The following is a 144,179-nucleotide window of genomic DNA, read 5'->3' as shown; positions in this document are numbered from 1 at the left end:
AGGAGACCCTTGTGTAGTGTTAGTAGAATGTAAATTGGTACAGCCACTGTGGAGAATAGTATGGAGGTTTCTCAAAAAACTAAAAACTGAACTATCATATGACCCAGGAATTGCACTCCTGAGTGTATATCTGAAAAAGACAAAAACACTAATTCAAAAGATACATTCAGGGAGTTCCCTTCATGGCTTAGCAAACCCAACTAGGATCCCTGAGGACGCAGGTTTGATCCCTGGCCTTGCTCAGTGGGCTAAGGATCCGGCGTTGCTGTGAGCTGTGGTGTTGAAATAGAGTTTTAACTAAAGAACAACCCCCCCTTGGCTAAGAAGGCAGCTGCAAGCCTTTCCAGCTATGCTCATCACTATACCACCCTTCTTGTAATAATGTAACAACTGTGTGCCCTCTGTCCAAGCCAGCAGCCCTGCTAATCAGGTACCCAGCATTGCTTATCAGTTCCGCTTCTGTAACCTTGCTTGCTCAGTTTCTTAGGGAGGAACACTGTCTGCTTGGGGATAGGGGGAGTTTCGGGATGCTTACATGGGAAAATCAAGACCTTGTAGTGTACAAAAGTTACTGAGAACAAAGACCTGGTGCTCAGACTCTGGAGGTGACTCCTCTGAGCCCGCACCGGTGCTGAATAAACCTTGCTTTTCCATATCTCCGAGTGCTGTTTGTCTCCTTCCGTTGCCATGGTTTTTGCAGTTTCCGCAACAGTGTGGGTCGCAAAACTCGGCTCAGATCCCAAGTTGCTGTGGCTGTGGTGTAGGCTGGCCCCGGTAGCTCTGATTCGACCCCTAGCCTGGGAATTTCCATATGCCATGGGAGTATCCCTAAAAAGAAAAAAAAAAAAATACACCTCCATAGCAGCATTATTTATAATTGTCAACATGCAGAAACAACCTAAGTGTCCAACAACAGATGAATGGATAAAGAGATGTAGTATATACACATATTTTATATATCTATATATATGTATGTATGTATATGTAAAATATACAGAGTATTACTGATCCATACAAAAAATAAAGAACTCATGAAATTTTTTCATTTGCAACAACATGGGTGGACTTGGAGGGTATAATTATCAGTGAAATGAGTCCTACAGAGAAAGTCAAATACTGTATAATATCACTTATATGTGGAATCTAAAAAATATGAGTTCCTGTTGTGGCTCAGCAGGTTAAGAACCTGACCAATATCCATGAGGATGCGAGTTCAAAACCTGGCCTCCCTCAGTGACTGATCCAGCGTTGCTGTGAGCTGCAGTGTAAGTCACAGATGCAACTCAGATCTGGCATTGCTATGGCTGTGGCATAGGGGGGCAGCTGTAGCTCTGCTGCAGCCCCTAGCCTGGGAACCTCCATGTGCCGAGGGTGCAGCTCTAATTTTAAAAGAAAGACAGGAGAAGAAATTTTGCCATTTGCAACAACATGGATGGACTTGGAGGGTTATATGCTTACTGAAATAAGTCAGACAGGTAAATATTGCATGTTATCATTTATATGTGGGATCTTAAACATAAAACAAATGAATGACAGAAAAGAAACAGACTCACAGATATAGAAAACAGACTAGTAGTTACCAGCGAGGAGACAGGAGAGGGGAGGGTCAAAACAGGCATAGGGGGTACAAACTACCCTGCATAAAATAAATCAGTGACAAGGAAATATTGTACAGTACAGAGAGGAGAGCCAATGTTTTATAACTATAAATGGATGATAGTTTTTAAAATATTGAATCACTATGGTTCACACCAGAGATTAAGATAATACTGTAAATCAACTATATCTCAATAAAAATATTTTAAGAGTAATATTAAAACACCTCAAACTCTTAGGTACATTGAGAAAAAATAGCATTGCGCTTCCAAGTGGTCCTTTCTGTCCCTTTTTTCTCACTTCTTTGGACCTTTATTCTCTTTTTCCCCCATTTACCTCATTTCCATTTACTCAGTCCCCTCAAGCATACTTAATCATCATTGCCAGCCTCATCCAGCGCCTCCGTGAAGCGTTTAACTGCTCATGGCACCATATCAGTCACTGTACCGAGAAAATTACTATTGCTGTAGGAGCAGGAGAGAGAAGAGGTGGAGAGGGAAACTGGACTTGACCTCTCTAGGTTTGCAATCTCAGACTGCACCTACAAACCTGGAAGTGGGAAGGAGAACTAACATCCCTGGGGGACCTAGCATGGGCAGGACTGTGCCAGGGGCTTTGCACATTTCATTGCCGCTCGTCCTTGCAGCATTACTAAGGACAGCAGCCTTTCCCAAGGTGGCTTCCAAGTAAAGCAAGTCCATTCCTTCATTCATTTATTCAACCAATGTTTAGTGTTTTCTCTGTGCTCATCTTGATAAAGAAAAAATCAAATGTATAGAAGCAGTGTCTGCTGTTTGCCAGATACGTTTTTCTATGTTAATTTATTTAATCACAACTTATTTTGGTCACATCCATGGCATATGGAAGTTCCCGGGCCAGGTATCGAATCCAAGCCACAGTTGCAACCTACACCACAGCTGTGTCAATGCTGGATCCTAACCCCCTGATCTGGGCCAGGGATTGAAACCGCACTGCCATGAGATAAAGCTGGATCCTTAACCTGCTGCACCACAACAGGAACTCCCTAATCTTTATAATCCTTTATAAAGAAGATACTATCATTATCATTCAAATTTTACAGATGAGGAGTTCCTGCTGTGGCACAATGGGATTGGCAGCATCTTGGGAGCACTGAGATGCAGATTCAGTCCCCCAAGGGCAAAATGGGTTAAGGATCTGGCAGTGCTGAAGCTGCAGTTTAGGTCGGGTGTGGCTCAGATCTGATCTCTGGCCTGGGTACTCTTAACTCTGGCCCAGGAGCTCCATATGCTGTGGGGCAGCCAGAAAAGGAAAAAATAAAAAATAAAAATTTACAGGAGTTCCCGTTGTGGCACAGTGGTTAACGAATCTGACTAGGAACAATTAGGCTGCGGGGTCGATCTGTGGCCTTGCTCAGTGGGTTAAGGATCCGGCGTTGCCATGAGCTGTGGTGTAGTTTGCAGACGTGGCTCGGATCTTGCGTTGCTGTGGTTCTGGCGTAGGCTGGCGGCTACAGCTCCGATTGGACCCCTAGCCTGGGAACCTCCATTTGCCTCTGGAGCAGCCCAAGAAATGGCAAAGACAAAAAAATAGAAAATAAAAATAAAGAATTTACAGATGAAAAGACCAAGGCACAGAGTTAACTTATTGCCCAAAGTCACACAATTATGTGACAGGCAGACTCTCAGATGGTCCCCAGTGACCCCTGCCTCGAGCGTGGCTGGACAAGTGACTGCTTCTAGTCAAGAGAATACGGCAAAGGCGATGGGTTCTCATTCCACGATTAGGCTGTGCAAGACCGTGACTTCCATCTTGTCCATCTTGTCAGCAGACGAGATGCTCCCTTGCTGGATGAGAGGACGTAGGCTTCCATGTTAGAGAGGCCCACATAGCAAGAATCCATAGCAGCCTTCAGCCATCAGCCCACAGGGAACTCAATCCTGCCAACAACCATGTGAGCCTGGGAGCACATCCTTCTCCAGCAGAGACATCAGATGAGATCCCAACTGTGGCTCAACACCTTGACGGCAGCCTTGGGACAGGGAAGCAATGGCCCAGCTAAGCTTTCTCGGATTCCTGATCCACAGGAACTGCAAGATAATAAATGTGCATTGTTTTCAGCCCCTACGTTTGTGATGCGTTGTTACACAGCAGTAAATAACGGATACAACTAGTAAGTGACAAAGTGGGGGCTTATACTCAGGCAACCTGGCTCCCAAGTCTTGTCCTTGCCCACTGTATTATACCCTCTTTCATGTCTCAAGGGATACTCTGTCTGTAAGAAAAAAGGTGGTAGAGGGAGTTCCTGTCGTGGCGCAGTGGTTAACGAATCCGGCTAGGAACCATGAGGTTGCAGGTTCAGTCCCTGACTTCTCTCAGTGGGTTAAGGATCCGGCGTTGCCGTGAGCTGTGGTGTAGGTTGCAGACGCGGCTCGGATCCCGTTTTGCTGTGGCTCTGGCGTAGGCCGGCGGCTACAGCTCCGATTCAACCCTTAGCCTGGGAACTTCCCTATGCCGAGGGAGCGGCCCAAAGAAATGGAAAAAAGACAAAAAAAAAGAAAAAGAAAAAGGTGGTAAGATAAGTTTGAAAATGTCAAATATCATTTCCCCTCTTTTTTTTTTTTTTGTCTTTTTGCTATTTCTTTGGGCTTCTCCCACGGCATATGGAGGTTCCCCAGGCTAGGGGTCGAATCGGAGCTGTAGCCACTGGCCTACACCAGAGCCACAGCAACGTGGGATCCGAGCGGCGTCTGCAACCTACACCACAGCTCACGGCAACGCCGGATCGTTAACCCACTGAGCAAAGGCAGGGACCGAACCCGCAACCTCATGGTTCCTAGTCGGATTTGTTAACCACTGCACCACGACGGGAACTCCCATTTCCCCTCTTGAAGATTCATCTTGCAAAAAGGGAAGGCCTAGGAGCTCCTGTCATGGCTCAGTGGAAACGAATCTGACTAGCATCCACGGGGATGAAGGTTCGATCCCTGGCCTCGCTCAGTGGGTTAAGGATCTAGCATTGCCATGAGCTGTGATGTAGATCGCAGACACGGCTGGGATCCCGTGTTGCAGTAGCTGTGGCATAGGCCAGCACCTACAGCTCTGATTTGGATTCGACCCCTTGCACAGGAACCTCCATGTGCCGAAGGTACAGCCCTAAAAGGACCAAAATGAGAGAGAGACAAGACCTATAGTAAGAGAGAGTTTTTATCTTCACTTGACCACAGTTATCTGATCACATAACTGTTCATGTGACACTGGTAGCATCGTCCCAAATCAGGATTCCATAGAAGACATCTTGGAAAATGCTACGAAAAGAATAATCCCCAAATTTTGCAGACGGGAACCTGAGATTTGGAAAGGTTAAGTCATGTCCGAAATCACCTATGAAAGATGCTGAGACTGAACGTATGGTCTGACTCTGAGACTTCTATTTTCCCCATTAATTCACCTTGAAAAGGGAAAGACAAAGAGGCCTGGGGGAGGGGGCCGTGGCGATGAAATAGCCTGAAAAAAAGCCTCACTCGACGGGTCATTAGGCACTGCTTAAGCCTCAGCTAATCAGAAATCAGACAGCCCCACACCCAGAAGCCCTCAGTGCCCAGATGATGGTATCTGTACAGGCTTATCCCCAGTGGCCACAACTGCAAAATGACTGGGTGAGAAAGGATGGGTAGAAGGTGTGGCCTCGTGAGCAGGTGAGAAGGTGCCTCAGGGCCTGTGTCCAGGCACATGCAATCAAAACTTTCCTACAGCCCTTGTTTTACTTGGTCAAACAGGTCCTGACACGCCCTGAGAACCACGCAGAAGTGACCTGGAGACACGCTATCCTCTTAAGTTAGGCGGCCACCTAGAGGCAGTCTTTGAGGGAGCTTGTATTATCACACCAAATTAGATCATCTTTAGAAGAGACTCTAAGGAAACTGAGGGGAGGGAGAGAGGAAGGTTGCCAAGAGGCTACACTGTTCCGTGCTAGAGGCAAAACCTACATTATAATATTTAATCCTCTCTACAAATGTATGGGGTAGTAGCTCTCCTCCCTCCCGCCTCTGACAGAGGAGAAAAATGAGAGCTTCACAAAGATTAAGACACCTGTTCAAGGTAAGCGGCAGAGCCAGGATCTAAATGCAGGTGGGTTTGACTCCAAAGCCCAGGATTTGCTTAAATGCAGCTTGGGGCAGACAGATGTTTGGTAGAAACCCTTTCCCCTCCCTCTGTCTTTCACATACAGGTGATGAAAATATTCGCTCTGGGAGCTTCTGGAGAACTAGCAGTGCCCTTCCCATGTTTCCAGAAAATTTTGGTGCGAAGAACACCTCTAGAAAGGGAACATTTTACCTATTCTGGAGCCAAATGTAGAAAAACACACTGGGAGTTAGCTTGGGATGTGAGGGTTTGGTTTCCTTTTAATGGCCATTTAATCAATGAAGTGAAAGGAGCTACACTTCCTTTTTTTTTTTTTGTCTTTTCTAGGGCCGAACCCACAGCACATGGAGGTTCCCAGGCTAGGGGTTGAATCGGAGCTGTAGCTGCCGGCCACAGCCACAGCCACAGCCACGCCAGGTCTGAGCCGCGTCTGCGACCTACACCACAGCTCACAGCAAAGCCAGATCCTTAACCCACTGAGCGAGGCCAGGGATCGAAACTGCAACCTCATGGTTCCTAATTGGATTCATTAACCACTGAGCCATGACGGGGACTCCGAGCTACACTTCCTGAAAGAACAGAAAGGGAGTTTTGTCATCAGGACGTCCTGAAAGTCGAGGGGCTCAGGCAGAGTTGAGTCCGTCCACGGCAGAAGCTCACCCTGTCATTTGGGTACATGATTGGCATATCAATGCCAGTGGACCCACAAACAGCCCTTTGTGCAGACAGCTGTAAAAGCAGACGGCTCACCTTTCCTTCAGAGAGTCTTGTAAGACTCAATCACCCCTAAATGGACAAATAAACCAATCTACAACAGAACCTGGAAGAGGAAGTTTGCATGTAATGCATTCCTCCCAACTCCGTGCCAAGCACTGTGCATGCATTACCTCACGGAGGTCTCAGCCTCCAGGGAGGGCCCTCCCCAAGCTGCGAGCCCCAGATTACAGATGAGGAAAGGAAGGCTCCAAGAGGTTAATTTACCTGGGTGGGACCACTCAGCTAGTCCAGGATCTCACCCAGGTCTCTCTGGCTACAAAACTCACACTCATCCTCTGCACCACGTTACCGCCTAAAAGAAAAAAAAGGAAAGGGAGGGGAGCAGACCCTGATGAGTCCCAACTGTGTGCACGGTGCCTGTGCTGGCCTCTTACCTAGTCCACGCTTACAGCAATCCTACAAGGAGGATCTTATTAAATTCGCTTCACAGGTGAGAAAGCAAAAGATCCAAAAGGTTTGGTAAATTGCTACAAGATCAGCTGTCATGTGGACCGAGGTCTGTTTGACTCCAAATCCTGCCATCTTTCCGTTCTCGTTTACGCCTTCTGCCCCTCTCCCTGCACCCCTCCACCTCTCTCACCTCTCACCCACTCTCCGGCCCCTCCCCACCCTGCTCCTAAAGCACAGGCTCAAAGGAGCTTAGAAGCACGGATGAGGGCTAGACTGCCTATTGGGCACCAACATACAGGGGGTTCATCTCCACCAGCTGCGGTGAGAGATGATGAATCCAGGCCACGGCTAAGAGTGGTTTTCACGTGGAGCGATGCGTATGAAGAAGGAGGGGTCGGAGCTGCAGCGCGAGCCTGCAGTTGTCCCCTCTGGTCTAGTTACTGAGCTCTCTTAGCTCAGTGGTCCCATCTCTCAGTGTGGCCAACTCGACTGTCTCTGAAGGCAATTAACCCTGCAGATGCATAAGCAGAGGGAGAAGTGGTTTCTGGAGAGAGCAGTAGAGTGAGGCAAGCGCCTTTGGTCCACAGCCAAAATCATTCCAAGTCCCACGTGGCTGAAGGACGTTCATGTCAGACTGGACAAGCTCATTTTACAGACTTGCCTTTCCTACGCCACTGTCCCTTCCTCTCAGTTCTAAAAGATCCATGAATGTTATCATTTCTAGTCTATTTATTTTTGCCTGGATAGGAACCACTTTGCTTCATTTTTGTGTGTCAGATTGCATTATGTGATTCCCACTTTTATTTCACCACATCCATTTAGGGAAGCATCTGAAAATAATGAAACACATTTTTAAGTTAATGTTTCAACAATGAGTCTCCATCTTCTTGCAGGAGGCAGGAGGTCTCAGTCCACTATTCTGCTTGTGCTGTTTTCCACTTGATCCCTACACAGCAGGCTGCCTTGAGATGTCACTCCCTGTCACATCATCCACCTGCGTATTTAATCCCCTCATTCACTAGAATACATATATATATATATATAACAAGCACCAAGTCATAGATTGTGTTGGTTGCTTGGGAAACACAGTCATAGAAGAGCAAAAAATAGACACTGTCCTTCTCCTTGTGGAATTTGATGTCTAGTGGAGGAGAAAGAAATTAATCACATGCAAAAAAAAGATATATAATTAAAAGCCAGGATAAGGCCTTGGAAGGAAGAGTACACGATGTTTTAAGAGCATACAACAGAAGGAGCAGACCTGGTGAGGAAAGGGGTGTTAGAGATGAGATCTAGAGAGCCGGACATGGGTATGGGGAAGTGGAGGCAGGGGCGCCCTGGGAGAACATGGGATTTGCATTTTGAGGGGATCCCTGGCTACAGCGAAGAGAACAGGTAGGGAGAGGTGGCAGCAGGAGAACATGCTCGCCCCAGGGAATAAGGGGAGAGGAGATAGGCGGCTATCACAGAACAACTCCAGGAGAACTTTACCTTGGACTAGGGTGGTAGCTAGAGGAGGACAACACTGGACAGAGTTACGAGCTATCACAGTGATATCATCAACCAGAGGGTGAAGGAAGTGCCACAATTGATTCTGGGGGCCTGGGGAACTGGACGGCCCGTGAATGTAGCACCTACCTGTGCCCAGCACTGGCCTTGGCCTGGCCCTGTGTCCATGCCAGGCAAAGGTGAGGTTTCATAACTACTCACCCAGCCCAGCCAAAATATTAGGTCCAATGTGAATATTACACCCGCTCCCCTGATCATGCGCTGAACCCTGCCCATGTCCTCTCTGACCCAGAAGATGCCAGGCCCAGGTCTAGACTCTGCGTACATGAAACAGGCAAAGGCTGTTGTGGAGGCAGCTCTTCCCTCTCATGCTGACCACAGCCCTCGGTGCGTCCTGCGAGTCAGCCTGGGAAGGGGTGGTGTTGGCCGGGGTGTGACCTCGCTCTCAGTGTCCATTCTGTCCCGGGTCCCACTGGCTTCTCACGCATTTCCCCTGAGCCCCCATCTCAGCTCCTCCTCTAGTGCCTGCACCTGCTGGATCTGGCACTTGAGGTGTCAATCTTTGTGCTCTAGGAGGTCGCAACTCCCTTCTCCCTCTCGTTCTTTCCAGGGCAGGCGGCTATAGTTAAAACAGGTGTAAATTGTTAAATTTATAATTTGCAATTAAAATTACACTTAAAACTAAATTTACAATTAAAAGCCCTGTGACAACGAGCATGAGGGCATCCGTTTTTGGTTTTGTTTCATTTTGGGAGGAGAACAGTAAATATTTAGTGGATAAAGGGATGGATGTGGGGGCTTTGCCAGGGAGCGCATCCCCTGGGCTGAAATTCTGGGACTGGAAAGCATCACTTCATTCTCCTCTGGATGAGAGACAAGGGACAGTATTTAACAGGTCTTCTGCTGATCGCAGGCCCCTTTGAAGAAAGGGCAGAGGAAACAGATCCAAAAAAGTTGTGTGTGAGAACAGAGGCTTTAAAATGGGCTCCCAAATCTTCTGGGAATGACATGACCCACTTGTATTCAGTGCCTTATGGTCGCCAAGCCCCACTTGGACTTCATAATGACCCTTTTGGGTGGATGCTTGTTTCTGTTTTATAGGGAAAAAAACCCAAACTCGGAAAGATGATCTCATCTCTCTGAAATCCCTTACTTACATGGCTAAGAGGTCTCGGACTTAGTATTCTCTCTAAAACCTGGAAGATACTCAAGAAAATCTCCTCTTCATAGTGGTGACTTCAGAGAAAAATCTAAAAATGTTCCATTCCTGCTTTCTGGTCATCCTGCCTCATACAGACAATTATCACATTCTTACACACATACAGTTCACCTGCCAAAACAAAACCAAAAACTGATGTCCTCATGCTCTGTCTCAGGGTCACTCCCTGGATGCCGGAGGTACAGAAGTTTAAAAAAAGCACCTCTTGGAGTTCCCGTCGTGGCGCAGTGGTTAACGAATCCGACTAGGAACCATGAGGTTGCGGGTTCGGTCCCTGCCCTTGCTCAGTGGGTTAAGGATCCAGCGTTGCCGTGAGCTGTGGTGTAGGTTGCAGACGCGGCTCGGATCCCGCGTTGCTGTGGCTCTGGCGTAGGCCGGTGGCTACAGCTGCGATTGGACCCCTAGCCTGGGAACCTCCATATGCCGCGGAAGCGGCCCAAAGAAATAGCATAAAGACAAAAAAAAAAAAAAAAAAAAAAGCACCTCTCAAGGAGCCCCTAGTCAGGGTGGGGGATAGCTAGGTGAACAGCCAGGGGTCCTATGATAGGACTTGTGCCTTACCATAAGGCAGGTGGGTTTTAAGATAAAATGGCAACCGTGAAGAGGAAGATTTAACCAGAAGTCTAAGAGGTTCACAAAAGAGAAGTTTTAAAGAGGGCCTGGGGCAAATGCAGGCAACCTGTGATCTTCATGGAGTCAAGAGCAGAAAAGAGATATTGAGGCCAGGAGGGCTTGCTTGAATGGGAAGGAGCCATACTGGAAAACAGAAAGAATCTTCCCCCTCTCCTTCTGCTCTTCCTGGGGTGCTCTCCTGTCAGGCCAGGGAATTTTTCATTGCAGAGGAATCAAACCTTCATGGATTGGAGAGTGAGACAACTCGCTCGTGCATGTTCTTTTAAAAGCATGTTTTCATAAACCTGGTGACCTGGTAAGAGCCCACAATGGCTTGGTTGTCTTTTTTTCATTTCTTCCTTTGCTTTCCCTTATACCTGAAATGGACAAACGTGACATATACCACCGACACTGGTAAATGAGACAGCCACAGTCACTGAGCGGACCAACTTTGGAAAAAGCAAATATATTTTCTGCAGTTATCACATACACACAGACATGCTCACACACCCAATAATCAAGGGACAAAGAAATTAGCCAACTCTTCAAGTCGCATTCGAAACTCTATCCCTGGCATTTATTTGAAAATACTGAGTTCCTTCAAGGCAAATCACTAAAGTGGCTGAACAATCTCTACTGCAATATTTAATGATGCTTATAAATCCTAAAACCCTTACGGGGCCATTCCTGGCTGGCAACGGAACAGTGATGTGTTTCTGAAATTGTGTGTGCTTAATTATGTCTGACAAAGTCGGTTATGCAATAAAGTGTGCAGCCATGTCTGAATTCAGTTTGTCTCTTCCTCCGTCCTTCAGGATGTCTAGGAATCTGTCTGAACAGGGTCGACAGAGTTCTTCTGTAGAAGTCCACACAGTAAATACTTCGGGTTTTACTGGCCAGAGTGTCTTGGTTGCAACCACTCTGTTGTGGGAGGGCAAGAGCAGCCACCGATGATCTGTAAACAAGCAAATCTGTGTGCCAACCGAACTTAACCATAGACCCCAAAATGTGAATTTCATATACTTTTCGTGTGCCATGAAATACTAGTCCTCTCTTGATTTTTAAAGACTATTTAAAACTGTGAAAACCAGAGTTCTCTGGTGGCCTAGTGGGTTAAGGATCTGGTGTCATCCCAGCTGTGGCTCAGGTCGCTGCTGTGGCGCAGATTCGATCCCTGGTCTGGGAGGGAACTTCTGCGTGCTGCAGACCCAGGCAAAAAATAAAATACAGTGTGAAAACCATTCTTAGAGCAAAGCCATACAGAAAGAGGTGGCGGAGGGGTAGGGGAGGAGTTAGCCTACGGCCATAATTTGCCCACCTCTGATTTGAATAATGAATTGGGCTCTGTTGAAAGAGAACAAAGAACATAAACTTTGCCTTTCCACAGTCCATAGACCTAAGCAACCAGGCAAGATCCTTACCCTCCTGGGTCTCCCTTTCTTCTCTCTAAAATGAAGATAATCAGAGGGCCTTGGTGAGGATTAAATGAAGTAATATACCTAGACAAAAGTCCCCAAAAAATCCAGACAGTTGAGCTCAGGAAGAATCCGAGGGCTCCCTAAATGCCAGCTCTCTTTCTTTCCTCTATTTGCTAATGGTCTTGCTACCTGTGTTTTTTGTTTTTTTCTCTTTCTTTATATTTAATCTTTCCCCACAGCAACTGACTCAACAAAAAAAGCATGTGAACATATTTGCTTCTGGCAGGAGGAAAACCAGCCTCGTTGACTTGAACCCTTGCAGCCTGACCCTTTTCCTCTTGGTGTTGGTGCTGAGCTGGCCCCTGGAGGGCAGGCATCAGCTACCATTAAATATCAGGGACAAGCTAATGAAGCCACAGTTGATTCATCAAGCTGATGCCATCGCCCTGTGAAGGCATCCACACAGGGGCGCAGGGTCTCTTTGAGGGGATTTACAGCGGCAACAAATGACAGTAAGAAATATGGAGTTCCCGTCGTGACGCAATAGTTAACATATCCGACTAGGAACCATGAGGTTGCGGGTTCGATCCCTGCCCTTGCTCAGTGGGTTAAGGATCCGGTGTTGCCGAGAGCTGTGGTGTAGGTTGCAGACATGGCTCGGATCCCACGTTGCTGTGGCTCTGGCGTAGGCCAGGGGCTACAGCTCCGATTTGACCCCTAGTCTGGGGAAATTCCATATGCCATGGGAGCAGCCCAAGAAAAAAAAAAAGAAAAGAAAAGAGAAATATATGTGTCTCATCTTTCTTGGCAGTGCTGTCACCCACTCCTCTCTTCTCTCAGGCTCCCAGGGTTTGCAATAATGAGTTACCAAGCACAAGAATCACCCGGCGAACATCCACCGTCAAGTTCAGTGTGTCCCACAGGCTGAGTGGAGGCGGGGAGGCATCCCTCCCCATGACAGATGGAAAAAGTCAACAGTGAGGCCCAGGAAGATGTGAGCTTTCTGAGAACTGGAGAAAATGGAATCCAGTGGGGTCTTCAGAATCACCAAAAATTGGTCTTTTCCAATTGTGAAAATGCTCGGACATTACTTTAAAGAAACATGTTCTGACCTACTGCTTCTTGAGGAGAGGGATCAGAAATCTTCGCACATCCAACGCTTTAGATCGGATCTTGAGAATACCCAAGGACATCTATTCCCACTGGCCAAGACGCCAAAGCTGAACAGGTATCATCAGAAAGAGTTGAAATATACTAGTGATGATGCTGCTTTAGAATTAGGAGTCAGCGTCCAAATCTCTGCTACTTACTGGCTTGTGAACTTACCTCGCTAATCTTTAGCACCTAAATCACTAAAGCAAAGGGAAGATGCAGATAATAACTCCCAATGTTTTGTTTTGTTTTGTTTTTTCTGTCTTTTTGCCATTTCTTGGACCACTCCTGTGGCATATGGAGGTTCCCAGGCTAGGGGTGGAATTGGAGCTGTAGCCACCAGCATACACCAGAGCCACAGCAATGTGGGATCCGAGCCACGTCTGCAATCCTTAACCCACTGAGCAAGGCCAGGGATCAAACCCACAACCTCGTGGTTCCTAGTCGGATTCGCTCACTACTGAGCCACGACGGGAACTCCAATAACTCCCAATGTTTTTGTGGAGATCACATAAGATAACTGATGAGACAGCATCTATGGAGCTGCTCAGTTTTCCTATTAACATTTCTTCCAGGAAGTTTCTTTCCATCGTAAATTCCTCAACAAAGGTCTATGCCCTCAGTAAGACCCATAAGAGCAGGTGGTGCCTCATATTCCTCACTATCCTGAGCAACTAGCCGAGTGTCTGGACATAGCAAGTGCTCAAGAAGTCCAAATTCTAACCACTGACTCAGGAGTTTTGAACAGAGGGAACGAAAACCAGAGGGGATGAAATTATCGATGAAGTAGTTCAAGATAATTCCCAGATGGAAAGTTCCAAGTACCTACATCCCTAGGCATATTCCTATAAAGTCCTACTTCACCAAGAATAAAAACAGATTCTACCTGAAAAAGAATACATGTGGAGAAGGATAGTTCTGAAAGCATGTATTCAAATGAAATAACGTTTATAAAATGCTTAGCACGGGGCCTGACACATAAGCCCTCAGTATGTGGTAACTCTTATTACTCAGGATCTCATAGATGGAACAGCAAAAGAAAGCTGGAGCCATTTCATGTTTTTCCCTCCAAACCTTTTCAGATTCTATTTGAAAAAGAATATATATACCTGAATCATTTGGCTGTGCACAAGAAACTAACCCAATATTGTAAATCAACTACACTTCAATTTAAAAAAAAAAAAAAAAAACAGATTCTAAAAGCTCCCCAAACCATTTTTTTCAAGTTTCAAGTTTTCTCAAAAGTAAATCAAGTTAGAATATTATCAGATTTCTCAACAGTTAACACTGTATGTCGGAAGAACAACATCTCGGAATTCTAAGGGAGTTAATTCTCAGACTCAAGTTGATAGTTTCGCAACCGCAAGTTCTTAGAAATTTGTCTCCAGTACACCTTATTTTAGGAAGTCATTTGAGAATGTGCCAGAGCAAAACAAAGAACTAAATCAAGAAAATGGAAGACGTGGGACCAGAAAATGGATGATAACAACCAAGAAAGCAGTCAAGGAGCCTCCCAGAGTCCAGATGGGAAAGAAAGTTTCCAGAAACCAGACACCCACAGCTTGGAGTGGGGGTGGAGGAGATGGATTAAAGGAAGGCAGTACCATAAAGTAACTGTAATTAAAATATACGACTTCTTTTTCTTGTTAATAATATTTACTTAGTCATAATAATGGAAACATCAGGTAAATGAAAATAACTAAATTACCATATTGGAAGGATTAACCAGGGGAAGGGAGATTGGTACAAAAGACAAATCCTTATTTGTCGTAGCAGAAAGTAAGCAGAAAATGTCCAAAGATGATAAATCACGAAATAGGAGCGGGGGACTACTTAGCGAAAAGGAAGCAACTACCAGAAGAAAAGGCTAAAGGGATTCAAAGCAGGACTGAGGGGTCAGGAGGGGTGAGGCAGGGACTATTTTGTCATTTTAAATGTTTTCATGGCAACATCCAATCACTTGTGATGGAACATGATGGAAGATAATGTGAGAAAAAGACTGTATATACATGTATAACTGGGTCGCTTTGCTGTATAGCAGAAACCGACAGAACACTGTAAATCAACTATAATAAAAACATTTTTAAAAACATAATAAATGTTTTCATGTCACCTGGTTTCTTAACCCAGCGCAGTATCGCTTTGACAGAAATTATCAAATCTGAGTGAAGTTTGATAGGACAAGACGAAGCACACAAAACAGCTAATGTATTAAGGATGTGGAGTGATTGTTTTCTCTCTGTTACATTTAGTTGTAGTGGTGAAATCGTATATATGTATACAAGTATACACATATGATTATATATTCTTTTTTATTATTACATAGTATGTAATTATTTTAAATATTATATATTTTATATTTATTTATGTGCATATATATGAGGCAAATTTTAGTATATAACACAAAGATTTTTGAATTGTTCTAAAGAGGATTCTAGGAAGATGACAGCAGTGGGACCCTAATTTCTCCTATCTCCCAGTCAGCGTCCATGTACTTCATCTAGGAAGCAAAGAGAAGCTAAGGGGCAGCATCAGAGAACAGAGATGCTGGAGCAGCCCACAGGTATTCAGGCAGAATCACAGAGGCCCAAACTGAAAACAGCTGAAAACAGGGAAGGACACGGCCTTCTCCAGCACTGTGATGAAGACATGGCTGGAGTTCCCATTGTGGCTCAGTGGTTAACGAATCCAACTAGGAACCATGAGATTTCAGGTTCGATCCCTGGCCTCGCTCAGTGGGTTAACGATCCGGCGTTGCCGCAAGCTGTGGTGTAAGTCACAGGCGTGTCTCAGATCCCGCGTGGCTGTGGCTGTGGTGTAGGCTGGTGGCTACAGCTCTGATTAGACCCCTAGCCTGGGAACCTCCATATGCCGTGGGAGTGGCCCTAGAAAAGGTAAAAAGACCAAAAAAGAAAAAAAAAAGACAGGGTTTACTGCTAGGACTAGGAGCCACACATAGGAGATACTACACACCAGAAAGAGATGTCCATAAAACAAAATAAAACTGTGGCTGTTCAGATCAAGCTCAAACACATTTTTTAAAACTATAAGACATAAAAGAATGGAATTCCTGGAGTTCCCATCATGACACAGGGGAAATGAATCTGACTAGGATTCATGAGGACGCAGGTTCGATCCCTGGCCTAGCTCAGTGGGTTAAGGATCCAGCGTTGCCTTGAGCTGTGGTATAGGTTTCAGACGCGGCTCGGATCTGGCTTTGCTGTGCCTGTGGTGTAGGCCAGCGGCAGCTACAGCTCTGGGCTGTGGTGTAGGTGGGCAGCTGCAACTCCAATTCAACACCTAGCCTGGGAACCTCCATGGGTACAGCCCTGAAAAAAAAAAAAAAATGCAGTTCTCGTTGTGGCTCAGCAGTAACGAAACTGACTAGTATCCATGAAGATGATGATTTGATCCATGGTCTCAATCAGTGGGTTAAGGATCCGGTTTTGCCATGAGCTGTGGCATAGGTCACAGATGTGGCTCAGATCCCATGTTATTGTGGCTGTGGTGTAGGCCGGCAGCTGCAGCTCCAATTTGACCCCTAGCCTGGGAACTTCCATATGCTGTGGGTGTGGCCCTTCAAAAAAAAAAAAAAGAATAAATGATACTCTTTTGGTACACACATTTGCATAATAAAACTTAAAAAAGCAAAGAAGTGAATACTCTAAAAGTAGGAGAGTGGTTTTTATAGGAAGAGAGGGCACTAGGTCGGGATGGGACATGAGGGGCTCCCCACATGGGTGGCGAAGTTCTTTTTCTTGACATGGGTGGTATTTTGGTTTGTAATAAATAATTCAGTAAGCCATAAATTTGTAATATGTGAATTTGGGGTGTCTGTGCTTTATTTTTCAATTCAAGATGTGTGATTTGCTTAAGACAGTAAACTGTGGATTTTATTAGGAAAATGGGAGTATAAACTGATAAAGGTTGGATCTGATCCCTGGCCTGGGAACTCCATACACTGTGGGGTGGCCCAAAAATAAAAAAAGAAATAAAGTTTTTGTAAAGCAATCTATCCATATTTCAAATTAATACTGGTCCCATGTGCTTCACGGGGTCAGAAGAAAACAAAAAAATGAGTGTGGCTATGGATGGATAAGTGCGAAGAACAATAGAAACACAAGTTAAACTCAGGCTGACCAAGCACCTAAAAAATATCAGGGACAGCGCTGTATGCAGTCTTTTTTATTTATTTATTTTTTTGGGGGGGGGGCTGCACCCAAAGCACATGGAGGTTCCCAGGCTAGGGGTTGAATCAGAGCTGTAGCCACCGGCCTATGCCAGAGCCACAGCAATGCCAGATCCAAGCCACGTCTGAGACCTACACCACAGCTCACAGCAATGCCAGATTCTTAACCCACTGATTGAGGCCAGGGTTCAAACCTGCAACCTAATCGGATTCTTTTCCACTGTGCCAGGACGGGAACTCTGTATGCAGTCCTTCATACACATCGTCTCATTGAACCCTTTACACATTTCTATCAGATAATTATCATTTCAGATGTGGCAACTAAGTCTCAGAGAGAGTCAGTAAATTGCCCAGAGACACCAACAGGAGAAAAAGCTCTCACTTCTCAGAGGTTGGAGTAAGGAAGCACTAGCATCTATGCTGGCAATGCACTGGAGAGCAAAGAATGAAACCCAGTGCTCTCAGCGAACAAATGGGATGTTGTTGGTGACCTATAAAACCAAGCCCAGAGGCCTCGGATGAAAAATAATCCATGGTAGAAAGAGTAACAGTGTAAAAACACATTGCTGTCTTGTAAATATCATATTACCTGTTATAAGAATTCATTGACTCTGCACTTTTCAAATGCATAAACATGATAGGTCTTATTTCAAGTTGGAGGGATTCAAAGCAGTTCCACTCAATAGACACCTAAGCGAACACCCAGCTGAAGGCTCAGTGCTCCATTACGTGGATGAATCTACCAGCCTTGCAGCCACTAAGTGCTCTTCCTGGCCCCACCTGAGACCTGCATCCCGGTGCTTCTGAGCGCCAGGCACAGGTTTGGCAAGAGGAGGTGCAGCAAGGAGAGAATTCACAGACATGAAAGTCAGGCAGGTCCCCAAGGGAAATGCCACTCATTCCAGCGGCCACTCTTGAGAGCAGACGGAGCACTGGACTCAGAGTCAGGACACCTGGGGTCCTGACTGCCATTTACTGGATTTGTGACCTCAGACCAAGTCATTTCGTGTTTCTGAAACTCAGCCTTCCCAGGGGTATAAAAGGGTTAATAACAACTGACCTGCCTACCTCCCAAGGCTGATGAGACAATAATAACGGCTGGCACTTACTGAATGCTTGCCATGTGTCAGGCAATGGGCGACATGCTTTATATGCTGCAGTTCTACTGAATTCTCCATCAACCCTCTGGAGCGGCCTCTATTATTGCCCCTTTTTACAGGTGAAGAAGCTGAGATTTGGAGAGTAAATAATTTGCCCAAGTTAGGGCTGACATTTAAAAGCAAGTAGACTGGGGAGTTCCCGTCGTGGTTCCGTGGAAACAAATCTGACTAGCATCCATGAGACACAGGTTCGATCCCTGGCCTCGCTCAGTGGGTCAAGTATCCAGGGTTGCCGTGAGCTGTTGTAGGTCCCAGATGTGGCTCAGATTTCATGTTGCTGTGGCTGTGGTGTAGACCAGCAGCTGCAGCTCCATTTTGCCCCCTAGCCTGGGAACTGACATATGCCACGAGTGTGCCCTAAAAAGACCAAAAAAAAAAAATGAAAGAAAGACCGACTCCAGGTTCTGTGCTCTTAACTGTGAGGCGGTACTGACCTCTGGAGCACATCTCTATAAGGACCCTAGGTGCTTAAAATTGTACAACAGGAAGACACATAGTAGGTACCAATAATGCAATGTCTCCCCAAACAAAGCAGAAGGGATGCTTCAAGAACACTTCCAAGCAAAGACTGAGGAGTGTAGGGAGATCCAAGAATACATCCTCCAAACCCTCAAGACAGGACAGACTTGGAAATAGCAGGAGGGGCCCTGTATCCTCCCCCACCCCATCCCCATGCAGGGTGCTCCCTGCAGAGGACAGTGTTCCTGGGATTTCCAGAGCTGCGCAGAATAGCCTACTTTTTGCAGAGGAGCCCTCTGAAATCACATACTCAAGAGCTTTCTGTGAAAACAGCAAGCACCAATGAGCATCCCCACAGAGAGTGGAGCGTATGGGATACTGTAGTAGAAAGAACATTAAAGTGCAAGTCGGGACACTTGGGTTCGAGTTTCAAGACCTGGATCCCAAGTCCAGCTGTGACATTAACAAGCAGTGGATGAATTACCTTGGATAAATTACTCCTCTGTCGGGACCACATGACCTCTAAGGTCCCTACCCAACATGATCCCTACAGCCCTGTCTTCTCTGCCCTGCATGGGCCATGGGGCTTTGAATGGAGGAAAGGACTCATTACTTACCAAGTACTTATTATGGGCAATGTACTGTCAGAATCTTTTAAAAATGATAGCATTAATATAACCTATATCAAGAATTTACTCTGTGCTGGACCTAGTGTCTTTATTGTCTAAGAAGAAAGAGAAGTTGTAGCATCATTTTCCCCAAACTGAGATGGGGGAAGGAGGTGGATGGGGCAGAGCCATCAAAGAGGACAGAGGGGTCCACTGCAGACCCAGGAGCTTCAGGGGGGACCCGGGGTTCCAAAGAAAGAGAAGCAGGGAGTGCACAGGAGTCTCTTCCCAGCAGGAGGGGAAATTCCACAGAGGATGGTGGAGGCCCAGGCCTCAGACAGAAATGGGGTGAGATGGCGGGGAGGAACTGGGCTAACTCCTACTCACTCTTCTGAACTCAATTTATTTATTTATTTATTTATTTATTTATTTTTGTCTTTTTGTCTTTTTAGGGCCGCACCCGGGCATATGGAGGGTCTCAGGCTAGGGGTCGAATCGGAGCTACAGCTGCCGGCCTACCCCAGAGCCTCGGCAATGCCAGATCCGAGCCATGCCTGTGACCTACACCAGAGCTCACGGCAATGCCGCCGGATCGTTAACCCACTGAGCGAGGCCAGGGATCGAACCCGCAACCTCATGGTTCCTAGTCGGATTCATTTCCGCTGCACCACAATGGGAACTCCAGCACTCAATTTAAACATGGCTTCTTACAACATTGTAAATCAACGATACTTCAACAAAACGTTAAAAAGATGAAAAAAACAACAAACCAAACCGAACCAACATGGCTTCCTCAGGGAGCCTTCCAGGACCCTTGGGACCAGGTCAAGCTTCCCTGCTCCACGTTCCCAAAGCACTCTGTCCTTCCTCTGCAGTCACACTTGAACTTGCAATTACCCGCCTAATGTGTGACACCCCCTCCATGAGGGAAGACTCTCTGTCCATGACTGCTGGGAACCTGGCATGAGCAGCATAGTAGCTGACATGGACAGGCGCTCACCTGATATTCAGCGGGTGGATGGACAGATGACCTGAAAATCCAGGTGAGGGCAACAGGCAGAAGACATGACATGTGAGGAAGCAAGAGTTTAAGGTAGAACAGAGGCATATAAAAATAACAGTATTTCATCTTCTGAGAATTTGATTTCCTTTCACAAGTCCATATATGCTTTCTACTTTGGAGGCAGAACCTACAAAGAGGGAATTCTATCACCACTCAGCTGCCAGTGAGATAATGCATTTGCCAACTGCTGACTAATTCAAGTTTCACAGTTTATTTTCAACTCATTACCTATTTTTAAAACTACTGGCTTGAGTTTCAACTCCAGTTCTCTACAGTTCATCTCTCCTTATGCTGCAGCATTTCCTCTTAAGTTCTTTTTTACAACTTAACCTCCAAAGTAGTCCCAATTCCAAATGTTTTGACCTGTGTGTATAAACCATTAATATACTTCAGAAGTTTCATCATTTCTACATTCATGTTGTACCTCCAAGGTGGCTTCTCACATCGAAAAGTGACACAAAAATCCTCAATAGAGGCTTGCATCTTGATTTGACTTTCAGAAAAGGTGTTCTTAGTCATTATTATTCCATGTTTATCCCTTGTTCTCTCTGTAATCATTAGGTTTTTTTAAATTCATAAAAGTGTGTATCTAATATATGGAGCAAGCGTTGTGCTAGATGCTGGAGATAAATGATGAAATACCAGTAGAAGAGAAATATGTTCACAAATGCATGTCAAGACAAGGTTGAAGGGAGGAGGAAAAGACTGTCTTCCCTGAGAAACCAATATCAACTCCTCTTACGGACAACGTGAATCATAGAACTTTCTTTTTTAATGGAATCAAAATCGGAGCATCAGCAAACTCAAGTGACAGCTGTCACTCTCCCTCATTATGAACAATAGCTAGTGATGCAGTTTTATCACTGCTTAGCTGTCAAAGAGAAAGGAAGCAGAATGCTCATCCACACTGGAGAAAATGTCTTTGTCATGGCCTTTTTGGGTTTTCTTTTCTTTTCTTTTTAGGAATATGGACGTTCCCAGGCTAGGGGTCAAATTGGAGCTGCAGCTGCCGGCCTACACCACAGCCACAGTGACTCGGATCCCAAGTCACATCAGGAACCAGCTGACAGCAACACCAGATTCTAAATCCACTGAGAGGGGCCAGGGATCAAACCCGCATCCTCATGGATACTCATTAGGTTCATTATGACTGAGCCACAATGGGAACTCTTGTCATGGCCTTTTTGGAGAGCAATTCTCATCAAACTTTAAAATCAAAATCTTAACTGTCTTTATCTGGCAGTTGTACTTCCACATATCTGGCCTGGAGAAATACACACATGTACCAAGAGACCTGGAGAAGAAAGTTAATTGCAGCATTGTTTACAATAGTAAAAGACAGGAAACTACCCAACTGTTCCTCAGTCAGAGATACTATGCAGTGGTTACAAAGAAGGTAAAGAGTTCCCATCGTGGCTCAGTGGTTAACGAATCCGACTAGGAACCATGAGGTTTTGGGTTCGATCCCTGCCCTTGCTCAGTGGGTTGAGGATCCGGCGTAGCCGTGAGCTGTGGTGTAGGTCGCAGAAGCGACTCGGATCCTGCATTGCTGTGGCTCTGGCGTAGGCCCGGCGGCTACAGCTCCAACTGGACCCCTAGCCTGGGAACCTCCATATGCTGCAGGAGCGGCTCAAGAAAAGGCAAGAAAAAGAAGGTAAATCCATGTGCGCTGAGTAAAAATAGGGAGTTGGAAATATTACAACTTGGGCCCATTGCTGTTAAGATAAATAAATAAAACAAAAAATCTGGAGTTCCCATCCTGGCTCAGGTGCAGCCCTGAAAAGACAAAATACATAAAAATTTTTAAAAATTTAAAACATGCATGATTTAGCACTGTTGGTTTTCTCCCAAAAGTCTTTCCCTCCTCCTCCTTCCTCCTTGCAAACAGAATGCCCAGAGTTTTTCCAAGCAACAGGCAGATAGCTATGTGCTCAGGGGCAGCAGGCCTCACTGCTCTTCTCTGAGTTGAGGCATGATTGGCTTTACGGAAAAACTGGTCCTCTTTGACAGCGACTGGTCTAAAGCTGGGCCTCTGACCTTATTCTGCCAAAGAAACATGAAGGAAAGTCTGCAGGGAGATGTCTAGGCAAGACTTTCTTCTTTGATGAAAAAGAAATGCCCCTGGTGAGGATATGAAGAAAAAAGAACCCTCACGTACTATTGACGGGAATGTAAATGGTGACCTCACTACAGAAAAACAGTATGGAGGATCTGCCCAAAAAAATGAAAAATAGAACTAGCATATGTGATTTAGCAATTTCACCTTTGGAAATACATCCGAAGGTAGTGAAACTGACTCAAAAAAGATATCTGCACCTCCATGTTCACAGCAGCATTATTTGCAACAGCCAAGACAGGGCAACTGTCCACTGATGGATGAATGGATAAAGAAGTTGTGATGGAGTTCTCTGGTGGCGCCGTGGGTTGAGGATCTGGCATTGTCACTGGAGGAGCTCGGGTTGCTGATGTGAAACAGATTCGATCCCTGGCCCAGGCACTTCCACATGCGTGGGTGTGGCCCCAAAAAAGTTGTGATATATGCATATTTATGTATATATGTGTGTACACACACACACACACACACACACACACGGGGATGTTATTCCACCATTAAAAAAAAATGAGGAAATCCTACCATCGGCAAGAAAATGGGTACTTTGCAGACACTATGCTAAGTCAGTCAGATAGAGGAAGATAAATACTGTACGATCTCACATGTGGAATCTAAAAAAAGAATAACCAAACTCATAGAAAAAGAGAACAGACTATGGTTATCAGAAGTGGGGGTTGGGGGAGGAGGGAATTGGAGGAAAGTGGGCAAAAGTAGAAACTTCCAGTCATAAGATAAATAAGTGCAACATGATGACTGGCGCTAACAGCTCTCTGTGGTATGTAGGAAAGTTAGAGTAAATCCCAGGAGTTCTCATCACAAAAATTTATTCTTCTTTCTTTTCATTATACTGCATGAGAAGATAAATGTTAGCTCAACCTATTGTGTTAATCATTTCACAATCTATGTAAATTAATCCATCACGGCTGTATGCCTTAAACATATACAGTGATGTATGGCAATTATTTCTCGACAAAACTGAAAAAAAAGTTTAGAAAGAAAAGCCCTGCCCGGGAAGAAACTGTTTTCTCATTGTCCTCTTCCTTCTAGCTTGGAATGCTCTCAGGTTGTGTGAGCATTTGAGGAACAGCAGCCATTTCACAGCCATGAGAAAACAGGCAAAGAGAATCACAGACACAGGACCGGGGATGGAGCACTGGTGAACCACCAACTGGATTCTGAAGCCAGTCTGCCACCTCTAGACACCTTACACAAAAAGTGTCCTTGTCATTTAAGCCCCTATTTGACAGGTTTTGCTTCTTGCATCTGAACACATAATTAACTCAATACCTCGCACCTTAAAACACGACTAGCAAAATATTTATCAAACTATTAATAGAGGTTCCCTTGGATAGGAAGGGAAAAGAGAATTTTCACTTTTCCTTGAAATATATTTTTCCCCAAAAAAATGTATTACTTAGGCCAAAAATTGAAAAAAAAAATACAGTAAAACTTTAGTGACCACATATGGCCTACATATTTGGGTTCTAATTTCCCCTGTCTTAAGTCTTCATTTTCCCGGGCGCTGCCCTGACCTATTTTTCCTCTTTACCGTGTGTTTTGGAAAGCCACTTCAAATCTTCTATTGAAAGACTGTATATATATTTTTAAAAAAATGCAACAAAGGCTGTAGGTACTATAATAGGAGCCCATCTCAGTCTTGTTAGATGTTCAGAGTTTGAAAGGCAGAAAAAGTAAAGGCAAGGAGGAAGCAAGAACAAAGGCATGCGGGAGAAAAACAGCTAGGTTTATTCAGGGAAATCTCAAGGAACTCGAGATTTCTGGAGCATAAAGTAGGATGGAGAGATTGGAAGAGGCCAAAATAATGGGCCTTTCTACCAAGCACAGCTGCTTGAATGTCATCTTGAACCCGACTGTGGTCATGACGATTATAATGAGGGCAGCTAACATTCACGGAGAGTGTGCCTGGACCATGCACTGTTCTGAACCTAATAACAGTCCTAAAAGCAGGTCAATTTGTATGTGCTTTCCATAGAGGGGCAAACTAAACAGTCTGAGAGAGATGAGCTGTTGAAAGATTTTAAGCAATAGTAGCATGTTGGGATTTATATTTGTAAAACACATCTTTCTACATACTTAAATATTTATAGATGAAATGATACATCTTGGCTTTACTTCAAAATAACCAGAGAGTTTGTGGGTGGGAATATAGATAAAAATCTCCAGGAGCTGATCATTGCTGAAACTGGGTGATACATACAAGAGGGTGAAGTATACTCATTAATCTCTTTCCTTTTGTATACATTTGAAGTTTTCCATAATTATTTTTTTTAAATCCCTGGCTATATATGGAGATCCAAGTGAAAGTGTGAAGTTAGCATAAGATCAGGTAAGCATTGACAAAAGATGGTGAAGTGGAAGAAATACGGAAAAAAAGGAGACTTTATTTTTTTTTTGGTCTTTTTTTTTTTTTGCTATTTCTTGGGCCATTCCCGCGGCATATGGAGGTTCCCAGGCTAGGGGTCGAATCAGAGCTGTAGCCACCAGCCTACACCAGAGCCACAGCAACTCAGGATCCGAGCCACGTCTGCAACCTACACCACAGCTCACGGCAACGCCGGATCGTTAACCCACTGAGCAAGGGCAGGGATCGAACCCAAAACCTCATGGTTCCTAGTCGGATTCGTTAACCACTGCGCCACGACGGGAACTCCAAAAGGAGACATTTTGAGAAAAAGAAAATGCTTGATAACTAGTCTTTGCGGTGGGGAATGGCGTAGAGAAAAACCTTAAAGTCAGTCTTAGGACGCTATAAAACTAGAGGAAAACAGGCTGAACACTCTTTGACATAAATCACAGCTTTTGAATCTATCCTAGAATAATGGAAATAAAAACAAAAGATAAACAAACAGGACCTTATTAAACTTAAAAGCTTTTATACAGCAAAAAAACCATAAACAAAACAAAAAGACAAACTACAGAATGGAAGAAAATATTTGCAACCAAAGCAACAGACAAGGGATTAATTTCCAAAATATACAAATAGGGAGTTCCTGTTGTGGCTCAGCAGGTTACAAACCTGACTAGTATCCATGAGGATGCGGGTTCGATCCCTGGCCTTGCTCAGTGGGTTAAGGATCTGGCACTGCCCTGAGCTGTGGTGTAGGTTGCAGACGTGGCCTGGATCACGTGTTGCTGTGGCTCTGGCGTAGGCCAGCAGCTGAAGCTCTGATTCATCCCCTAGCCCAGGAACTTTCATATGCTGCAGGTACAACCCTAAAAAAAAAACCAAAAAAGAAAAAGAAAAAAAAAATGGGCAGAAGATTTAAATAGACATTTCTCCAAAGAAGACATACATATGGCCAAAAAACACATGAAAAGATACTCAACACTAATTATCAGAAAAACGCAAATCAAAATGACAATCACTTCCTGCTAGTCATAACGGTCATCACCAAAAAGCCTACAGGAGTTCCCACTGTGGCTCAGCAGGTTAAGGACCTGATATTGTCTATGCGAGAACGTGGGTTTGATCCCTGGCCTTGCTCAGTGAGTGAAGGAGGCAGTGGTGCTGCAAGCTGTGGCACAGTTTGCAAATACAGCTCAGATCTGGTATTGCCATGACCATGATATAGGCCTCAGCTGCAGCTTCGATTCGACCCTGGCCTGGGAACTTCCATAAGCTACATGATCAGCCATTAAAAAAAAAAAAATTCTACAAACAATAAACATTGGAGAGGCTGTGAAGAAAAGGGAACCTTCCTACACTGCTGGTGCAGCCACTATGGAGAACAGTAAGGTTGTTCCTCGAGTAAGGTGGTTCTTCAAAAAGCTAAAAATAAGAGTTAACATATGATCCAGCAATCCGACTCCTGGGAATATATCCACAGAAGACCATAATTCAAAAAGATACAAGCACCCCAATGTTCACTGTAGCACTATTTACAACAGCCAAGACATGGAAGCAACCTAAAGGACCACTGACTGAGAAATGTATGAAGATGTGGTACATGTAAACAATGGAATATCACTCAGCCATAAAAAAGAATGAAATAATGCCATTTGCAGCAACATGAACAGATCTAGAGATAATCATACTGAATGAAGTCAGGCAGAAAGACAAATATCATAGGATATAATTACATGTGGATGCTGATAAAAATGATACAAAAGAACCATGCTGTACAGTAGAAAAAAAAATTGTATTGGGGAAATAACTATTAAAAATAACAGTAATAATAATAAAAAGAATGAAATAATGTCATTTGCAACATGGATAGATCTAGAGATTATCACACTAAGTGAAGTAAATCAAAAACAAATGATATATATCACATACGTATATCATATACATATATATGTGATACATATGTAGAATCCAAAAAATAGTACAAATGAACTTATTTACAAAATAGAAACAGATCCACAGATATAGAAAACTAATGATTACCAAAGGGGAGTGTAGGGGAGGATAAATTGGGAGCAGGGGATTAGCAGATGCACAGTGCCATATATAAAATAGATAAAATGGATAAACAATAAGGGTTTACCGTACAGCATAGAGAACTATATTCAATACCTTGTAAACTACAATGGAATAGAATTTTTTTTTTTTGTCTTTTTGCTGTTTCTTGGGCCGCTCCCGCGGCATATGGAGGTTCCCAGGCTAGGGGTCAAATCGGAGCCGTAGCCACTGGCCTACACCAGAGCCACAGCAACACGGGATCCGAGCCGCGTCTGCAACCTACACGAGCCGTGTCTGCAACCTACACCGCAGCTCACGGCAACGCCAGATCGTTAACCCACTGAGCAAGGGCAGGGACCGAACCCGCAACCTCACGGTTCCTAGTCGGATTCGTTAACCACTGCGCCATGACGGGAACTCCATAGAATTTTTTAAAATAGGTATAGATCCATACGTACATATTATGCATAACTGAATTACTGTGCTGTCCACCTGAAACTAACACAATATTGTGAATCAACTGTACATCGATACAAAATAAAAATCAATTTTAAAAAAATGATACAAAAGAGCTTATTTATAAAACAAAAACTCAGATTTCAAAACCAATCTTATGGTTACCACAGGGGAAACTGAGGGGGTGGGAGGAAGAATTGGGAGGGTAAGAATAACAATAAACACACTACGGTATAAAATAATTAACAAGAACCTACTGTATAGCACAGGGAAAATACTCGACAGTTTGTAATATCCTATATGGGAAAAAAGAACAGGTGTGTGTGTGTGTAAAACTGATTCACTTTGCTGAATACCTGAAACTAATACAACACTGTAAGGCAACTGTATTCCAATATAATTTTAAAAATACAAATAAAAAAATTTTTTGAAAGATACAAAGGAAGAGTTCCTGTTATGGCTCAGCAGGTTAAGGACCCGATGCTGTCTCTGTGAGGATGTGGGTTCCATCCCTGGCCTCGCTCAGTGGGTTAAGGATCTGGTTTGTCACAAGCTGCAACATAGATCCAGCATAGATGCATCCTGGATCCGATGTTGCTGTGGCTGTGGTATTGGCCCCAGCTGCAGCTCCGATTCAACCCCTGGCCTGGGGACTTCCATATGCCATAGGTTCGGTGGTAAAAAGAAGGAAAAAAAATACAAATGAACTTACATACAAAACAGAAACAGACCCACAGACATAGAAAACAAACTTGTGGTTACTGAAGTGGAATGGTGGGGGGGAAGGGGGAAGGATAAATTAGGAGGTTGGGATTAACATACACATATAAATAAATAACCAACATGAACCTACTGTACAATAGAGAACGTTACTCAATATTGTAATAACCTGTAAGGGGGAAAAGAATCTGAAAAAGAATAGATAATATCCACATATATGTATCATTGTGCTGTACATCTGAAATGAACTCAACACTGTAAATCAACTATATGTCAACTTAAAATAAAAAAAAAAAGTCAGTCTTAGGTACCTAGCTTAAGTGGCTCAGTCAAAAGGGACTACAAAAATGGATTGGGGAAACAGTGAATGGGTGTGCAAACGTGTTCAGTCTTGGATGTGTCAAGTTTGGTTCGGCGGTGTGCTGTGCATCTAAATCAGGGGCCCTTGGAGTTCCCGTCGTGGCACAGTGGTTAACGAATCCGACCAGGAACCATGAGGTTGCGGGTTCGATCCCTGCCCTTGCTCAGCGGGTTCAGGATCCAGTGTTGCCATGAGCTGTGGTGTAGGTTGCAGACGCGGCTCGGATCCCGAGTTGCTGTGGCTCTGGTGTAGGCTGGTGGCTATGGCTCCGATTGGACCCCTAGCCTGGGAACCTCCATATGCCGTGGGAGAGGCCCAAGAAATAGCAAAAAGACAAGAAAGAAAAATAAAAAAAATCAGGGGCCCTTTCACAGAAAACACTTCAACTTAAACACATTTGTTTATAAGTTATCTAAATTATCTACAATACGAAACAAACAAAAAACATTATGAAACAAACAAACAAAAATTTTCCTAGCACAGAAGTACCCGCAATGTAATTGGCGCTATCACATACTGTCCACACAAAGTATGGACACCCTACCCTTTACTGCTGATCTATCTGAAAGGGATAATTTTAGGACTGGGATGTTCAACCTCTCTGAACCTCAATTTACTTCCATGGTAGAAGAAAATACTACTTTCCTAACAGAAGAGCAATGCAAAAGTCATGACATTATACATATATACTGATACAAGTACAGTGCCAGGAGCTCAGAAATGCTGTTTCCACTCCACAATCTACCTTCTGCCCAAACCTCCTGCCCCGACTTCCATTTCCTCCAGATTAGAGTAACAGAACAGATGATGCTTTTTGCTTTTTATGGGATGAACCTGGAGATGCATTTAAGCGGAATCCCAAGCAGCGTAAGAGCTGACTGCAGGTGTGAACACGCACTTCATTTCACGGGTGTTTGCTTGCTTCCATCCCATCCTCAAGCTGAAGAACAGAAATGCTGGTCACAAACCCTGCAGCTGGTCACTACAGGCTGTGCACGCTTAGGAAGGGTTACACACCCTCACCAGAAACACACACATGCACACTTAACATGTGCTAAGGCAAGACACTCCTCACCTGTAACTTGTTCAAACAACTGAAGAAACCCTCAAGAGACTAATAATTCTTTAGTTCATTGACTATGAGCAGGGATTGGGAGAGATGAATGGGATACAGTATAGAACTCAACTTGTCAATTCATCACTCCAAATGAACCCCGTGTGGCTCTAGAAGGCAAAATATCACCTCACATCTCAGGAGGGTCTCCCCCTGAGGAGTTCCACAGCAGCCTCGTGGTTTAGGATTTGGCATTGTCACCGTGGCTCAGCTTCAATCCCAAGCCCAGGAACTTCTGCACACCGTAGATGCACCCACCCCCCAAAAAAGGCTCCCCCTCAAAACAGACAGAAGCCACATTCATGCTACCTCAGCAACTGCCAATAGAGAATCTAGTAAATAAGTTCATGACTGCAGCTCTTATATCCTTGAAGAGTTAGCTTGGCACTGGTTACAAAGAGGTGAAGTGAAAACCTGACTCAAATCTTCTATTCCCAAAAGGGAAGGAAACAACAACAACAACAAAAACCATAAAAGACAAGACAGGAGTCCCTTGTGGTGCAGTGGGTTGAGTATCTGACTCATTGCAGTGGCCTGGGTCACTGCTGTGGCGTGGGTTTGATCCCTTGCCCAGGAACTAAAAAAGACCCAGGCTTGGTAGCACCTGCCTGTAGAACAAATAGCACATACATCTATCCTGGAAACTAGAACTGGGAATTCTTTATTCTGCCCCTACTAGGGTATAATCTAGAGATGTTAACAAAGTAGAGTTAAAATTCAAACTCTGCTGCTCTAATTTTCTCTAAAATGTTAAGTTCCTATAAACCTTTCACACTCTGAAAACCACATGCAAAATAAGCACATATAAGGCCAGGTGTCCATTCCTTTTTGGGGGGCTGGGAGGTGGTTTAGCCACACCCACAGCATATGAAGTTCCTGGGCTAGGGATCAAATCTGCACCACAGCAGCAACCCAGCTGCTGCAGTGAAAACACTGGATCCTTAGCCAGCTGCACCACAAAGAGAACTCCTGCAGTATCCATTCCTGAAATAATGATTTAGTTGAAGCTAAAGACGTGATGATGATAAAAAGGCTACAAGAGCCTTCCCTTCAATTACATAATACAATGCTGCCCTCTAGCAACTCAAGAGAGAAACAATACTAATAAGCCAACTGGATTCGGGACTCCGAAATTGTTAGCATTAGTTATTATTTACTATGGAAGATGCTGCTGAAAAAGGAGGGCACATAGGAAGGGGTCTCCAAAGTTGTACAGCAATTGCCCATCCTAACAGAAAATGTTCTTTTAGAAAGATCCTGGGATACGTTAATGATCCAGTGTGCTGCTCGAGGTTATCATCCACAGATCTGGAAGGGCCTCAAACACTGAAGATGCCCTGCACTGACCTGTTTGTACAGGTAAGTGGGATCTCTTACCTCTCTGGGCAGAGCCAGAACCATCTTTGTCACTGGAGAAACTTCCCTTCCTAACCTGGTGTTTCTCTTCTTCCAAGTTTTAACGAGGTGGGGTGGAATACACAATGTCAGTTTTTCCTAAGAAATGTAAGATTATACTATGATTAAAGAATTACAGAGAGTTCCTGTCATGGCTCAGTGGTTAACAAACCCAACTAGCATCCATGAGGACACGGGTTGGATCCTTGGCTTCACTCAACGGGTTAAGGATGCAATGTTGCTGTGAGCTGTAATGTAGGTCGCAGACGAGGCTCAGCTCCCGTGTTGCTGTGGCTGTGGTGCAGGCCGCCAGCTATAGCTCTGATGAGACCACCAGCCTGGAAATCTCCATATGCCGTGGGTGCAGCCCTAAAAAGACAAAAAAAAGGAAAAAAAAAAAGAATTACATAACCAACCGTCAAACTTGGAACCTAAACTAAATGGTACTTTTAGGTTGGCACAGTGAACATTTCCAGGAAGGGGAGTGGCTAATAACTAGTAGGACAAGCATACCAGGTTTTCAAATGCCTCCTACCCCACAAAGTAACAATGGCAAACATTCAAAGTACTGAGCCCAGAAAAATCTTTTTGTTTCCAAACGACCTTTCTAGGAAGACCTGCAAGTTCAAAATTCATTCCATTAGATCTCATCACTCTCACAAATGTTGACTGACCTCCACGGCTCATCAGAACCTCTATTAGAAGATACCCCAGTAACAGAGAGATCTATGCTGGAAAAGAGGGACCTGGTAATGAGGGTTAACCGTGTAACACGAGAATATGATTTCTGGCTCCAGACAAGTGCTTCCAATCTCTCATGTTGAGTCTTAAAAGAAATGCACCCAATTCAGTATGCGTGTGTAGATGGAAAGAGAAGAACCATATACACTTGTTTTCAAACAGAAGTTATGGGTTTATTAAAACATTTGTTGGAGTTCCCTCACTGCTCAGTGGGTTAAGGATCCAATGCTGTCACTGCTGTGGCTCTAGTTAGAGCTGTGACACGGGTTTGATCCTTGGCTTGGGAATTTCTGCATGCTGCTGACGTGGTCAAAAAATTTTTTTTAAAAATCCTATTAACCTAAATAAGCACAGTTGGCACAATACATCATTGTCCATATATTATCATACATTCAGGAAAGTTTCTGAGAAAATTCATCAGGACAGGCTTCCTTTGGGCTCAAATGGATCTGAGGAAAGAACACAAGAAGTAACATAATTTATAGCTGCCGGTCATCAATAAACAACATGCCATTGTCATGTCATTTGGGGAAGTCAGGATAGCTGGACTGCTTTCCCTTCCTGGCTAATGATTTGTCCAAAATTCCACTACCTTCAAAAATCCTTTTCCCTAAATCTGAGAGAGAATGGATATGTGTATACGTATGACTAGGTCACTTTGTTGTACAGCAGAATATATCACTACCTTGTAAATTTACTATACCTTAATAAAACTTTAAAAATAAAAAACTTAAATTTAAAAAATTCTTCTCCCTAGAGTTCCCACTGTGGCTCAGGAGGCTAAGGACCCGAGACTGTCTCTCTGAGGATGTGTGTTTGATCCCTGGCCTCACTCAGTAAGATTAAGGATTCAATGTTGCTGCAAGCTGCAAGTTGTGGCTTGGATCCAGTGTTGCTATGGTTAGGGGGTAGGCCTGCAGCTGCAGCTCCGAGTTGACCCTGGACCAAGAACTTCCACATGCCACAGATGCGGCTGTAAAAAAAAAAAAAAAAAAAAAAACTATTTTCCCTAATTAAATCTTTATGCACTCCCAGAGTCTCGTCTTTAACAATTATGAATCTCAGAGAAGACCAAATTAGTCACTTGTGATGAACAGGCCAACTGCAAAGCTCAACCTCAGAACCACTACCATATCTAGGGTGAAAAAAATCAAGCCATGGGAAGAGATGCATGTCCTACTGTTTTTAAATATCAAGCAGCCATTTGCTGAAGGCAGTCAAAAAAGTAGGTACTTCAAGCTATAAGATAAATGAGTACTAACAATGCAATGTACCTCATGATAAATGTAACACTGTCATATGTTATACAGGAAAGTTGTTGAGAGCAAATCCTAAGACTTATCACAAGTAAAAAAATTTTTTTCTATTTCTTTATTATTGTATCTACATGATATGATGGATGATCACTAAACCTACCGTGATAATCATTTCATGACATACGTTAGTTAAATCATCCCGCCGTATTTCTTAAACCTATACAGTGCTGTATGCCAATTATATCTCAATAAAACTGGAATATATATATATATATATGCATATAACCAATATATACATTATATATGGCAGCAAAAACCAATAACCAGCCATTAACTACCTCTGTGACAAGCCACTATTAGGTAGCACAAGGCCAGCCACTTACAATCTCTAAAGAAACATACAAAATAAAAGGGTTTGAGCTCATGGAAGCTGTAATTATAACTGAAGATACTTATCTCTCTGTTAGCTAATCTCCTTTGTGGATTAAATATTCAGTAATTACAATTCTGATGACCATTATGGACACAATATTAGAGATCTGACCTCAGAAGAACAGAGCCAGATTTCTGTGATTTGAAATAAGAAATTTCCAAGGAAGGATCAAGTGCATCTAGGCTCTTCTGATCTACAACCATCCCATTCCCCTAACTGAACATACAGCAACCCAGAGGCACAGAAACAAGATCAATTAAAATGGTCCCTCTGCCAATTAAAAGCAACAGGTGTAACCTTAAAATTTGTAGAATCAATTAAAAAAAAAGATTTTCTTACTTCAAATAATCTCTTTAAAAGTCTGAGTAATGATGCAACCTGAAAAAGAAAGCACAAATCATCAAAACAACAGTTGGGATACCCAGCATTACTGTCAGATCACAGAATAGAATTCAGGAAGACCGTAAGTGCAGAAATGTAATCACAACCATTCTCGCTAGGCAGCTGACATTCTGAAGGATCCTAATGCCAATGCATCAGATTTTAGCTAAAAGTTAAATCAAGACCTATGAAATACCTCCTCAGCCATACCCAACAGAAAGGTTGTCAGTCCAACCCACATGCCAGAAACAGTCTCACTTAGAGACCAATGCTCTGGTGAAAACACTAATGGCTCTGGGGCTTAGAGAAAAGAAAAAAAATCAGTTATTATAACAAACCAACGTGTTGCAAGAGCAGCAAGAATCTACATCCTTTTATGAAAATCCAAACTGAAAGATCACTCTAAAAATGACCTTTAAGGAAATGAAAATAATGGAATTATCAATTTTCCCAGTTCCACCCATTTCCTCTCAAAGTAAGTAAAAAACTATAAAACATATTGTTTGCTATGTTCTATTTTCATAACTATCCCCTCAAAACCAATTTACATTCTCTCTCTTCTTCACCCCAGCTTTTAGCTTCTTTGAAAGCAGGCCTTCAAACATAAAACAGGGTCCTACGTAACATTTGCTGCCAACACATGGAGGCAAGGAAAGGGCAATTTATCAATTAATAATTTATAATTACAATTACAGACAATAAATTATACATAACGGTAGAACCTGGAATGTAACAACCGTTATCTTTACATTTTCAGAGGCTGTTGAGAAACGTTTCTGACTTTTAAACATAAATAATACCTACCTATACATCAGGGCCTTGCCTTTTTCATTCCCCAAGGCAAAGTACCCACTTCTGGGAGAAAAATCCATGGTATGAACAAGAGAAATATTCTTCTTTTTAGCAACTGGGAAGTTTGAAAACACTGTACAGGAAGGAAGGTGGACCTGTAGGAAATAATAAAGAGTTTTAAATTGCAACGACTGGGAACTTATTCTTAAATTTTAGTCTTCAATCTATCTTTTTGCTGGGGGAAAAAAGTTCATTTTGACTGTAGCACACGTGAAAGTTCAGTTCTCTCAAAGCAGGAGAGTGCTCCAAAATTAAAATTTGATTCTCAACGTGCTATTAACTGAGAAAGAAGGAAAGAGAAGAAAGTGTTTTCCCTTTTTTATTCCTTTTCGGGGCCACACCTGCGGCATATGGAAGTTCCCAGGCCAGAGGTCAAACTGGAGCTGCAGCTGCTGGCCTACACCACTGCCTGAGCAACGCCAGATCCGAGCCGCGTCTGTGACCTACACCACAGCTCACAGCAATGCGGAATCCTTAACCCCCTGAATGGGACCACGGATCAAGCCTGCATCCTCATGGGTACTAGTCAGGTTCGTTACTGCTGAGCCACAACGGGAACTCCCAGAAAGTGTTTTCTTGAAGCTTTTAATGCAGCATCTAGCATGGTGCCTGGGAAAGTCAAACAAATAAATGAATAAGGTGAAAAGTCAAGAGGAGTACCCATTAACGCTCTAACCTCATAACCACAGTAAAGAACACTAAAATTTGACCACAAGGAACAGATACTTTGAACATTATAAAGAGTCTGAAGCCAGAATTCCTGTCATGGCTCAGCGGAAACTAATCTGACTAATATCCATGAGGACACAAGTTCGATCTCTGGCCTCCCTCAGTGGGTTAAGGTTCCAGTGTTGCCAGGAGCTATGGTATAGACTGCAGACACAGCTCAGATCTGGCATTGCTGTGGCTGTGGTGTAGGCTGGCAGCTACAGCTCCCATTTGACCCCTAGCCTGGGAACCTCCATATGCTGCAGGTGAGGCCCTGAAAAGAAAAAAAAAAAAAAAAAAAGAGTCTGAAGCAGAGACAAAGGCACACCAAATCTTCCAATATTATGTAACTGCTTTTTTTTCCGCTTTTAGTTCTCAATTGTGTGGTATATTCTTTGCCTTTCACAGTCTCTCCTTGAGGAGGACTAAATGAGGAAAACCTGGTTCATCAAGTGAAACTGTGTTCCGAGAGCCAAAAGCTCACTTCGAGGCCAAGTCATTTTTTCCAGAAAAGTCCACTTCCAGGGAAAACAGGCCCAAATAGGCAAGCCGAGGCCTCATCCAATTTGTGGATAAATAAAACCTAAGCATGGAAGCAGTTACTTTAGCAGACTAGGATTTTAACAACTCGCACCTTCCCACATTCTCTAAGCTCTGCCAAGAAAAACAGCACCTTCACACTCAAAGACATAAAGAATTATCATTCAGCTGTTTATCTTCGTAGTCTATCATTCTTCACACTTTTCGATGAGACTTTAAACCACCCCATCAAGGTGCTTTTCATAGTACTTACCATGTAAAACACACTGTTAGAGATACTTCTGTCCACTGAACAGGTTTCAGCCGTTACTTGGCCCTGATCCCCCTGACATAATATACCTATTGATCATTTTTGTCAAGAAGTCAAGTTGACAGTGAAATCTCCAACCCATTTTCAATTCTTCTCAACTTCTCCAGGAAGCAGGTTCTGCCTGCATAGCATGGTATCAATGCAAAGGCATTGGTGCTACTGAGAAGTGGTCTTGACCCATTAATGCCAAAAAGTTGACAAAAACTGGGGCACAAGACACAAAGCAATTTTTTAAAGCCCATGATTACCAGCAGGTTGCTGTGTATTTATTCTACCTAAATAAACAGAACAATTCTATTACCAAAATTACCGGAAATAATGTGGTAAAAATAAACACAAGGTGTATGATGTAAACAGTGTCCCTTCAGATATGGTGCCCTTGTGCAACAAATAACAACACAACCACATGCAGAGGCCATGGTTTCATACAAGCTGGTGTGTTCTTTCTGATGGAGAATACAGACCAAATTACCATTTTTTTTTTTTTAATTTATCTTCCACTGACTTGGGTATCAGGGGCGAAGAAACATGTTTACAAGCCCTCATAAAAGACTCAACTGCATCTACCCGCAAATTTCCCTGGTGTAATCTCCCTGCTTTCATACACCTTCCCTCAGACCAATGACCCCCACCTGGTTAGAACTCAGCTGTGCTCTAACCTCTCTTTAGAAACCCTGTATTAAAAGCTATAATTGAACAAAGAAGAAAAAGCCCGGTAAGAACTCAGCTTCTTTAATTCAAAAAGTTTCCTTTATCGCCCACATAATTTTTGTCATTACATTTTAGGGTCCAGATATCAAAAATCAACAAATAAAAGCACTCTCGTCCTTAATTTAATGGATAAGAAGTTCCAGTTCGTCTGCAACGTCCAAGATTGCAGATGTGATAACAATTTAACTTCTGGGCCTTTTACTGGTGCAATGCCTTAGATTTATCTTCCCTACTTTGTGCCCAGATAACAGAACTCTTTGGATCATTATAAGAGACGGCATTTAATGATACTAAAACTGTTTCACTGAGCCATTCTGAAGCTGCTATGCCTGGTTTCTTTCCATTAGACATTATGGTTGACTACCATTTAAAAAACAGGAGTTGGCTGTTACTAATGAATTCCTTGTGTGATTTTGCCACAATAAAAACCATAAATGCTGCCATGATTACTGAAGCAAACTAGGCAGAACTAACTACTAGGCATCTTGCAGAATTTATTACATTAACAGAGATAGATCCCATGGTTTTCTGAAACAATTTACTACCACTAAAATGATAAAAGGTTAGTATGAATTAGTCCACCACTCCCCTCACAGGAGTAGGGATTTTAAAGCTGGCTTGAATTAGAACCTTCTCATTTATCAAACGATTCATTCAATAAGGAACCACTAAAATGCAATGCTCTATTTTCCAAACTCTTTTTGCAGCACAATCCTTTCTTCCCTCAAAAAAAAATCTTACGCAGAATACCAATATGTACCACAGATAACCATGAAGCTGCTCCATGTGATACAGGGAGGAGCTTAGCCTCCTACTTGACCTATTTGCCACCTAAGAGGCCCTGAATATGTCCTAGGGCTCTGAGGAATTTAGCAAGAAAACCATTAAAATGCTAGAAAGAATATGGAATCTAGTATCACCACCCTTTACTAGCTGTTGACTATGGGTGGGCTAATCATCTGAGGACTGCTAATTGGCTCAAATTTCTTTGGTAAAATTCTTGATAAATCTTTGTAAACTATACACTATTAAACAAAGCTGATGAAACGCATGGCTAATTTGCTGAATGAGCAAGAGAAAAATAAGAATCTCTGTAACGTGCTTACAATCTGGTAGTCACATAACCATAGCACAATGCAATGCTGCTATTCAAAGTTCTATGCCATCTGTATGCCTGACTTAGAGCAAGTTGAATGAATGAAGAAATTGGTTCTGCCTGAAAGGTAAGAAACTTCAGTGATGGAGTGACACAAGCTGAGCTCTGAGGTTGGGCAGAAAAGAGTCAACACAGGCCTGAGGCTGACATCCTTAGAAAGGCCCACTTGCAAGAGTGGCCCTTAGATGGCATCTGAGAACTTGACTGGTACACAGCTCCCTACAGTGATGGGAAACTTAACCTAAATGATAAGGACCACTCACTGTGCCTAAGTGATTTGTCGAATGTGGCTTATGCTGAACACTTGTCTTTACTTTGGGTACCTCCCAGGCAGAGGATACTTACATGATCGACCCTTAATAAGAACTCTGGGCACTGAGTCTCAAATGAGCTTCTCTGGGAGAAAAACACTTAACACATGCGGTCACAACTCGCTGGAGAAATTAGACGTGTCCTATGTGATCACGCCAGGAGAGGACTCTTAGAAAGCTGTGCCCGGTTTCCTCCAGGCTTCGCCCCATGGGCCTTTTCCTTTTGCTGATTTTTTTTTTTTTTTTTTGGTATAATTCACCAAGGAGTTCCCGTCGTGGCTCAGTGGTTAATGAATCTAACTAGCACCCATGAGGACAGAGGTTCAATCCCTGGCCTCGCTCAGTGGATTAAGGATCTGGCATTGGCATGAGCTATGGTGTAGGTTGCAGACATGGCTCGAATTTGGCGTTGCTGTGGCTGGGGTGTAGGCTGGCGGCTACAGCTCTGACTTGACCCCTAGCCTGGGATCCTCCATGTGGCGCAGGTGTGGCCCTAAAAAGACCAAAAAAAAAAAAAAAAAAGAATAATTCACCAAATCTGGGGGAGGTCCTGGGGACCCCTGGCACAGAGCTATCTTCACAAATACTATCCAGCTATTTAAATTTAAATCTTTTTATACATTTTCAAGCTCAATTTATTTTCAAAATTTAAGAATTGTCTCCATATGACAACAGGCTTTAAAGAGGTAGATGAAGAAAGAAAACTACAGAGGAATGAAGTCTTTAAATATATTCCTTCATATATAAGCTGAAAGAAACATCTGAAAATGAAGACCACCACTTAAGAAATGCTAGGAATGGGAGTTTCCTGGTGGCTCAGCAGATAAAAGATCCAGTGCTGAAACTGCCATGGCAGGGGTTCGATCCCTGGCCCAGAAACTTCCACATGCCACAGGCATGGCCAAAGAAAGAAATGCTAGGAATGGACAGCACAGCTTTCCCAAAAGAACTTAATACAAATTTAGTGGCTACTGTGCATCCTTTCTACAATCACACCCCAAAGCTACAATACTAGCAATTTCTACATCAAAAGAGGCTACTCTTTTTAAAATAATCCAACACTTTCCTATTATCTTTCCATGTTTTCAACTTAAATTTTAAAATGATCAATGCTACCATATGATCCAGCGATCTCACTCGTAGGCATAAATCTGGACAAAACTTTCATTCAAAAAGTTACATGCACCCCTATGTTCACTGCTGCACTATTCACAACAGCCAAGACATGGAAACAACCTAAATATTCAATGACAGATTAAGAAGATGTAGTACATATACACAATGGAATACTACTTAGCTATAAAAAAGAACAAAATAATGCCATCTGCAGCAACATGGATGAAACTAGAGACTCTCATATGAAGTGAAGTCAGAAAGAGAAAGACAAATACCATATGATATCACATATTTGGAATGTAACATATGGCACAAATGAACCTATCTACAGAAAAGAAACAAACTCATGGACTTGAGAACAGACTTGTGGTTGCCAAGGGGGAGGAGCAGGGAGTGGGATGGACCAGGAGTTTGTGGTTAGTAGATTGCATTTGGAGTGAATAAGCAATGAGATCCTGCTGTATAGCACAGGGAACTATATCTAATCACTTGCAATGGAAAATGATGGAGAATAATATGAAAAGAAGAATGTGTATGTGTGTGTGTGTGTGTGTGTGTGTGTGTGTGTGTGTGTGTGTATATATATATGTATAACTGGGTCACTTTGCTGTACAGCAGAAATCAACACAACACTAAATCAACTATAAAATTTTTAAATAAAATTTAAAAAAAAATTTTAAATAAAATGATCAATGCTAAAAGGAAAGGGTAAGGAAATATTACCAATCTGACTGCTTCTTTCATTTTTTCTGAAGCAATGGCCAAGATTTCTGTAGTAGGATTGAAAGTCAGAGAAGTAACACCTGTTACTAAGTTCATTATAGCTTTAATCGGCTTTGGGTTTGTTTCTTGGAGACAAGACTCTTGATTGTATATGTTTACCACTCCACAATTAGAACTGCGAAGAGAAAAAAGAATATAACAGATTAAAAACAAGCAAAAGGGCTTTCACAACCTACGTGAATATAGATTTAAACCCACAAACTGATATTTACAGGAAGCATATGGTGTTACATGAGGCCCATGGCTGGAAAGCTCAACCAAAGGCAAAAGCTAGACACAGTCTATCAGTTCTACTGCAATCTTGCCAAATTCTTATTAACTCAGGCAGCTTTTCAATTACTAGTCTAGCTAGAAAATCCAAGAGAGTGCAGAATCTTCATTATTCAGTCCTTCAATAAATATTTACTGAATTTCTTTTTTTTTTTATCTTTTCTAAGGGCCTCACCCGAGACATATGGAGGTTCCCAGGCTAGGGCTCTAATCAGAGCTGTAGCCGCTGGCCTATGCCACAGCCACAGCAAGGTGGGATCCGAGCCGCATCTGCGACCTACACCACAGCTCATGGCAACGCCAGATCCCTAACCCACTGAGCGAGGCCAGGGATTGAACCCACAACCTCATGGTTCCTAGGTGGATTCATTAACCACTGAGCCACGACGGGAACTCCTGAATTTCTTCTCTATGCCTATTTAAGTGCCTGGGATACTAAAGAAACAAAAGGGACTAAGACTGCCACTCTCATAGCATTTATGGTCAACCTAATATTCCAACATGCAAATGGAAGCTGTCCTTCCCCTACTTAGATCACCTCCTTTCTTTTTATATTCCATTCTATTTATGAGAACTTCCAAATCAGTGGTGAACAAGAGCTGGGACAGCAGGCATCTTAGTTTTTGAACATCTACCGACAAGAGTTAATGAAGTGACCATCCACTCCAAGTTTTGAAATATTTACCAGCAATGAATTACACTCATGAAAAGTACATCTTAATGACTTTATCATTAACAGTATCATTGACAGACAAGAACTTTCAGTAAACATTTTTGACTTGAATATTCAGACCACCTAATGTTATGGGCATTATTTATAAGAAACATGAATAGGTCCTTGTAATTCACAGATACTTATATTTAATTAGCAAATGCAATATAAACCAGAAAGATGCAAGAAATTAAGCCTCAAACTCAGAAAGGCGGCACTCGTGCATTCTACTCTGCATTCTCCCATTCCTATCACTCAAATGTTATTTATTTTCTTAATATTTACTGCGCACAATGAACCAGGCACAATGCATAAAAGAGACAAATTCAGTTCACACACACGATTCCACAGCTTGAAATTATAGCTGACACACCAAAAAGTATGCTAGATGTAATGCTTTAAAGTCTTCAAACTACTCACAAATACATTTTCTCATGCACATTTCATATACATTAGGAACCCCTTAATTTAAGCCCTGCTAACTCTATGTAGTCCATGCTAATCACTCAGGAGAAATAATATATACCCTGGGTTTGTGTAATTTTGTTATGGACTGAACAATTGTGTCCCACTAAAATTCTTATGTTGAAATCTTAATCCAAAATATAACGATATTAGGAGGTGGGCTTTTGGGAAATGATCAGGTCATGAGAATAGAGCTCTCGCAAATGGGATTAAGGCCTTTATAAAAATGACCCCAGAAGCTCTCTCACTCTCTTTTCACCCTGTGAGGACACAGCAAGAAGTCAGCCTTCTGTAACCTGGGACAAAAGCCCTTACCATGACCCAAGCATGCGGGCAATATGATCTCAGATTTCCAGTCTCCAGAAATATGAGAAACAAATTTTCTGTTGACTATAAGCCACCCAGTCTCTACGGTACTTTGTTACGACAACCCAAAATGACACAAAATTTATCTTTATTTATATTTTTGACTTGGATCAAAATACCTATTATTACTTATACCAAATCTCTTTTCTACTGAAAAAGAATTTATACCTAAATCCATCTTAATTAAAGACAAGAAGCTATAATCCATATAGCTCTCTTCTAAATACCAATTTTAGATCAAATCTTACCGTTATGAACATCAGGGTATCCTTAAATTAAACCCTTAATTAATTCTTACTTGACTATTGCTTAAATGTGTGGAACAAAAATGGCACAATAATTTTGATAAACAGACTATTATAGTGGCATTTGTGTTAAAATATAACTGATTCTAACATGCTGAGAGTGTTTAGTCGATATTTATTGAATGTTATCTGTACATACTGCAGTACACAAACTGTCTCAGGAATACAGAGTATCAGAAGAAATTTATCCCAGAAAAACCATGCCTGCAAGAAATACCCAGAAATACAAGAGAACATAAGCTAAGTTCTGTATGGGATCCAGAACCTCAAGAAGGGAAAAAGTAATATGAGTTGAAGTTGCTCCAGTGAAGCTTTGTAGAAGAGGTGAGACTTAAGGTGGGAAAGTGAGAAATCAGGCTTAAAAAAAAAAAAAAAAAAAAACCACACAAAAAGTATCATTAGGTGGAAGAACAAAGGGAGAAAGGAGCTCATCCCTGAACTTCAAACTAAAAAAACAGATGTGACTATCATCCTCCCAACCCTAACCACAGCTGATTAGACTAGAAACAGTTCTTGAATCAAGAGGTCAATTCAGAGTTCCCGTCGTGGCTCAGTGGTTAACGAATCCGACTAGGAACCATGAGGTTGCGGGTTCAATCCCTGGCCTTGCCCAGTGGATTAAGGGTTCGATGTTGCTGTGGCACTGGCGTAGACTGGCGGCTACAGCTCCAATGAGACCCCTAGCCTGGGAACCTCCATGTGCCGCAGGTGCAGCCCTAGAAAAAGACAAAAAAAAAAAAAGAGGAGAGCTCAATCCATTATCAGATCCCAACAGGAATGATGGCAATTAGCCAGATCAACCTACCTTATTAAGAGATAAAGGTCTCTCTCTTCTCATTTATTCCCATGGACCACCAATGATGTCCAAACGAGTGTCTTTAATTCCATACTGATTTCTAACCGCTTGTGGACACGGCTGTGAACCTATCTCTGACACTTCTCTCCTCCACCCTCACATGGACAACTCTTCTGGTTGATCAGGCCTGGAGCCTGAGAGCGTCACTGCTTTTCTCCCATCCCAATCTTCCCAGCAGTTATGACATATGTTACAAGCGTCATTTACCTATCTCCCTATTCTCACTTGCACCCGTATCACTTAATGCCTGGATTACTGCAATGATCTCAAGGCTCATCTCCCTGCATCTCTATTCTTCTAGAGGCTGTCATGAGAATTATCTACTTCAAATCCTGAAATTCAGATATCATCATGATTCTCTACTTAAAAATCCTTAACGGTTTCTTTTCCCACTTAATATCACGTCCACACTCTTCAACACAGCACAAAAGACTTCTCTACAAGTTATCCCCAACTGCTTACCTTGTAGCCAAGCCCCCCTTAAGAGTCATCCCATCCATACTCCTCTCAGAACACAAACCCGAATTCTCTCACCCTTTCCACTACCCCTGCAGTGGCAGTGCCTTTCTCTGAATCCCATCTGGCCCTGAAAATGCCCAGGTAAAGTGCCAATATATCCAAAAAACCTTTTCTAGATGTTCAATTATAACAACCCTCACCATTCCTAATATCCTTAAAATTAAAACTGTTACACTGGAGTTCCCACCATGGCTCAGCAGAAATGAATCAGATCATGAGGATGCAGGTTTGATCTCTGGCCTTGCTCAATGGGTTAAGGATCCAGTGGTGCTGTGAGACTCGCACAGACTCGGCTCGGATCCCGCATTGCTGTGACTGGTGTAGGCCAGCAGCTACAGCTCCGATTCAACCCCTAGCCTGGGAACCTCCATATGCCATGGGCGTGGCCCTAAAAAGACAAAAAAAAAAAAAGAATCCAACTGCAGCAGCTCTGGTTGCTGTGGAGGTACAGGTTCAATCCCCAGCCTGGCGCAGTGGGATCCAGCGTGGCAGCTTGGATTCAATCTCTGCCCATACACTGCAGGTGCAGCTATAAAACAAAACAACCTCTCTGCATCTCACCTGCAGTCTTTATGATATGGCTTGCCTTGTAAACAGAGATACATGGATGCATCGGTCCCCACTGGAAGATCATTAACTATAAGATGCATCGTTCTATCGTACAGGCCCCAGCTCAATGCTCAATAAATGGTTTCATGAATAAGGACAATGAAGCAAAAACATCACTAAATAAAATAGGTTTTTCTTGCATTATAAAGCACCCGTGTCCTGAAGAATCTCCAGAAGAAGCAAAATGAAACCCATTTTTTGTCCAATGAGAGCACTAAAATTAAAGGCCTATTAACTCCAGGCCCTAAATCAAAATGAATTTCATACTTTCCTACAGTCCTGAATTATTCCGTATTCTCTGCAACAATTTAGATGGAAACTAGTAAAAAGGCAAGTTTAATTTGTGTATTTATAAAAAGCTTAGTGAAGATGGAGGTCAACAAACATCTAATCACCTGACAGAATTTTGATTAGAAATATAAAAATAGGTATTTTTATGGCTTTGACCATTGGTTCCCCAAATGCAAAGACTCCAAAGTGGTGTATAGCTTGCACACACCTAATAAAGACAGAAACCCCAAGCTAGTGATATTCCGTGGCTGTAGCACAAGATTCTCCTAACCTCTTCACTGTAAGCAAAGACTATGAAGCAATGGAAAGAAAATAATGGGTATTCTCCAAGTCACCTTATGGGGCCACGTGAATTCAGTGAGCCACCTTCCAAGGTCTGTGTTCCAAGGGCTGCCACATGCAGAGGAATAAATATGCCAGGTCTTAACTATTTCCCATTCTCCAATATACAGTTCTTTATACATAGCCACCATTCAAATGTTTCTTTCTTCTACTGACTTCTAGACCAGATAAGAAGTCACAAACAAAACACACTACTGCATTTACAGAAGAAAGGTACAACTTAACTACAGATCCCACCCAGTGAAGTGAGAAGGGCAGTGCCACCGGGAAAAGTAAGACTGCAGAGTTCAAGACCCTACCTTATCAATGATTTCAGTTGTCTTACCCACCACTTCAGAGCACTCAGCCCCTCATCTATTATTAGGAAGGATTAGTCCAGAAGGATTTTCCCAGTACATTCCAATACTGATGTTGTATGAATTAATGTGACAACTTTTTCTTATTGCTTTTTAGGGCCACAGGTACCGCATATCAAAGTTCCCAGGCTAGGGGTTGAATCGCAGCTGCAGCTGCCAGCCTACGCCACAGCCACAACCACAGCCACACAGGATCCGAGCACAGTCTGTGACCTACACCACAGCTCACGGCAACCCTCTCAACAAAGCCACGGATTGAACCCCCATCCTCATGGATACTAGTCTGGTCTGTTACTGCTGAGCCACAACAGGAACTCTCAACTACTTTCTAAAAATATGTAGCAATCCTTAGATTAACCAAAGGCATAGAAAAGATACTATAAACTAAAAGACTTCTCTATTCACAATATTCTTATTTTCCCTCTCAGAGCAAACTTTTAAATCAAAAGCATCTACTTCATATCAGGACACTGAAAAGAGTTAACAGATACTAACAGATGAATTATGAGATTCAAAGGAGAAGTTAATTCCTAGCACCAAAGGCTAGGACAGAGGGGTTTCACTCAATACATGGACAGAGCAAAGAGAGGGAGGGAGGAAGAAGGGAAGGAGCAGCCAATCAACCAGCTTAAGTGAGTTCAGTTTCTCCTACCTCTCTCTGCCCTGATGCCACCACCAGTAACTCTTCCCCACCTGCCTGATAACATGAAGAAATTCCCCTAACAGGGGTTAAGGCCTTCTTTAGAGGTTTAACAATAAAAACTTAATAATGGTCCTTGACCAAGCACATCTGAGCTCAATTACACTGAAGGGCAATTAAACTCAAATGAGCTTTAACTACTAATATCAGATTCTTTCCTCTCTGGGCCCTTCAAAGAGGATTAATGAAAAGGCTTTAAAAAAAAAAAAAAGTGATACAAAAAAAGAGAGGCAAGCCCAGGAAAGGACTAAATTAACTTCACAAATTTGAGTGAAGGTTATTTCTGTGTAGTATTCTTGTACCACATAAAGACAAAAGGTCTGCTTAAAATTACTTATCAATAGTTTAAATACCAGTCTTCATTTTAAAGGAGCTTTAGTCTCAGAAGAGCTGCTAATCATGAGTTGCTGCCACAGAGCTCACTACTCTGGCAAAGGCCAGGCTCATGCTGTCTCCTGCCCACGGCAGAGCCACATGATGTTAGCCTGTACGCCAGGCACCACAGCCTGGATCTTCTTTCCTTGCTTCCCAGGCCCCAAGCTAACCAACTGCCAAATGGTGGTCGAACTATTTATAAGCAGTTTCCCCAGTTTTAACTTCTGAAAGATGGAGACACGAAGAAACAGTGGGGAGTGTGCTATGCTTTTGAAAAGGAAGATCCACAGGCTCTCCCACCAAGGGAGAGTGCGACTGAAATCTCTATGATCAATCGTGTTCAGTCCAAGAAAATCATAAAAGACAGACTTCTGGAAGTTCTAAAATCACGAGTGGCGAGTAGTGATTTGATAGGTAAAATCGCTCAGATTTACAGGTAAGTATCCAATACCTCCTCCTCCAACCCGGCATCTTTAGAACCAAGTAGGGAAATAAAGTCATCTTCTCCCAGTATAATAACCATTTTTCTCAGCAACATGTTCTAGATAATATTTTCAAAGCCTCTATAATACTAACAAAGAGGAGTTCCTGTTGGGGTTCAGCAGATGAAGGACCCGACTCAATCCCTGGCCTTGCTCAATGAGTTAAGGATCCAGTGTTGCTGTGAGCTGTGGCACAGGGTAGATACAGCGTTGCTGTGGCCTAGGCCAGCAACTGCAGCTCTAATCAACTACAGCCTTAAGAGGAAAGAAAAAAAAAAAAAAACTAACAAACAGTATTCCTAAGGGATATATTTTTGGTTTAAATTACTTACCTAGGCAAAGGAAAAAATGCTTTAAGTATTTTTAAGACCTCAAATCAAAGTTTAACTTATTCTACTGCATCGTCAATGATAAGAAGCTAAAACAGTAACAGGAACACTTGATGTAATCAAATGAGTACTTCAAACATAAGAACAAATGTAATAATGTCGGCGTTCTCTAGTGGTGCAGCGAGTTAAGGATCTGGCATTGTCATTGCAGCAGCTCAAGTTACTGCTGTGGCATAGGTTCGAACCCTGGCCCAGGAACTTCCACGTGCCACAAGAGTAGCAAAAAAAGAAAATGTGACAAGATAGTCCAGTATTTTCTTTGCTTAAGAGCAGAAAAACTGCCATTAATAACATTATTAAATACAAATATTAACAGATATTAAGATGATAAAATGTAAAATAAAAAACTTGGGTTTACAGATTTCATATTACCAAAGAGTTTATAAACAGACCTATTCAAGCATCATCTAGTATATTCAATTATTTAATGTTTTCTCATTAGCAAAAGGTGATTAAAGATTACCAGGACCGGGAGTTCCCGTTGTGGTACAGTGGAAACGAACCCGACTAGGAACCATGAGGTTTCGGGTTCAATCCCTGGCCTAGCTCAGTGGGTTAAGGATCCGCTGCTGCTGTGGCTGTGGTGTAGGCCAGCAGCTATAGCTCCAATTTGATCCCCCTAGCCTGGGAACTTCCATATGCTGCAGGTGTGGCCCTAAAAAGCAAAAAAAGAAAAGATTACTGGAACCTCTTTGTACTTACCCACAAGCCACATACTGTCCATTTCTAGATGTGGCAATGCTTAAGCCATATAAACTGCCTTCATCAACAAATCTGTTAAGACACTTCCTAGAGTTCACATCCCAAACATAAACTTCCCCATCCGCTAAAGGAGACAAAAAAAAAAAAAGGGCTTGTGGTTAATTTTGCTTTAAACTTTTAGAGTGAAAATCGCAATCTCTTGGCTTGAGTTGAGCTTTTAAGAACGTTTCCACATTTCACTCAGAAAAATTATTGGAGCGAAATTCAAAAAAAAAAAAAATACTACCACACAGGTCTTCCAACATCTATCAAGAGGTATTTGCACCTAATATGCAAGGCTAGGTGATTCAGACACCAAACTAAGAATGCAGCTGACGAGAGAAAAGGAAGAAGTGAAGAATGAACTGATCCAGATCAAAAGGAATTTATAATTAAGGAGGAATGCACAATTTATCCATTTACCACTCATTTAAATAAGAAATGCTAAATGTGAGTGATGAACACAAGTAGTTTATACAAATGAGAGAATGTATAAAAGAAAAGATATTAAATCTGAAGAGAACACAAATATTTTCATGATAGATACGGCTATCTAGGAGTTCTCTTGCGGCACAGTGGGTTAAGGATCCAACACGTCTCTGCAGGGGCTTAAGTCCCTACTGTGGTACAGGTTCCATCCCTGGCCTAGGAAATTTCATATGCTTCAGATGCAGCCAAAAAAAAAAAAGAAAGAAAGAAAGAAATAGCCATCTAATTGTCAAAATCAGTCCTTATTCTTTTGTCTCGTCCTCTACATTCAATATGGATGAGCACCCTCTTCCACATAGCCACTATCAAGTTTCAATAATGACCTTACACCCATCTCAAAGATGGTCCCTCAATCACCTACTTCACCTTTCTTTTTGGTGATAATGCTCGAAAGTTCATCCTTCCCTATACTATTATCCTTCTATTGAAAATTCAGTGAGGAGTTCCTGTCGTGGCACAGTGGTTAACAAATCCAATAGGAACCCTGAGGTTGTGGGTTCGATCCCTGGCCTCACTCAGTGGGTTAAGGATCTGGCGTTGCCGTGAGCTGTGGAGTGTAGGTTGCAGACATGGCTCAGATCCCGAGTTGCTGTGGCTGTGGTGTAGGCCAACAGCTACAGCTCCGATTAGACTCCTAGCCTGGGAACCTCCATATGCCAAGAGAGCGGCCCTAGAAAAGGCAAAAAGACAAAAAAAAAAAAAGAAAAGAAAAGAAAATTCAGTGAATCTCATCATTTCAACTATTTCATTAATAAAAATTCTTAGGCTGGTGCAAGGATTCAGATTAGGTAATAGTAAAATACGTATTTAGAAATAATTTAATATGGTCAAATTTTAAAAACTCTATGTCTGCAGAGTAATAAAGGAAGGTGTCTAAGGACATGTCTAGCTGGCAACAGACAAAAATGGGAAGGGAAGGGATCAAGGGCAGGAAAATCACCTAGAAAGTACATGGACTTGAATCATCATGAATTGATGACGACTTAAGATAAAAGAAGTAACAATTAATTACTCCAGGAGGAAACAAAAAGAAAAACCTGATTAAGTTGAAAAGATAAAAGGTAAATTCCTTCTTCAACCCTCCTTCTCTAAAAATATTCTTTAGGGGAGTTCCCGTCATGGCTCCACGGTAACGAATCCGACTAGTATCCATGAGGACATGGGTATGACTCCTGGCCTTGCTCCGTGGGTTAAGGATCAGGCGTTGCCATGAGCTGTGTCGTAGGTGACAAATGCAGCTTGCATCTGGCTTTGCTATGGCTGTGGCGTAGGCCAGCAGCTACAGCTCCAATTTGACCCCTAAGCTGGGAACTTCCATATGCCACAGGTGCAGCTCTAAAAAAGCTGAGAAGAAAAAAAAAATCCTTTAGGAGTTCCTATTGTGGCTCAGTGGGGTTAAGAACCCAACTAGTATCCATGAGGATGCAAGTTTGATCCCCGGCCTCGCTCAGTGGGTTAAGGATCTGGTGTCACCATGAGCTGTGATGTAGGTCGCAGATGCGGCTCGGATCTGGTGTTGCTGTGGCTCTGGTGTAGCTGCAGCTCTGATATGATCCCTAGCCTAGGAATTTCCATGTCATGGCCCTAAAAAGACAAAAGAAAAAGTTAACGCTAAATTTAGTAAAAAAGTTTTTAAAGCTTAAAAAAAATTAATACTATATTATCAGATGCTCCTAGCTGAAGTAAAATAAAAATTATGCTAAGGTCTGTATGTGGGCAATAAATCTGAAAAAGAATGGACATGTGTACATGCATCACCGAATCACTGTGCTGTACAATAGAAATTATCATAACATTGTAAATCAAATATACATCAATAAAACCTTTAAAAAATGGAAAAAAATATGCTAAAAAGGGCCACATAAATATAAGAGTACTACTCACTGGCAGAACTATTCTGATGCCTCCCGCTACCAAGCAGCATGAGCTTGTGAAGGCCCCCAAGATCCTTTGGGAAGGGAGTAAGAGTCAGAGGTGACATGGGATAGTGAAAAAGGCCAGCAGAAAAGCACAAGACTAGGGACCATCAGGAAAGACAAAGAGTTGGTCAACAGTACTACAAAAATGTCAGAATGAGATCAAACCTGTCTTCAGTCAATAATGAAGAAAATTCCGAACATTATCCAAGTAAAAAGGGGCTAAAAGAAAAAGGGTAATGACTCTAAGCATCTTTCAAAAAAAAAAAGTGAGAAAGTCTTAGAGTGAATCATCTTTTATTTATTTATTTTTTGCTTTTTAGAGCCACATTCATGGTACATGGGGGTTTCCAGGCTAGGGGTCAAATGAGAGCTACAATTGCCATCCTACGCCACAGTCGCAGAAATTCCGGATCCGAGCCACATCTGAGACTTTCACCACAGCTCACAGCAAAGCTGGATCCCCGACCCACTGAGCAAGGCCAGGGATCAAACCTGCACCCTCATGTATACTAGTTGGGTTCGTTTCCGCTGCACCACAATGGGAACTCCTGAATCATCTTTTTTTTTTTTTTTTGTCTTTTTGCCATTTTTGGGGCTGCTTCTGTGGCATATGGCAGGCTAGGGGTCAAATCGGAGCTGTAGCCACCGGCCTACACCAGAGCCACAGCAACACGGGGATCTAAGCCATGTCTGCAACCTACACCACAGCTCACGGCAACGCCGGATCCTTAACCCATGGAGCAAGGCCAGGGATCGAACCCGCAACCTCATGGTTCCTAGGTGGATTCATTAACCACTGAGCCACGACGGGAACTCTCTGAATCATCTTTTAAATGTGCATTTTCTTCTCATCTTTTCCTCAAACTGTGCATGTTAAGCGGTTAGCACTTCACCATTACCAGTTAGTAAATGAGAAGGCAAAGAACAATGAAAAATGAATTCTAAAAATAGAAATGATTTTCTTACTGTGATGATCTTATTCGGATCATCTTGTCGTTAACTTACCTGAAGAGGCATATACTTTCTTACTATCTGAAGTGAACGTGGATGCTGCAATCCTTCCATTAATTTTCATACTGCCTATCAGTTCCTTAGTCTGAAAGAATAAACATTACTTATCAAACTGTTAGGAGCTGCACAGAAGAATCTCAAAGTGTAGAATAAAAACAATCCAGTTCTCTATTTTGTAGCACGTACTCAACTTTGTTTTTCCCCATACTCCAAAAGTTCTCCCCGAAAGAGAATGGACATGTACATGTATAACAGAAACGCTTTGTTGTACAGCAGAAATTATCACCACACTGTAAATCAACTATACTTCAATACAACTTTAAAAAAATGAAAAGAAAAAAAAAAATTCTTCCCTAACTGCCCACAACTTCTCCCAAGTCCCACTACGTTTCTCTACTTCACATGCAGATTTAAGGACACCATGCGTTACGGTTCAAGACTATCCCTACACCAATGTCCTATCCTAGAAGAACAAGCAACAACTGATAACGGTTCACCTTCATTGACAGCAAATGAAAATATCCAGCAACACCATTTATAAGCAGGAAGGACCCATCCGGGGAGACTTCGAAGCGCCTCACTATCTTCTCCTTCAAGCCTAAGAAAGGAGATGAATCAGTAGGATTAATGGTTTGCAATAAAGCTATCTTTCACTGACAACTGAGAGTTTCTTACTTTTCAAGTGCCTCAAGTTAAATACAACTGGGCTCAAGGAGCTTCCATTGTGGCTCAGTGGAAACAAATCTGACTCGTATTCATGAGGATGCAGGTTCGATCCCTGGCCTTGCTTAGTGGGTTAAGGGATCTGGCATGGCTGTGGCTGTGGTACAGGTCAGCAGCTACAACTCCTAGCCTGGGAACCTCCAAATACCACAAGTGCAGCCCTAAAAAGACCAAAAAAAAAAAAGACCTGGACTCAGACTGTGACCCATGCATCAGTGAGTCTGACCCAAATATAAGGTCACTACAAAATGCTTAGCCAACTTCTGTAATTTGTCTTGGTTAACATTCACCAATTTACCCTCAGGCCAGAGATCCAGCTCTCCAAATATTAACTTAGTCACTACTTGTCCAAATGTAAACAGTAATACCTATAATTAACAAAAAGGATAAATGACACTTCTCTGTCTCGACATTCATCACCAGAAGAGAAATGCACTGCCATCAGAGACAGCTAAAACACAGTAACCCGGAGAAACAAGTTACTAGCCACCTACTAAATATCTCATGATCAACAGAAGTCTAATTCTTAACTTTGTTGATATAAAACAAAAACAAAACAAAACCATGTGTCAGTGTATTCAAGGATTGATTAGCTTCTCAAGGCAAGACTCATGTAACCAAATCACAAGGTAAGTATAGAGAACAGAGCATCAATTTACTTACTGATAAAGGGACATGTTCTTTTTCTATGCCTGAAAGGCTCATATTGACCTTTCAGCTCTGATTCAACCCCTAGCCTGGGAACTTCCATATGCCGCAGGTGCAGCCCTAAAAAGAAAAAAAGAGAAAGAAATTTAAATTGCTAAGTTAAAACTTAGAAAAACCCAGTGAAGAGTCCTTGTCCCCCCACAGGAAAGTGATGGGTAAAGGTCCCACAGACTATCTCTGTGCTAATAACAGTCTCTGTCTAGATGGTTCACAATACGACCAAACTGGGCCTCCAATCGTGTCCCTCCTCCACTCCCCCACCCCTCCTCGAGACTATATACCCTAGCTTCCTTGACTGGAATCAATCCAGAGAGGTATTTCCAAGTTCTAGGGTTACTTCTGCTAAGGATGACCAATCTTCTTCACCATGACTATTTCTACTAAGGGTAATGGTCATCCCAAATTTGGGTCAAATATTGTGTACTGACCACAACATACAGGAATAGCTCCAAACATAAGGAGATATCAGTACATGACAAAGCAGGGAAAGGAGAGTAGTTCTAGCAGCGTGAGGCTACATCCTGAAACCCCGCCAGACCTAACCCTCATGGCACAGCATCAGACTGCTTTCGTGAGAACGAAAGCGAGAACTCCAAGTGTTCACCTTGGAACCTACAGCTGGGCCCCACCATGGTTCTGGAAGACGGCAGAGCGCACCAGTGTTATAAGGGCAACAGAAAACAAAGGTCCCTCATACTGTGCAGGACTCGTGTGAACACAGACCCAATTATGATAGCAACAGATGCAAAATGCCAGAGGACTCATTACACTGCTCTCTGCCTGTACTCACAGACCTTACCATTTTGAGTAAGCCTAGAGTTATGGGGCAATTCAGGGGAGGGGGCTGTCTTAAAGAAGGAGATATCAGTCTTCCAACAAATAAGGACAAATAGTTGCTTTATCAATTAATTGGAAAAATAAGATAACCATATTTTCATCCAGAGTTTACAATATCACAGCATTTGCTTTTAACTTCACAAAAAAAGTGATAGTAAGTACTAATATCAACGATTGCTTTTTACAAAAGATAGGCCTCTCAAAAAGCCTGATAAAATTTATAATATGGTCTTGAGGAAGAAGATACAAAGCTCTAAAGATGTCAGATACACAGAGATTAGGGAAGGAGATTTCTAGGTCAACTGCTAAGCAACTGATAAGAAAAGGAATGTCTGATTTAATTAGAATGGAGCCGAATTCCACAGGATACAAAGTGGACTGACTGACCAGATCAATTATATGTCGTCCTTAACAACATCAGCAGTATCTAAAAGCTTGTTCGAGATGCAGAAATCAGGCCCCCCTCAGAATAGCAGAACCAGAATCTGCATATTAACAAGATGCCCTGGAGATTCAGATGTACATTAAGGTTTGAGAGACACATGTTTAAAGCACAAATAGATAAATTAAGAATCTGCTTGGAAAGGACGACTAAAAGCATCAGTAACGCAGGAAAGAGGAGACTAGAAACCCTGAAAATAAACACTGTAAAGGTTTCTAAAATTGGCCTTACTCCCTTTGAACCAACAGACAAAAGGCTGTACAGAGCAATGCTTGTCCTTTACAGCCTCACGTACAAGCAATTTATCAGGGAGACTGAAGGTGAGCTGCCAGCATCACCTCCCAAGTTTTACAATGTTAACCCAAATAACTTCATTAGCAGGAGTCTGGCTCCCAAAGGATTCATAAAGGCATCACCATATCTCGTGGTAACAGGAGTAGAAGAATGCAAGTGAAGAATACATAAGGCAGAGGAAAGATGAATTTTCATTTGATAAAAAAGATGTATGCTTTACATAGTTCATTCTTTAAAATACAAAACAACCTCCAAAAGCAGTAGTTTATTTCCTTTAAATGTAAAACAAAATTCTATTATAACAAATAGCAGAACTGAAGGGTACTCAAATTTCCTGAAGATCAGAAAGAAATAATTTATCCGGAGTTCCCGTTGTGGCTCAGTGGTTAACAAATCCAACTAAGAACCATGAGGTTGCGGGTTCGATCCCTGGCCTTGCTTAGTGGGTTAAGGACCTGGTGTTGCCGTGAGCTGTGGTGCGGGTCGCAGACACGGCTGGGATTCCACATTGCTGTGGCTGTGGTGTAGGCTGGCAGCTACAGCTCCGATGAGACCCCTAGCCTGGGAACCTCCATATGCCGCGGGAGTGGCCCCAGAAAAGGCAAACAGACAAAAGAATAAAAAATAAATTAAATAATAATTTATCCAAAGAAGTAGAACTCAGGTCTTCTAGCTCCCAGGCTCATGCTCTTTCTGCTGCAGCCAATAGCTAAGTTTACAGCCAAGTATTTATTACTGTTGTTCTGGTCTAGGGGAACACACATTTGCAAATTATCATTTTTCCCATGTGCTCAGTAAAAAGTCAGTTCGCTTTTTTCATTCAAACATATTGTCTCAACATCATGACATTTTTCCAAATGCTAAAACCAAAGAAACTCTCATTTTTAAAGAACTTTATGGGGGGAAAAAACAAGTGGCTGTAAATACTGTTAAGGGAACTTATTAGCTGTTGGCTGTGGGGAGGTGCTGGGGGTTCAAAAGACACCTCACCTCTTACTTGATGCACAGGAATTAGCTTTCCAGCCAGCATATCATAGACATAAAGCACCCTGCTGTGAGTACTCGTGGCTAAAACTTCTTCTCCATTAGCACTAAAACGAGCCTTAAAGATTGGAAACTTTTCCAAATAGATGCTCTGAATTTTAGGATTTGTTTTTCCATCAACCTATAAAGAAGTACAAAATATTACTTTTGGTTATTTCCACAGACCATGTATGCTGATGGTAAACGCTTTTCATACAGGCTTCATTTAAAAATGCATACCTGAAACAGCGATATGGCGTTATCTAGTCCCGCGACCATCACAACCTGTGCACGAGGATGGAACTGCACAGATGAGATCTCAGCAGTAGTAGGACGTTCAGCATTAGCATGTTGGCAGTTCTTCATCTATGGAAAAATTAAGCTAAAATTTTATCAATTCAAGTGGGTTAACCTTGTTTTTCTTTTAAGTACAAAGAAAAGACATTATAATGCAGTTTACAATGCAGAAGAATGTGCACTGGGATGGTAACCAGATCACAGCTCTGTTACCAACTAGTATTCTAGTACAGTACTTCACTATGCAAGAATTCACTTTTTTCTTTTCTTTTCTTTTTTTTTTGGTCTTTTTACAGCTGTACCTGTGGCACAGGAAGTTTCCAGGCTAGGGGTCCAATTGGAGCTGCAACTGCAGGCCATAGCCACAGCCACAGCAGATCCAAGCTACATCTGTGACCTACACAGCAGTGTGAGGCAACACTGGATCCTTAACCCACTGAGCAAGGCCAGGATCAAACCTACATCCTCACAGGGACTACATGGGGTTCTTAACCTGCTAAGCCACCATGGGAACTCCAAGAATTCAGTTTTAACATAGAAAACAAACTTACATTTCCAAAGGGGAAAGGAAAAGGTAGGGAAAAATTACAAGTTTGGGAATAACATATCCACACCACTGTAAGTAAAACATAACCCACAAGGACCTACTGTATAGCACAGGGAACCATACTCAATATTTTGCAACAACTTATAAAGGGAAAAGAATCTCAGAGAGTGCAAAGAATATATATATTTGTGTAATAATATACGACAGCATGGCCCCCTTCTCCGCCATCATATGCACGCCCCCATTCTTCCAGGGGGAAAATTGAGTCAGAGATCTGTTCATCTGACAGCTATTTAACGAAGCAAGCAACCAGGCAGGCACTCAGTCACCAAAAAGAACACGTGAGACAGGGTGATGAGTTAGAATGTAACCAGTAAGCCACTTCAGCTAGGAAGGCCAGAAAAGACATTTCTAGGGTGTCACTGGAGTAGAAAGGTTAAGAATGAGTTGGCCACTGGCTGTGCCTGAAGAGCAGAGAGACAGAAGAATGAGCAAGAAAAAAGATTCAGCAAAGGACTCGGCATGTTTAAGAAACAGAAAAAAGGCTTATGTGGCCTGAGTAAGGAAGAAGAGAGAAAAGTATGAGATGAAGTTGAAAATATAAACAGAAGCCGGATCATGTGAAGAGCAATGTAGACTCTAAGGAATTTTCAAAGAGCAATGAAATGTAACAGGACATGATGTTTTGTTTTATTTTTTATTTATGATGTATCAGAATTAATGTATCTATGTGTATATATGCACATGGTAACTTGGAGAATTACACACACATACACACCTAAACACATCAGTTGTGACATTCTTGTCCTCCAACTTTAATCAGGCACACGCCTTGGACTGTGTGTCCTTTTTTTTTTTTCTTGCTTTTTAGGGCCACAGCCATGGCATATGCAAGTTCCCAGGCTGGGGGTGGAATCGGAACTACAGCTGCTGGCCTACACCACAGCCACAACAGGATCCAAGCCACATCTGCAACCTACACCACAGATCACAGCAACACCAGATCCTCAACCCACTGAGCGAGGCCAGGGATCAAACCTGCAACCTCATGGCTTCTAGTTGGATTCATTTCCTCTGTGCTACAACAGGAATTACGGATGTTTTATTTTTATTTGTGTGTGTGTGTGTGTGTGTGTGTGTGTGTGTGTGTGTGTGTGTGTGTGGTAAGGTTGTTTTGTTTTTTCTTTTGGTTTTTTTTTTTTTTTTGATGTTTTATTTTTAAAAGTCCTCTCGGGCTAGTGTAGGAAGAACAGTTTCGGAAGAAGTAAAGGGCAGTGAAGAGTCTGGTCACAAAGCTGCTTTAGTGCACTGGGTAAAAGACAACAGCAGCATAAACTAGGCTGGTGCCAACAGAAAGGATGAGAAATGCAAAAGGAGAAATCAAATATGATTCCTAAAAGATTCCTGGGGCCATAATTTAACCTTATTCATCATTTTGACAGAAGTAAAAAAAACTAACAAATATTTACTGAGGCAGAATGACACCATGCACAATTAATCCCATCAATAACAGGAATCCATACATTTGTGCCTGGGAAGCATGATGGATTTCAGAGGTAATTAGCTGGACAGACCCAGCTTTACTGATTCTCACCTTCAAGATTCCTTTAGGAAGAGAGGTTGATGTGGCTATGAAATTCCCAGTCCTTTGCAACAAATCATCTTCATCCTCTTCACTTTCATCTAAGTCAAACAAACCCACAGACTAATCTTTAGAACCAAGGAGATGGCCATTACTTACCCTAAACATCTATATTTCAAACTTCGACTACCCTCCCAGTTTCCCAACCTCAGTCATTTTATTTAAGCTGTAATTGGCAAAAGTAAAACAGTAAAATAAATGTCAAAGGAGAGGAAAAAGATGACAAAGACCTCAATATATATGGTTAACTCAAAGCCTGACTCTGGAATGAAAGACACACATTCACAGACAGTGACTAAAACAGCATGAAATGAGAGAGACTCAGAATTTAATTTAAAAAGAGAAACTCCTAACTGTGGCAAATTTTGCAACAGGATGAACAGCAGATCTAGCTTAACAGCCCACATGAAAAAGAACTAGAACTTTTAGCTGATTCAAAGATCAATGTCAGCAAACTATGTATCAGAACTTCAAAGAGTGGTAATAGGGCTGCTTTTCCCCTGGATATGACGGATGATTCTAGCAAAGAAAGCTGAGAAGCTAAGCATAGTGTTTAAAACACTTGCAGGGTTACGTGGGCAAAAACCAGCACCAAAAGCCCTCTAAGGTTCCTAAGAGGTCTGGCAAACCATCAGGCTCTGGATTGCTGCCATAAAAGACTACACATAAAATTAAAGGTGAAATCAGGGAGTTCCCGTCGTGGCGCAGTGGTTAACGAATCCGACCAGGAACCATGAGGTCTCGGGTTCGATCCCTGCCCTTGCTCAGTGGGTTAACAATCCGGCGTTGCCGTGAGCTGTGGTGTAGGTTGCAGACTCGGCTCGGATCCCGCGTTGCTGTGGCTCTGGCGTAGGCTGGCAGCTACAGCTCCCGATTCGATCCCCTAGCCTGGGAACCTCCCATATGCCGTGGGAGCAGCCCAAGAAATGGCAAAAAAAAAAAGGTGAAATCAAAGAACATCTCCCAGGAACTGAAACCCAGCTTTGAATCCTCACACTCTCAATAAAACAAGATGCTTTAGGATGCTAGTGCCCGCTGCCCAGCCAGCTACCCAAAAACAAATATATAAATTCTCTGGAAAAAGATATCCCTGTCCTTGGCCTCTAATTAATCAGTATTATTTTTCATATACAACGTCCACCACTCAATGAAATATAATGAGGTCAGTTATGACAAGGTAAAATAATCTGACTCAAAATCTAAGGAAAAACAATCCTCATAGGAGATCTAGATAGTGGAATTACCAGACATAATTTTTTGTCTTTTTTTTTTTGCTATTTCTTTGGGCCGCTCCTACAGCATATGGAGGTTCCCAGGCTAGGGGTCAAATCGGAGCTGCAGCCCCTGGCCTATGCCAGAGCCACAGCAACTCGGGATCCAAGCCGCGTCTGCAACCTACACCACAGCTCACGGCAACACCAGATCGTTAACCCACTGAGCAAGGGCAGGGATCGAACCCGCAACCTCATGGTTCCTAGTCGGATTCGTTAACCACTGCGCCACGACGGGAACTCCAGACATAATTTTTTTTAAAACTCAGAAAGAGATCAGATTTACCACAGGTGGTGGGTAAGGTAAAGCGGAGCTGGATGAAGTCAAAAGGTACAAACTTATTTATAAGATAAATAAGTACTAGGGATATAATGTACAACATGGTAACTACAACTCTGCTGTATGTAACATATGAAAGTTGCTTAGACAGTAAATCCTAAGACTTCTCATTACAAGTAAAAATATTTTTCTTACTTATTTCTTTAATTTTTGTATCTATATAAGATAATGGATATTCACTGAACTTATTGTGGTAACGATTTCATGATATAAGTCAAATCATCATGCTGCACACCTTAAACTTACACAATGCTATGTGTCAGTTATATCCTAAAAAAACTAGAAGGAAAATAATAAAAAATAAAAATAGGAGTTCCTGCCATGGCACAGTGGGTTAAGAATCCAATGGCAGAGGTCTGGATAGCTGCAGAGGCACAGGTTCGATCCCTGGCCCAGCATAGTGGGATCAAGGATCTAGCGTTGTCGAAACTGTGGCTCAGATTCAATCCCTGAAACAGATACGTCCATGTACCACAGGTGCAGCAGTAAAAAGAAGAAAAACAAAAAAAAAAATTCTACTGAGTTCCCGTCTTGCCTCAGCGGTTAACAACCTGACCAGGATCCATGAGGACGTGGGTTCGACCCCTGGCCTCAAGCAGTGGTTAAGGATCAGGTGTTGCCATGAGCTATGGTGTAGGTCACAGATGTAGCTCGGATCTGGCATGGCTGTGGCACAGGCCAGCAGCAACAGCTCCAATTAGACCCCTAGCCTGGGAACCTCCTTATGCCGCAGGTGCAGCCCTTAAAAAAAAAAATTCTAGGAGTTCCCAGGTTAAGGATCCAGCATTGTTGCAGCTGTAGCACAGGTCACAGCTGTGGCTTGGGTTCGATTCCTGACCTAGGAACTTCCACGTGCCACAAGTGCAGCCAAAAAATAAAATAAAATGCTGTGGTTCTATGAATGCAATATTCTAAAATGGATAATAAAATTAAATTTCATCTAGGAGGGAAAAGTGGTGACCAAGGTTTGAAAATTGGTCACGCAAAAACAGCCAAAGGACAAGAAATGATTAATATATTAAAAAACTTGGAAAAATCATGTCTCAAATAACAGAAAAGTTTGTAAGAAAGATAAAATTACATCTCTTTAAAAGGTAGGACTCCAGAATGTTGGGAGGTTAAATTTCAAAATAATGAAAAAAAAAAAAAAAACCTGTAACAACTAATTCTTCAAGAAAAGGAGAACAGGGGAACAAAGAGTCCAATGAGGAGCACATTACAGGCTGACTTATTAAGAGCCCTTCATCCTCTTAAGCACTGGAAACCAGAGGGTGGATTTCTACTTAACTGACTGCAAGAATTACATAAAACAGCTGGCTCCTTGCAAGGGCTCCCTATACTTGAAGACCATGAGGACTGACAGGCATGGGGAGAAGGGAGAGAGAAGTGAAGACGGTAATGAAAGAGAAGTTCATCAGATACCAGGGATGCAAAGAAAGGAGTGCCTGCATTACATACAAGGATATACTCTCAAGTCCCTTAAGGACTTCGAAGGTCAATTTCAAGTCTAAAATTTGTAACTCCAAAGCACTCAAATTACACCTTCGCCAAAACCATCCATGCTTTAATGTCTAAACTAAGAAGAGTGTTTTGGTTCCAGTCCAACTTAAAATCTGGAGTTGGAAAACAGGTTTGTATGAAGTGAGTAACCATCTGGGCCTGACCTAACATGTGCGCCTTAGAAAACATTCCACTGCCTCGTGGACAGCGAGGTCCGATGCTTCAGAAGGGGCTCTGAACCAAGGAAGAATACTCCACTCGTTTTCACTTAACCCTATGCCACAATGCAACATAGTTCTGCTGAGAAAACACATGAGAAGATTCGTCCACTATTCTCTTTTCGCGTGGAGAATATGCAATGAAGTAAGCCTTACACACTACTGTAAATAAAAAGGCTTCCCTCAGAAAAATGGTACACTTCAAAACCAGACATTAAAAAACAAACAAAACATTTTAAACACCTAGGTTTTAATGAGCTTCATGAGACAGCTCAAATAATAACAGAACAGGGATCTATTTACCAACTTAAACAGAGGTGTCAATACTTACCATCTGAAGATGTTTTCCGCCTACTGGTCTCTGCCCAGGCAGGCACACCCCCCATGGCATGCTGGAATCTAAGCAAAAATACAACATTTTGTAGTAATCACATATTTTTACAGAGCTTAACACATCAAAAGAGCATAGGTCAGAGATCATCCTTAAGAGGATGAATAGAATCTGTTTTCAAAGAAGTTATTATCTTGAAGCACAGGTTACTCACACAGCATAGTCCCAACTTGCCTAAATTGGAAACTTTCATGAACTTCTAAACCATCTAAAGTAGTTCTGAATACAGGACACCTGGCTATGGATGTGTGGTTGATTATTCACATCTAGTTACACGGCTGCAAATAAGTTGCTCATATCAACACACCAGACCTTGGGACTAGGTAAAGAAATCGCTTTGTGGTTATAAATCAACGCTACATAGTACACAGAGTGCAACACAAGAACATGTCTGGAAAAAAATATATATATATACCACGTTGGTAAAATACACAAATTTATCATATAGCCTTTGAATAAAACAGGAGCATTTCACCCTGGAAAAAGTAAGCTTCAGGAGAAGGATGAAAGTTAAAATCTGAAGGGTTGGTATCCGGAAGCATGCGAAGAATCATTCTAATTGTTTAATGCAGAATTACAGACAAGTCCACCTAACTAAGCTCACTTAGCCATAACTAACTAGAAAAGCAGCCAAAACATATGAATGAATATATTTTCAGAAATTGGACAAAAGGCAACATAGGACTATGATCCCTAAGAGAAAGAAAATAACAAGGTGAACCCTGCCATCCCTGGGATTTTCCCCTCAAGTCATTTTTGTAAGACCTTTACACAGAGACGAGGAGAAAAACATCAGACGTGGGCGAGGTAGAGACAACAGAAATTTGAAGGGGCAGTCAACTGTAGAAGAGAAAGACAAAGAGCTCCAAAAAGCTACACCAGGGTCATTGGGTCTGAATACCAAGCTTCACACTCTTAGGATGAAACTCCATAAAATCAAGCAAAGAATTACTAGGGAGCTGTAAGTTGCACTGAACCAAAGCTCAGACACTTGAGATCAACCTGTCAGAGGGAATGCCCTTGAACACTCTCAGGGCATTCAGTAGAGATATCAGAAAGGTCATACCTTAATAATGGGGCAAACCTAGCTTAGAATAAATGCTCCCTTAGAAGAAAGCTAAAAACAAATTTTGAGGACGTTCCCGTTGTAGCTCAGTGGTAACGAGTCCAACTAGTACCCATGAGGATGCAGGTTCGATCCCTGGCCTTGGTCAGTGGGTTAAGGATCCAGCATTGCTGTGAGCTGTGTTGGAGACCAGCACCTGTAGCTCCAATTCAATCCCTAGCCAAGGAATTTCCATATGCCACACCCAAGGCCCTAAAAAGCAAAAAAAAGAAAAAAAAAATCTTGAAAGGATCAAACTGGTTTCCAAGTCAATCAACTGCCTGCCAAGGCAAAGTTCAACACTCATTAAAAGCAGGAAACAAAATCCAGACACTGAACAACATGAACACTGCCCAGAATCCAATCAAAATTACTACATATGCAGAGAAACAGAAAAACATGAGCCATAACCAGAAGAAAAAGCAGTCAAGGAGTTTCCATTGTAGCTCAGGTGTTATGGACCCAACACTATCTGTGAGGATGCAGGTTCAATCCCTGGCCTTGCTCAATGGGTTAAGGATCCAGTATTGCCACAAGCTGTAGTGTAGGTCACAGAGGCAGCTCAGATACAGTGTTGCTGCGGCTGTGGCAGAGGCTTCAGCTGCAGCTCCAATTCAACCCCTAGTCCAGGAGCTTCCATATGCCACAGGTATGGTGGTAAAAAGGAGGAAAAAAAAAAAAAAAAGGCAGCCAAGAGACAATGCAACAGCTAAAGACAGACCTGATAGAATTAGTACACAATGACTTTAAAAGAGTGAATACAAATATTTTCAAGTATTTAAACAAAGTTATAAAAGGAAAAATAAGAACTGAACACAACAAAAGGTCTAGGTTTCCTCTCAAACTGGAAAATACCTGAAGTAATAAATTCACTAAATGGGTTTAACAGATTCAAAGGACTATACACTGTATTACTGTATTTATATAACATTCTGGAAAAGGCAAATTTATAAAGACATAAAATGGATCAGTGGTTGTCAGGGGCTGAAGGAGTTAGAAGAGGAGGAGAGAGGGTTGACTACCCAAGACCTGTAAGTGAACTTTTTGGGTGAAAGGAATGTTCTGTATCTTGTTTCCATACGTTGTTACCATATGGTACTTATAATGACTACACGTGCTTAACAAAATTCATAGGATTTGAATTTAAATTCAAAATTTAAAAGTGAATTTCACTATATGTAAATTATACCTTGAGGAATCTACTTTCAAAAAAAGTGATAATGCAATGAATCTCTAGGAATTAAAAAATGTTCTCAGTACAAAGAAAAATATTTTAAAATACTTTTAAAGGTCTGTTAAGTTTGAATTGAAAGTATCAACATAAAATCATCATTTTAAGGAGTTCCCATCATGGGTGAGCGGTAACAAACCCAACTAGTATCCATGAGGAGGCAGGTTTAATCCCTGGCCTCACTCAGTGGGTTAAGGACCCCGAGTTGCTGTGAGCTGTGGTGTAGGCAGGCAGCTACATCTCAGATTCGACCCCTAGCCTGGGAACCTCCCTATGCCACAGGTGTGGCCCTAAAAAGACAAAGAAAAAGAAATTATTTTAAAATATGTATTTCCCAGTTCTGTTCAACTGAAAGAACCTAGAAGTTGTGGAAAAGAGATAGTTTACCATATACCAATGAACAAACAAGTAAATGACAGTATCACTGATTATATTTGGATGGTGGGATTACAAGTATTTATCCAAAACTTTTTGGACTTGTTGCATTCCCTCCCCCTCATGCTAAAATGTAATCATGTCTTCCATGAGCAATGCTTTTACTTGAAAATGGAAGTCTGACTACTAAAGAGTCTGAGGCTGCTTATAGCCAAACACTGAGTGAATCAAAAAAAAAAAAAAAAAAAGTACCGGTTATAAATACCACTTAGTAAATCACATGAAGTGTACTTACTCTTCTTTAAGTCTCTTTTGAAGCTCATCTTTGGAAAGTTTACTTTCGCTGGCATTTTTCATCATATCTTTCCGAAAACGGTTGTTCATCATGTCGACCCTGTAAAAAATGGAACAGCGTGCTTTAAATAACTTTTAAAGAATCAACATAAACAGTTGTTGCATTTAGTATCTTGAGCAAACAATAAGGGTCAAGATTTGTAACATGTGGGAGTTCCTGCTATGGCATAATGGAATCAGCAGCAGTGCCAAGATGCAGGTTCAACCCCTAGGCCCGGGAATTCCATAGGCCACAGCATGGCCAAAAAAATAAATAAATAAAACGGACAAAGTTCGAAAAAAGAGAAATCATGCTTTTAAAATGAAGTGAAACGGACCCCTTTCGATGTAAGGTAAATTGGTAGACCCTCAGGGTCAGCCTGTATTTATCAAGAACCTTAAAAATGCCTGCTCTTTGGGATTCCCACTGTGGCACAGTGGGTTAATGATTCAACTTGTCTCTGTGGAAGTGCCAGTTCAATCGCCGGCCTGGCTCAGTGGGTTGAGGATCTAGCATCCTTGGCCCAGGAATTTCCACATGCCACAGGAGAAACCAGAAAAAAAAATAAAGGAGTTAATTAAAAATATCAGCAGAAAGAGTTCCTATCAAGGCTTAGCAGGAACAAACCCAACTAGTATCCCTGGGGACTCGGGTTTGATCCCTGGCCCTGCTCAGTGGGTTAAGGATCTAGCGTCACCGTGAGCTGAGGTCGCAGACATAGCTCGGATTCTGAGTTGCTGTGGCAGTAGTGCAGGCCAGCAGCTGCAGCTCCGATTTGACCCTTAGCCTGGGAGCCTCCATGTGCCATAGGTATAGCCCTAAAAAGCAAAAAAATATATATATATATACATATATATTTTTTTTAAATATGTTCTTTGATTAAGTAATTCTACCTCAAATAATCTCTCTTAAATAACTGAGGAGTTCCCATTGTGGCTCGTGGTAATGAACCCGATTAGGATCCATGAGGATGCGGATTTGAACCCTGGCCTCACTCAGCAAGTTAAGGATCCGGCACTGCCCTGAGCTGTGGTGCAGGTAGCAGACATGGCTTGGATCCCATGTTGCTGTGGCTGTGGGGAGGCCAACAACTGCAGATCCCATCCAACCCCTAGCCTGAGAACTTCCATATGGTGCAGGTGCAGCCCTAAAAAGCAAAAATAACAATAATAATTGAAAAAACAGAAAAAGGTTTATGCATAAAAATGCTCATCTCGATGCCTAAAAAAGTAAGAGTATATCTAGGAGTTCCCATTATGGTATAGTGGAAGTGAATCCAACTCGGAACCATGAGGCTGAGGGTTTGATCACTGGCCTTGCTCAGTGGGTTAAGGATCCGGCGTTGCTGTGGGCTGTGGTGTACGTCACAGATGTGGCCTGGATCCCATGTTGCTGTGGCATAGGCCGGCAGATGTAGCTCTGATTCGACCCCTAGCCTGGGAACCTCCCTATGCCACAAGTGCGGCCCTTTAAAAAAAAAAATAAATAAATAAATATATATATATATATATATATATATATATATATATATCTCCAACAAAAACTACATAAATTATGGTTAAATATTTAGTCATATAAGGACTATAATATATCCATTTAAAATGCTTATAAAGCTTTTTTTAAAGTGCCAAGAAATGCTTGCAATACATTTACCTATTAAAATACACATTGTGCATATAAGCTAACTTTTTTTTAGCCTTTTCTCAAATTCAGGCATTGTGTTAAGAGCACTACAAACACTATTTCATTTAATCTCAAGAGCCTTCTTATATAGGTATTATTACCTCCATTTTACAAATGAACAAAGGTGGGTTCCAATCTTGCCCATGGTCAGTTAGGAACTGGCCAAATCAGGAGGTAAACCCAAGTCTGACCCCAAACACTGCTCTCTTAGCTTTTGTATACGGGATAGGAGAGAGAGAGAGATATACCAGTATATGTATATAACAGTGGTTCTCCTTGGGAGCTGCAGCTCCGATTTGACCCTTAGCCTGGGAGCCTCCATATGCCGTGGGTACAGCTCTAAAAAGCAAAAAAAAAAACAGAAAAATTTTTTGAAAAATATGTTAAGTAATTCTACCTCAAATAATCTCTCTTAAATAACTGAGGAGTGCCCATTGTGGTTCGTGGTAATGAACCTGACGATGATCCATGAGGGTGTGGATTTGATCCCTGGCCTCACTCACTGAGTTAAGGATCTGGCATTGCCCTGAGCTGTGGTGCAGGTAGCAGACATGGATCCCATGTTGCTGTGGCTGTGGGATTATGAATCATTTTTGCTCTACTTTCCAGTATTTTTTTCAAGCCTTCACATAATCACATATTAGGAAAACTTTCTTAAACTCTGCAAAATAACTTCTGAAATATCCCGAGGGATTCTTAAAGAAAAATTAGGCAACCTACATCTCCTCATCTTCATCTTCTTCATCCAGCCAAACTGGCTTCTTTTGAGGTGGAAAATTATCTTTTGCTTCATTCTCCACTTCCGAGTCGCCTGAGTCTTCCTGTACTTGAACCTAGAGGAGACAAAATGCCTACAAGCACTGAGTCTTTCATACCCCTTGGTGGGAGACAAGGACACTCTGTAGTCAAATGGCTTGTAGAATGCTTTGGTTTTAAGGCCCTCCGAAGAAATAATGGGGCCTGAATGCAACCACAGCAAAAGCCCGAGGCTGGAATAAAAAATGCGATCAGAGAACGGCACCACCCACTAGACAGGAGATGGAAGATGGAACAGTCCACGAGAAAAAGTCAACTTGCTAAAAGGAAAAAAACCAAGATCAGAAAAGGTAAACTGACAGAAGAAGAAGGGAGCAGGGAAAATCATAGAACCGCAGAAATCATGGGACCAGAGGCAGACTAACATTAAAGGTAAAATAACACAATTGAATGTCATAATTTATATCCCATATTCTTAGAAATACCTTTTCTCTGCTTTTCTTCACTATTCTTGACCACCTACCTCTTTAAGAAACTTTATACCATACAATCAAATCTAAATCTCAACCATGAGATTTTCCCTTAAGTAAGTTTGAGCTTTCCCCAAACCACATGTTAAAAATGTCCAGATGGGAGTTCCCTTTGTGGCTCAGTGGCTAATGAATCCCACTAGGAACCATGAGATTGTGGGTTCGATCCCTGGCCTCACTCAGTGGGTTACGGATCTGGCTTTGCCATGAGCTGTGGTGTGGGTTGCAGATGTGGCTCAGACCTGGAGTTGCTGTTGCTGTGGCTGTGGCCGGCAGCTACAGCTCTGATTCGACCCCTAGCCTGGGAACGTCCACATGCCGTGGGAGCAGGCCTAAAAATGGCAAAAACACACACACAAAAAATAATAAATAAATAAATAAATAAAAATGCCCAGATGATTTCTACTTGCTCCATTCCTGGCCTGTGATCCTCCAAAGCCCTACAAACCCCAACTCACGAGACTGTTTCTTTTTCTGTCTGGGAAACTGTCACCCAGTTCAGCATTTTTTCAGTAGTATTTCTCTATCTCCCAAATAGATTCTGCAACCTCTCCCATAAGCACCCAAAGAAAGTTCTGGCAATCAACTAATACTTAATAGGTCCATATTCACTTATCAAATAGAGTAATTTTCAGTAAGGCTTTGCTTGGCCACCCGATGTAAAATTTCATAGGCCTCCTCTACACACACTTATCTCCCTTTCTCGAATACCTTTATTTTTTCTCTTCAGCACTTCACGGACATACCTGAACTTTATCTTCTGCCTCTACCACTAACACAAAAGGGCCAAGAAGGAAGGGATGTTTTCATGCATTGCTGTTTCTCTTCCAGTGCCTAGAGAATGCCTAGAAATAGCCTACCTTGGAATAAAAGACAGGTTCAGGATTTAAAAAAAAAAAGAGGCAAAAAGTGTGCAAAAAAATATCATGCAGGGTTCTCAATGCCAGGAAAAGTATCTGGTGCCAAACTGGCCCACAGAGATTTACTGGCTAGACGAAGGCAAGATCGTTCTCAAAAGCTAGCTAATCTATCATGGATAAACTGTTAAAACAGACTCTCAGGCCCGTGCCCATGAATTCTTACTCCACAAACGAGGTGGAATCCCCGAATCACAAGATATTGAGGCAGGCTACTGAACGGCCAAGCGGAAAGAAGCACCGAGTTTAGAAGAAGATGATGGGGTTGAGCCGCGAAAAATGCTTAAGACTTTCAACACAGATTAATATGTATTGAGCGCCTGCTGGATACCTGGGAAAGCGGTTCCCAAGGGAGTGAAGCGCTGTCTCCGCCCTCCGGAGACTTTCAGAGTGGCACTCCTGGGCGCCCGCGTTCCCGGCTCCCTCCCACCTGAGAGCTCCTCTGCGCCGCAGGTCTCCCAGGCTCCGCCCCTGGAGACTCACCGCCCACCGAGCGCCCAGCCCGCGCGCCTCGGCCTTCCTCACCCGCGGGCCCCGCAGACGCCGCAGCAGCGCGTCCTCGTCGTCCAACACATCGCCGAAGACCAGCTCCTCCAAGCACTGCTCCACGGCCGGCTTGTCCTCCTCCAGCCTCAAGCGATTCCGCTGCCGGAGCCGTCTCTCCTCCTCCGCCGCGATTGCTATCGCAGCGGCCGCTGCTCCCGGCGGGGCCGGCGGTTGCCGCTGGGATGAAGCAGCAGCCTTTCGGGGCGGCCCAGCCCGCCCCAGTCCAGCTCTCCGGCCCGGCTTCACTTGGGTCTTCCGGCCCGGTCTCACTCCGGCTCTCCTGTCCGGTCTCGCTCGGCTCCTCGGTTCCGGCGGCATCCTTGGGTTTGAGAAGGAACGCGGGCGCTCACGTGGAACCTCACTGCGCATGCGCTGAGGCCCCTCGCTTTCCGCTGCGGCTGGGGCTGCCGGAGGCCGGAAAGAGCCTGCAACGCCTGTGAGCACGTGACCAACACTCTCTCGCTCTACGTAACGCCCACTCCCCGCAAGAGCTCCTCCCCGTGTGGGAGTTCCTCCGGGAAGACCAATCTTCCGAGTAGAGGGGGAAGCGTCGTAACTGGAGTGGGAATTTTTTTCCAACACAACTTCGCAGCTACAAGTGATTGAAAGGAACGCAAGAATGCTAGGGTATAAACTGAGGTGACGGGATGAAACTTCTCCTTTCCTTCCTGACTTTTTAACCACTTGACTTACACGAGCCCCAATTGCCTTTTCCACCCCTTCGTCTTGGTACGGCCCGTGGAGTACGGAGCCTGCAGAGGGTCCCATGCTGGAAGACTGAGAGGAGGGTATGTAGGGAAGTGGGCCAATCGGGGCGCGGGTCACGGCGCAGGCGCGCTAGGGAGGGAGGGCTATGCTAATGTTGTTGATATCCTGGGGCCACCCGAGTTAAAGGGGGGAAATCCGGGGGCTGCCGCAGCTGCCACCGGTCTGGGCCCATCCGGGGCCCCCCCTGTAGTCGCCATAGTCCTGGGCAGAGGCGTCTGCCCCCAGCTCGGGAGGGGGCGCCGCGGGCCTGGGGAGCACGGACAACCCCTACCCATGAGGCCCTGATGGAAAACACAAAGGATCTGGTGAGAGCCGAGCGCGGCAGCTGCTTTGTGTGCCAGGTGGGGGGGACGCCCGCAGCTCCCCAACCTCAGGAACCCCTGCAGCTCCCTGACCCTGCTCCCTGGCCTGCTTCTCCATCCCACGCCCCCTTCACCTCCGGAGTCCCCCTCCCCCCTGCCGGCCGTTAAACGATGCGGGGAGAGGGGGTTTCCCCTCCCCCCACCCGCTCAGCCCCGGACTGTTCGGGGTTCTCTCTCTCTCTCTCTCTCTCTCTCTCTCTCTCTCTCTCTCCCCCCCCCCCCCGCCTCCGCTTTCTGGACAAGAAATTTTAGAAGAAAGTTATTCTTTGCGTCCCGCCCCCCTCCTCCATCAGCTCTGACTGCGAGGGGGGCAGACTGGATTTGAGAGTTCCTTTTTTGGCCGCTCAGGGTCGCAGAGTGGACGCCTCACCTCTCCCAGGGGGGCAGAGTTTCGGTGCTTTGCAGGGGAAGGCGCTCTCCGCTGTGGGGCGAGTGCTGCGAGGCGTTTCGCACGTGGAGGTGGAAAAATTGAAAGGGGGCGGGGTGGGCACGTGTGGGAGGGAGAGGTGGGAGTGGTGTTTGGGAAGCTGCCGACGAGGCAGCCTATTTACAAGGGTCCTAAGGCGGAGGGCTTTATGACCGTCGCTTTCCCTTTTGTGAAGTGAGAATCCTAACATTTCAGAGTCGGAAGAGACAGTAGAGGTCACCCAAGGCAGCCGGCCCCCGTGCAGCCTCTCTGAAAAGTGGTAGGTAGCCTGGCCTCTGCCCCAACCCTTACAGACGCGCTCGCTGCTTCCCAGGAAAGCCCTTTCCGTTCATTTCTGATTGTTGCTGGCCTGCCCTTATGAGACTCATTAATGTCCCTGTTAAGTGGATTCCGTTTTTACTTCTCATATTTTCTCTCACATCCTCCTCACCCACCCACCGCTCACTGGCCTATATTTTGTGTGCCAGGAAAGCAACAGCAGGGAAGTGAAGGAAGGCGGGCTGGAGAGAGAGTGAGGGCTGTCTGAAGACTTGTCTAGATGAGGTCAAATGAGCTGGCTTCGATGTGTGAGCATAGTTGATATTTTTCTACAGGAAGCTTGAGAAATATGATCTGGGGATTTCATGGTTGTTTTCTCTAAGTTGGACATTTCAAGACCATCTCCGTAGTACTCCTGTTTCAAAGCACATGTCTTGTTGCCTCAGTCACTTAAGGATGCCTAAAATTGCCTCTTGGTAGAGGGGAGAACGGAAGTACTGCAGGCCCCCTCCCCACCTCCCTTTGACCTGTGTGCTTCAATCAAGCTTCCTTCTCAGGGCCCTCTTTTCACAGTACTTTCGTTTATTTCTTTTTTTCCCTCCAGTTTTTTATGATATTTGAATTTTTTGCAACACTTTAACATTTGCGTAGAGTTTGCAATATTTTTTAATGCTCCTTGCATTAACCTGTTCCAGGGATTATCACTCAGAAGTTGAGATAGTTCAGTTCTACTTTTGTCACTTAGCATTTTCTTGATGTTCTTCATTTGGTGAGCTATGCTGCTTCCAAAGTAGTTTTATTGGCATAGGAATCTTGGGGGCACATGTTTTCCTCTTCCTAATATGGTGAAGTGAGAGTGAAGACATAACAGATAAAATGTCGAAGTAATGAATTGGTTGTAAAAGCCAGAGAATAAATTTCACTTTGAACTCCCAGTCTGTTGTTTAAAATGTTAGAGCACAGAAATTTTTGTCTCTCCCCCTTTTTATGACTCGGAGACTGTTTCTCTGCTCTAATGTATTTACACTGGGTTTTTTTTGTTTGTTTATTTACTTCAACACCAGTGAGTGTTGAGAAAGAAAATAGTTGTCCTTTTTTGCACCACCTCCTTCTCTGAATAACAAGAATTTCTATTTATGTAGAAGCCCATACTCCAAGGTTCTGGTGCACAGTATGGCAAAAACTGTCTTGAATAAGTATCTGTTCTTAAGTATCTGATATTGGACCATATCTTTTAACTGTCCAATTTTTAACTTCATATACGCTTTGACATGTGATGTTTTCTCTAAATCTAGTCACTAAGATTTAACCTGAGACTGAATACTAGGTACTGATAAAAGTTAATGGAACTGTTCCCTTCAAACATGAACTGTCATGATTTAAGTTGAGTGACTTTGGAGACATTTGCATTCCAAACATACTAGACAGGAATGACTGGTTTTATTTTTAAAGAAGACACTACATTGTATTTTCATGGCTGGTTATATGTTGACTTAATTCCTGTAAAAACCTTCTTGGTTGTTCAGAGGCTTCAAACCCTTCGTTACCTTGGAATTTAAATTGTTTTAAATGTAACGCAATAGTCAAAGGAAGGTAAAACTATAGCTTAGAAGTGAAAACAACATATTAATGTCATAAATACTAAGCCACTAGGTTACCAAAAGCCAAGAGTTCTCAGTGGTTTGAATGACCACATCCTAAAATTAGACAAGTCACTTCATTTGGTTGCTTCTTGCTTCTGAGTTTTTCATCTTTAAAATGTTTGCTAAATAAGATTTCACTTTTCCACATTTATAATGTTAAGGTAGGTGAGGTAAAATGTGTCGTTTGTCCAGGATTTGAAAAACGAAAGATAAAAACATCAGGCCCATAAAAGAGGACGTACTTAATAATGGTTAAACAAGGCTAAGATATGCTTCCTAACAGTAGGATATTCTTAACTCTCCAAGGCCACTTTAATTTTATGCAGAAATTGCAGATTGTTTTAGATTTAATCATGAAATTTGAATAAAACTTTTATATAGGACTTTTTTCCCCCACAAATTTAGAATTTCTCTTCTTGCTTTGTTGCATCCCACAAAGAAGGATGGAAAGAAAGTAAACCCTGAATTTGAGATGGGATGAAGTGATCTAGTAAGAGGAACACTGGCAGACTAGGTTAGCATTTCAATTCTCCACTATCTTCATAGCCCTTGTTGACAAGGTCTTGTACCTCAGTTTTCTTATCCTTAGAGTGGAAGGGTTGGTCTATAATTAACATTATCCGATAGAATTTTCTGCAGTGATTGAAATGTCCTGAATCTGTGCCACCTGCATGGTGGCCACTAGCCACCTGTGGCTGCTGAGCACTTAAAAGTGACTGAGGAACCCAATTTTTAATTTTATTTAATCAGTGTGAATTTAAATAGCCACGTCTGCCACAATGAATATGCAGATATAGAGCAAGCTTATCAGCAGAATCTTCTCTTGGGGATGTTGTAAAAATACAAAACCTCTCCCAGAGGTTTATCATTCAGTATGTCTGCATTGGAGACTAGGATTGCATTCTTCAGAAAGGTTTTTTTCAGTTTGGTTAGAGAAACACTGCATTAGAAGATTTCTGAGCTCCCTTCTAGTTCTCACTTTGGTATTGATAGCCTAAAATACAGTGTAGCAGAAACGAGCTCAGGACAAAGTTGGCAGACTGGCCGGGCTATATAGCTCTGCCACCTCCTGACCTGTGATCTCTGGCAAGTTGCGTAATCTCTTTGAGGTTCATTTTCCTCCTCTAAAATAAGGGCCAGGCATCAGCCCTGCCTTCCTCCCAAGGTTTCTGTAAACCTCCAGTCATTTGTGATGGCTACTGTATAAGAAAGTGTGGGTTGCTGTGAAGGATAAAGTGTTAAGATATCTTTCCAGAATTTCTTTTTCTTTTTTCCCTTTTCACTCTATTATCTAATTCCTACTTAAATTATAGAATTGGTTGTACACAATACTTATTATTTAATTTAGTAATTTCTTATCCTCCCAAATATTTGGCCATAGTATGTAGTCTAGTTTAAGGACATGCTTGTTAAGTTTAATACCTTTTTGTAGTTCTAGTGCCTAGTATAATGATTTGCATATGTTGCTCAGTAAATATTGGATAATATTATCTGTTATTTTACATTAGACTTCAAAACTATAATTAGCTAGTTTCAGATTATTTTATACACCAGATTAATAACCTCCTTGGGTACACATGTGTTTAACTATGTTTTAATTTTTCCATTATTAATACCCTATAGTTATTATTGTTCAGTGATTATATATCTTTTGAGCAACAAGCTCCAGATAAATTTTTTAAAGATGAACACCAAGAGAATATCACCATTTTACATCAGTATTTTTAGGTGTATCAAATCAACATGATGCTAAATGATGTATTTAACTTATTTTTGCTGCATTAACATTAGTAATAAATGATCTTGTTTGATTGCTTAAATTACATTTACACCACAGCCCAGCCTTAGTGTGAATTCTTTCATTTGGAGTAGAGTTAATAGCTGATCTTAAAGACCTTCTAGGCTACTGCATTTCAAACTTAATTTTGACAAAATCATCTTATTTTTAATTAGCTTTTCAGGTTCATACTTAAGGATTCATAACTTTCCTCTGAAGAACTGAAAGCCCATTCATGTGAATTATTTTATTTTTCATACGTCCTTCCTGTGTGGTAAGTGGTGTTTTACTTATTTAGAAGAGAGGGAAACTGGGACCCAAGTAACTGTTACATCCAAAGTCCTAGGTAGTAGAACCAGAACTTGAACCCAAAGAGATTTGTGTTTGTTATGTATCAAAGATTAGCTTCCTTTTGCTCACTGTGGCTTTAAATGTTAGACTATTGCCATGTAGAATATTGAATATTGTCTTCTCTCCTTCCCTGGGTACTTTTCAGTTTCTGTAGGTGAAATATTCAGGATATTGGAGTTCCCGTCGTGGCGCAGTGGTTAACGAATCCAATTAGGAGCCATGAGGTTGCGGGTTCGATCCCTGCCCTTGCCCAGTGGGTTAAGGATCCGGCATTGCCGTGAGCTGTGGTGTAGGTCGCAGACGCGGCTCGGATCCTGCGTTGCTGTGGCTCTGGCGTAGGCCGGCGGCTACAACTCCGATTCGATCCCTAGCCTGGGAACCTCCATATGCTGTGGGAGCAGCCCAAGAAATGACAAAAAGACAAAAAAAAAATTTCAGGATATTATAGCTCGATTGGTGCTGATTCAATGATTGTATCATTGACATGGATATATTCTTTCTTTCACAATGAACTTGTGGGAAACAAAAACCTAACAATCCCAAATCCATAGCATTTACTTTTCTTCTAATAGTAAGCTTAGAAAGCATGAATGCACTTCTGTTTAGTCCAGTGAATTGTGTTCTGATAGTGGAGTGAGGAAGAGACCAGCAAAAGCAAAGTAGCTCCCCAGCTGCTATTGAGTCCAGTCGTCACAGAGGATCTGTGAGTTCTTATTTCGTACTCGGTCAGTTCACACACACAACTTTCAAACTTATGGTTCTAGAAAACTTGTAGTCCATGACTAAATATAAAACTTTGAAAATTATGTGGGCCACTGTACCCTCTTGGTGCTGATAATGGAGAGCTGGTTAAGTGTTAATTGGCTTATTCATATTGAGATCATTCTCTTATTACTTGGTTGCATATTTCTTATTACATGTTTGCATTTAGAATCTCAAGTATTTTCTGTAAAATCCTGGAGAGATTTACACTTTTATTAGAACCTGTGGGTGATTATATAAATAAGTTAATGGATATACTTTTTAATTTCTCTGTAAGAGTTTTATAAGGAAGAAGGTTCGTCAGTGTGGCAGTCATGTTAGGAAAATGAAATTCTATGATAGATGACTTCTTCCTACGTTTTGTCATATAACAACCTCTGTTTGATTTTTCATTATGGAAGTGTTGCATATTTGCTGTTTAAAAAAAGAAAATGGGGAGTTCCTATCCTGGCTCAGCATAAACAAATCTGACTAGCATACATGAGGACTTGGGTTTGGTTCCTGGCTTCGCTCAGTGGGTTAAGGATCTTGCATTGCCATGAGCTGTGGTGTGGTTCACAGACGCAACTCAGATCTGACCTTGCTATGGCTGTGGCGTAGGCCAGCAGCTACAGCTCCAATTTGACCCCTAGCCTGGGAACCTCCTTATGCCTCAGGTACGGCCCTAAAAAGACAAAAAATAAATAAAAGAGGAGTTCCCTTTGTGGCACAGTGGAAACGAATCCAACTAGGAACCATGAGGTTGCCAGTTCAATCCCTGGCCTCGGTCAGTGGGTTAAGGATCTGACGTTGCTGTGAGCTGTGGTGTAGGTCACAGACGCTGCTTGGATCTGATGTTGCTGCGGCTGTGGTGTAGGCCTGCAGCTACAGCTCCGAATAGACCCCTAGCCTGGGAACCTCCATATGCCGTGGGTGCTGCCCTAAAAAAAAAAAAAAAAAAAGACAATAAATAAATAAATGAAAAAAAGAAAATGAAAAGGAAAAGATAAAATTATCCTCTCAGCCCATTCTCACCTTGTTAATAGTTTAGCTTTTCCTTTTGGGATCTTTCTAAATGCGTAAACAAACATGGATATATCAGTCTGTGCATATACCAGCATGTATTGTTTCTTTTGGTAAAAAATGAGTCATGCTATTCATATTTGGCAGTTCGCTTTTTTTCACTCAGTGTTTTACCTGTTGTTAATCATTCCCCTAATGATGATTAGATTGCTTTCGGTTTGTCACTATTACATTATTACTGTAAGAAATATCCTTCCACATAGATTCCTGTGTCCTGTGAGTATTTCAGATTCCTAAAAGCAAAATTCCCTGATCAAAAGGCATACTTATTTTTAAATTTTCGTTAAGTAATACAAATTGCCTTCCAAAAAGATAGCATATATTTGCCTTCATACCAAGCATACATGAGTGCTGTTTCTCCCACAGAAAAAATTGCTCAATGCCAGATATCAGTCTCAATTTTTACCAGTTTATTGAATTTTTTAGAGATAGTTCATACTTTATAAAAATCAAAAGTGGAGCTCTCTTGTGGCACAATGGGTTAAGGATCCAGCATTGTCACTGCGGCGGCTCAGGTCACTGCTGTGCCGTGGGTTCCATCTTTCTTCCAGGAACTTCCACATGCCACAGGCACAGCCAAAAAAAAAAATTAAAAGTAATACACACACTGGATAGTATCATGCAAACAGTAATACAAAAGTACACCCCAAAAGGATACCTTGCAGCATTTCTTTCTCTTTCCAGTTCAGTTTTTTTTTTAATATAATGATTTTGATTTTTTCCATTATAGCTGGTTTTCAGTGTTCTGTCAATTTTCTACTGTACAGCAAGAAGACCCAGTCACACATACATGTATATGTTCTTTTTTCTCACGTTATAATGCTCCATCATAAGTGACTGGATATAGTTCCCAGTGCTATACAGCAGGATCTCATTGCTTATCCATTTCAGCTTTCATGAGACAACTTAGTTTTTTTATCTTTTTGATTTAGTATCTGTCTCTATAATTCTAAATATTAGCCTTATGTTACTTGGTGTATGAACTTTAGATATTATCTTTTGACTTCCTCTGTGGTGAATGAGGAGTTACTGTATATGCCCTAATATTAGGAAGAGTTTTCTCATCTGTAATCGTTCTGTCCTCTTATATTCAAGCCCTTGAGTAGTCGTCTAACATGATTATTTTATTTTGAAAAGTAAAGTGTTCCAAAAGGCACATTATCTGAAACAATTTTATTTGATCTTTGTTTTCTGTGCTTATAGAAGTTAGTTCATAGCACCATAATTAAGAAAGAAAAAAGAGGAAATGTTAAAATTGAACATTATTCCCTGGATTCATATTGTTAGTGTTCATTTTAGCTTTATGACCTTCTGCAGATTTGAACCTCTGCTTCCTCGTCTGTAAAATGGAAGTAATAATAGTTGTAAGGACTACGTGCAGTACTACAAGTTAAGTGTTTAAAAATGTCTCTGGCACATACTGAGCATCTTGTTAGTTGTAATACTTGTATTACTAATCATAACAGACTTTGTACAAATCGGTAACAAAAAATGGTTCATAAAGTTATTAGGGATTTATGATGTGATTCTGAATCGAATTTGATAAAAATGAAAAAGATTTATACTCTGGAAAACTGTGAGGTAATACAAAAAGTGAATCTATTGTGTGACATGTGAAATGTTTTAGAAAATGGCAAAAGAGGAGTTCCCGTCGTGGCTCAGTGGTTAACGAACCCAGCTAGTATCCATGAGGATGCAGGTTCAATCCCTGGCCTTGCTTAGTGGGTTAAGGATCCGGCGTTGCTGTGAGCTGTGGTGTAGGCTGGCAGCTACAGCTCCAATTTGACCCCTAGCCTGGGAACCTCTGTATGCTGCAGGTATGGCCCTAAAAAGACAAAAGAAAAAAAAATGGCAAAAAAAAATACTTCTAAACTATTTCTAATATATTCTAACATACTATTCAGATGTGTATAGACTTCCAAGTCTGGAGAACAAGCAGAAGCCTGATGTAATTTTCCCACCCATCTACCTATAAACCAATAAAGAACACATACAAATCACTTGTTACCGCTGCCTTCAGCATTGAGAAACAGATTACCACATGGAGTTCCCGTCGTGGCACAGCAAAAACCAATCCGACTAGGAACCATGAGGTTGCGGGTTCGATCCTCAGCCTCGCTCAGTGGGTTAAGGATCCGGCGTTGCTGTGAGCTGAGGTGTAGGTTGCAGACGTAGCTTGGATCTGGCGTTGCTGTGGCTGTGGTGTAGGCAGTGCTTTAAGGGAAGGAGTGAAGACATAAAGACTTCAAGTCATAAAGAGAAAGAAGGAAAAAAAAAAATCTTTCAGAAAAAGAAAGACAGTGTTCTTAAATTAGGAACCCTGACTGTGAAATGAATAGAAAAGAATGGGTCACATTCATACAGAACTCTTTAAGAAAAAACAACATGAAGGAGTTCCCATCGTGGCTCAGTGGAAATGAATCTGACTAGCATCCATGAGGACGCAGGTTCGATCCCTGGCCTCGATCAGTGGATTAAGGATCTGGTGTTGCTGTGAGCTGTGGTGTAGGTCACAGACTTCGTCTCAGATATGGTGTTACTGTGGCTGTGGTGTGGACCAGCAGCTGTTAACTCCAATTCGACCCCTAGCCTGGGAACCTCCATATGCCGTGGGTGCAGCCCTAAAAAAAAAAAAAGAAAGAAAAAGAAAAAACAATATAAATCTAAGCATATTGGCTGATGAAAATCTCTCCTCCCCCAACCAAAAAAAAATGTGAGGCAGAAGAAAATTGACACAATAATACTCAAAACCAATATTTAAACAGAATAGAAAGGGACAAAAAGCAGGAAGGAATAAAGTCAGATTAGGGTAAATTGAGAAAAGAGAAGGAAAAAAGTATCAGAAATGAAGACTGGAGTTCCCTGGTTGCTCAGCACATTAAGGATCCAGCATTGTCGTTACCACGGCTTGCATTCGATCCTGGCTGGGGAACTTCCACATGCTGAGGGCAAGGGGAGGAGAGGTGAAGACTAAGTTACAAGTTTCCCAGCAAACAATAGTCAAACACAAATAAAATAAAAGACATAGAAGAAAAACAGGAAAACAAGAGAATGGACGTGAGTTTTTTTTAATCTACAGTTTCAGTGAAAGATGGTTCTGAAAAGTCTTACATGTATTGACATCTCAAGAAGGAAAAACAAAACCATGTTTAAAACCATAATCCAAGAAAACTTTCTGGAATAAAAGATCTGCATGTTGAATACATCAAAAGTTCATAACAAGATAAAACTCTAGGATATATTCTAGTAAAGCTATACAACCTTAAAGATACAGAAAAATTCTCAACCCCCAGGCAAAAAGATGAAATAACTTACAAGGACCAGATAATTAGAATGGTATCGGGTTTCTCAAAAGCAACATACAGGGAGTTACCTTGTGGCCTAGCAGATTAAGGATCCAGCATTGTCACTGCAGTGGCTCAGGTCACTGCTGTGGTCCAGGTCTGATCCCTGGCCCAGGAATTTCTGCATGCTGTCGGCATGGCCACAAAAACGCAGCAATATACAAAGCAAAACAATAGTGGAGAAGCATAAGGAAAGAAAAACCAAAGATTCTATATCCAGTCAACTATCCTTCAAGACTGTAGAGTATCAATTTTGAACATGCCTAGAGTTAAGAGAATACTGTACTCTCTAGTCCTTCCTGGAAACAATTAAAGGATGTCCTTCATCTAGAGAAGATATTTGGGAAATTTTCTAAAAACTGACAGTATTTTATATCTTTTTGAACTAAGGATAAAACCAAAAGTAGGGACGTACATAAAAGAAGAGTACATAATTGTTACAGGTTTTGAGAAAGCGGAAAGAATGCAGCTAAAAAATATGGGAGGGGAAAGGGAAAGAAAAGGAGACAAACCAAAATAATTGATGACAATGTTTAGCTATCACTCAGGATTTAAAGGATACCATCTGAAACTGAAAGAAAAGGTTAGATAAGAAAAAAGTTACCTGGGGAGTTCCCATCGTGGCTCAGTGGTTAACGAATCTGACTAGGAACCAAGAGGTTGCGGGTTCAATCCCTGGCCTTGCTCAGTGGGTTAAGGATCCGGCATTGCCATGAGCTGGGGTGTAGGTTGCAGACGCAGCTCAGATCCCACATTGCTGTGGCTCTGGCGTAGGCCGGTGGCTACAGTTCCAATTGGACCCCTAGCCTGGGAATCTCCATATGCCGCGGGAGCGGCCCTAGAAAAGGCCAAAAAAGGCAAAAAGAAAAAGAAAAAAAAGTTACCTGGAACAGTAAATGACTAATTCAAAAGTAAGCACTGAAAAAAAAAAGTACAAACCTTCCAAAATACAGAAAGAAATTTTTTAAAGACCAGCCAAAGAAAACTATCATGAAGTGAAAAATGATAGTGTAAATATTATGTAATGTAGTCAGCAGTTCATCATAATATTTCAGAATTGAAATCAAACATACCAGTCATATCACTGGTATAATATGATATTGATATGATATCACTGGTATGATGGTACAATAATTGCTGAGGATTCCCTCACGAATTAAAAATATTTTCAAATTGGATCAAAAAAACCAAAACCAGTGCCCATTATGGCTCAGTGGTAACGAACCTGACCTAGTATCCATGAGGATGCAGGTTTGATCCCTGGCCTCACTCCATGAGTTAAGGATCCGGTGTTGTGAGCTGTGGTGTAGGTTGCAGACACAGCTCGGATCCACTGTGGCGTACCTAGGCTGGCAGCTGCAGCTCTGATTTGACCCCTGCAGCAACAGTCTGTGTAAATCAGAAGCTATTAAAAATGCAAGTAGAAGAAACACTAAAAATTGGAGACTTTAAATTCTCTTAGCACAAGATAGATGTTATAGATAAAAAATAAGGATATGAAAAGTCTGAACCACAAAATAAGGTAGACCTTCAGGTATATCCATCACTATATCCTAATGATGTAGAATATGCTGTATTTGAAACACTGGATATTCACAAAAAGTGTTGCTCTATTAGGAAAATATCAGTAGGTCCCATTCAAGAAACCAAGCAAAAAGCAAAAGGATACATTTTGAAATGTAGAAACCTATCACATGTTAGAGAGCCTTGTACAAGAATGTTCATAGGAAAAAATGAATCCATACAAGTATAGAGAAAAAAAAAGAATGTTCATAGCAGTTTTATTCATAGTAGTCAAATCTTGGTGGAGAATAGAGTAATATATTGATAGAGAATATATTGATAAAGCACAATATTACTGAGGAGTAAGAAGCAATGAGCTAGTATACATGCAATAACATAAATAAATCTCAAAAATACTATGATGAGTGAAATAGATACAAACTTGTCTGTGTAACTTTATTGTATTTATGTACAATCTTAAATATATGCAAAATTAACCAATGGTGCTAAAACCCAAGGGAGGAGAAAAACTGGTAGAGGGCAGGAGGGAGCTTTCTAGAGTGACAGAAAAATTCTGCATCTTGATGTGCATTCAGAATTATACCTCAGGAGTTCCTTTTATGGTTCAGTGGAAACAAATCTGACTAGCATCCATGAGGAGGCAGGTTTGATCTCTGACCTTGCTCCGTAGGTTAAGGATCCGGCGTTGCCATGAGCTGTGGTGTAGGTCACAGACACAGCTTGGATCTGATGTTGCTGTGGCTGTGGTGTGGACCAGCACCTGCAGCTCCAGTTCGACGCCTAGGCTGGGAACCTCTGTATGCTGCAGCTGCAGCCATAAGAAAGACAAAAAAAGAAAAAATTATGCCTCAACTGGGAGTTCCTTGTGGCCTATCAGGTTAAGAATCTGGCATTGTCACTACAGCAGCTTGGGTCACTGCTGTGGTGCAGGTTTGATTCCTGGCCCAAGGAACTTCCACATGCTGCAGGCCCAACCAAAAACCCCAAAATTATGACTCAATTAAAAAAAAAAAAAAAGGAGTTCCCATCGTGGCTCAGTGGTAATGAACCCTAGTAATATCCATGAGGATACGGGTTCAATCCCTGGCCCCCTCAGTAGGTTAAGGATCCGTGTTGCCAGGAACTGCGGTGTAGGTCACAGAAGCAGCTCGGATCTGGTGTGGCTGTGACGTAGGCCTGCAGCTGCTGCTCCAGTTCAACCCCTAGCCTGGGAACTTCATATGCCATATGTGCGGCCCTAGAAAGCAAAAAAAAAAAAAAAAAGAAAGAAAAGAAAAAGGAAAAACAAATTTGTCAGGGGTGTATCTCACAAAACACCAGGCCCAAGTGATTTCACAAGGGAGTCTACAAAACCTTTCAGAAACCATATAGACTCAATGCTGTATGAATCATTTCAGACCATAGAAAATGAAGGCAAACTTTCTAATCTTTGTGCAGCAAGAGTAGTACCAATTTCTAAGCCTGATAATGATAGTGCAGAAAGATGAAAGTTAGACATTTATGAATATCAGTGCAAAATCCTAAATGTTGTGCAGCCTCTAACATTAAAATACGCTGTGATGAAGTGAGCTTTATAGAAGGAATACAGGAATGATTCGAAATTTGGAACTCTATTAATATGATTTACAATATTAATAGCTCTAAGGAGAACAATTATTCTATTTATAGGTGCTGGGAAAGTCTGTGACAAGGTTCAACACCTATTCCTAATAAAAACCTTTGAGTAAACAGGAATGGATAGATTCTTCCTTAACATGATTTTCATAAATACACTCACATTCACACATTTATACACATAACCTTAATCCTAAAGTAGCATCTTAATAGAGAAACACTAAGATCAGAAAGGATGGAGGAAAAAAAATGAAACAGAAGGTATCCATTGTCTCTCCAATTTTTTTTTTTTTTCCTTTCTGTTCCAGTGGCATGTAGAAGTTCCCAGGCCAGGGATCTAACTCATGCCACAGCAGTGATAAAGCTGGATCCTTAACTGCTAGACTACCAGGGAACTCCCATCTCCACTATTTAACATTGTACTGGAAATATGAACCAATACAATTAGGAAAAAGAAAATATAGGCATAATAGGAAAGAAATAAAAGTTTTTGGAGTTCCCGTTGTAGCTCAGTGGGTTAAGAATCCGACTAATGTCCATGAGGACGTGGGTTCCATCCCTGGCCTTACTCTGTGGGTTAAGGATCTGGCGTTGCCATAAGCTGCTGCATAGGTTGCAGATGCAGCTCGGATCCAGCATTGCTGTGACTGGTGTAGGTTGGCAGCTGCAGCTCCAATTCGACCCCTAGCCTGGGAACCTCCATATGCCATAGGGTGTGGCCCTAATGATAAAAAATTAAAAAGTTTTTTAAAAAAAGGTTTCTTTGAAGGTGACATGCTAATTTATCTGGAAAGCCCTAGAGAATCAATAACAAAACTTTAAAAATAATTTAGCAAGATTGAAGTTTATAAAATAAATATTAATGTACTCAATAACCAATTCCACAATATAATAAAAGGGAAAACTGAATTTACATTAGCCAGAAAAAGTAAATAAAGTACTTACATTCATAAGGAATTGCCTCTAAACAAAAGTTGCTTAAAAGCTTATATGATGCAGACTATAAAGCATTCATTGTTCCTTGTTACGACATCTCAACCACATGGAGATGTCACTTCTTCCTAAGTTATAAATATAATGAGACCCTAATAAAAAATACCATCAATTTGTGGTATAGAGCTAAACTAATTAATACTAATGTTCATTTGAAAAAATAAACATGCAAGAATATCAAAACATTAAAAGGAAGATCTTTGAGAAGATATCTAGGCCTACCAGATATCAAAATATACTTGGAAGCCTCTATAATTTAAAAAGCAAGATACTGGCACATGAATAGACAGACCAGTAAAATAGTATAAAGGTCAGATATGGACATGATTGTGTATGGAAACCTAGTACTTAAAGTGGTATTTCAAATCATGACAAAGTGGACATTTTAGTAAAAGGTACTGGCACAACTAGATAGCCGGTTGGGAAAAGATAGTATTAGGTCCCTTCACACCATACTTAAAAGACAATGGATCAGAGATGTAAATATCGAAAGCTGTACACATAGTAGGAAAATATGGGTTAATTTTTATATACTATGCCGTATGGGAAAATTTGCTAACTATGATTCAAAGTAATAAGGTACAATAAAAGAAAATACTGACAAATTTTAGTACAGTAAAAGATTTTTTATTACACGGTAAAAAAAAAAAACTCCATAAGCCAGATCAGAATTTGCCATATATATAACAGATAAGGGTAAATTTAGGATAGATTCCTAAATGTAATTTTGAAAAAAACATTTAAAAAATTAAAAACCTAAAAAAAGGACAAAAGGTAATAACAGAGAAGTCCACACACATGAGAAGAAATGAAAAAGTGTGTGTAGAAGTGTCCTGGGTTTTTGTTTGCTTTTTGTTTTTCTTTTTTCTTTTTTTCTCTTTTTTTTCTTTTTTTCTTTTTTCTTTTTTGCTTTTTAGGGCCATACCTGCACCACATGGAAGTTTCTGGGCTAGGGATTGAATCCAAGGTACAGCTGCTAGCCTGCACCACAGCCACAACAACACCAGATTCAAGCTGCCTCTGTGACCTATGCCACAGCTCGTGGCAACACCAAATCCTTAACCCACTGAACAAGGCCAAGGATCAAATACACATTTTTAGGGATACTAGTTCATTTCTTAACCTGCTGAGCCACAGTGAAAACTCCCAATATACCAGTTTTTAATACCAGTCCCCACTAAAAAGGATGAGAGTTCCTTGGAGAAATGATAGATTTCAGAGCTGGAGCAGCATAGGTATGAAATTATCCTAAAATATTTTCAAATCCCAGAAAGTAAGGCATTACTCAGAAATTCACATGGGCATGTCAAAATGCCATGAGTCAGTTCAGCAGGATCCTAGTAGCCAAATCTGAGATAATTTGACCCCTGAAATAATTAAGGACAGTAATGAATTATAAACCTTTGACGGAGGGGAGTTCCCACTGTAGAACAGGGGGTTAATGATCCAGCTTGTCTCCGTGGAGGCGCTGGCTCCATCCCTTGCACAGTGGGTTAAGGCTCCAGCATTGCTGCAGGTATGGTGTAGGTCATAGTTTCAGCCGGATTTGATCCCTGGCCAGGGAACTTATATATGCCACAGGGACAGCCCAAGAAAAAGAAATATATGTGTGGGTCTATTTTTGAACTCTATTTCTCTTTGTCTTTATGTCAAAATCCCACTGCCTTGATAGTGTAGCTTCATCATACATCTTGGAGTCAGGAAACTTAAGTCTTTCAACTTTGTTCTTCTCAAATTTGTTTTAGCTGTTCTGGATCCTTGCATTTCCATGTGAATTTTAAAATCAGCTTATCAGTTTGTACCCCAAAATCTCCTTTGTTTTGATCACATGTGTGGAATCTATAAATCAGTTTGGGAAGAATTGGCATTTTAACAATATTGATTCTTCTGATCTGTGAATACAGTACATCTTTATTTAGATCTTTAACTTTTTCAGCAACATTCAGTAGTTTTCATAGTATCAGTCTTGCACATCTTTTGGCAGTTTTATCTGAATTATTTCATAATTTTTATGCTATTGTGGTATTTTCTTATTTCAGTGTCCAGGTTTTTTTGTGGGGTTTTTTTTGTTTTGTTTTGTTTTGTTTTTTGCCAGTATATAGAAATACAGCTGATTTTTCTGTATTGATATTTTGTCCCTGCATCCTTGCCATACACGCTTGGGATTAGCCTAAGTAGCTTTTTGTATGTTTATCAGATTTTTTATAATCATGGTATCTGGGAATAAAGATGTGTTTATCTTTCTTTCCAGTCTGGATTCTTTTATTATTTTTTTTTTCCTTATTCCACTGGCTAGAATAAAAGTGGCAAAAGCAGACATACTGGGTAACATCTAGATTTTCACCGTTAAATTTGATGCTAGCTTTAAGATTTTCCTAAATGTTCTTTATGGGGGGGAAGAAGTTGTCTTCTATTCCTAGTTTGCTGAGGGTTTTTAAAATCACAAATAGGTCTTAGACTGTGTCAAATGCTTTTCCTGCATCTCTTGATAATCATATGACCTTTCTTTTAAAGTCTATTAATGTTAATTAATTTTCAAATATTGAATTATCTTTGCATTCCTGGGAGAAACCCACTTGGCCATCTTATATTATTCCTTTTTTTTTTTTTTTTTTTGGCTTTTTGCCTTTTCTAGGGCCATTCCTGCAGCATATGGAGGTTCCCAGGCTAGGGGTCTAGTTGGAGCTGTAGCTGCCAGCCTACGCCACAGCCACAGCAATGCCAGTTCCAAGCCGTGTCTCCAACCTACACAGCTCACAGCAACACTGGATCCTTAACCCACTGAGCAAGGCCAGGGATCGAACCCTCAACCTCATGGTTCCTAGTCGGATTTGTTAACCACTGAGCCACGACGGGAACTCCCTATGTTATTCTTTTTATATATTGTTCTATTCAGTCTGCTAAAATTTAGTTAGGAATATTTGCATCCTGGAGTTCCTCTTGTGGCAAGGCGGAAACGAATCCAGCCAGTATCCATGAGGACACAGGTCTGATCCCTGACCTCACTCAGTGGTTCAGGGATCTGGTGTTACCGTGAGCTGTGGTGAAGGTTGCAGACTCGGCTCGGATGCCAGGTTGCTGTGGCTGTGGCATAGGCCAGCAGCTGTAGCTCCGATTCAACCCCTATCCTGGGAACTTCCATATGCCATGTGTGTGGCCCTAAAAAGAAAAAAAAAAAAGGTTGCATCCTATCTTCATGAGTAATACTGTTCTGTGGTTCTCTTGTAATGGCTTTGTCTAGTTTTGGAATCAGAGTAATGCTGGCCTAATAGGATGAATTGGAAACTTTTTCATCCTCTTCAGTTTCCTAGAAGAGTTGGTATAAAATCAGTAGTATTTCTTAAGTAGTATTCTCCAGGGAAGTCATTTGGACCTGGAGTTTTCTTTGTGTGAAGATTTTTAAATACAGATTTAGTTTCTTTACCTATTCAGGTTATTATAGTTATTTACCTATTCAGGTTATTATAGTTATTTACCTGTTCAGGTAATGTGTTTCTTTATGGTGAGATTTGGTTTTCTGTCTTTCAAAAATATGTCCATTTCTTCTAAACTGTCAAATTTATTAGCATAAGTTTGTTGGTAATATTATTAATCTCCTGTTAATATCTATAGAATCTGTAGTGATGTCACTTCATTTGTGATATTGGAAATTTTGTCTTTTCTCCTTTTTTCTCTATCTCTGTTTTAAGGTTAATCAGTCTCACTGATCTTGTTAAAGAACGAGCTTTGATTTCATTTTTTCTTTTTGGCATACCCACAGCATGTGACAGGTTTCCAGGCCAGAGATTGAACCCTTGCCACCACAGTGGCCTAGGCTGCTGAAGTGACAATGCCAGATCTTTAACACACTGTGATACAGGAGAACTCCTAGTTGATTTTCACTTGGAGTGTAGGTTTTCTGGTAAGAATTTTTTCCCTTTAGAAATTTGAAGGCATTGCTCTTGTTTATCTTGTTATTGAGAAGTCCACTGATATCCTAATTCCTTTCTCTATCTTTTTTTTTTTTTTGGTCTTTTGTCTTATAAGGGCTGCACCTGCGCACATGGAGGTTCCCAGGCTAGTGGTCCAGTCAGAGCTGTTGCTGCCAGCCTACACAACAGCCACAGCAAGGCCAGATCTGAGCTGCATCTGTGACCTACACCACAGCTCAGAGCAACGCCACATCTTCAACCCACTGAACGAGGCCAGGGATCGAACCCGCAACCTCATGGTTCCTAGTTGGATTCATTTCCACTGCACCACGACAGGAACTCCTCTTTCACTTTTTATGTGATGTTTCTATTGAAGCTTTTAGCATGACTGAGTTCTATAATTTTTATAATGATGTACCCAGGTATAGTTTTGTTGTTTTGTTTTGTTTTTTGAAGACTAATTAAGCTGGACTTACTTACATGGTCTCTCAATATAGAAGCTCTGTCTTTTGATCCTGGAATTTTTGTTGTTGTATTTTTTTCTTTTTTCTATTTGTTTTCTTTCTTGATAATCTCTGTTCTTTGGATTTTGTATCTTCCGGATTTAACTTTTATGCTTTTTATAATCTGGCTGTTTGTGTGTATATCCACAACACATGCTTTTTAAAAGATTTCTTTGATTTTATTATCCATTTACTAATTTATTGTTTCGCCTTTTCTGTTTTTTAAATTCCAAGATCTATCTTGTTCACCAGTAGTATCCTGTTCTTAACATTTCTGAAGAATTGTTTTCACTTTTTTTGAAGTTTTCTTTTGCGCCTTGTATTACTTCTGTTTTCTATGGATTCTTTTTTTCTGAAGATTAGTTGCAGTCTTTCACTCTTTTTTTTTTGGTTGCAGCACGCAACTGCTTGATGTGGGTTCTCAATTCTCAACAAAACAAAACAACAAAACTATACCTAGGTACATCATTATAAAAATTATAGAACTCAGTCATGCTAAAAGCTTCAATAGAAACATCACATAAAAAGTGAAAGAGGAGTTCCTGTCGTGGCGCAGTGGAAATGAATCCAACTAGGAACCATGAGGTTGCGGGTTCCATCCCTGGCCTCGTTCAGTGGGTTGGAGATGTGGCGTTGCTCTGAGCTGTGGTGTAATCAGGGATTGAACCCAGGCCACAGCAGTGAAAGTGCAGAGTCCTAACCCCTAAACCACCAAGGAAACTCCCTGGTCTTTCACATTCTTAAGAGGCCTTTCTCAAAAGGTTAGTAATCCTTGCCTGTTTATTCATGTTTAATGGCTAGTTACTAATCAACTGATGGAACTAAATGTGCCTAAGTTGGGCTTGTTGACTAGTGAAATTCACTATTGTGATTGGTTAATTTTTTTTTCCTTTTTGGGCAGCACCCAGGGCATATGGGAATTCCCAGGCTAGGGGTCTAATCAGAGCTGCAGCTGCCAGCCTATGCCACAGCTCACAACAGTGCCAGATCCTTAACCCACTGATCGGGGTCAGGGATCAAACACGCATCCTCATGGATACTACTCAGGTTCATTACCTCTGAGCCACAACAGGAACTCCAGTATAAAGAATATATAACCAATTACAACTTTAAATCTTTTCTCTGATTTGCTTTTTTTACTGTAATCTGTTTAGATGTGGGTTTCTTTTTGTTGTGCTTAATATACATCGTAGTTCTATCTGAATTCATGTTTCTATTTTTTGGTTTTGTTTGTTTTTTGGGTTTTTTGTTTTTGTTTTTGCCTTTTTCTGGGGCTGCTCCTGTGGCATATTGGAGGTTCCAGACTAGGGGTCTAATCGGAGCTGTGGCCACCAGCCTACACCAGAGCCATGGCAACTTGGGATCCGAGCCACGTCTGCGACCTACACCACAGCCCACAGCAACGCCGGATCCTTAACCCACCGAGCAAGGCCAGGGATCGAACCCTCAACCTCATGGTTCCTAGTTGGATTTGTTAACCACTGAGCCACGACGGGAACTCCCCTGTTTCTGTTATTTCTTCAACATTCTCAGCCAATATCTCATTCAGCTTTACTTTTTTCCATTCTCCATATTCTCTCCTTTGAGAATTCTAACTGACATTTATTAGATCTTTACATTCAGTGCTCTTTTAACCTTTTATTTTCTATGTTTCTGTTCTTTGCTGTTTGGGGATTTCTTTTTCTTTTCCTTTTTTTTTAATGTTTATCTTCCATTTCCCCAGTTATTTTCCAGTCAGGTCTAATCTGCTTTCATCACATCCATCAATGTTTTTTGTTGTTTTTTATTTTTATTTTTATTTTGGCTGTGCCCACAGCATGTGGAAGTTCCCAGGCCAGGGATGGAATCTGAGCCACAACAGTGATAACACCGAATCCTTAACCACTAGGCCACCAGGGAGCTCCTGTGTTTATTTCTTCTTTGTTCTTCTAGGGTTATTTTATATTCTGTCTCTGTCAGTTCCAGTGCATAACTATTTGGGATTCCTCATCTCTTTGTGCTGATACTTGGTTTGTGGTGGATTGCTTATTATGCGTTTGATATTTGATTTTACTGATATTTGATAAAAATCTTTGGGAATGCTGAAAGACCTGAATTGTAGGTGATATTTTCCTGAAATGATTTAGGGTTGCTTTTGTTGGGTGTCAAGGGGCACTGGTAGCCTGGAACCACTTTCTTGATCTGGCAACTTTCTGACCATCTAGGGTGGCGTAAGTTATAACCTCAGGCCTTTGATTGCAAAATCCCAGAGAAGCCTCTCCACCCAGAGCATAGACTGAGAGGGTTCTTTTGTAGTCCCCTTTGCACATAGTCAGATTTTTTTCCCATCAGTTTTGCAGCTTTTATTGAAGTTGCATTCTGCTTAAGGGTTTTGGTCTGACGCAAGGCTTTCCAGATAAGCTTCTCACAGTAAATAAATGGTAGGTTTTACATAAGGTCAATTCATTATAATTCATATACATAGTTCACTAGTATTCTGTATAACTCTAAGAAAACATACTTGGGGAACAACATTTCCCATGTAGAATACAGCTTCCCGACTTGGATTACATGTATGTCAAGATACTCCTCCCTGTAGCACTTGGGACAGTCAGAGGCCTCAGGCTGGTGCATCCAGGGGCCTATTCCCCTCGTGTTATATAGGTGATCATTTTCCATGTGTGCAGGGACCACAGAAGAGATGAGAGAGCATAGCTCTAAAACATTCGTCATTAAAGATGCTTTGGAAAAGACTACCTACTATATATCCCTCTTAAATTATTTTAATGTTCATAAGCATATTAAGGGTTTGGAGAGGGCTTCAAAATAAGGAAAATTTCCCAGATGTGTTTGGCAATAGTACTTTTTCTTTAATGTTAACAGCCTATAATTGTTGAAACCAAAATATTTATAATTATTGGCTCCCTGAAAATTTAGGGTTATGTTCTCTAACAAGTTGAGTCAGAATAAGATAGCCCCTGTTGACAGTAAGGGTCAGTAAATATGTGTTAACTGCTAACCAGGCTGGCTGTAAAGTGAACAACAAGCTTAGAAGAAAACTCTGGGTATAAAAGGTCGTCTCTGCATGGAATCAGGGTGTATGAATTTATCAGAACTTAGAATTCTAGTCAGTGTTTACTAATTGTATTATTTAGGCATTATGATAAGTATTTCATAGTCTCTTTGTTTTGTTTTTTTAATGACTGTACCCACAGCAAATGGAAGTTCCCAGGCTAGGGATCGAACGCAAGCCACATCTGCAGCAACACCAGATAACCCAATGTGCCGGGTTGGGAATCAAACCCGAACCTCTGCACTGACCCAAGTCACTGCAGTCGGTTTCTTAATCCATTGCACCACAGCGGGAACTCCCCATAGTGTCTTAATGTTGCACTCAGGAAAGAAATATATCGAACTTTACCCTGGCCTTCAAGTGTCCTGCTGATCTGTCCACTGCATCCTCCTCTAGCCTTATCTCACACTAGGCACCAGCCACACTGGTCTTTCAGTGCCCCCAGAACATTCCAGGCTGAAAGCCTTCATCTTGCTCCTTTCTTTGCCTGGAATATTCCAGCACTAGATGTTCAAGTGATTGCCTTTTTTGTCCTCAGGACTTTGCTCACCAGTGACTCAGTTGACTGCCTTTGCCTTGTTACTCTATTATCATGTGGTCTTGCTTGGATTTCTCCAACCAGTAGACCATAACTTTTATGAGAGCCATGGATCTTGTCTGCTCTGTACAGCACTTTCTCTTTAGCCTCTCTTACTGCGCAACGTAAAAGTGCTTAATGAATAGTTGTTGAATGTTGAATGTATAAGAGAAGGAAACCTATCCATTTGCCCAAGTTCACGGCTAATAAATGCCAAAGCTGAGTCTCAGACCGCGATCTGTCAGAATTCTGTGTTGTTAGCACTACACTTACATCTAAACAAGGACTGGAGTTCCTATTGTGGCGCAGCAGAAACAAATCTGACTAGGAACCATGAGGTTGCGGGTTCAATCCCTGGCCTCGCTCAGTGGGTTAAGGATTTGGTGTTGCTGTGAGCTGTGGTATAGGTTGCAGACGTGACTCAGATCCTACATTGCTGTGTCTGTGGTGTATGCCAGCAGCTGTAGCTCCAATTGGACCCCTAGCCTGGGAACCTCCATATGCTGCAGGTACAGCCCTAAAAAGCAAAATAAATAAATAAACAAACAAGGACGATTCCATTCCCAGCCCCCTTATCAGCTCAAAATATTGTTAGACTTTTCCTTTCGAAAAGCCTTCAGAGTCTTACTTATTCTTCTGAAATCTCCTGGTGGTAGCAGATTTTGATTCTTTAAACATACGTTGGATTTATAGAAATAACCAAAAGTGGGAGTTCCCTTCATGGCTCAGCAGTTAATGAACCCGACTAGGATCCATGAGGATGCAGGTTCAATCTCAGTGGCTTAAGGATCTGGTGTTTCCATGAGCTGTGGTGGAGGTCAAAGACACAGCTCAGATCCTCTGTGGCTGTGGCATAGGCCGGCAGCTGTAGCTCCGATTCAGCCCGTAGCCTAGAAACTTCCATATGCCACAGGTGTGGCCCTAAAAAGCAAAAAAAAAAAAGAAGAAGAAGAAGAAATAACTGAAAGTTATTCAGAATGAAGTCTGCTAAATAATCAGGCTAGGGAAAACAATAGTGGGGGGATGAGAAAATAATTATAGAGTGACCGTGAACAGTAGACTTTTCTTTTTTAAACTGGGTCTAAAAGAGAGTTCTGAAAGAATAGGTTTTTGGGTTTTTTTGTTTTTTTTTTTAAAGAGTTAAAAGTTGTGTCAGTATCAGTAGAACATGTACAGCCTCCCAAGGGAGCTTCTTAAAAGACAAGATTCATTTGAGTATGTATTTCCATTGTGTGGACTAAGAAACCAGTTTTGTTCCTTTCACAGTTACACCTGATACACGTGAAAATCAGTTTTCCATCTTAATACAAATGTTTAATAGTAGAATATCTGAAAATGACAGTTTATTCAGTAAAACTAAGAGATGCATTTGGATGGTTTTATTTTGTCAAGCTTTGAACAACAGATTTCAACTTTGCTATTGGCTATATTAAGACATTAAACTAAGCGAGAAAGCAAACTGTGCATTAAGTGTAAGATAATGCCAAAAAGAATTATAACTGAAGCAAAAGAGTAAGATAGGTGCCAAACTCTATTAAGATTTTTTTGGTTGATAATTTCTACTACTTTATATGTATACTCAATATATGTTTAGTGATGGTTTGATTTTTTTTCCATTTCAGATAGTCTTTTTTTTTTTCTCTTTATTATTTCCTGTTTTCCTTTGACTTTCTTCTCACTAAACATGAAACTTTGGAATTTATTTTAGGAAAAGTTGGAACGTCAGTAGGTATTCATTTTGGAATGTTTTTGTGGCTTAAAGTGAGGGAACATCTTTTAGAGGAACATATGAGTAGATTCATTGAATGTAATATATAGAATCTTTGTGCTTGTCTTTTGAAAAGGGATTAGTGTTTAGATTGGGTTTTTTATAACCATTTACATAAAGAAAAAAATATTATTACTTGTAGAAATGCTATCTTTAAATAGCTAATATCTAAAAATTGTCTCCAAAATTTTAAATTTTCAATCCCTCCAGAACTTTTAGCAGTGATTTTTAAAAGTATCCATATATTTCCTAGATGTTCTGAATAATAACAGAAATTTACAGTTTTAAAGATAAAAAAAGGCAAATTAAGAAATCTTTTTTTTTTTTTTTTGGTCTTTTTAGGGCCACATGCACCTAAAATGGTGGAGGTTCCCAGGCTAGGGGTCGAATTCAAGCTGTAGCTACCAGCCTACACCACAGCTACAGTAATGCTGGATCCTTAACCCACTGAGCGAGGCCAGGAATCGAACCTGCGTCCTCATGGATACTAGTCAGATTCGTTTCCTCTGAGCCATAACTTGGAACTCCAGAAATCATGTATTGTTTTGTGTATTTCACCACAGGTTTTTGGGGTTTCTTTTTTTCTGTTGTTTTTTGTTTTTGTTTTTGAGAAAAAATAGTCTGAACTAATTTCACTTTTATAGAGATGTGCTATATCTAGTTTATAGCAAAACTTGAATTACATGATGATCTTCTGGTTCCCATTCACTTTTTTTATTTATTTATTCATTCATTCATTTATTTTTTGGTCGCATCCTCTACATGTGGAAGTTCCTGGGACAGGGATCAAACCTGCACCACAGCAGCAACCCAAGCTGCTGCAGTGACAGTGCTGGGTCCTTAACCCACTGTGCCACAAGGAAACTCTTCCAGTATTTTTTCCGTCAGTACTGTTACTCCTGTTAGCTAAGATAATAGCTAATAGATTTGTGTGTCATGAAGTGGAGGGCTCCATTTTGATAATCTTTTCTCAGTCCTAGAAGATTTTCATTTTTCAAATGTCATTTATCACAATTGAATGAAGGTCTTTTAGGTGTTGCATATGAGTGCTGTGTCATGTGTTACTGATTTTTTTCTACTTTTAAGACTGAACATTCTTCACAGTCTGAAAGGAAAAGAAGAGACTCATTCGGGATGTTTGACGGTTATGATAGCTGCAGTGAGGACACAAGTAGCAGCTCCAGCTCTGAGGAAAGTGAAGAAGAGGTTGCTCCTTTACCTTCTAACCTCCCAATTATCAAAAACAATGGCCAAGTCTACACATACCCGGATGGTAAATCCGGCATGGGTGAGTATAGATACTTTAGCCTTCACCTGTTACACAGTTTTGTATTTGAGGGGATGTTTTGATTCCATCTCTTCGGTCATTTCTCTTAGAATTTTTAAAGTATAGTTTGAAGAAACTGTGTGAAACTTGTAGTTTTAGGTAAGATCACTGGGTTTGTGTTAGATCTCATTATTTTGCCTATTTACCATTTTCCACAAAAGAAAATAGAAAAAAAAGAAAACAAAAGGCTGTTGAGAAACTTAATGGGACTTAAATTCCATAATTAAACAATAAATCCTTAGGGAATTAAAAGTAAGATAATAGACTTGCACAGTTGAAAGAGACTCTCAAGGTAAGTCTCCCTCCTCTACAACAATTCCTTACAAAATGTTTTCTGGAGCTCCCTGGTGGCTCTCTGGGTTAAAGATTCAGCATTGTCACTGCTATGGTGGGGGTGCAGTCGCTGTCCCAGGAACGTCTGCATGCCACAGGTGCTGCCAAAAAATAAAAAGTTTTTCTGTTATAACACTTCAGTGATAGGGTATCTCTTACGGCCAGAATATTCTTTGTATTGAACCAAAATTATCCTTGCTCTCACATTTGTCTTTTGATCTTAATTTTGCTTTAGAAAGGTACACAGAGGATAATGCTAATCCTTACTATGATGACATCTCTTCTCTTCAGGTATTTGTAGTTTTCTGTAGGGCACACTAATCTTGGTTGCTTCAGCTATTTCACAGTAATTTAATTCTCACTTTCTTCTGGGGATACTTCAGATTATGTGGTAGTAGGGTGACAACTTGTCCTCATTTGCCCAAAACTGTCATGGTTTTAGGATTAAAAGTCCCACATCCTGGAAAAGACCTCAGGCAAGTGGTTGGTCACCCTATGTGACTAGGGCAAAAGGTGGCTCAGCTTCTTTCTCTCTTTTTCAGGACATTTTGTTTCCATTCAGGCCACCAAAATTGCTTTACCTTTTTTGAAACTAATACTGAATTTGCAAATAACTGAAATCACAAGACCTAGACCAGTTTAAACCAATCTTGTGCTTTTGCTGTTGATTTTTTTTTCTTTTTTTTTCTTTTTAGGGCCACACCCATGGCACATGGAAGTTCCCAGGAGAGAGGGGTCAAATCAGAGCTGCAGCTGTCGGCATATAGCACAGCCACAGCAAGGCAGGATCCAAGCTGCATCTGTGACCTCACAGTAACACAAGATCCTTAACCCACTGAGCGAGGCCAGAGATCGAACCCATGTCCTCATGGATACTAGTCAGGTTCGTTAACTGCTGACCATGATGGGAACTCGTGCAGTTGATTTTTTCAAACCAAAAATGTAAAACTTTAAAATTCTTCATGAAACCTTTGTCTTATTAAATTTCAGTCTCAGAAATTTTTTTTTCCTAATTCTACCACCTAATGTTGGATACAATATCGTCTGATCATCATTTGCAGATTTGATAACAATGCCCCTACAGGTCACATTCTATTCTTTTGATTATGAAGTTGAGCAGTGCAGGGCCTGGTACAGAATCCTGCAGATCATATCAAAGAACTTAACTTCATTTATCAGGACCCACTAGGTGTGGTCGTCCAGCTAGTTAAGAACTGCCTAGATGTCTTATACTTCATCTTACATTTCTCAATCTTTATTGACAAAGCTACATGAGAGATTTTATCAAATGTGTTAACTCCTTGCCATGGTTTAGCTATAACATACCAGTCTAGTAATCATACATAGCACAAAAGGAACTTCATATGTGCCAGACTCTGTTTTAAATACTAGAGATACAGATATGAACAATACGGAATAAAATCCCTGATAGAACTTATATCCTAGTCATGGTAATTCTAGTTTGACATGTTCAATTATTATATCAAAGATATAATCTGTTCTAGAATTTTACAACATAATATCATTCAGGGTTTTTTTTTCCTTTAGAACACCGTTTGTTTTTTTTCTAATCCTCTGACACCTTACCTTTTTTCCATGTTTTCTCATAATTTGTAAGTGCTGATTAACATGAGTCCCTCCAGTTTGTTTGTTTTTTTTTTTTTTCTTTTAATGGCTGCACCTGAAGCATATAGAATTTCCCAGATCAGGAGTCAAATCAGAGCTGCAGCTGCCAGCCTATGCCACAGCCATAGCAACATCAGATCTAAGCCACATCCTCACAGACACTACGTTGGATTCTTAGCCCGCTGAGCCACGACAGGAACCAGCAACTAACTCTTCATAAGGGCACCAAGAACACAGTGGGGAAAGGATAGTCTTTTTCAGTAAAACCTGTTGGGAGGTTGGATATCCACATGCAAAAGAATGAAACTAGATCCCTGTCTTAAACCACTCAAAAATAAACTTGAAGTGAGCAAAAAAAAAAAAAAAAAAAAGGGCAGTGGGGTTTACTGTGGGAGGTCATAAACCACAGAGAGATTAACCTAATCATCCTGGCTCTTTTCCATCCTCCACCCATGCAGAACAAACATCCTCTAAGAAGTGAGTCATAATTATCCAAATGTTTTCTGAATCCTTGATAAGCTCCTCTATGTTTCTTTCATTCTGAAGTTGTTCTCTGAGGAGCTGTTTTATTCCAATACTGACCCATGCTTGTCTGCTCTAATATGAGGCCATCCATTTAGCAGGAATGAATATTATAGATTGCGGTCCCATTCAGAGAAGCCATATCGTAGAGACTGCTAGCCATCAATAATTGAGCAAGACTGTCTTTCTATAAGCAAATATTGAGCAGAATGGGCCTCTGACAGCAAAGTGGGTAAACAAATGTAGTTGGCCTAACATCATCTCCTCTATACTCCAGGAATGCAAATTAGAGATTTACTTATCTAAAATTTAATTCCTTCTTCAGGGCCAAGTTAATAATTAAAACCAAGAAACTCCTGATTAAACTGGATGTGGAGTATTTTGTAGACAGGGCTGCACATTTTGGCTTTATTATATTTCTGCTTTCTCAGTTAACATCTTAGAGCTGAAACATTCAGCTCTAAGCTTACGTTCTGACTAAAAATCACCCTGCTTCTACCTTATCCAAATTATTATTATCACACTACCCAGGAGATACACTAGCAAATTGTGCAATTGAATGAAACCCACACTTTTCATTTAGATTCTTGCAACTGTATCATATGTAACAGTATCACTTTTTCTACATTTTGATCAAATAAATTTTTACATAAACTACAAAAAAAGTTAACTTGAAATGGATTAAAATGTAAATGTAGGACTTGAAACTGTAAAACTCTTAAAACACAGGAAAAAGTCTCCTTGATGTTGATCTTGGCAGTGATTTCTTATGTTTCCAAAAACATAGGAAACAAAAGCTAAAATAAAAGTGAGATTACATCAAAGTAAAGAGGTTCTGCGCAGCAAAGGAAACAATAAGTTGAAAAGGCCACCTACAGAGTGGGAGAAAATATTTGTGAACCATATACCTGATAAAGGGTTAATATCTAAATATACAAATAATTCATATAACTCAATAGAAAAAAAGGAAACAATCCAGTTAAAAAATTGGTAAAGGCCCTAAATCGACACTTTTTCAAAAGAAGACATACATGTGATCGATCAATAGATACATGAAAAGGTGCTCAACATCTCTGATCATCAGGGAAATGATGATCAAAACCATAACGAGATACCATCTCACACCTGTTAGGTTAGCTAACATCAAAAAGACGAGAAGAGTTCCTATTAAGGACCCAGTGTGTCTGTGAGGATGTGGGTTCAATTACCTGGCTTTGCTCAGTGGGTTAAGGATTCAGTATTTTCGCATGGGTCTCACATGTAGCTTGGATCCAGTGTTGCCGTGGCTGTGGCCTAAGCCTATACCAGCTCTCAGATTCAACCCCCAGCCCAGAACTTCCATATGCTGCAGGTGTAGCCATAAAAGAAAAAAAAAGACAAGATAACAACTGCCAAGGAGGATGTGGAGAAAGGGAACTTTTCCCGTCATGGCTCAGTGGTTAACGAATCCGACTAGGAACCATGAGGTTGAGGGTTCAGTCCCTGGCCTTGCTTAGTGGGTTAGGGATCCAGTGTTGCCATGAGCTGTGGTGAAGGTCACAGATGTGGGTTGGATCCCACATTGCTGTGGCTCTGGCATACGCTGGGCGGCTATGGCTCCGATTAAACCCCTAGCCTGGGAACCTCTATATGCCAAGGGAGCAGCCCAAGAAATGGCAAAAAAGACCAAAAAAAGAAAGAAAAGAAAAGAAAAAACAGTATGCAATTCCTCAAAAACTTTAATAGAACTACTGGGAGTGCCTGCCGTGGTACAGTAGGATCAGCAGCAGCTCTGCAGCTCCAGGACTTAGGGTCAATCCCCAGCCTGCACAGTGGGTTCAGGGATCTGGTGTTAATGCAGCTGTGTTGTAGGCCACAGCTGTAGCTCAGATCTGATCTCTGGCCAAGGAGCTCCGTATGCTTCCGGACAGCCAAACATGGAAAAACAAATTAATAAAATGAAATAAAAATAGAACTGCCATATAATTAGCAATCCCACAACCTATGTAGTTTCTGTTTGAAGGAAACTTTTTAGGAGTTCCCGTCATGGCTCAGTGGTAGTAACAAACCCTGCTAGTATCCATGAGGACACAGGTTCACTCCCTGGCCTTGCTCAGTGGGTTAAGGATCCAGCATTGCCATGAGCTGTGCTGTAGGTCGCAGACGTGGCCCGGATCCTGTGTTGCCGTGGCTGTGGCATAGGCTGGCAGCTGTAGCTCCGATTTAACTCCTAGCCTGGGAACTTCCATATGCCATAGATGTGGCCCTAAAAAGACCAAAAAAAAAAAAATTAAAATCTTTGGATAATTGGAGAAGTTATTAAACCGTTAGATAAAAATCAGTTTTATGATTATAATACCAATGTTTTAATTTTGTTAATTAGCTACCTGTGAAATGTGTGGGATGGTTGGTGTGCGAGATGCTTTTTACTCTAAAACAAAGCGTTTCTGCAGTGTTTCATGTTCAAGAAGTTATTCGTCAAACTCCAAGAAGGCAAGCATTTTGGCCAGACTTCAGGTAACGGTACAGAAACCTTCTTATTCTTTATACCTGTTATTTCTATGGCTCTCACCGTTTATCTGTCATTTGATTGTGATTCACTGCACTCCACCTCTACCCAGTTGGCTAGTTATTTTGTATCCACACTTTTAAGAAATATGTGAGCCCCAGTGTTTTTTCATTCTATAAAATTGAATCAGCTGTTATAAATAGAGAAGGCGTACTATCCAAACTAAATAATGATTGTTGGTGTAAGTGAATTAAAATGTTTATCCCTTTTCTAAATAAGTATAAATGTAATAAACATCTTTTTATGTACATAAATCGAGGCCACTTTCCCCCTTGTTTTCTTTTGCATTAATACCAAAGTAGAAACTTTCAGTGTTGGGGGAAAAGTGATTTACCCTTTGGTTTTATTTTTCCACCATCTTTGGTTTGTACTTTTGATTGCAGCCCGTTTGATAACTTGACCAAGTGTATTTGGTTAATACAACTAACCTTTTTGAAAACATTCGTAATACGAAAAGAAAATCATCCTTTATTTAATGTGTGTCAGTGCCTGCAAAATGACTGGAGATTTGACCTTTGACTAAGTTATACTACTGTAGCATAAAAACGACATTTTAAAGACATCGCATAACTGATTTTTATAATATATTTTATTTGAGTGATCACATTTTTTAACTTTTCCTTTGTGATCATTACATAGCACTGAAAGGATTATTTAAATTCCCCAAATTAAGGAAATACATCACTTAGATGTATTTCTATATTTCAGATAGACAGTACCTAAAGATCCTGAGCAATGGTCTGTACCCAAATGGATGGCAGTTTGTCACACTGAATTTGGCCCATGATCATTTTGTCATTGATCTTTTGCGTTAGCACTAAAGGTATAAACCTGTCACTTGCTCTTTAAACATTAAATTATCTTCTCTTATCATATAAATAGCAATGCTTTGCAAGCTGCATGAGTGAATAACCACTGGTTTTATCTAGTATAAGAAGGAATCAATTATCTACCACAGCCTATTTTTAACTTTTTATGGGATATAATTTTTTATTAACATATTAATTTGCATATTGCTATTTTAGTCTATGCCAGCTCTGCTACCCATATTAGACATCTCCATTGTAGCAGAACTCCAGAAAACATTTCTCATGTTAAAATTCCTTGTATGTTTTCTTTGCTTTAATAATTTTCTAAACCCTCAATGTTACTTAAGCAGAATGAGTAGTACGCAGTCAAGTTAGTTTTTGGGTTTGGGGGTGGGGGGGGATGAGAAAGAATCCTATTTACTTAACTCTTCTTGTTTTAGGGTAAGCCTCCGACAAAGAAAGCAAAAGTTCTTCAGAAACAACCTTTAGTCGCTAAACTAGCCGCATATGCTCAGTATCAAGCTACCTTGCAAAACCAAGCAAAGACTAAAGCAGGTAATATGGGTGAATGTAGTAGAGGTGAAATATTTGACCCTGCTTCACCTACTTTTCTTTTTTTAGGGCTGCAAGTGTGGCATATGGAAGTTCCCAGGCTAGAAGTCGAATCGGAGCTGCAGCTGCCAGCCTATACCACAGCAGTTCAGGAACAGAGCTGGATTCTTAACCCACTGAGCATGGTCAAGGATCGATCAAACCCAAGTTCTCTTGGATACTAGTCAGGTTCATTCATTACTGCTGAGCCACAGAAAGAACTCCAATTCATCTACTTTTTTTTTTGTCTTTTTGCCTTTTCTTGGGCCACTCCCATGGCATGTGGAGGTTCCCAGGCTAGAGGTCGAATCGGAGCTGTAGCCGCCGGCCTATGCCAGAGCCACAGCAACACGGGATCCGAGCCGTGTCTGCAACCTGCACCACAGTTCATGGCAACGTCGGATCCTTGACCCACTGAGCGAGGCCAGGGATCAAACCCGCAACCTCATGGTTCCTAGTTGGATTCGTTAACCACTGCACCACAACGGGAACTCTTAATTCATCTACTTTTAATTAATAACAGTTTAAGTTTGGATTCCGTTAACTAAGCTGTTTGTGTTCCCTATTTACACATTGTGACACTAGGCTTCCTGATAATGGTTTTGGTTTCAGTAAATTTTTCTGAAAGAGAATAGTTACGTTCACAAGTTATGGTGCTTTTGGCAATCTCGTTAATGTTTTTTATTTGGTGTATTTTGTTTTTTTTAATGTACTGATCATGCTGTGGACAGTGGGAAACATTGTGGAGATAATGGACAAAGAAATGGGACATTTATTAGGCTTTAGAGGGATGGGGGAAAAGAGAGTAATAAGAGAAAGGACTGTTTTTGACAGAAGATTCTTAACAGGAGTGGAAAGGCAAGGGAATAAGTAGGAAGTAAGGCAGTGGAAAACCCTAGTGAAAGTATTAGGTAGGGGAGTTCCCTTCGTGGCCCAGTGGTTAACAAACCTGACTAGGATTCACAAGGATGCGGGTTCGATCCCTGGCCTTGCCCAGTGGGTTCAGGATCCAGAGTTGCCATGAGACATGGCTCGTATCCCGCATTGCTGTGCCTGTGGCATAAGCCAGCAGCTCTAGCTCTGATTTGACCTGGCCTGGGAATTTCTATATGCCATAAGTGCAGCCCTAAAAAAGCAAAAAAAAAAAAAAGTATTAGGGTGGTAGATACTAGATAGAAATCTCATTGGGGTGCGTGGTAGGAGCTTCGTGGGAATAAAACACAAGAGCAGCTAGAACAGCATTTGTTGTACCAAGTGTTTCTTCGACTCTGGGCTCTTTTTTAAAAGTCTCTTGTAACTGCAGAACTCTTACTTCACTTCCCAAGGAGCATGTTGTATATAGAAGAATTAAACTGCTATTTGTGTTTGCAGATATGATAAGTGTCAAAGTTCATGTTTGTCTAGAGACATTCTATCTTTACAGGGAAAAAAAAAACTTTTTTTTGAAGGTGATAAATTAAATCGTGTAATTTCACATCTTAAAATAATAGACTTCTTACCAAAAAAAAAAAATCTGAGAAGTTCCCATCGTGGCTCAGCAGAAATAAATCTGACTAGCATCCATGAGGACACAGGTTCAAACCCTGGCCTCACTCAGTGGGTTAAGGATCTGGCGTTGCCGTGAGCTGTGATGTAGGTCACAGACGTGGCTCAAATCTGGGGTCGCTGTGGCTGTGGAGTAGGCCAGCAGTTACAGCTCTGACTGGACCCCTAGCCTGGGAACCTCCATGTGCTGCAGGTGAGGCCCTTTAAAAAAAGAAAGAAAGAAAAGACGTGAAAACTGTAATATATCTAAATTTATTTTATTTCAGCAGCAGTCTCCATGGAAGGTTTCAGCTGGGGTAACTACATCAATAGCAATAGCTTTATAGCAGCTCCAGTTACCTGCTTTAAACATGTGAGTATCAAATTTCTCACCCAGTGAATTGCTTAGTCCTTCTTTCAGTCTGAAAGCACAATAACTTTAAGTATCTTATCCTTAAAAGGTCTTCATTTTATAAATCATAATGGAAATTTTTTAGTAATTATTATACTTATTAATAGTTAACTTCTTGAAGTTTTATAAATAAAAGGTTCCCATAAAGACATTGCAAGTTGAAGTTATTTTAAACAGGGAAAGGTACTAGTCTTATTCAGTTTTCATAAGTTGAACCATATAAAATTATTGGTTTTGCATTATCATATTGGAGCCTTATAATGTTCAACCTCATAGAAATCATCCATTGTATTGATGTTATCTACATTTTTTTTGTCTTTTAGGGCCACACCTGCAGCATATGGAGATTGCCAGGCTGAGGTCTACTCGGAGCTGTTGCTGCCGGCCTGCACCACAGCCTCAGCAATGCAGAATCTGAGCCGCGTCTGTGAACTACACTACGGTTCACAGCAGTGCCAGATCCTTAATCCACTGAGTGAAACCGGGGATCGAACCCGATTTCTCAGTTTGTAACCCACTGAGCCACAGTGGCAACTCCCAGTTACCTACATTTTGGTGATTTGACCTAATATTTGAGAAAAGAAAAGATCTAGTTTTATTTTGTCACTCAATGTAAAATCACAAAAACAAAGAACTATTAGTAGGATAGTATTGTGGGCTGAAATTACCTTTTGCAAGGTAATCTTTTTAAGGAGTAGATTGTGACCGAATGTCTGAAGTAATTTAAGAATTATGTTAAAAATGTATCTAATGACAAGTTCTTTCCTTGTGATTTCATTTCTTTTGATTCAGTTATCTGTGGTTAATTCTCTTCAATACTTTGTTATACCTGACTACAAGTTTGATTTATGTTTAAAGATATTATCTGCTACTGGTCATGTATAAGAAGAAAAGACAATTTAGAAAATTAATGAATGTTGAGTTCCTGTTGTGGCTCAGAGGTAACAAACCCGACTAGTATCCATGAGGACACGGGTTCGATCCTTGGCCTTGCTCAGTGGGTTAAGGATCCGGCGTTGCCATGAGCTGTGGTGTGGGTCACAGACACAGGTACAACTCAGGCCCCGTATTGCTGTGCCTGTGGCATAGGCCAGCAGCTGCAGCTTCCATTCTCCCCCTAGCCAGGATCTTCCATATGCCATAGATTTGACCTTAAAAAGGAAGAAAGAAAAGAAAATTAACGAATGAAATTTTGTTTACGTTTAACATTTTAATTTGGGACTTTACTGTTAAATAACAGCATGTAAACAAAACAAAGGTTGAGTTCTTGCTCTGGAAATCTTCATGAATTTTCTTCATTCCTGGCCAGTAAAGGATTTTAATCAAGGCCAAACGTATTAACTCAGTGGTAGAGATACAAATTAAACCCAAGTTCATTCATTTGTTAGTTTTCTTTCTTGAAAGTACAGGTGTTAAGCCCTTAGTCAGTGGCATGCTGACTATCTAAACCAGCCTAAGTGGAATCTTAGATACTTTATCTCAGTGTTTAATAACTAATATATTTTATTGTTTTATTGATAGTAATGTCACTTTTGTAGGTAAATTTAATACATGGCAGCAGCAGCTTTCATGAAAACTGCAGAGCAAATCTTTAATTCTCTTCTCTTAGAATAGTTCTTTTTCATATTAAGAAGCTCAGAATTAGATAAGTACTCAGTTATAACACTTTCATCCCAGATTCCTGAATAGGAATTTGTCTATTGTTTTCTGAATAGCCTTTATCTTTTATCCTATCTTTATTTTAATATTTTGTTTTTTTATGTCCTAATATCATAAGCCATGCAAGCTATTAAGTAGTCAATATTTTTAAAATAGCATTTCACAATCCCCAAAATATGTTTTGTTTCATGTCTGTGTCTTTGGATAGTAATATTAAAAGTTCTTTGCAAGAACATCTCTATTATAATGAAATTGATTTTGTATTTGACTTTGCTTTTTGTTTTGTTTTGTTTTGTTTTTTGTTTTTTTGTCTTTTTAGGGCTGTACCTGCAGCATATGGAGGTTCCCAGGCTAGGGGTCAACTCAGAGCTGTAGCAGCCCACCTACGCCACAGTCACAGCAGCTCGGGATCTGAGCCACATCTGCAATCTGCACCACAGCTCACGGCAGTGCCGTTTCCTTAACCCACTGAGCAAGGCCAGGGATTGAACCCGCAACCTCATGGTTACTACTCAGGTTCATTAACCACTGAGCCACAACGGGAACGCCTGACTTTGCTTTTTTAAGATTAAAATGTTCTGTCATATGTAATCATATATTCTATCATATAGAATAGGTAGCCAGCCTTAGTTGTGTAATTACTAATGATACTGCGGAACTTCCTCTTTCTCACTCAGAAGCAAGGCATTTGTCACCCAGTGCTGTCCTGCTTCACTCCTCTTCCTCCTCCTCCTAACCAAATAGAAAACATTTTATATGGGTAATGTCTTAGTACATTTCAGTACAAAATAAGTTTTCTTTGTTGCTTTAACCAACATCTTCATTTGAAGCCATTTGGTTTAGGATGTCAGACTTGATGCTGTACTTGATTTTGTCCTTTAGAGTTGAGTCTTCATGGTTCTCCCCCAGATAGTTTCCGCTGTCTCTAAGGAGAGTTACAGGCTTTAGCTTTAGAAACTCTATTGCCGGGAATGGCTGCAAGCACACAGTCCTGCCTTGAGTCATCAGTCTTCTAACACTTGATGCCTGCTCTAACACCAGTTCATCAGTAGGGCCCCTTCCTTCAGATTCTACATCTGCTCTACCTCCAAGTTGAGCACAGGTTGGGAGCCTTTCCCTGTTCCTAGGGGATTCTTTTTTCAAATATCATGTTTAAAAACATTCAATACGTAACATGAAAACCGAGCTATTCTAGTTAAACCAGGATTTGGGGTGAGGGGCACTGTGATAGCCTTAACTACCTTGCTTCTTTAACATAACCCCTTCTGCAGTAAGGACCTCAGGTGAGTATGTTTTCCAGCACTTAAATTTGATTGTGATTAGTTGTAAACCATACAATTTCAGTAGAATTACTCTTTTCCATGGTCTATCTTTAAGTTTCTTGAAAGTTTCTGCAAAGTATATCATAGAATGATATTCTCTTTGATTATTGCTGTAATTGTGCATAAAGGTTTATTCTCAATCACTGTTACCACAATGACATTTTTAATAATTATCAGTGGAAATGGAGCCCAGGTGTCGTTAAATATATCAACTTAGAAATCTGTATATTATGATTGCTATATACTTTCATTTTTATCTAGGTAGAAGTTTTCAGACTTCTTTTTTTCCTAAGCATTACAATTCTGCTTCTCCCTAACAACATAGATAGGATAAGGGGACGCTGTGCTGATTGGTCTGGCAGTAGTAGGGTTTGGCTTGAGCCCTGGTCCTTGACCCCTGGCTTTCTCTTGGCAGTCTCTGAGGTTGGAAACCACTGAATTAGGCAATATCAAATAAATCCTAAATCATATGGTCACAAAGCCATAAGTTATCTTTAAAATTATTACTTTACCTCTTACTACTTTTTTCAGTTAGTAGATTGAAATTTTCAACTTTGGACTTTAACCTGCTCTTCTCTGTGCAATTGTTTTGGTTTTGTTTTTTTGTTTTTTTTTAAAGCATAATTTTAAATGTAGCCCCTATTGGAAAAACAGTCCTTTGTTTGCCCTTTACTTACACAGCTCTACTACGCAGTACTTCTCATACCAGATGTGTGGCATTTCTCTGACACCAGTTGGATGTCCTGTCTGTCATTTAGTTCAGTTCTGACACTATCCGGAATTAGCATCAGATCCCATCAGATTAAGGGCACAGTCCCACAAGGGGACTGAGACACCAGTTGCAAGTACCACATTGTCACCTATACTTCTAATGGATCGGCTATAGACAAGGATTCCCATGCCCCCTTCCTTGGGTTTGATAATCTGCTGGAATGGCTTGCAGAATCCAGGGATACACTTAAGTTTACTGGTTTGTTACTGTCTTTTGTCCTTTTTTTTTTTTTTTAAGGTCCACACATGCATCATGTGGAGGTTCCCAAGCTAGGGGTCAAATCACAGCTGCAGCTGCTGGCCTACACCACAGCCACAGCGACTCGGGATCCGACCCCTGTCTTTGACCTATACTGTAGGTCACAGCAACGCCAGGTTCTTAACCCACTGAGCAAGGCCAGGGATCAAACCCATGTCCCCATGGATACTAGTTGGGTTCGTTAACCACTGAGCCATGATGGGAACTCCTTACTGGATTATTATTAAGAGTATAATTAAAGGAGCTCCATCTGTGGTGCAGTGGGATCACTGGCTGCATCTTGGGAGCACTGGGATGCAGGTTTGATCCTCAGCCCAGCACAGTGGGTTAAGGATCCGGTGTTGGTGCAGCTGCAGCTTGGGTTTCGACGGTGGCTCAGATCTGATCCCTGACCCAGGAGCTCCATATGTTTTGGAGTGACCAAAAGGAAAAAAAGGATGTAATTTTTAAAAATAGAGATGAACAGCCAGATGAAGAGCTATATGTAAGGTCAGGTATGTGAGAAGAGGCAGAGTTTCCATGCCCTTTCCACACACACTCTCCTAGCACATTTATTCATCCATCAACACGGAAGCTCTCCAAACCCTGTATGTTGGGATTTTTATGGAGGCTTCATCACATGGGCATAATGGGTCATTAACTCAGTCTCTAGCTCCTCTCCCTTTCCTGGAAGATGGTTGATGTGGCTGAAAGTTCCAAGCTTCTAATCACTCTTTGATCTGTGTGGTGACCAACTCCCATGCTGAAGCTTTCTAGGGGCCCGCAAAGAGTTGCCTCATTAGAACAAAATAGGAATTCCCATTGTGGCTCACCTGGTTAAGAACCTGACATAGTGTCCATGAAGATGCACGTTCTATCTCTGGCCTCACTCAGTCAGTTAAGGATCAGTCGCAGATGCAGTTGGGATCTGATGTTGCTGTGGCACAAATCTCAGCCAGTTCAGACCCCTAGCCTAGGAACTTACATATGCTGCAGGTGTGACCATTAAAAAAAAAAAAAATTCTTAAGGATATAAAAGCTCTGTGTCAGGAATAAGGGTTGAAGATCAAATATTAGAAGAAAAGATATGTCAGGTTCTCTTATCACTTAGGAAGTCATGAAGGTTTTAAGAGCTCTGTGGTGGAACAGGACCAAAGACCAAGATGTATTTTTTCTGTTATTTCACAATCCCTAAAAAGCGGTAACTATATCTTTCCTAATCGTGGGAAAATCTCCAAAGTACTGCTGCAGTACTATGTGCCAGTTAGGTACATTGTACACATTAATGAAATTCACAGGTTGCTTTCTTCTGTTGGTAATTTATGTTGAACCCAAGAGAGTCTCCAGTTGATCTAGTTGTATGCAGAGTATTTAGCTTTAGAGTAGTCTTAATTTTTTTTTACTAAGTAGTCTTTTAAATTGTAGCATTCCTATTTTTGCCATTATTTGCCTTGTAAGATATTTCTTTTCTAAGCGTTACAGCACAGGCCAAAATCTGCTAATAATATCAAGTGTACGTAAATCATACAAAAGCTACAATCATATTCCTTTAGTTATATATTTACAAACTTCAGATTTCTCTGGTTGATACCTGGACTATATACTCTGATGTCTTGATACTGTCATTACTAAAACCAGAAATGTAATCATCCTACTGTTTCTTCCCTTAAAAATAGTTGTAGTTACGTCTTTTTTAAAAAAAAGGGTCCTTTGCACACATGCATGCCATAGCTTTAGAGCTAAGTTTACCATAATAGTTCATCCTGCTTTCACAAATATCACCTGATATTGCTTACATGAAATTTTCTAATCCTCTTTCGTACCTGACCTGTACACCGGCTGTTTTGAAGGGGAGAAGATTATCCATATTTCTTTGCAACATGTATTACAAGTATATTTGGGGGTTTAAAGATAAAAACAAAAGCCCTTTGTTTATGTATGTGCAGTAACAAGTTTATAGTAAAACTCATCTATTTATTTCTCAGGTATATGTTTATTAATAAAACAGTCTCTTTCAAATAAAATTATTTGTTTTTTTTTCCCTAACCTTAACCATACATACATAACTCCGTTAAAAATTAAGTAAATATGGGAATTCCCATCACAGCTCAGCAATTAATGAACCCGACTAGTATCCATGAGGACTTGGGTTCAATCCCTGGCCTCATTCAGTGGGTTAAGAATCCAGCGTTGCCGTGAGCTGTTGTGTAGGTCTGAGACGTGGCTCAGATCACGAGTTGCTGTGGCTGTGATATGGGCTGGCAGCTATAGCTCTGACTTGACCCCTAGCCTAGGGTGTGGCCCTAAAAAGACAAAAGACAAAAAAAAAGGAAATGTAACTTTGCATCCATTTTAACTAAAGTAAGAATCTTCAGTATATCATCCTAGATTGCAGAATTTCTTTCTGATGGAAATAAAACTTAGTTTCTGGCACATGTTATTACTTCACATTGATTTAGCTATCGTGAATGTTGCCACAAAATAGATTGTCTGCAGAAAAGCAGTGGACTCTAATATACTAAAAGCCGCTTGTTTGTTTTTTGTTTGGGGGGTTTTTTTGGCCACACCTACAGCATATGGAAGTTCCCAAGCCAGGGATCAAACCCACGCCACAGCAGTGAGTTGAGCCACTGCAGTGACAATGCTGGATCCTTAACCTGCTGTGCCACAAGGGAACTCCTAAAAATCCCTTGGTTTTTTTCGTTTGTTTGTTCATTTTTGTCTTCTTAGAGCCACACTCATGGCACATGGAAGTTTCCAGGCTAGGGGTCGAATTGGAGCTATAGCCACTGGCCTATGCCACAGCCACAGCAACTTGGGATCCACGCAGAGACTGTGACCTACACTACAGCTCATGGCAACGCCGGATCCTTAAACCACTTAGTGAGGCCAGGAATTGAACCTCCCTCCTCATGGATACTAGTCAGATTCGTTTACACTGAACCACACGGGAACTCCCCAAAATCACTTGTTTTAGGAAACCTTAAATAATCTAGGTTTATTTTCATTTAAATTATGGACTTTTATTAAATTATAGATTCAGTGGGGTGTTTTTTTTTTTTTTGTATTATGGACTTTTATGGCTTTCAGATTTGTAACCACTGCTTCCTGTTTCTTTTTACATGCACTAGCATTTCCTCATTCTTAATCTTTCTCTCACCCCAAGCATCCCATTTTCTTTTTCTCTTCTCTTTTCTTTTTTTTTTCTTTTTAGCACTGCACCCACAGCATATGGAAGTTCCCAGGCTAGGGGTCGAATTGGAACTGCAGCCACCAGCCTACGCCACAGCCACAGCAATGCCAGATCTAAGCCATGTCTGCGACCTGCACTGCAGCTCATGGCAACGCTGGATCCTTAACCCACTGAGCAAGGCCAGGGATCAAACCCGCATCCTCATGGGTACTAGTCAGGTTTGTTACCTCTGAGCCACACAGAAACTCCCCATTTTCCTTTTGTACTCTCCTTGTACTCCCCATCTCCCTGTTGACACTTCCCTAAAGAATAGTTTCTGTTATCAAACCAAAAGGTGAGTGGACTTTCTGGAGACATGTGAAACAATTTTTTTTTTTTTTTCTGTTTCTACTTCCTATCAATTCCAGCAAATAGTATTTAGGAGTTCTAACTTCTTTCTAGTTAATCTTTTATAATGTTTTCTCCCCTTTTTAGCCAAATAATAGTTTGTCTTTACTAGATGAACTTTAGTAATCATATGCCTACTAGTCAAAGTATCTCAGTGGTGGCTTTTTGTATATTCGCCAGATCATTATTGGGTTCAGTTCCTTCTTGGTTACCTATGTGCACCTTCAGGGATAACCTCTGCCTGCTTAACGTCTTTGTCACTATTGAAGATTGAGTGTGATTATCAAAAGTTATAGGTGGTCAGCTCTATGGAGGGAAATCTGTATTTCTGTCATAAAGCATCGTGTACAGTGTGTCAGCCCTCTGAGAGTAAATAGTAGCCATCTGGGCTATTGGACTATCTGAGAATGTTCTTGAAGTACAGAAAAAATAAGACATCCCACCCAGTTACTTTCCTATAGACAGACAGGTGGAGATTTTCATACATTTGCATTGGGGAGCCCTCAACATTTGGATTTGGCCGTGTCCTGCAGGACCTGATGACAGCTTACCTTGCAGGGAAGGAGAGTCGCTCCCACATAGCCCTCACGAGTGGTCCTGGAGCAGGAAGTGGTGAAGCAGATCTTCCTGGTTTGGGAGGAACCTGAGGTGGACCTCTCTCGTCCTGAGTCTGGAAGGTAAATTTGTTGTTACCTGTAAATTATGGTTCTGCTAGTTCATGCTATGCCAATCCAGACTTTCAGAGGTATCCCTCCTGCCAGCAAGAGAAGACAGATGACTTGGATGAAGATGGCTCTCAAGCCCTGGGTCATTTAGTCTTCCACACTTAAGAATATTCTTTTTAAGCAAAAGGGCAGATATATCTATGAAATTACTTTATTATTTCAACACATTGAGCACATACTATGCAATGACTGTGGTGCTCTTTTTTTGTTACTGGTTTTGTTTCTTCATTTTTCTTCTTAGAGTGAATCATATGGATTGGTTTAAGAGGGCCTAGCAGAACCACAACCTTACAGGCAAGAACAAATGTCACTTTCTGCTACTTTCTCCTATACCAATCCAGACTGTAGGGACCAAAACATAACATCCCCCACTAAAATGACCATTAGCTTTATTTTTTAAGTTACACCTATTTTCCTTAATAAAATGTGACTAAAAGTTGTTTTCTCCAAACAATCAAAAAGATTTTTTAAAAGGTCAGTGTGACATTGTCATATTTAGCTCAAAAGGGAGTCAGTCCTTTGTACCAAATTCACTTAGCAGTGTGCTAACAAACCCGCAACTTGTCAGCATAACCATGCCTCTTCCTTCTCAATGAAGAAGAAAGCCCATTCCACAAGATTTGGCAGCCGAACAAAGAGGGATGGATATCCTACTTAAATGCATACATTTCACTGCATCTGTCTGCTCTAACTGGTTCATCCTCACAGAAATTAATACACAGTCTTTGTGTTGATACCCTATATTCTTTCCAGCCTCTCCTTTTCTGATCATATCTGCTGGCAATAGGGATGGCCCTACAGTCTAGAATGATATAGGGGGAGACAGCAGAACCTGAAGAGTCCATTCTTTCAATTTAAAAATAGCAGAAAAGGGTAGACCTAATGGATGTATTATTTTTTGCGCAGCTTAGGAAGATAGTTATGTGTATCCTTCCAGAATCACAAATAGTTGAGATAGGCCACTGTCTCCAGGTGACTGAAGAGTATTCTTTACTTGATACTTAAAGCAATAGCCATAAGTTGACTCTGTGTTTAGTATCCTAGTTCAGTATCATTTGACATTTTCTTCCTCTCCTTCAGAAATTCCATAAACTATTGAGAGCATAGGGGTTGAGTAATGTTTTAGGCAATCCTCCTGTGGGGTTATCATCCACCAAGGTATGAGCAGCCTTGCATGGAAGACATGTGCCCAGTGTCTAGATGGACTAGTGTGTATTAACTCTTAGATATCTTTATTTACTCATCTTTGAGCTATTTGTCTTTTCCTGATCTGCTCATATTATCAGGCCTTTTATAACATTCCCTAATCTTTTTCTCTGTGGTCAAGGTTCTAAATTATGTTTAATAAAGAGCTCATTATCAGAGTTCCCCCATGGCTCAGCAGGTTAAGGATCCAGCAGTGTCACTGCTATGGCTCTGGTTACAGCTGTGGCACAGATTCGATCCCTGGCCCAGGAATTTCTGCATGCCGCAGGCACAGCCAAAAAGCTGGTTATCAAGGGCTGTAGAGACTGATATTGTAAGCATTTAAATTCCTAAATTTGGGAGTTCTCATTGTGGCTCAGCAATAACACACCCGACAAGTATCCATGAGGATGGAGGTTCGATCCCTAACCTCGCTCAGTTGGTTAAGGATCTGGTTTGCCATGAGCTATGGTGTAGGTTTCAGACACGGCTCAGATCCAGAGTTGCTATGGCTGTGGCATAAGCTGGCAACTACAGCTCCAATTCGACCCCTATCCTGGGAACTTCCATTTGCCACGGATACGGCCCTAAAAAGACAAAAAAAAAAAAAAAAAAGCTGAATTCACTTATTTGGTTTAATTAACCATTGCATAAACTCTTATTAATTGTAAATTACCTCAAATTTAAGAATTAAAATATAATAGAAGTTGTAACTTGGGAGCATATAATAGATTTTGGAAAACCCCTTCATGATATTCATTTAATCATTTTCTGAATCCCCATCTTAATAGTTTGTGTGCAGGCCATTTATTACCAGGTCTAACATTGAAAATTTTCTCTTTGTTTATAGTAATTCTTGCAGAAGAAATTTTGAAATAATAAATTACTTAATTTACCATGGTATGATTCTTCAAAAACTCTTGAACTCCATCTTTTTAATAATTATCTGGTGCTTTTGCCATAGGTCTGTTTTAACAGACTGTAAATCTATTCTATGAATTAACTTAAGTTGAAAATATAGGTAACTAAGCTTCATTTCTCTGTGTCATTGGAAACCACATTGCTGACTGGAATTATCTTTCTTCTTGCTCTTTGAATAGATCTTTTAGAATTAGAGGTTAAGGTAAAGTACATTCATTTAGTTCATATTAAAAATAATGAATGTCTTAAGTCACTTTTTTCCTGTGATACCTATTATCAAGTTTGTAATTTGGCTTTTGCAAAAATTGGTACTCAAGTTTTGTATTAGGGGAATATTGAATTTTGAACTTGATGTGAATCTCTTCTGATACATGTGGCTTCTCTTGAACATCTTGAGCTTGTCCTTAACACCAGCTTTTTCCAAATAGGATTCTGTGAAAAAGGAAATAACAGTTACATTTTTAGAGAAAAATGAATGAATTAAATGATATTTTTAGTTTAATTTTTCCATGATTGATGGTAATGCTTGATTTTGAATGATGTATTTCAGGCTTTTATTTAATAAGATGATAATTTAATAATTTTTATATGACAGGCACCCATGGGGACCTGCTGGGGTGATATCTCAGAAAATGTGAGAGTAGAAGTTCCCAATACAGACTGCAGCCTACCTACCAAAGTCTTCTGGATTGCTGGAATTGTAAAATTAGCAGGTGAAAAGCATGCATAATAATTTACTAAAAACGTCAATTATATTTGTAATTTATAAGAAAACATGTTTGTAAATTTTCAAATATTGCCAAATAAGTATGATATAGGGCAGAAGTTAGCATTATTTTTTTCTATAAAGGACCATACAATAAATGGAATTCCCATTGTAGCTCAGCAGTAGTGAACCCAACTAGTATCCATGAGGACATGGTTTGATCCCTGGCCCCACTCAGTGGATTAAAGATCCAGCATTGCCTTGAACTATGATATAGTTCACAGACATGGCTTGGATCTGGTGTGGCTGTGGCTGTGGCTGTGGTGTAGGCTGGCAGCTGCAGCTCCAACTCAACCCCTAGCCTAGGAATTTTCATATGCCTCAGGTGTGGCCCTAAAAAATTTTTTTAAATAAAATTTTTTTTTAAAGACCAGACAATAAATATTTTCAGCTTTATGGACAATAAAATCTCTGTCACAACATTTAACTCTACCGTCATAGCATAGAAGCAGCTATAGCAATACATAAATGAATAGGCATGGCTGTGTTCTAGTAAAACTTTATTTATGGGCACCGATATTTGAATTGCATATAATTGTTACATATCATTATTTTATCTTTTTATTTTCAACCATTTAAAAATGTAAAAGCCATACTTAGATGACAGACTGAAAAATAAAAGATATCAGGCAGTAGGCCAGATCTGTGGGCCATATATAATTTACCAGCCCCTGGTAAGGGGAAGTACTTTGCATAGTAATAAAAAATTGAAGTACTAAAGAAAAGTTATATAATCCATAACATCGAAAGTAAGCTAGTGTTGACATTTTCATCAGTTTTGGGTACTGTCTTTTTCTTCATTCTCCACCTCTTCCATGTACCCTAGCCCTTATTATATTAGTGCTCATGAAGTAAACATGTTAGGTATCCACTGTGTTAGACACTGGGCAGGTGACATGCAGACGTTTAAGATTTGGTTTTCTCTGCACCCTCACATCTGTTAAATATTGAATACCTTTGTGACAGAGGTGTTCAGTGAGTGGTGGGGTAGGATACTGTGGTACTGCGAAGAAGGAGCAGCTGCTCACATAGTAGAAGTTGTCCTAAGAGTACTAGAAGGAGGTGTCTTACTCATCCTCGTCTTTCTAGTCTTACATCCTGTCATCCTCCCCAAAACACCCTGCCTGTAGCTCCGGGTGTACTGCTGATAGACTTAATTTACCCAAAAAAATGATAATCTGTCTTCAATGTTTTCTTTGTCCTTAAAAGATCTGAACAGTTAGGATTTATAGCTATCGATGAATTTCACCACACACTGCTTACCAGGTTTTTTGTTGTTTCCCAACATAAATGATCTGTTCTGGTGAGATTAGTTTCCCTCCTCCCTCACATGGCATGTTCGGTCAGCTCCATGCCTTTTACTCACTCACAAAAAAAGTGTCCCATGCTCCCTTCTTACCGTGTTTAACCCAGTTCAGTTCCTGTCTTTTCCTTGAAACATTTGCCCAGGTATATAAGCATTTTCTAAATAGTTATACTCTTCTCTACACTTTAGTTTAAAACAGCAGTATATGGTTTCTGTCCTAGATGTTTAAGTCAGTTGCATTTAAAGAGATCTAGGGAGTTCCTATCAAGGCTCAGTGGTTAACAAACCCTACTAGTATCCATGAGGAATCGGGTTTGATCCCTTGCCTCGCTCAGTGGGTTAAGGATCTGGCATTGCCGTGAGCTGTGGTGTAGGTCAAAGATGCGGCTCGGATCCCGAGTTGTTGTCCCTGTTGCATAGGCTCTGATTCGACCTCTAGCCTTGGGAATTCCATATGCCATGGGTATGGCCTTAAAAAGACCAAAAAAAAAAAAATAGCTCTAAATATCAGTGCATTTAATATCCAAGAATTTATTATCTTAGGTTTTACATTTGTATTTTATCTAACTGCAACATCTCACTTTAAGCTGCTTTACTGACATCTTGGAAGTGAGCTTAATATTCCTGAGCCTAGAGCTCAGCAATAGTTAGTGGACTCATAAGTTGTTTTGTGAGTTACTGAATTTTAAAACTAAAGGTTTAAGACTGTGAACTTTCATCGTACATATTAACACATGAAAATGCTGACTCAGCATAACTCCTGGCTGAAATAGAACTCCTGGGGCGGGGCAAGTTTCTGCTGTGACTCAGTGGTAATGAACCCGACTAGTATTCATGAGGAATCAGGTTCAATACCTGGCCTTGCTCAGTGGGTTAAGGATCTAGCATTGCCATGAGCTTGTAGTGAAAGTCGCAGATGTGGCTCAGATCCTACATTGTAGTGGCTGTGGAGTAGGCCAGCAGCTGCAGCTCTGATTAGACCCCAGCCTGGGAACTTCTGTATGCTACAGGTTTGACCCAAAAAAATAAATAAATAAAAGTTTATTGGGACTTTTTATTGCACTAAAGACTTTAAATTAAACATTAATCTATTATCAATATAAGGTTTATTCAGTTATAAACAGTATACATCATATTCTGTTCTTTCTAGGAGATCAATCTTCCTGTTTATAGATTGTATACAGTCCTGTTTGTAGATTGTATAGATTTTAAGTTATTTCACATATTTTTATTTGTGTTTATTGAACTTTTTTTTTTTTTGGTCTTTTGTCTTTTTAGGGCTGCACCCGAGGCATATGGAGGTTTCCAGGCTAGGGGTCTAATCGGAGCTACAGCTGCCAGCCTTCGCCACAGCCACAGCAATGCGGGTTCTGAGCTGCGTCTGTGACCTACACCACAGCTCACAGCAACGCCAGATCCTTAACTCACTGAACAAGGCCAGGGATCAAACCCAAGTCCTCATGGATGCTAGTTGGGTTCGTTAACCACTGAGCCACAACAGGAACTTGTATTGAGCTTCTTCACCTAGCATTTTTAAATCTAATTTCCAAATAAACAAAAAAATTTACACTCTTGAAGAGGGCACATCCAAATTATCCAAGAATAATTTGGTCACTTGATCTACTGGATGAAGCAGTTTCTTTGAAATGTACTTTTTTTTTTTTTCTTTTTGCCTTTGCTTTTTAGGGTCGCACTCAGGACATACGGAGTTCTCAGGCTAGGGGTCCAGTCGGAGCTGTAGCTGCTGTCTTACTCCACAGCCCCAGCAACGCAGGATCCGAACTGCATCTGTAACCTACACCACAGCTCACAGCAACACCAGACCCTTAACCCACTGAGTGAGGCCTGCAATCAAATCCAAAACCTCGTGGTTCCTAGTCGGATTCATTTCCACTGTGCCACAACAGGAATTCCCTGAAATGTACTTTTAACTGGATTTCTGTGACTTAACAGGATTATACTAATTTACCATAATTTTCTTTATTTCCAAAACTACAACTTCTAGTAGAACTTTCCCACCCCTGTTTTCACTGAGAACTTCTTTCCTAGAATTTAAGTAACTGTGGGTAAAGTTGAAATATATTCAGAGGAGGAGGCCATGCCCTGAAAACAGTTAAATGAGTTTAATCGCACTATTCAAATAGTTATCAGTTTCATTCATATACCAGTAGTGGCAGCAGCCTCTGGGAACTTGTTAGAAGTGCAGATTCTGAGACTCACCAAGATCTACTAAATCAGAATCCTGGGGTTTGCGGCCCAGCCATCTGCCTGTTATCAAGCCCTGCACTTGAATCCATTGCAGGTGTTCACCAACATCTGATGACCACTACCAGCAGCTATATCTGGTTTTATTTCATTTGGTTTTCTTATTATGAAAAGAAATAAGATTTGTTGATTGTTGGTGATTGATTTGTTGGTTTCAGGTTACAATGCCCTTTTAAGATATGAAGGATTTGAAAATGATTCTGGTCTGGACTTCTGGTGCAATATATGTGGTTCTGATATCCATCCAGTTGGTTGGTGTGCAGCCAGTGGAAAACCTCTTGTCCCTCCTAGAAGTGAGTAGCTTCTTTACCTTTACTGTAACCTAAATATATGCACTTTAATGAAATTTCATGCTTAGTCACAGTGAAGTGACTTAAAAATTAAAATAGTATTTTTTGGTTTGCTAGCAAGACATATTTGCTTTCCCTATTTTTGTTACTCTTCTTCATAGCTATAATTGCAGGAAAATTTGTTACTTTTTTTTTTTTTTAACAAATAGCTTATGATGGAATTCTACTCTTTGCTAAAGTGTAACTGGTTATTTCTTTCATTTTAGCTATTCAGCATAAGTATACAAACTGGAAAGCTTTTCTAGTGAAACGACTTACTGGTGCCAAAACACTTCCTCCTGATTTCTCACAAAAGGTAAAGTCAGGATCTTAGAAAGGACTGAAGTGGCAAATAAAAGCTCTTAAAAAATGGAGTAACCTCACAATTTTTAAGGAATTGTTTTAATTTAGTGAGTCAGATGACCAATGTTAACTGTTGAATACACTCAGTATTTTTATAGTACTACAGATATTTTTATAGTATTGCAGTTATTTGTAGACCTTTGTCATGAATACCTAACAGCTTTTTTTCTGCTTTTGTTTCAAGGTTTCTGAGAGCATGCAGTATCCTTTCAAACCTTGCATGAGAGTAGAAGTGGTTGACAAGAGGCATTTGTGTCGAACACGGGTCGCAGTGGTGGAAAGTGTAATTGGAGGAAGATTAAGACTAGTGTATGAAGAGAGCGAAGATAGAACAGATGACTTCTGGTGCCATATGCACAGCCCATTAATCCATCATATTGGTTGGTCCCGAAGCATAGGCCATCGATTCAAAAGATCTGGTAAGCACCTGTCACAAGAACTCCTGTTGAAAATATCCTTGAGGCTAAATTGTACTACTTAGTTATTTTTCTTTACGGAATAGAATAGATAAAAACTAGCATTCTAGTTACCTGGGCTGCTTATTCTACCTTAATTAGGGAAGCTTCATATCGGAATATTAATATCCTAACCAGTTCATTTATATTCCTTCCATTTCTGCCCAAGTAAAACAATAATGCACTTTTGGAGTTCTCTTGTGGCACAATGGATTAGGATCTGGTCTTGTCACTACTGTGGCTCAGGTTGCTGCTGTGGTGTGGGTTGGATCCCTGGCCTGGGAACTTAACACATGCCATGGCTGTGGCCAGGGGAAAAAAAAAAAAAAAAGCTCTTTTGGTCACATTTGTTTTCTTACACATTTTCATCCAGCCCATTTGAAAGCTCTAAAGGTAGCCTTTCCAGGAGTTCCCGTCATGGCTCAGCAGAAACAAATCTGACCAGTATCCATGAGGATGCAGGTTCAATCCCTGGCCTCGCTCAGTGGGTTAAGAATCCAGCGTTGCCGTGAGCTGTGGTGTAGGTCGAAGACCCGGCTCGAATTCTGCATTGCTGTGACTGTGGCGTAGGCCAGCAGCTACGGCTCCCATTTGACCTGGGAACCTCCATGTGGCCCAGGTGCGGTCCTAAAAATACCAAAAAAAAATAAAATAAAGGTAGCTTTTCCCTTTCCATTCAATTTTAGTCAAAATAGCAAAGTTAAGACTAAGTTTAGTCTTAACTACTAAACACATTAGAACATAATTCTAAAGTTGTAATTCTCCTAACTAGGGAATTTTCAGCACTCCAGTTGGCTGACTGTATTTTGATAGCACATGTACTCTGAAGAGAGAAAGACTTTTAAAGAATATCATTGACCATAAATGTAGAAGGCATGTATTCTCGCCATATTTTAGCGTATCTACATACCTTGTGAGTTTGAAACCTTCAAAGAAACGTGGTTTTTGGTCTTCTCACAAATGCTGACAGATTAGTATGTAACTTTTCCTTGTAGATATTACAAAGAAACAGGATGGACATTTTGATACACCACCACATTTATTTGCTAAGGTAAGAAAGTTTTTATAAGAACCCTCATTTATAAACTAGGTTTGAAAGAGGGTTGTGGGTTTTTTCCCTAATATTTTGGAAATCACAATTACATATGTTCACCTAAAAGGATTAAGACCTTATAATCCATATGTGTCACAATTATTGATTATAACTATTCTTAAATTCTGTCTATTGCCTGAATTCTCTCTATTCCCTAATGGAAGTCTGAGTTATAATATTAGGTAGGTAGGAGAAGGCACTTGCTATTTTCATCTGGTAAATCTTTTCATATTGGTATTATTTTAATTACTAAAATGATAACAGTTGTAATAGTAGATGTGCTTTCATGTAATTCTTTAGGTAAAAGAAGTAGACCAGACTGGGGAATGGTTCAAGGAAGGAATGAAATTGGAAGCTATAGACCCATTAAATCTTTCCACAATATGTGTTGCGACCATTAGAAAGGTAAGAGAATAGGTTGTAAAATATGGAAATGCAGTTATCAGAGCTGGGTTTAAGGTAATAGGAGGAACCCCTAACATACTCATTTTGATATAAAATTTGTGCATCTGGGTCTTCACTGGGGAGAAGGTTACTAGTCATTTCAAAATAAATTCGAATTCTTGGACGTTCCCTTGTGGGTCAGCGAGTTAAGGATCCAGCCTTGTCACTGCTGCTGCTCGCATCACTCTGTGGCTCAGGTTCGATCCCTGGCTGGCACCTTCCACGTGCCACAGGCACAGCCAAAAAACAAAAAAAAAAAATTAAGCATTCCTGCTGTGGCGCAATGGGATGGGAGAAATCTCTACAGCTCCAGGACGCAGGTTTGATCCCCAGCCCAGCACAGTGGGTTAAAGGATTTGGTATTGCTGCAGCTGTGGCTTAGGTCTCAACTGCAGTGCAGGGAACTCCATGTGCCAGGGTGGGGCAAAAAAAAGAAAAAAAAAATTGAATTGTCTTATCAGAGGTTCTCTTTTTTTGTTTGTTTTTTTGTTTCGGGTTTGTTGGTTTGTTTGTTACTTAACCTGCTGTGCAGCAAAGGAACTCTACTGGCTTAAGGCTTTAAACTATGTTGAAATGCAAATCACAATTTAATTATATCTTTATGTAGATAGATGCTGGATCAACAGGTTGATTTTTTTTTTAGTGTTTTGTTTTTTGTTTGTTTGTTTGTTTTTGGTCTTTTTAGGGCTGCACTTGCAGCATATGGAAGTTCCCAGGCCAGGGGTCGAATCAGAGCTACAGCTGCCAGCCTCAGCCACAGCCACAGCAGCTCAGGATTGAGCCGCATCTGTGACCTGTTCCCCAGCTTACAGCAACACCATATCCTTGACCCACTAGGCGAGGCCAGGATAGCCCAAGTCTATGTGGAAACTCGTCAGATTCGTTTCTGCTGCACCACAATGGAAACTCCCAGAGGTTCTCTTTTTATATATCTTCTTGTCCAGATTGTCATCTTGAGTCTGCTGCCTTTATCTTATCAAGTTAGAGGAGGAATATTTTAAGTTACTTCCTGATCAGAGCTTCTGGTCTAATACAAAATTGTAACAAGGCCAAGTTTAGGATCAGTTTCCTGTGTTTCCATTTTGTGCTTTTTTTTCCCTGTTTTTCCTTTTTTTCTCTTTTTCCTATCTTCTGAAACTGCTTTTACAAAAAGGTATAGAAGAGCGGTTCTCAATTCTCAGTAAGCATCAGAATCTCCTGGGACACTTAAAAAAATATCGTTAACTAGACCTCTTCCTCAACCCCACCCCACCCCCAATTCTGATTTAATCAGCCTGGTTTGGATTCCTAGCATTGGCATTTTTTAAATATTAATCTTTTTTAAGTTTTATTGGAGTATAGTTGAATAACAAAGTCCAGGTGATTCTCAAGTACAACCAGGGTTAAGAATTGTTGATCCAGGATTTCCCACTGTGGCTCAGCAGTTGAAGAACCCGACTGGTATCCATGAGGATACAGGTTCAATCCCTGGCCTCACTCACTGAGTTAAGGATTCTATGTTGCCACAAGCTGTGGCATAGGTTGCAGAGACGCAGCTTGGATCCAGCGTTGCTGTGGCATGGGCCAGCAACTGCAGCTCCAATTGGACCCCTAGCCTGGGAACTTCCATATGCCACAAGCGGCCCTAAAAAGACCAAAAAAAAAAAAATCTGTTGATCCAACATCGATTTACATAAAGATATAATTAAATTGTGATTTGCATTTCAACATAATTTAAAGCCTTAAGCCAGTAGAGTTCCTTTGCTTCACAGCAGGTTAAATATCCAGTGTTTCACTGCTGTGACTCAGGTTGAATCCCTGGCCCAGGAACTTCTGCCTGCTGTGGGTGCGGGAGCTTGGGGGGGAGACCTTAAGCCGAAAGAATTGAATTCTTTTTGTAATTTTTATTTTTTCCGTTATAGCTGGCTTTAAAGCCGAAAGAATTTAAAACAGTTATGATAGCAGCCACGTCACATGCACTTACTTGTGTTCAAGGTCACATAGCTAGACCAGACTGCCTCCTGGTCTCTTCACCTGACTAGGGATCAGAACCACCTGGTACTATTTAAAACATAGATCTCGGAGTTCCCATCATGGCACAGCGGAAATGAATCCAATTAGGAACCATGAGGTTGCAGGTTCGATCCCTGGCCTTGCTCAGTGGGTTAAGGATCCAGCATTGCCATGAACTTTGGTGTATATTCGAATCTGGTGTTGCTGTGGCTGTGCTGTAGGCCGGCAGCTATAGCTCCAATTCAACCCCTAGCCTAGGAACCTCCACGTGTCTTGGGTGCAGCCCTAAAAAAAGAACAAAAAAAAAAAAAGAGAGAAGAAAATACTTAATGAATTCTTGCCCTGCTGGGTTTGGTTTGGATTCTTATAGAACAAGATGAGGCATATAAAAGTAAGTTAACACCTAAGGTCAACTATGATTTTAGAAAGGCACAAGTACTGTTGGAAATCAGATAAAGAAGAGGTTGGAGGAATCAAGGAAAGCTTTATGGAAGAGAGGGCATCTGAATCGTCTTGAGTAATGGGGGTGGGGGGAATGGGCCAAGCAGAGATTCAGGAGGAAACTGTGCCCTGGAAAGAGAATATGTACAGAAGCATCAGGACTGGAATGTACAGGCCATGCTTAGGCAATGGGGAGTGTTTCACACAAAACCAAACTAGTTGATTTGAGGAGTTCCTGTCGTGGCACAGTGGAAACAAATCCAACCAGGAACCATGAGGTTGTGGGTTCAATTCCTGGCCTTGCTCAGTGGGTTAAGGATCCAGTTTTGCCATGAGATGTGATGTAGGTCGCAGATGAATCTCAGATATGGTGTTGCTATGGCTGTGGTGTAGGCCAACAGCTGTAACTCCAACTCAACCCCTAGCCTGCAAACCTCCATATGCCACAGCCCTAAAAAGCAAGAAAATAAAATAAAATAAAAAAACAAGTTGCTTTGAATATTCTGGGCCAGGCTTTTTGTTTCTAAGGAACAGAAACCCACTCAAATGAGCTCTAGGAAAGGTACTGAGGGTGCAGGGGGCACTCCCACAGATGTGCAAGGACACAGGGATGAGACCTGGCAAGTGCTACTCTCCACTTTTCAGGGTCCCCTTTGTTCTTTCTCTGCTCTTCATCTCTGCCACTGTTCTTTCACTCTGCCTCAGTCGGTGTCCTGTCGCTCAAGCCACCTGTGATAGCTCCTAGCTCTATCTGTACCACATAGCCTTGCAGTCCAGTTCCAGCGCATGACTTGACTGCAGTCTCTGTGTCTGTTAATTCTAATTCCTCAGAGAAAATCTACACTGAGCCCAGCTTTTGGCTTGGCCCTCTAAAGATTAGATACTAGTCTTTGATCTAGTCAGCTTATTTAGAAAGGGAGGAAAGAATCTCATGTGAATCTAAGACCTCCTATCCAGAAGTCTTAGAACTGTTACGGTTAAAGGGAAAGTTAGTGTACATATCCATTATGGTCGAAATAACTAGGAGAAAGGAACTTGCAGGCAGAGGCAAAAGATGATGTGGAATTAGATTGTGCAGTTTGTAATGCTTAGTCTGGCTATCTGAGCTTTCTTTTTTTCTTTTTCTTTTTCTTTTTTTTTTTTGTCTTTTTGCCTTTTCTAGGGCCGCTCCTGCAGCATATGGAGGTTCCCAGGCTAGGGGTCTAATTGGAGCTGTAGCCGCTAGAGCCACAGCAACACAGGATCCAAGCCACATCTGCAACCTACACCACAGCCCACAGCAACGCCAGATCAGCCCACAGCAACGCCAGATCAACCCACTGAGCAAGGCCAAGGACCAAACCTGCAACCTCATGGTTCCTAGTCGGATTCGTTAACCACTGCGCCACGATGGGAACTCCGTGTCTGAGCTTTCTTTAGTGAACAGGATAAGTTGGTAAAGGTTTTCTGCTCATACCAAAAGGAAGTTTAACTGGGTAAGAGGGGAAATGTCCATAGAGGAAGGCTGAAAGCAGTGGTATCAAACAACATAGTGGAGAGAGAGTTAATGGCAAGGATAAAGGGACTGAATATTTGGGGAGAGCATTGGGGACCCCATGATTGATTGCCTGTGAAAGGAGCAGGAGAAGGCATTGTTGGGTTGGTGCCCTGTACTAACTCTCAGTATGTTCAGCATGCAGGTCAAGTACAGGCCTGGGACACTGAAAAAGTGACAAACTCGTCATAAAACTTGAGGAATTGGAGTTCCCGTCGTGGCTCAGCAGTTAACAAACCCAACTAGCATCCAAGAGGACATGGGTTCAATCCCTGGCCTCGCTCAGTGGGTTAAGGATCCGTCATGAGCTGTGGTATAGGTTGCAAATGTGGCTTGGAGCCTACATTGCTGTGGCTCTCTGGTGTAGGCTGGTGGCTACAGCTCCAATTCAGCCCCTAGCCTGGGAACCTCCATATGCTTCGGGTGTGGCCGTAAAAAGACCAAAAAAAAAAAAAATTTGAGGAATTGTTGGCATAAAAGTCACTCATTGAAGCATTGGGTGTGGACTAAAAGAAATGGAATAAAATCAGAAATAAGGATGTGAGGTGAAAGAGTAGCCACCAAAACAATGTGAAAGGAATGAACAGAGAAGTGAAAAGGTGGATGGGTATACTATAATGAGAGTCTGGGAGAAAATGTTTCAAAAAATTGAGGCTTAGCGGTAACGAATCTGACTAGTATACATGAGCACTCGGGTTCAATCCCTGGCCTCTCTCAGTGGGTTAAGGATCTGATGTTGCTGTGAGCTGTGTGTAGACACAGCTCAAATCCCGAGTGGCTATGGCTGTGGCTTAGGTCAGCAGCTGTAGCTCCGATTCGACTCCTAGCCTAGAAACTTCCATATGCCAGGGGTGCGGCCCTAAAAAGACAAAAAATTTTTTTTCTTTTTTGAGAACAGTATGTTATGGGATAGCTGCAGGGAGGCCAAAGTGTTGGGAGGAAAGGCACTGGATTTGACAAACTAGGAGGTAGTTGGTGAATTTAGTAGCTGAAAAGGGTAAGGACAGATGTCAGACTGCAACGAGTTACACTGTATATAACTTGAATTTGGTCTCTGGGTAAAGAGTATAAAGGAGTTCATTGTACTATTCTTATACCTGTTCTGTAAGTGTGAATGGTTTAAGTTTTTTTTTTTTTTTTTTTTTCAAGCTCCACCTGTGACATATGGAAGTTCGCAGACAAAGGATCAAATTTGAGCCTCGGCTGCATCCTGTGCCACAGCTGTGGCAATGCTGGATACTTAACACTGCACCACAACAGGAACTCCCAAAATAAAAGATATTTCCTGTAATGGGAATGGGGTGACAACAGAGCATAAGAGATGGTGTTTTAGGAGCAAGGTACCAATAATGATAGGACAAGATGGATAAGTTTGTCTTGAGGGGCAAAGAAAGGACCACTATTACAACAATCTGAGTGGCTAAAGGAAGGACTTGAGAGGCCCTCACATAGTTTTTGTCGTAGTGGAGCACGATTATCCAGAGCATGAGACAGGTAAAGTTAGAGCTTGAGGAAGGTAGAAAAAGTTTGGGAAAACCCCTTTATGTGATAAATCACAAGGAAATAAGTTATTTCTGAGTAAAATTTAAAGCTTAGCCGAGACTAGGTACTTAAATTATAAACAGCAGACAGCCTTAGCCATTGACAGAGACACTGTTATCCCTAGACTTCTGAAATCACTTCTGTGCAGCCATGCTTTAGTTTCTGGCACACTCTAAAATGTACACAGATTTTTTTCATTACAATTCCAGTTATTTAACAAAATTCAGTGAAGAAGCATTTTTGACTTTTAAGAGATCTTTATGTAATAGATTTTTCCTTTTTGGTTAGTGATACTAATATTAAATACTTGGAATTTTTTTCATTTAAAAGGTGCTGGCTGATGGATTCCTGATGATTGGGATCGATGGCTCAGAAGCAGCAGATGGTTCTGACTGGTTCTGTTATCATGCAACCTCCCCTTCTATTTTCCCTGTTGGTTTCTGTGAAATTAACATGATTGAACTTACTCCACCCAGAGGTACTTCTTCCTAATATATACACTGAGTTTTCATCTTTGCTTTTTACATGGTACCTGTTAACATTTACCACAGCTCTAGATTTCCTGCTGTATGAAAATAAGAGTATATGTGTGTATATATATATATATATATATATATATATATATATATATATATAAACACACACAAGAGCTGTTGGGTGCTCTGAAAACATAACGAACTGTATCCTAACTAGCTTTAATAATTGGTATAAAACTTTTTCTGAGCATCTATACATTTTATAATATGAAATAATATTCTCAAGCCCTGTTGAGATGGTGATTTAGGCTCAAAAGTCTGTTGTACACATAAACTTTTTTTAAAAAATACATACTTTAGGAGTCCCTGTTGTGGCGCAGCGAAAACAAATCCAACTAGGAACCATGAGGTTGCAGGTTCTATCCCTGGCCTCGATCGGTGAGTTAAGGATCTGGCATTGCCGTGAGCTGTTGTGTAGGTTGCAGATGTGGCTTGGATCTGGCGTTGCTGTGGCTCTGGCATAGGCTGGTGGCTACAGCTCTGATTAGACCCCTAGCCTGCGAACCTCTATATGCTGTGGGTGCGGCCCCTAAAAAAAAAATAGATACTTTAGGCTGTCCCGTTGTGGTGCAGCAGAAACAAGTCTTACTAGGAACCATGACGTTTCAGGTTCAATCCCTGGCCTCACTTAGTGGATTAAGGATCTGGTGTTGCTGTGAGCTGTGGTGTGGGTCGCAGGCGTGGCTCAGATCCCAAGTTGCTGTGGCTGTGGTGTAGACCAGCAGCTGTAGCTCTGATTAAGCCCCTAGCCTGGGAAGCTCCATATGCTGTGGGTGTGGCCCTTAAAAAAAAAAAAAAAAAAAACTTTAGCTTTTGAGGAAAAGCAAGTTTTCATCTTTGGATTACCGTGTGACTCTTTAAAAGCAGGTATATGCTTAAATAGCTCTTATGGTTTAAGCAATGACTTTCCTAATTTCAGTATCTGAGCCTTAGGTTTTTTTCTCTTTAAGAAATGGAGAAAAGCCAAAAGAGTGGACTATTAAAAAAAAAAAAAAAAGTATTTGCCCAGCCTGTTTTCTTTCTTACAAAGAAAGAAAAATATTACTGAAAAGTGTTAAATGTTAGGCTATTCTAAGCCTAGGATGGAAAAAGCAGAAGTCTGTAGTTCTTACAGAGTGAGGAGGGGAGAGTCACTTTGGCATTAGAATAAGTGGGTACTTGTTTCTGTCTAAAAAAGAGGAAAATCCATATAACAAGGAGGAACTATCAAACTCTACAGCATCAGAGCACAATTCATATAACACAGAGCTTGTCATATAACAAAATCTGTGATTATAGTGTATACTAAATTACTTTACATCTGCATTTTAATATATGCTCATTTTAAAAGAACTGCTAGTTAAACTAGTTGTGTTTTTCAGGTTACACAAAACTTCCTTTTAAATGGTTTGACTACCTCAGGGAAACTGGCTCCATTGCAGCACCAGTAAAACTGTTTAATAAGGTAAGTTTTAAATGATGCCTCACAAATGCAAATCAGTGTTGGTCAGAATGTCTTTGCCTTATGCTAGAATTCCTAAGATTAATATGAATATATAATAGTAAAACAATGCTAAGTATTTTCTTTACATAGGACTTTTAGGTTGTTTCCAGATTTTGTTTTATTTTTAATCTGAGTAAAATAGGAATGAATACATTTCTTAAGTAGTGCTTAATATGCTTCAGCCTCATATGTTTCAATAATTAAAGAATTATTTCAGATTTTTTGGTCTAAATTGTCAATTTGTTGTGTTCTTTTTTTTTCTTCCTTAGTAATGGCGGATTATACATTCTTCTTTTCACCAGTGTTAATGTTTTGCTTCTCCACGTTAGGATGTTCCCAATCACGGATTTCGTGTAGGAATGAAATTAGAAGCAGTAGATCTCATGGAGCCGCGATTAATATGTGTAGCCACAGTAACTCGAATTATTCATCGTCTCTTAAGGATACATTTTGATGGATGGGAAGAAGAATATGATCAGTGGGTAGACTGTGAGTCCCCTGACCTCTATCCTGTAGGGTGGTGTCAATTAACTGGATATCAGCTACAGCCTCCAGCATCACAGTGTAAGTTGGTATACAGAAAAGGTGTCCTTTTGTAAAAATCAGCAATTCTCGGAGGACTATCTCACATAAATCATCTTGTGAGCTCACAGGACAAGAATATACCTAAGTCTGATTGGTTGCCAGGTAAGATCTTAAGACTCAACGACAATATCACAGAATCAGACCATGTGTACCATGGCAGTGTGAACTCAGTAGTCAGTTACATAATGACTATAGAAACACAACATCAAGAGCACTCACCAAATTAAACTGTACTTATTTTAATGAGTTTAAAGTTACAGGCTAATAAATTTTATGTTATTGGTATATTTTAAGGACTTATTGAATAAGTAGTGGAATCTGTCTGGTATAGAAGTTCATGGTTTTGCAGGAAAAAGTACCCTTATTTTTGAAACATCGTATACTTTTATAAGCCTAATGTTCTTGGTAAACTAACTTCTATCTAGATTTGTAAGGAGTGTCTGGTACCAATTTTCCCTTTTATTTTTCAGCATCAAGAGAAAGCCAATCAGGTTCATCAAAGCAGAAGAAAAAGGCTAAGTCCCAGCAATACAAAGGACATAAGAAAAGTGGGTCACCATGTGGTGTTTATATACACTTTGTAACTTGTTAACCAGTTGGGGTCTTAAATATTCTTGCACAGAAATGATACCCTTTTTGAGAGCAGACAACTGTGCATTCTGTATTATGCTTAAAGGTGCAGTATGCTATAAAAGGCAAACCTTTTCAGTAATGAGAAACACTTACCTTTGATAGGGGAAATTATTACCACAATATTTAATATGTGGTAAAGAATAGAGTCTATGGACAATTCTTGAAGTAACATGTAAACCTTCTGAAAATTAATCTTTTTTAAATCTTTAAGAGTTTTACAACTTTAAAAGCAGATGCTTACAATAGACTTGGAGATTAATAAACCCATCCTTATAAATGAAAACTCTTTCTAGAATGATGCTTTTGAGAAATTCAAGGTGATAGCTAACAAAATCAGACCTAAGAAAAGTTTTCTCAGAATGCTCCTGTGCGGCAGGTTCAGCCCCTGGCCCAGGAACTTCTACGTGCCATCGGTGTGGCCAAAAAAGAAAATTTTTCTTGGGACTTCCCGTGATGACTCAGTGGGTTAAGAACCCAACTAGTATCCTTGAAGATGTCGGTTCAATCCCTGGCCTCGCTCAGGGAGTTAAGGATCTGGCGTTGTCGTGAGCTGTGGTGTAGGTCGCAGACGTTGGTCGCATCTTGTGTTGCTGTGGCTGTGGTGTAGGCCAGCAGCTCCAGCTCTGATTCAACCCCTAGCCTGGGAACCTCCATATGCCACAGGTGCGGCCCTAAAAAGCAAAAAAAAAAAAAAAAAAAAAAGCTAACTCTGATTTTTTTTTTTTAATCTTTTTTCCCCCAACATAGGAAACCACAGATTTTTTTTCTTCATGAAACTTGTGGAATATTTTGCTCTGAGATATGGTTATTTTTATTTAAAGATTTTTTTTTAAGTAAAAAGTACATTCAAGGATTAAAATTAAAACAGATTTTTCCAACTAACTTGCCATATGTTCAAGGATCCCCTGTGGCATATGGAAGTTGATTGAACCTGAACCACAGCAGTAACCTGAACCACTGCAGTGACAGCCCTGGATCCTTAACCATCTGTGCCACAAGGAAAATCCAGCCCTTATCTTTTTGATCATAGATGTTTGTTTATAATTTCTTCAGTGAGGAACCTAACTTCTAGCAGCCAGTGCAGTGGTTCTTTGGTTTCCTCCGCATAAAAAACCCATATCAGCCTCACAGTAGTGATAACCATCAGGCCCCTAACCCTCTCTTTCATATTATAGACATAAGCCTCCTACAGTCCCAGAATTGTTTTGCCACCCAGCTGCTTACCATGTTTGATCACTAAGCTTTCTCTAAGGCTGAGTAGTACAGGCCACTTTGGCCTGTCTTTTCACATTTTATTAGATAAGACTTTGAGATATCAGGATTTTTTTTCCATAATGTGTGGAATTTCAGAACATTTTTTATTACTTAGTAACCGTGTGATGTATGTTTTTTAGATCTAATTTCTGAGCATTGTATGCACAGATCGCATACCTCCGTTGGTGTAACTCTTACTGGGTTTGTTTGTGGCTTATGGGGTGTAATGATTTTGAATGAATGGGCTAGGGACATGGGAAGAAATGTGAAATTAATAAAGTGGTAATATCACTATCCTAGTTTTTAGTGATAACAGTACTAGATTTCAGGATTAGCTGAAAAACTGGATAGAGCTACAATATGATGTGTCCTTTAACATCTTAGTAGCTCTTAATATTATGACATCATCTCCAATGCCTTTAAATTGTCCTTTGGACATAAAAAAGAACTGTGGACCCACAGTCCCTTATTAGAAATCCTTAAGGCCAGATGTGTTTTGAAATTTAGAATTATTTGGATTTTAGAAAAGAAGTACATTGTTTGTAGCATATATTATATAACATCCCTTGTAGGCTCTGCAGCATTTCCCAAAGCAAAATATGCGTAAATAGTTACATTTAATGGGCTAAATAAAGGTTATAAATAGTATACTAAGTAAGGTCTGGTTTTGTCGCCAAAGTTGTGCCGAAAAAACTTTGAATTTTTGGAATTGAGGATAAGGAATTGTAGTTCTGTGTGCATGAAGAGGCAGTCTTCTTGTAAGAGTACTCTTTGCTCCTTTAATTTTTTTTTCACATTACTCAGCAGCAAGTAGTTTATTACAACCTTTTCACACAAAACTTTATTTACCAAAATAAGAAAGAATTGGGGGGTCCAAAAACTTAAGTCATCCATTGTATGCAGATTTATGTCAGACAGGCTACAAAACCTTCTATTTGGTTTTAAGGTTGTCTACAGATTATTATATTCTGGTTCTGTTGTTTCATCTTTGGTCTTACTGTACCTAAAATCATCCATCAGTGTATTCTTTTGGTAGGGCTTACTTTTTACAGAAATAGATTGGCTTCATTGTCCTAGCTTGTCTTTCGATTAGCTGTGTATGAACATGCTTTATAGCATAACTAGTGCTGTTGAGAAATAAGAGTTATGTTCTGTCAAGAGGATCATTGTATGCAAGTCATCTATCCAATCTGAAAAGCCTTTTTTCCCTCAAGGTTTAATAATTCTAGAGCAGGAAAATCAACACTAATTTCTGTACCATCTTCGGGGCTTTTGTAAGTAGTAGAAAGGTAGAAACTCTCCTGGCATTTTTATCTCCAAGTGTGTGATACATTAGACTCTCGTCTACATGATTGCTGCAAATGATTTTGGTTTGGCAGTTGAGAATTAAATGTGTACTCATAGGAGCTTGGTTTCCAGATCATTTTACATAGGAATACTGTCTGACTTGTATTTATCTTTTTAGTCCTAATTTTGCAAAGCATAATTTCTAATTGATCCTGCCTGGGTCATTTGTAAGGAAAAAAAACACTCTTAAAGAAAACATGTAATTTATAGTCACAAAGCTATGTAAGTATCCTTCAGCTTTCAACCTATTAATGCAGAATGCTTGTTTATTCAATATTCGCAGAGCTTAGATTATTATTTGTTGGTGGTGAAAGCATTGTGTAAGTCTTCGAAGGTTTTTGTGTGCTTATGAAACTCTAATGAAAAGTGTTTTAAAAGCAATTAGATTGCTTACAAACATGCAGGCAACAAATGTTTAAACTTTAGAACTGCTTTTCAGATTAAGAATTATGACTTTCCTGAAAGAGTGGATTATAAACCGAAAGTTAGAGAAGTACATTTCATATCAGTAAAATCCTGCCATGTGTCAAATACATTTATTAAATTGTTTGATTTCTCTCTGAAGGACAGTGTTTGTCTTACATAGGCAGCCACTGACTTTGGCCTGCAAGTAGGGTTTTTAAACCCTCTCTCTTCTAGTGGATTTTCAATCCCCTCAAATTAAAATTTTCCTAAAGGTAATTAGCCAGCTAATTCTCCACACTCAGTGCTCTCTGTAGTTTATTTTGCTTTCTTTTGTTTTCAGTGGAGAGTCAGGATCCAGGAGTTGGACTTGCAGAGACTAGAAATAATCACCTGTCATCCATTCCGCAGCCCACGCACACACACATACATGCCCACCCACCCCTTGGTTTTAGAAATGCAAACCTTGCATAGTTGGCTCTCTTTTCAGAGTACCCTATGCAATGCAGCCTTTCCTAGTTATGATGCACTTTTCTTACCACACATGTAAGTAAAAGCTTACTTTAGTTTGACTTGATATTTAGAGAGGAAGATGCCAAGTGGGAAGAAGCCTGTCAGTTTGTCGAGCCTACCCATGACAGGTGGGCTGCGGAGGAGCTTCTCTGGTGACGAAGAGTTGACTCCTCCTCCATATCGAACCCTTCCAGCACAGACAGCCTCGGAGGCCTTCCCACCTCCCCGCACTAGCCGAGAGTTCAGTCCCAGCCTCAAAACAGGTAATTAATTAGTCCCATCAGCACCTCAGGTACTGCAGAGGGTCAAGGTCTGGGTTCGGGTCGGGGGAGCGAAGGCGGGGGAGAGAAGGCATGGTCTGGCGTGACAGATGCTGGCTCATTAAATTTTTCTTTTTCTTTCAACTGAAAATTTCATTTTCACTAGTTCTTGATAGTCACTTCACTAAGATGAATCATCAGGGAAAGACTTTTATTTTGTTATAAGCCACTTCTGAGCTTCAAATTCAGACAAAGCTATAATTTCAGTTTATGAAATTGCGAGACAACTTATACTATTTCATGGTCTCATTAAAATAGTTGAACATCTTCCATTACAGAATTCTATGTTACTTGACCTGGAGGAGAAATAGGCCATGAGGGATCAATCCGATTAATCAGATCCAGAAATGAGGCTTTGTTCTTAGCATTCCATAGCATCTCATTCAGTAGAAATAATGTGTTTTGTGTTCCTTTGTAATTTTGGTTCTGGTAGTAACATTTACCACAATTTTAGTTGAATAGCATGGACTTGGAAATACAATATCAGTATAATTTGGGTGTTGAATTTGAGCAAAATTCATTTGTGTAATTTTGTGTTTATGTAGGTACAGTGATTTAAGTAAGTGACATTTAGTTGAATTGGTTAGGCCAAGCTGGTAGAGTGTGAGAAAGACTGCCCTTTGTAATTGCTAAGAACAAACATGTTATCATAGAATATCAGAAAGGCTTCAGTTAACGTTTGGTGAGTCTTAGAGATGAGTACAGATCACATAGCTTCAAAGCCAAAGTTGTATCTGCTGTGGCCTGTATTCTGCCGTATCCTAACTATTGCTTTTAAATTAATTTTTTAATCTGACTGGCATTCTTTAAAGTGCCTTCTCTATGTTGAAAATGCTGATGGGACTTAATACCCAGCTCTGTTTTCTTCTCATTGCTCTGTTTGCTAATATTTTTGCATCTGAAGTTGTCATCAGCCTTTTTTTCGAGTATTAAGATGTGTTCTTTAGCTTTTGCCTTATTAAACAGTGTGTTAGGTGATCTTGATCCTTCCTAGTCTGTTTCTCTGAAGATGACTCTCATCTTTATATCTAATAAAATCACTATATATACCTCTTTGTATAAAAAAGTAGATTAGGACTGCAAATCCAAGTTTATTTTCTCTTTAATAGAAATACATTCAGGAGTTCCCGTCGTGGCGCAGTGGTTAACGAATCCGACTAGAAACCATGAGGTTGCGGGTTCAGTCCCTGCCCTTGCTCAGTGGGTTACCGATCCGGCGTTGCCGTGAGCTGTGGTGTAGGTTGCAGACGCGGCTCGGATCCCGAGTTGCTGTGGCTCTGGCGTAGGCCGGTGGCTACAGCTCCGATTGGACCCCTAGCCTGGGAACCTCCATATGCCGCGGGAGCGGCCCAAGAAATAGCAACAACAACAACAACAACAAAAAAAGACAAAAGACAAAAATAAAAAAAAATATTCAAAGTCTATCGAAGGAGCGTTTCAGCTTGTATTATTTCTTTTTATTTGTGTTTATTTATTTATTTTTATTTTGCTTTTTACGGCCACACCTGTGGCATCTGGAGGTTCCCAGGCTAGGGGTCCAGTTGGAGCTACAGCTGCCGGCCTACTCCACAGACATAGGAACATCATATCTGAGCTGCTTCACCCTACACCATAGCTCACAGCAATGCTGGATCCTTAACCCACTGAGCCAGGCCGGGGATCGAACCCTCAACCTTATGGTTCCTAATCGGATCATTTCCACTGCCCCATGACGTGAACTCCTATTTGTCTTTTTAACTTTTTTCTTTTTGTATGTATGTATTATTAGGAAAGTCTTCTGTAACCTAATTAATTATAGGTACTGTGAGCTCCGAATTTCTGTTGGATTTTAGATGTGTTTTCTCATGCATTAGACTGATTTTGAAGGTGTGTGTCATGTTTTGTAAGAGAACTTGACTTTTAGGATTGGCGAAACCCAGGAACTTGGAGTAGACGTACAGGATGGCAACCAGAAGGCCTAAGGGACTTCCTTTCCACGAGTCTGTCGTGTGTGTCTTGATCAGGGGGCGTGTCCTGTGGGACTTAAGTGCGATTTTACTCTGGTGAAACTTTGTAGGGAGTGTGTTGCTGTCTTCACTATCTGAAAGCTGAAGTTTGTGTAGCTATTGAAAAAATTTATTATCTATGGACTTCTAACTAAGAAAATGTGATTTCCGTTGGCTTATCTTCTGAAACGTTAGTGATAAGAGTCAGCAGAGTGCCTTCCTTTTAAAAACAGAGCCAAGAAAATGCATTTTTGTAGAAATTGACATCAGCCACAATCTATTTTATTTTATCCATCATTCATTGAGAACAAGGCTTATAAAGGAGAAATGATTAGCGTGAAGTTACCAAACAGGCTTTATTTTAGATTCCATGAAAACAGTGAAACCTTGCATTAAAACATTCCACATCTGAGTGAATGTTTCACCTTTATCTTGAGTTACTTTTTTTTAAGCACATTGTTTCCATATTTTAGCATGAGTAGAAGTATAATCCAGAACTTGTTATTGTTAGTAAATGTGCATAGTTTCAGGATGTGTTTTAGAATCTCAGCTTATCTCAATTTACCTTTCTTACATTTTAAAAAAAACAAAAAACATCCGTTTGAATGGAACATGTTTGGTCTTGAAGCACAGTAATTCTTTTCTCATTCATTTAGCCATCTGATCATCATATAATAAGATACTGTTTTAATCAACCTTTTATTGTGGGTACTGCACCTTTAATGAAATGTGGGGGGTTATCCTTTTCCATGTCTTAACAATTAATGCATGTTGGTATTAATATCTTCCATTTTATTATATTAAGCAATTTTTTTGTGTCTTTTTAGGGCCGCACCCACGACATATAGAGGTTCCCAGGCTAGGGGATGAATCAGAACTATAGCCGTTGGCCTACGCCACAGTCACAAAAACATCAGATCCAAGCCGTGTCTGCCAGCTATACCACAGCTCATAGCAACACCGGATCCTTAACCCACTGAGGGAGGCCAGGGGTCGAACCCACATCCTCATGGATCCTAGTCAGGTTCGGTAACCATTGAAACACGGTGGTAATTCCCATATTAAGCAATTTTTTTAAAGAATTTTTTTTACAGAATGCAAGCACAGTCACTTTCGCTTTACCTTTCAAAAATCTGATTAGTATCTGTTTTGCTATTATTTGTTGCTTTTTATAGCTTTTTTAGTTTTGATTGATTGATTTTTGCTTTTTAGGGCTGCACCCGTGGCATATGGATGTTCCCAGGCTAGGGGGTGGAATCGGAGCTACAGCTGTCAGCTTACACCGCAGCTCACGGCAATGTCAGATCCGTTTCCACTGAGCCACAACCAGAACTCCTGTTTTGCTATTATACGGATAGTGTATTCACTTTTCTGCCTTTGGGCTATTAAATTTTTTAACACCATTACCAAAACAAGTACCAAAGTAAAACAAAATGAATTCGTATACCTCAAAAGACTATTCTTTAAATTATTAAATAAGATTTCACAGAGCATTATTTTTGAAACTAATCTTTTGTAGCTAAAATCAAGACACAAAGTATTTTTTATTGTTATTTGACTTTAAAAGTGTAGTCATTTTAATATTGTTCCACATGGTGACACTGTCGAGTTTTTGCTTCATGAAAACTTAGTTGGCTTACTCATCTAAATACTCTTTGAGTTTTTTTGTTTTTTGTTTTTTGTCTTTTTGCCATTTCTAGGGCCGCTCCCACGGCATATGGAGGTTCCCAGGCTAGGGGTCGAATCGGAGCTGAAGCCACTGGCCTACGCCAGAGCCACAGCAACGCGGGATCCGAGCCGCATCTGCGACCTACACCACAGCTCACGGCAATGCCGGATCATTAACCCACTGAGCAAGGGCAGGGACCGAACCCGCAACCTCATGGTTCCTAGTCAGATTCGTTAACCACTGCGTCACGACGGGAACTCCACTCTTTGAGTTCTTATTCTTCTCATAAGTTGATGTGGTTTCAGCTGTGTAAGCAGTTCCCAATTTGCATTCCATATATATCTGCATCCTCTCACTCTTGTTATAATGAAAAGATCCACAATAAAGAAAATTTTTTCATCTTTTCCTTCAAACCAGTGCCTGCAGGAAGCAAGCAGTTGGTTACTCTTGGCTGAGTGACCAGCCTGAGAGTTAACACACTGCGCAGGGAGAGGCCTCAGCCTATCCTGCCGGGCTGTAGCAGCCCCCTGGTTCCCACTGTTAACAGTCCTTCAGGAATGCTGGTTTCATGTTACCAAGTCTCTCTACTTTTCAGGGTTTTAAGTGAGATCTCCTGTTTGAGAGTATTCAGTCAAATGTAAAAGAACCACAGGGCAAAGGTGAGAGGGAGAAGCCCAGTTTGTGACCTCTGATTTGGCAGATCTGTGTGCTAGAAAAATTGAAGAAGAAAGTTAGCGTTACTCAGCATGGGATTAGATTCCAGCGAATATGGGAGCATAAAAGGTCACCTGTTCTTTAAATTATTTGAAACTTTACCAACTCAATTTTGGTTAAACAATAGCTTTTTAAGAAACTTGATCACATCTATGAAAGGTTGGTAGTCACTTAGACTAGTGTTTGACATCTAGTTGAGATCATTTTCATTTAAAATGGGAAATGGGAGTTCCTGTTGCCGCTCAGCAGGTTAAGAACCCAGCTAGTATCCATGAGGATGCGGGCTTGATCCCTGGCCTCGCACAGTGGGTTAAGGATCTGGCATTGCTATGTAGATCACAGATCTCTGATCTGGTGTTGCTGTGGCTGCAATATAGGTCGTCAACCGACCCCTACCCTGGAAACTCCCATACGCCATGGGTGTGGCCCTGAAAAGACAAAAATTAAAATTTAAAATAGACAAGTGACTTTTTTGAAGGGAGGAGTGCTATAGGAAGCAGGGGGTAGGCTTCAGGGAAGGGATTCAAGGCAGTCTGAATTTACTGGCTAATTGTGTTGAGGGACAGTAATTTCAGAGAGGTTTATAAAAAGAGATAGGAAAATCTCAGACTTCAAACAGCCTACGTTTTTGCGTAAGACCATTTCTGGGAACAGCAACAAATTCCTCTTTCTCTTGTTTGTTCATGCATTAGAAAGAGCCTTTGTGGCTCAGCGGTAACAAACCCGGCTAATATCCATGAGGACGCTCAGTGAGTTAAGGATCTGTTGTTGCCATGAGCTATGGTGTAGGTTGCAGTTGTGGTTCAGATTCCACACGGCTGTAGCCATGGTGTAGGCTGGCAGCTGCAGCTCTGATTTGACCCCTAGCCTGGGAACCTCCATGTGCCGCAGGTGTGGCCCTAAAAAAAAAAAAGCCCTTCTGTCACTAAAAATTCTGACTACCATGACTTCAGTGGCTACCAAGAAACCTAATCCCCATTGACAGTACTGGAAACTGAAAATCAGTTGTCCATAAAAATGAAGATCTATTGGAACATGTTCATAAATTGAGGACTGCCTATACTGTCATTTGCTCTCATTAAAAAAAGTCATCGGACGAGAACTCAGACAGGCAGTACTACTGTCAAGTTAGCTGTTTACGTTGCTGATGCCAGTCAATTTTTATGTTACCTAAAATGATTACTTAATTTTTGTCTATTTTAAACAAGTCAAGGTGTTTAATATAAGATTATTTGTTTTTTATGACTATGTAATTATATATTTGCATGATATTTATATTGTAGATAATATATTTTATGGTTTTTTGGGGTTTTTTTTTTGCCATTTCTTGGGCCGCTCCCGCGGCATATGGAGGTTCCCAGGCTAGGGGTCAAATCGGAGCTGTAGCCACCGGCCTACGTCAGAGCCACAGCAACTCGGGATCCGAGCCATGTCTGCAACCTACACCACAGCTCACAGCAACACCACATCCTTAACCCACTGAGCAAAGCCAGGGATCGAACCCGCAACCTCATGGTTCCTAGTCGGATTCGTTAACCACTGAGCCACGATGGGAACTCCTAATACTTTTAAATTATCAGATTTATGTCTTTTTTTTTGTCTTTTTTTGTCTTTTTGCTATTTCTTTGGGCCGCTCTCGCGGCATATGGAGGTTCCCAGGCTAGGGGTCAAATCGGAGCTGTAGCCACTGGCCTATGCCAGAGCCATAGCAACGCGGGATCCGAGCTGCGTCTGCAACCTACACATATCACGGCAACGCCGGATCGTTAACCCACTGAGCAAGGGCAGGGACCGAACCCGCAATCATGGTTCCTAGTCAGATTCATTAACCACTGCGCCACGACGGGAACTCCTGTTTTTTTTTTCTGAAGGGAGTCTTTTTAATAAAAGTACTCCTTGAGATAATGTATTAAAGTCATATTTATTGTGTTACTGCTTATAAGTTCAGAGCCATCAAAGAAATTCATCATTGTTTATGGAGACATTGACGTAAAAGTGAATACTTAATCATGAGAAAAATTCTAATTATTCTAGTCAGATCAGTGATCACTGTTACCCTGAGTATTTCATTAACAGTGTCCATTCTGCAGTATTGAGTATGCAGTGTTGTTTCTCTTTGGAACTTGCCTTAACTGCACATACACTTTGAAAATAACATTAAATACTTCTCCTTCAGGGGGTTAATTTTAAGAGTTATTGAAGGCATGAAGAGGTCTTACTAAATGAAAAGCTGGTGGAACATGAAGATTAAAAACAATCTGAATATTCCAGAAATTCTTAATAACATCTCGTACGTTTATCTCTTTTTTTGCAGTGACTACATTGCAACTGAAGGAGGAGTTGATAGATGGAGAGGATTATAATTTCCTCCAAGGAGCATCTGATCAGGAGAGCAATGGCTCTGCCAACTTCTACATCAAACAAGAGCCCTGAGGTGGCTCAGAAACTGTGGGTGGGAGGGAAAGAATTTTACACAGGACTGATTTATAATCAATCCAGCTGTACAGTGGGGCTATTCTACTGGGACATTTTGCTAAACATAGAAAATTTCAGTTCCAGATTTTTCAAGTGGGTAGGGAAACTATTTTAGCCGTGGGGGGAAATTTTTCAATTTATAAAGATGGACAATTTTTGTGTTGTATTTGAAGCTTTTGAAAGAATTTTGTAATATTTTCCAAGTTTGGATTTATGTGCATTGTTAACAAGAACTGAAATTCTAACTTTTTTGGTAAGATTAAAGTTTAGGTAGCAGGATTGAAGGAAATGATTTAAGAAGGATATAGTTGTAAATGCAAATGAACTGTCATTACAAATGAACCTTTTTGGTACCTGTTGGGAGACTTTGGGATTTCAGAAGTTAGGCCAGTCACATCTCCAGCTTCCTCTGCTGCAGAATATGCAACTGAACCCTGCCCCCTCGGAGGGCTCATCACCACATAGATCATGGAAGGGTAATTAATTCTGCTTGTTGGCATTTTATTGCAGCCCATTTTAAATATTTGTACAGAAATGTTCTTCTTTCTGTGAAATTTTATTTGGAGTTCTGTATGAAACTGGAAGAACTCTGGATACTTTTATATGTTCTCTCTTAATTAAAAAATGAGTAAAATTATCCTAACACTAAAGTGTTAAACTGGAATGGTTGACAAGATACATACAAGATCTCAGTCTACATGTTGAGGGGTTGGGGAAACTGTAATATTGTCCTTAGTTTATTTTATTTTCCTTATTAAAAAAAAAAATACCCCACAAAAGAGATTCTGATCAGTTCTCTGCCACTTGCCACCATCTGTGAGATAATACTTGGTATAACCACACCCCAAAACACATGTTCTGTATTACCAGGAGAATCAAATTAAGTTGCTTAAAGCCAAAATAACTTTAGATTTCAAAATCATTCCAGCTCTGCTTTTAACTATTCTGGATTTGTTAGAAAGCTAATTTGAAAGAGAATTTAATTTTCTTAAAATTCCGTATATATATATATAGTATGAATTTTCTTTAATTATATTCAGAATTAATTTTAACAATAGTAATTCATTTGGACCATTTTGAACATTCCCTATTTTAAAACTAACATAGCCTCCTTTTAAAAAAGGATATAAGGGTAAATTTGTGAAAGGTTTGCTCTCTGCATTTTTCTGACTTTCTGAGTTGTGACTGAATGAGAGAGCTTTAGCATTTACCAGTGAGGTTCATAAACTAAACTCTCAGGAATTAATTGCATCTGTTCTAGAAGTGCTTCTGGGTCTTAGCCTGGCCTCCTCAGAGTGGTAATGTTGACCATCTCCTCTGGAATGTAGGTAGGGCTAATTAGAAATTAATCAAAATGATTAACCTCTACAGTCCTTCAGCCTACGGAATGCTTTAAAAAATGTTAATGGAAAGCCCCAGGAGACCATTTTAGGTAAGGTTTTTTGTTTGAATTTTAAAATGCATAGAACATTAAAAACCAGCAATTTATTTTCTAAAATATTGCTCTACTTTTGGGAATAATAGCATTGGTAATATGCACAGGTTTACCTCATTCTATGCAAGAGGGGTTAATATCATAAGGTTTTGTAGTTGCTACTGGAAGTAAAATTTGTTACTTTATAGTGTAAGAATGTATGGAATCGCATGTCAACATTTCTTAATACTGACTCTTTAGGGGCATAAAATGCAGATCATATCAACGCCAAGTTGATTCTCATGTGTCAAATATATGTGAATTCAACTGTTAAATTACTGGATATTTATCTTAAACGTTACTGAGAGGGACCTACTGTAAATGTGACATCCTCACACTTCCCAAATCTTTAACTTTTAAGAATCTTCCCGTACACTTAAAGCCTGGAAGACTTCCAAAGCAAGGGTTACAAAGTCTTTATTCTCAGGCTTAGTGAATTAAACCCAGGACTCTGATTTCATGCGATGAGCACAAGCAGCCAGTTGTATCAAGTGCTCTAACAATACCCTGGGCTTAGGGGCTCTACGGGGAACTGAATAAACCAGGAGGGATTTGATTTAGAGCCTGGTAATTAGCTCTGTGAAATGCTCAGTTGTAGCCAGGTTTTATAAGCTTCCAGTTCTACAGCAAAGCCAGGCTCTGAGTGTTTTCAAATTTCCCACGTACTTATGAAGTGTTCCTGTCTTAATCCCATGACCAACAGTTAAAGGTTGGTAAGACTTCTACCATCTAAACACAACATAAAGCCCTCTTCATTGCTCCGACTCTAACTCCTACTGCCGATGAACAGAAAATGAGTTGATGCAGAGGAGATTTATGTCTTAGCAGCAACTCCGAGCATACAACTCAGCCCCATTCTCTCTTACGGTTCAAACGTACTGCTGACCTTTGGTTTGTTTTTGTTTTTTTCCTGTTAGGATTATTTGGGAATTTTTGGTAGTTTAAACCCTTTAACCTTTTCCTTGCTGTGTATGAGGAAAGCTAAAGCTGTTATCAACTTCTTCTACGGATACTAACACGGGTTTTCAGTGTTTGTTTGTTTTTATTATTATTAATTTTGCGTGATGTGAATACCCTCTCCCATCAATATTTGTATTATGGTGCTATATATTTGGTAATGATCCTTTACTATTGGGAAGGGATTTTAAAAATACTGTGATTAAACTGGGTTTCTTCCTTTGATTTTCATACTTTAAATATTAAAGCCACAGTCATTTATACAAAAGAAAAGCGTCTGTCCCTGGGCAAATCTTTTGAGGACAGAGGTCAAAGTAAACTGCATAAGGTTTTTACATCATTTCTGTATGTATTTGATATATAGATCAATATCTGTACAAATTTAATCTTTTATTTTCTTGGTAACTTGTGATCATTGAGAAAGCATTTGAGACTTTCTCATGAAATGTATATATATAATGGCGTGAAAAATTCCTTCAGAGAAATTTATGTTCCTTTCATTTTTACCAAATTACCAATTTTCAGCATGGATGTGGAAAGCATTAAAATTATAACTTTGTGTACAAGATGAAAATAATTCACTAAATTTGCCCTTTTTTACACAAAATAAAACATTAAAGTTAAGTTGTATGTGAGCAGTTCTTTAATATGCTTTGGTGGTATTGAGGGGTTCCTTTTTTTATTCAAAACATGGAGTGCCTTGGAGTTCCTGTCATGGCTCAGCAGAAATGAATCTGACGAGTGTCTACGAGGACGCAGGTTCGATCCTTGGCCTCGCTCAGTAGGTTAAGGATCCAGCATTCCTGTGAGCTGTGGTGTAGGTCACAGATGTGGCTCTGGTCTGGCGTTGCTGTGGTGTAGGCCAGCGGCTACAGCTCTGATTCAACCCCTAGCCTGGGAACCTCCATGTGCCGAGGGTGCAGCCCTAAAAAGCAAAATATTGAGTGCCTTTTATAAGTAATCTAAGGCCCTTGTAAAAGATCAGCTCCTCAGTTCCTCCCTCACAGAAGCTGTGCTTTCACAAGGTAAAGCCAGCATGAGTGAGAAGGAATTTAACTACTGGCTGACAAGGGAGGAAGAGAATATGGATGGGTAATTTAGCCATGGTTGCGTTTGAGCCAGGATCTCACATAGAGGGAATAAGGCAAAACCTACAGCAGGAGTGAGTGTGGCGCACTTGTGGGGAAATTAAATCACCTTGTTAGATAGAACATGGTGTTTCAGGGTTGGCATGCCTGCTAGGGGACTTTTTTTTTTCTTTTTTTCTTTTTTTCTTCAGTTCCATTAACCTCCACAACAAAGTTCATAGGATGTAAATGAATTAGTCCAGCTTGCTCTTGCTATTTACATTGAGGGAATGCACAGACAACTGATGTGGGCAATTATTCAGCTTTGACTGTAGAAGCAGTTTGTAGAGAATTTTTATGGGTGTTAGTAATGAGATGGGCT

The 144,179-nt window shown here is 40.9% G+C and overlaps 2 protein-coding genes across 19 annotated transcripts; one reads left to right on the top strand and one right to left on the bottom strand.

The window, feature by feature from the left end:
• Positions 1-31,751: 31,751 nt before the first annotated feature.
• Positions 31,752-69,488, bottom strand: UTP18 (UTP18 small subunit processome component). Its single transcript, XM_047759181.1, has 14 exons — positions 69,044-69,488; positions 67,036-67,148; positions 64,594-64,692; positions 61,528-61,595; positions 57,820-57,908; positions 55,622-55,747; positions 55,349-55,523; positions 51,852-51,952; positions 51,349-51,439; positions 47,897-48,020; positions 40,098-40,272; positions 34,475-34,617; positions 33,629-33,667; positions 31,752-32,049 (listed from the first exon to the last, which is right to left on the bottom strand). The coding sequence occupies exons 1-13, from the start codon at positions 69,431-69,433 to the stop codon at positions 33,643-33,645; spliced, it is 1,719 nt and encodes a 572-aa protein (XP_047615137.1). The 5' UTR covers positions 69,434-69,488; the 3' UTR covers positions 31,752-32,049; positions 33,629-33,642.
• Positions 69,489-69,593: 105 nt separating this feature from the next.
• Positions 69,594-143,354, top strand: MBTD1 (mbt domain containing 1). Of its 18 annotated transcripts, none has more exons than XM_047759170.1 (19): positions 69,594-69,852; positions 70,817-70,880; positions 74,476-74,573; positions 94,847-95,048; positions 99,931-100,070; positions 101,366-101,480; positions 103,328-103,413; positions 114,449-114,566; positions 118,349-118,483; positions 118,747-118,835; positions 119,067-119,301; positions 120,333-120,388; positions 120,731-120,835; positions 126,714-126,861; positions 128,281-128,363; positions 128,732-128,966; positions 129,458-129,535; positions 133,208-133,399; positions 140,139-143,354. In XM_047759170.1, the coding sequence occupies exons 4-19, from the start codon at positions 94,895-94,897 to the stop codon at positions 140,255-140,257; spliced, it is 2,088 nt and encodes a 695-aa protein (XP_047615126.1). In that variant the 5' UTR covers positions 69,594-69,852; positions 70,817-70,880; positions 74,476-74,573; positions 94,847-94,894; the 3' UTR covers positions 140,258-143,354. The 18 variants fall into 18 exon arrangements, 17 of the variants coding, with proteins under 17 accessions (XP_047615126.1, XP_047615128.1, XP_047615130.1 ...); XM_047759171.1 differs by lacking the exon at positions 69,594-69,852 and adding an exon at positions 69,886-70,137 and having other exon boundaries at positions 94,865-95,048; XM_047759166.1 differs by lacking the exon at positions 69,594-69,852 and adding an exon at positions 69,886-70,137.
• Positions 143,355-144,179: the final 825 nt, after the last annotated feature.

The sequence above is a fragment of the Phacochoerus africanus genome, chromosome 14 (assembly GCF_016906955.1).
Source record: "Phacochoerus africanus isolate WHEZ1 chromosome 14, ROS_Pafr_v1, whole genome shotgun sequence".
NCBI lineage: Eukaryota > Metazoa > Chordata > Mammalia > Artiodactyla > Suidae > Phacochoerus > Phacochoerus africanus.
The sequence above is the reverse complement of the archived record's forward strand: the minus strand, read 5'-3'. Positions and strand labels throughout refer to the sequence as shown.

What these genes read in the sequence shown, in the direction of transcription:
- UTP18 (XM_047759181.1), bottom strand. Translation starts at nt 69,433, where the DNA reads ATGCGCAGTGAGGTTCCACGTGAGCGCCCGCGTTCCTTCTCAAACCCA. An exon ending in TTCCTAAAGGAATCTTGAAG is followed by an intron (nt 55,748 to 57,819) that starts GTGAGAATCAGT and finishes ATTTTTCCATAG; the next exon opens with ATGAAGAACTGCCAACATGC. An exon ending in TGAAAGAAGCAGTCAGATTG is followed by an intron (nt 34,618 to 40,097) that starts GTAATATTTCCT and finishes TATTTCCTACAG; the next exon opens with GTCCACCTTCCTTCCTGTAC.
- MBTD1 (XM_047759162.1), top strand. Translation starts at nt 70,117, where the DNA reads ATGGAAAACACAAAGGATCTG. An exon ending in CACCACATTTATTTGCTAAG is followed by an intron (nt 120,389 to 120,730) that starts GTAAGAAAGTTT and finishes GTAATTCTTTAG; the next exon opens with GTAAAAGAAGTAGACCAGAC. An exon ending in ATACAAAGGACATAAGAAAA is followed by an intron (nt 129,536 to 133,207) that starts GTGGGTCACCAT and finishes CTTGATATTTAG; the next exon opens with AGAGGAAGATGCCAAGTGGG.